Below are 144,179 nucleotides of genomic sequence, written 5' to 3'. Positions count from 1 at the left end.
GACTCCGCCAAGCGTTAGCAAATGAATCACAAGATCTCAGATCTGGGCTATTATATAGGAGATATTTTTTGATCCCATATTAAATGGTAATCAAATAACTCATGCATTAAATACAAATAAAGGTTGAGTCTTTTATATAAAAAAATAACTCCAAATAATCTGAAATACAGAATTCTTTAAGCTACACTGAGCTAATAACACCTTTGCTTTCTGATAGTTCAATATATAAAAACTTCATTTATTACACATAATTTTTGATATTTTTCAAACTTATCGTCAGGCTTTAAGAGATATTCAGATCTCTATATATGAGATTTTATATATATATATATATATATATATATATCTATATATATATCTATATATATATATATATATATATATATATTATATTTTTTTTTATTTTGTTATATTTGATTTTAGTTTAATTATATTTATGATTATGCATTTAATTTACCCTTTTGAGCTTGAAAATTATAATCCTTTTAAATTTGAGAAGATTATAAAAATATTAACATTCTGTATGTGTAGTTTTACTTTAATTGTAAATATTGTCTTTTAGAATACACATGCTGATGCCTTGCCACAACAAACTTGTTAAGCCACTACTAATGGAAAATCAGCGTTTGACAGGTCTAATGATTTCCAAAATTTTCAAGCAGAAATCTGTTTATATCCAGCCTTCCAAAGAACTTATATACACTGAAAATTCAGATCAAGACAATGTAAGTTATTTGACTTGTAAGTTTTTATTTAAAGCATGCCTATTGTCTAAGTGTGGGATATGTGATATGTTGCATTACTTTATTAATTATATTTTAGGATAGAAGCTCAATTGAGCAAAGTGAAAAATTGCCTGAAGATACTGCAAAGAACTGTGAAACATTTGTAAATGAAGACTCCATACTGCAATTTATTAACCAAACCGTTTCCCCTGAGGACCAAGTTTTATCCTCCGTGGAAGAATTGGAGAAGAGTGTCCTCTCCCACAACACTCCTTATGAGCCATCTAATTTGGCAAACAGTGTGACCACCCAGGGTACTCAAAATATTGTTTACCAAGACAATGAAAACACAGTCAGCCATTTAGTGCCATCAACATTTGAAGAGAATTACAGGTAAGCATCCATTTATTGGATAGTAGTAGTACTGAAGGCAATGTTGTTTTAAAAACATGACAAACTCTATTATTATTATAAATATATATATATATATATATATATATATATAATTATTTTTTTTAATTAAACCTTTTCACTTGTTTATGTACAATTAGTCATTCTTCCCAGGGAGGGCAGTGTCTGGTGGCCCCAACCCATGGTGCAAGGATGGGGGTGGTGTGAGGTGAAGTGCTTTAATTTTCCTTTTAAAGATACCACAGTGCTGGCTTGGCACAGTCTGTTCATCTACTGCCTGCCATTTTCCAATGCACTCAGTCTTCCCTGCAGTAACATCAACTGATAATCCTCAGAGGTAAGTGTTCAACATGATAGTATGTGAAGCTGGCAGTTTTTTTTGTTATTTTTAAACCTATTCATATACTTTGTTGAGCCCTTACCTCAGAGGCTTGTCAGTTGCCTTTACTGCAGGGGTGACAGAGCACATCTAAAGACTGCAGAAGACAGATAAACAGACCGTCCTACTGCTAGGCCGGTACTGTGAAGCCACAGGGAGTGGAAGACACAGGAAAAGATAAATGGAGGAAGGTTAGCGAGACACATGGGACAGTGGGGGTTACAGAGAAATCCTACATAAAACAGCTAGTTACAGTCTGTATTATAGTCAATTCACATATTCAGAACTGTTTGATGTCTGAACCCAAATCTCAATTCAAAAATCAGCTATCTAATAGCTAATAAATGTAAAAAAAAAAAAATCTAAATCAATCTGTATCGTATTTAAATCTTTGCATGTAGTTTTTTAGTCTGCGTTATGCCTTTATTTTGTGAGGCAATGTAGACTATTGATGTTTGCTGATAAAATAGAGTACTTATTGTAGGCTCACCATGCTTTGTATTTTGTTTTATTTTTCTATTATATTTGTTACATTTGCAGTGTGATAAAATTTACCTCTTGCAGACATTACACAGAACTTTTTAACGATGTCCTTCCGCATTCTGATGAAGACATCGCATGCACTGAAGAAAGTCTAGATCACAATCAAAATACAGAGTGGAACAGGTAACATTTTTCTTTAGCGTTCTTTCCGAAACAAGCAAAACGTTTTTTATTATGTGTCTTTTTATATATGTATGTACAGTTGTGTATGTATGTATAATATAGATCAGCATGGATGGTGTAGTGGTTAGCATTACTGCCTCCCACAGCACTGAGGTCATGGTTTATATTCCCACCATGGCCCTAACTGTGTGGAGTTTGTGTATTCGCCCCTTGCTTGCTTGGGTTTCCCTCTGTTTCTCCGGTTTCCTAACACAATCCAAAAATTTACTGTAGGTTAATTGGCTTCCAACAAAAGTAACCCTAGCATGAATGTGTGTGCGTGTACATGTGGTAGGGAATAAAGATTGTAAGCTCCACTGGGGCAGGGACTGATGTGAATATTCTCTGTAAAGCGCTGTGGAATATGTGTGCGCTTTATAAATAACTGGTAATAAATTGTGTATGTGTGTATATATATATATATATATATGTGTATGTATGTGTGTGTATATTGCAGTGAAGAACTGGCACTCCAAACGAATCCACAATGGAAATAAGGCCCAGGTGCCCGTGTAGAGAAAATTGCATGCGGAAACTGGAACACTGCACTCACAGGTCTTCATACACATGCATTCAGCAGACTTGACAACAGCCGATTACACAGCCATGTAGTGACATCACTACATGGCTGTGTAATCTGCTGTTGTCAAGTCTGCTGAATGCATGTGTATGAAGACCTGTGAGTGCCGTGTTCCAGTTTGTGTGTGTGTGTGTGTATATGTATATATATATATATATATATATATATAATTAATATATATATATAATTAATATATATATATATATATATATAATTAATATATATATATAATTAATATATATATATATATATATATATATAATTAATATATATATATAATTAATATATATATATATATATAATTAATATATATATATATATATAATTAATATATATATATATATATATATATAATTAATATATATATAATTAATATATATATAATTAATATATATATAATTAATAAATATATATATATATATGCACACGGTGGGGGATAAAGCGACTGATGGTGTCTTAAAATATTTCAATAAAAGTGGATCTAGGAGATATATAAAAATATGTACTATATTTATAAAGTAATGAGTAACCAGATCGAGTGGATCTATAAAAAGTTAATTTATTAATACATTAAAACAGACAGTTATTAAACAGCTAGACTAAAATTTGAGCAGCAAATTTCTTAAAAAAATTGGGATAAAAAGTAAAACAGACACAATGCAAATTAATACCAAATTAAAATGTATGTTAAAATATGTAAAACAATTTTAACTTAACTTGGTATGAGGTCACTGCCAGGTAGCCCAACGCGTTTCGTCATTCAGACTTCATCACCCCTTGATGAAGTCTGAATGACGAAACGCTTTGGGCTACCTGGCAGTGACCTAATTTTTAACTGGTATTAATTTTGCATAGTGTCTGTTGTTTTTATCCCAATTTTTTTAAGAAATTTGCTGCTCATATTTTAGTCTAGCTGTTTAATAACTGTCTGTTTTAATGTATTAATTAACTTTTTATAGATCCACTCGATCTGGTTACTCATTACTTTATAAATATAGTACATATTTTTATATATCTCCTAGATCCACTTTTATTGAAATATTTTAAGACACCATCGGTCGCTTTATCCCCCACCCCCCGTGTGTTATTAATCCTTTGCTACAGGGAACTACCATCCCTGTGTTTTGGGGGACAGCTGACGCCCTGTATTAACCCATAGGGAGTGTTATTTATTTTGACTACAAATTGTACACAAGTGGCGCAATAATCTCCCCCTTTTTATCTATATATATATCTATCCTTAGATTTTTATGGCACTCCCAATCATACTGTCATCCACCTGGGTGCCCTCCTCCAAACGATATAGAACTGCAGGGGGTACCTTCAATTATTGTCCATAAAGAAGGAAACCAGGCGGCACTCCAAGGATTTGTTGCAGGCAAAATACTTTATATTAAAGTGACAGTGCAAAATAAATTAGTACAGCATAGTGCAAGCCACCTTGCACTATGCTGTACTAATTTATTTTGCACTGTCACTTTAATATAAAGTATTTTGCCTGCAACAAATCCTTGGAGTGCCGCCTGGTTTCCTTCTTTATGGACAATAATTGAAGGTACCCCCTGCAGTTATATCTCTATCTCTATCTCTATCTCGCAGCGACACTCTAGACGACTGGATACAAGACAAAAGAATGCACAAATACAGCTTTGAAATGTTGATCACAACGGGCCTTTTTTTGTTTTGTATCCAGTCATGTAGAGTGCCACCACACGCTTCCATGTACTAGGACCCTGCTGGGCTCGTAGTATTATTTTTTTTTATTTTTTTTTTATAAAACTCAGGAGTGTTATATTTGGAACTCACTGCAGCACCTAAAAAAACTCCTAATAGCACAGTATTGATAGGTTTGTGTTGAAAAAAGAATTCACACTTTTTTTTCACCATTTTTTTATTTTCCATTTCTTGTTACCATGAAGTACTGCGGGTCGTATGCACGAAGATCTTATTAAGTCTTTGATGTGTACCCAATATTTCTCTATCGTCCTAAGTGGATGCTGGGGTTCCTGAAAGGACCATGGGGAATAGCGGCTCCGCAGGAGACAGGGCACAAAAAAGTAAAGCTTTACTAGGTCAGGTGGTGTGCACTGGCTCCTCCCCCTATGACCCTCCTCCAGACTCCAGTTAGATTTTGTGCCCGAACGAGAAGGGTGCAATCTAGGTGGCTCTCCTAAAGAGCTGCTTAGAGAAAGTTTAGTTTAGGTTTTTTTCTTTACAGTGAGTCCTGCTGGCAACAGGATCACTGCAACGTGGGACTTAGGGGGAAAGTAGTAAACTCACCTGCATGCAGAGTGGATTTGCTGCTTGGCTACTGGACACCATTAGCTCCAGAGGGATCGAACACAGGCCCAGCCGTGGAGTCCGGTCCCGGAGCCGCGCCGCCGACCCCCTTGCAGATGCTGAAGCGTGAAGAGGTCCGGAAACCGGCGGCTGAAGACTCCTCAGTCTTCATAAGGTAGCGCACAGCACTGCAGCTGTGCGCCATTTTCCTCTCAGCACACTTCACTGGGCAGTCACTGAGGGTGCAGAGCGCTGGGGGGGGGCGCTCTGAGAGGCAAATATAAACCTTATACAAGGCTAAAAATACCTCACATATAGCCCATAGGGGCTATATGGAGATATTTAACCCCTGCCTGACTGGAAAAATAGCGGGAGAAGAACCCGCCGAAAAAGGGGCGGGGCCTATCTCCTCAGCACACGGCGCCATTTTCTGTCACAGCTCCGCTGGTCAGAACGGCTCCCAGGTCTCTCCCCTGCACTGCACTACAGAAACAGGGTAAAACAGAGAGGGGGGGCACATTAATGGCTATATATATATATATTAAAGCAGCTATAAGGGAGCACTTAATATAAGGATATCCCTTGTATATATAGCGCTTTGTGGTGTGTGCTGGCAGACTCTCCCTCTGTCTCCCCAAAAGGGCTAGTGGGTCCTGTCTTCATTAGAGCATTCCCTGTGAGTTTGCGGTGTGTGTCGGTACGTGGTGTCGACATGTATGAGGACGATATTGGGGTGGAGGCGGAGCAATTGCCAAATATGCAGATGTCACCCCCCAGGGGGTCGACACCAGAATGGATGCCTTTATTTGTGGAATTACGTGATGGTTTATCTTCCCTTAAACAGTCAGTTGAGGACATGAGGCGGCCGGACAATCAATTAATGCCTGTCCAGGCGCCTCAAACACCGTCAGGGGCTGTAAAACGCCCTTTGCCTCAGTCGGTCGACACAGACCCAGACACGGGCACTGATTCCAGTGACGACGGTAGAAATTCAAACGTATTTTCCAGTAGGGCCACACGTTATATGATTTTGGCAATGAAGGAGACGTTACATTTAGCTGATACTACAGATACCGTAAAACAGGGTATTATGTATGGTGTGAAAAAACTACAAACAGTTTTTCCTGAATCAGAAGAATTAAATGACGTGTGTGATGAAGCGTGGGTTGCTCCTGATAAAAAGTTGATAATTTCAAAAAAGTTATTGGCATTATACCCTTTCCCGCCAGAGGTTAGGGCGCGCTGGGAAACACCCCCTAAGGTGGACAAGGCGCTCACACGCTTATCCAAACAAGTGGCGTTACCCTCTCCTGAGACGGCCGCACTTAAGGATCCATCAGATAGAAAGATGGAAGTTATTCAAAAGAATATATACACACATGCAGGTGTTATACTACGACCAGCTATAGCAACTGCCTGGATGTGCAGTGCTGGAGTAGTTTGGTCAGAATCCCTGATTGAAAATATTGATACCCTAGATAGGGACAATGTTTTACTGTCGTTAGAACAAATAAAGGATGCATTTATCTATATGCGTGATGCACAGAGGGATATTTGCACACTGGCATCTCGGGTGAGTGCTATGTCCATTTCAGCCAGAAGAGCCTTATGGACACGACAGTGGACAGGCGATGCGGATTCAAAACGTCACATGGAGGTTTTGCCGTATAAAGGGGAGGAGTTATTTGGAGTTGGTCTATCAGACTTGGTGGCCACGGCTACTGCCGGGAAATCCACTTTTTTACCTCAAGTCACTCCCCAACAGAGAAAGGCACCGACTTTTCAACCGCAGCCTTTTCGCTCCTACAAAAATAAGAGAGCAAAGGGCTTGTCGTACCTGCCACGAGGCAGAGGAAGAGGGAAGAGACACCAACAGGCAGCTCCTTCCCAGGAACAGAAGCCCTCCCCGGCTCCTGCAAAAACCTCAGCATGACGCTGGGGCCTCTCAAGCGGACTCGGGGACAGTGGGGGGCCGTCTCAAAAATTACAGCGCGCAGTGGGCTCACTCGCAGGTAGACCCCTGGATCCTGCAGATAATATCTCAGGGGTACAGGTTGGAATTAGAGACGGATCCTCCTCATCGTTTCCTGAAGTCTGCCTTACCAACCGTCTCTTCCGAAAGGGAGAGGGTGTTGGAAGCCATTCACAAGCTGTACGCTCAGCAGGTGATAGTCAAAGTACCCCTATTACAACAAGGAAAGGGGTATTATTCCACTCTATTTGTGGTACCGAAGCCGGATGGCTCGGTAAGGCCTATTCTAAATCTGAAGTCCTTGAACCTCTACATAAAAAAGTTCAAGTTCAAGGGGTACCTCAGGTTCATTGTTCAAAACTGTCACTATCAGTTTCAGACGCTGCCGTTCGGATTGTCCACGGCGCCTCGGGTCTTTACCAAGGTAATGGCCGAGATGATGATTCTTCTTCGAAGAAAAGGCGTATTAGTTATCCCATACTTGGACGATCTCCTAATAAGGGCAAGGTCCAGAGAACAGCTGGAGACAGCTTTAGCACTATCTCAAGAGGTGCTAAGACAACACGGGTGGATTCTGAATATTCCAAAATCCCATTTAATCCCGACAACTCGTCTGCTGTTCCTAGGAATGATTCTGGACACGGTTCAGAAAAAGGTTTTCCTTCCAGAGGAAAAAGCCAAGGAGTTATCCGATCTGGTCAGGAACCTCCTAAAACCAGGAAAAGTGTCAGTACATCAATGCACAAGAGTCCTGGGAAAAATGGTGGCTTCTTACGAAGCAATTCCATTCGGCAGATTCCATGCAAGAATATTCCAAAGGGATCTGTTGGACAAATGGTCAGGGTCGCATCTGCAGATGCACCTGCGAATAACCCTGTCACCAAAGACAAGGGTGTCACTTCTGTGGTGGTTGCAGAAGGCTCACCTATTAGAAGGCCGCAGATTCGGCATTCAGGATTGGATCCTGGTGACCACGGACGCCAGCCTGAGAGGCTGGGGAGCAGTCACACAAGGAAGAAACTTCCAGGGAGTATGGACGAGTCTGGAAAAGTCTCTTCACATAAACATTCTGGAACTAAGAGCAATCTACAATGCTCTAAGCCAGGCGGAACTTCTCCTGCAAGGAAAGCCGGTGTTGATTCAGTCGGACAACATCACGGCGGTCGCCCATGTAAACAGGCAGGGCGGCACAAGAAGCAGGAGTGCAATGGCAGAAGCTGCCAAGATTCTTCGCTGGGCGGAGAATCACGTGATAGCACTGTCAGCAGTGTTCATCCCGGGCGTGGACAACTGGGAAGCAGACTTCCTCAGCAGACACGATCTTCATCCGGGAGAGTGGGGTCTACATCCAGAAGTCTTCAACATGTTAATAGACCGTTGGGAAAGACCAATTGTAGACATGATGGCGTCTCGCCTCAACAAGAAACTGGACAAATATTGCGCCAGGTCAAGAGATCCACAGGCAATAGCTGTGGACGCACTGGTAACTCCTTGGGTGTACCAGTCAGTGTATGTGTTTCCTCCTCTGCCGCTCATACCAAGGGTATTGAAGATCATACGGCAAAGAAGAGTAAGAACAATACTAGTGGTTCCGGATTGGCCGAGAAGGACTTGGTATCCGGAACTTCAAGAGATGCTCACGGACGAACCGTGGCCTCTACCTCTGAGAAGGGACCTGCTACAGCAGGGTCCCTGTCTTTTTCAAGACTTACCGCGGCTGCGTTTGACGGCATGGCGGTTGAACGCCAGATCCTAAAAGGGAAAGGCATTCCAGAAGAAGTCATTCCTACCTTGATTAAGGCACGGAAGGAAGTCACCGTGAAACATTATCACCGCATTTGGCGAAAATATGTAGCGTGGTGCGAGGATCGGAAGGTTCCGACGGAGGAATTCCAACTGGGTCGTTTCCTACATTTCCTGCAATCAGGATTATCTATGGGTCTCAAATTGGGATCCATTAAGGTTCAAATTTCGGCCCTGTCAATATTCTTCCAAAAAGAATTGGCCTCTGTCCCTGAGGTCCAGACTTTTGTCAAGGGAGTACTGCATATACAGCCTCCTGTGGTGCCTCCGGTGGCACCGTGGGATCTAAATGTAGTTTTAGATTTCCTCAAATCCCATTGGTTTGAACCATTGAAAAAGGTGGATTTGAAATATCTCACATTGAAAGTGACTATGTTACTAGCCCTGGCCTCTGCCAGGAGAGTATCTGAATTGGCGGCTTTATCTTATAAAAGTCCTTATCTAATCTTCCATTCGGATAGGGCAGAACTGCGGACTCGTCCGCATTTTCTCCCTAAAGTGGTATCAGCATTTCATCTGAACCAACCTATTGTGGTGCCTGCGGCCACTAGCGACTTGGAGGACTCCAAGTTGTTGGACGTTGTCAGAGCCTTAAAAATATACATTGCAAGGACGGCTGGAGTCAGAAAATCTGACTCGCTGTTTATATTGTATGCACCCAACAAGTTGGGCGCACCTGCTTCTAAGCAGTCGATTGCTCGTTGGATTTGTAACACAATTCAACTTGCACATTCTGTGGCGGGCCTGCCACAGCCTAAAACTGTAAAAGCCCACTCCACAAGGAAGGTGGGCTCATCTTGGGCGGCTGCCCGAGGGGTCTCGGCATTACAACTCTGCCGAGCAGCTACGTGGTCGGGGGAGAACACGTTTGTAAAATTTTACAAATTTGATACCCTGGCAAAGGAGGACCTGGAGTTCTCTCATTCGGTGCTGCAGAGTCATCCGCACTCTCCCGCCCGTTTGGGAGCTTTGGTATAATCCCCATGGTCCTTTCAGGAACCCCAGCATCCACTTAGGACGATAGAGAAAATAAGAATTTACTTACCGATAATTCTATTTCTCGGAGTCCGTAGTGGATGCTGGGCGCCCATCCCAAGTGCGGATTATCTGCAATACTTGTACATAGTTATTGTTAACTAATTCGGGTTATTGTTAAGGAGCCATCTTTAAGAGGCCCTTTCTGTTGTCATACTGTTAACTGGGTTTAGATCACAAGTTGTACGGTGTGATTGGTGTGGCTGGTATGAGTCTTACCCGGGATTCAAAATGCCTCCCTTATTGTGTATGCTCGTCCGGGCACAGTACCTAACTGGAGTCTGGAGGAGGGTCATAGGGGGAGGAGCCAGTGCACACCACCTGACCTAGTAAAGCTTTACTTTTTTGTGCCCTGTCTCCTGCGGAGCCGCTATTCCCCATGGTCCTTTCAGGAACCCCAGCATCCACTACGGACTCCGAGAAATAGAATTATCGGTAAGTAAATTCTTATTTTATTTTTCTTTGAATTTTTGAATACCTGTTGACTAATAGGTGCTGGTCAATTTTATATATATATATATATATATATATATATATATATTATATTATTCTGATGGACAGATAAGCTTTTATGTTTTTATTCTTGTACATTTAAAACCTGCTTGCTATATCATGTATATTATATATTTTTGTAAGTTTTATATTTTATTTTTAATATATGTCCATGTGAAAAGTAGTAAGAAGATGACACACACCAGACTTACCCAAATATATCCTTTTTAAAAGTAGAAATTTATGCCATTCAGTTGACCTTTCTCAAGTCTTTCAGCATTAGAATATCCTATCGGGTACACGTTTCCAGTGTGCTCAGCCTCCTCTTTGCTGCATCACGGCATTTGACTGACTACTGTATTTTTGTCTGTGCTCACAAAGTAATGGATTCATAGGCACCATGAATTATGTGTGATAGCACCAGCACATCCAAATGAGGTCACACTGTTTGCAATCACGTTACTGCAATGCCTACAATGAAGCTGATCACGTGCATGTGTGTGGATAGATAGTAATTTTACATTAATGTATGTGTACAAGGTAATTCATGAATGCCAAATATATTGATATTAGTAATTGACCTTCTAAATTATTTTAAATCTACATTTTGTGTTGTAGTGATATCAATCTAAAGGATATTCTGTCAAATCTGGCAGTACAGATTGATACTGAAAGCATTTCAAAGTTTAACATAAACCGCAGAGAAGTCTGGGACGGAGCATGTCGTGGACTAAAGCGGCAAACATTTAGGCCTGAAAATCGCCTTTCTGTAATTTTCACTGATTCCTTTGGGAATACAGAAGGAGCTGTAGATTTTGGTGGCCCAACGAGGGAATTTTTTAGACTTCTTCTACAGTTTTTGCAAATCAGCAAATTATTTGAAGGACCAGAAAATTCAAAGACATTGTCTTGTGATGCTCAAGGTATTTTTATATTTGTTTTGGTTTCTCCATTTGTTTTCTCTGTTATTATCATTATGTTCTTTTTTTTTTTTTTTTTTGGTAAGTTTACATCTGGACTTGACAATTTTTTTTCTAGATACTAGGAGCAAAGATGAAAGTGTAGGAGCCATACCACTACTGTTGCCACCACCTCCCCTCCCACACAACTAAGGGGGCCCCCCAGGCAAACCAGCCCTCTGAATCAATCCCCCGAGTAAACAATCCTCCGCTTTTTGGCCATATCACTGCCCCCTTCGAAGCACAATCCCTGGCCACACATAGACCCCCCTATTGGATAGCTATATGCAGCTGGAGTTTGAAAACTGCACACAGCATAGGCTGGGACGATCACTCAGCACATGCACTCCTGTGCATGAAATGGCAGCCGCAATAAAGCCATGCCCACGAATCTGCTCGCTCTCTCCCTCCTTGCATAATTTGGTAGCCAGGCAGCAAAAGCTAGGGGCCATGGCTACCTGGCCCCTGGGATTTGTCGAGCCCTGGTTTAGATCGTCAAACTTAATTGGTTAGTTATTTCCTTGCTTTATGTTTGGAAGAAGAAAAAAATCAGTTGTATCATATATACAATATATATAAAGAATGCTAATTGAAAACCATATTCCAGGCTTTAAATGCATCTAGGTATGATTGAGGAGTAATGTAGAAGACTAATAAACAATATCACTAGTTATATATCCATATCACATACTGTGCAGTCCTATAGTGTATGTTTTTAATTATGTTTCTCCCTAATATACAGGAATACAAAATTTTAAGAAAAACTATGTATAGGTTTCAAGAAAGTTTGCCTCTACTAATCCATTTACGTGTTTAAATTCTGTACGTGTTCCCTGTACTGTGCTACTTATAACCCTTTTCCACCTCGTCCAAAAACATGGGTTTTTGCACGGGTGTGTGCATTTACACGTGTTTTTTGGCTAGTGGAAACGTCTCCCTCTGAAAAAACCCGGGTCAAGTGATCTGGGAATCCTACCAGGGTAGGACGCGGGAATGACCCGTGTAAGGTGTAGTGTAAACAAGTTACCCATGTCAGTCGACACGGGACCCGTTTACAGCATGTGAAGATCCCATACCTCCCTGACCGCAGGTTTTCGCGGGCAGTCTCGAGGTTGGGGGGGGGGGGCAGCGCATGCTGTCTCTCCTGCTATGCAGACAGCAGCGCTGGCAGAGAAATTGTGTGCCGGAGGCTGGGGGCAGCTCAGCAGCTTCCAGAGTGCCGGGCTTGCCCCCAGCAAGACAGTGGGCAGCATGGAATTGGTGGTGTGGCCTAACGGGTACGAGGCCATGTCCCGGGGGTCCTGATCTACCGGTTTTCCCGGCGCTTGGAGATAACTTCATCTCCAATCGCCAGGCAGAAGAAACTGTATCCGGGTGCAGTGTAAACGGCGCCTACACGGGATATTCCCGGGTTCGCTCCCATAGTGGAAAAGGGGTCCTTCTCGTGTCTGACCTGGCTTGGAACCGTGTTCCAAATCCCGGGGTCAGACCCGAGACTTCTAGTGGAAAAGGGGTATCACCGTATCCTAAGATACTACTCAAGGAACTGTAGATAGTATGTACACAATTTTAATGCTAGGCATGTGCATCCGCTGGGTCAAGCACAATGTGCCAATATGCTATTCATGGTACAGGTATATTGTTATATCTGCTTGAGGCTCCTAATTGCTTTACTTTGGTTTTTATTGTTAGACTTTTACATGGTGTTTTCGTTAAATTCAAATTGGTTTACTCATATTAATTATAATTTCTCTAGCATGCATAGGGTATACTGGGATGGTAAATTACAGTGGGGTATAGATGGGTCCATTGGAGCAGGTGCACTTTAAATTTCTTCAACCTAGTGTGTGCTGGCTCCTCCCCTCTATGCCTCCTCCCATCAGACCAGTTTAGAAAACTATGCCCTCAGAACTTGTCACATGCTGTAGGGCTCCAGTGTTTGTTTTTTGGGTTGTTTTTCCTTTAAATATTTTATATTTCTCTAATTTTTCAGACAAGCGCCTGTCTGCATCGAGGGACTTAGGGGGAGGGGTGGACCCGTCCAGACCTTATAGAGAGGTATGGCCCCGGATACCTAGTAACCATGACATCGGCCATGGGGTGATCTCTCACCGCAGCCGTATGGAGGGCTGGTGCTGGATCCTCAGAACCTGCCGACACCCCCGAACAGCTGAAGTTATGCAAGACTGTTGAGCATGCACTGGTTCACGAATAGCGGGATACCCGGTTCACAAGGCGTCAAATCATTGATCAGGCACACTTCTCTAATAGAGCTACTATGCCTTATTAGACTGTGTGTAGATTCCGCTGTAGGCGCACCATAGCAGAGGGGCAGAGCTTACAGAGCAGGACAGCAAGCGCCATTATACATACCGCGTGTACAGAGTTCAGCTACAGCGACGCCAGAGCCAGCGCGGACCTCACAAGTCTCCCGGGACTGTGGTATGCAGTGGGGGCTAATTGTTGGGAGGAGCAGGTTACACTTGGGGTTGCTATTAAGTGACTCCGGAATCAGTACTGCCTGGCTATATTATACACAGCTCATAGTGTGCTGGTTTCTCCCACTATGTGCTTTCTCCTGTTGGCTGTTTTATTTACTACTGCTTGCAGGGGTGACACACTGTACTTTTTCCTGTGTGTGTGTGTGTCATCTATACTGTGTAAGAATGACAGGGAAAAGTATTCTGTAAAGACTGCTCTAATAAGTTTACACAGACATCTGAAGGATCACATATTTTTGACCAGTGTACGGAGTCTGGGTAATAATCTGACGGCAGGTCACAAGAGTCTACACCAGTGTGGCTGTACACTTTAACAGGTGTCATGACAGATATTTCCTCAGAACTGGATGCTCCTGGCCACAACAGACAAGCTCTTAGACAGTCTGTGGAGGAATTGGTCTCTAAAAAGTGGTGGATTAAATCCTCTACTCATCCGCCCAGACTAAATGCACCAAAAATGCATGTTCCCACAGGTCCTGCAGTTGAATGACACGGGGGAAGACATGCCAGATATAGAGGATATGGATTAAGAATGGAGGAGGAAATTGGGGACCCTTCTCAAGGGGTTGAGTCACTCATTTGTGCAATACTGAGGTTATGGAAATACGTGAAAAAGACACTCTGGTAGAACCTGTATATTTCAGTAAACCACAAAAGTCTAGTGTTAACGTCTTCTGTCTTCTGAACGAAATGCCTAATTTAAGGAAGCTTGATTGCATTCTGTTAAAAAAATTCCAGATTCTTAAAAGGTTTTTGTCTTTTCTCTTTCCTCCTGAAGACAGGAAGCTTTGGGAAAATCCACCCACGGTTGACTCTTCAGTTTCTCGTCTCTCTAAAGATTGCACTTCCACTCCCGGGGGCTACTTCTTTAAAAGACTCCTCACACCATAAGATTGAAGCAACACTAGAAACTGTTTCTGCAGGGGGGTACACTGGTATTCCACAGGGAATAACATAGGGGGTGTAGAGTTGGATCTTGATACGAGGCACCGCTTTGACTGTTCCCAGGATGCACTGCACCGCCGCCTGTATATCCCCGCTTCCAGGCACTGGAGCTCAGTTTGTAAGTTGGTGCCTGCAGTGCATGCTGCTAACAGGATGGGCTGCATTAGGCAGCCCTAATAAGAGCTTTTCTAAGAAGAAAGAAGACTTCAAGGGCCGCAGCACAGGCACTAGATGCCATGGATATCACTGACATTCCGAGCTACGGCTCAATCACCTCCCCCAGCGGCGCTGCATACTCCTGTGCCCTGGTTGCCGGGTACTTGCAGCGGAAGCGCTCTGGTTCCCATAAGGTACACATCACCGCTGCTGCTCTCTTGGATCACGTGGCCGCACTTCATGAAGGAGGGAAGAGGGTTCCCCAGGTGGGACCCACTGAAATCGTGATCCAGATGCGGTCCCAGCAGATGGACCATGCTTCCGGCGTGGTCACTCTGGCCGTGCAGGGACCCCACTATATCCACCAGGGCAAGGAGCACATGTTGGATTTACTAAAATCAGTTTATTATAGGATCCATAGTACCCGGTGGTAAAGTCCTGCAGAGTGCATAAGGCACTGACCTGTAGCCCATCCCCCAGCTCCAGGCGCCATCTACAGCAGGTGTTCTCGCCCTGAAGCTGCATCTCTCCTTCACTCCCTGTCAGCGTTTGGGCGCCATTTCACAGAGCTGCGCTGATTCTGGGACTGCTTGGCACTGTCTCCTCTGTAAAGCCGCCTGTCTCATGAGCGCTGTGCATTTACGGGACACTTAAGTATTCTACATGTCGTTTAGTATGAATATTTAGTACAAGTATCCTGTGATATACATCCATTGTTTACTGTGCATTGTTATATCTGTATTCATACATGTATATGTACTATTACTAATCCAGTGCAGTTTTATTGTTATGTAATAATTTCTACATTGTACATGTGACTGTGTGTGCCTATAGCTGCTGTGTGGTTTCCATTCTGTGTATGTCGCACATATTGCTATCACTATATTCTGTACCCTGGGGGGGCTAAGTGCATCAGGGTCTCGTATACCATATAGTATTCCACAGGATATACTGTTTTTTGTATTTTTATCTGTGTATTTCAGTCACCTCATACCTCTTAAATCCTCTGTTTGTGCTCAGCATTTGCAGTCACATACCATAGGTGGTTTTTGTCGGGTATTGTGCTTGTCTTTCTATATTGTTCTGTCACGCCCTATGGCTACATTCTCAATGTCTGCTGCACAGTGCGGGAACTCCGCGTACGCTCATGCATCAGGCAGTGCTGACGCCATGGTTTTACCTGAGGAAAATATATCAGCTGAGGGTTCAGGTATTGGGTGTTCTGCATCCCCCAGTCAGCCTGCAGCACCGGTGGCACACCAAGAATCACCTTGGGCTGATTTTTCAAATTTGCTGACTACGCTTGTAACACGACTTACACCCCCTGTGGGACCTCCTGTGCCATTACAGCCACATATTGTCCCTGTAGTTAGTTCGCCATGGGCAGATACTGTCTACTCATTTACAGCAATTAAATCAGTCCTTTGTTAAAAGCTTAACCCTTGCCCTACTGGTACCAAAGGGTCATCTAAGTGGGCCATTTCTTCCTCACAATCTACTCATGTTTCGGATACTTCATCCGATGGGGTTGGGGAATATACTGATCCCTTAGACACTAATACAGCTGATTCTGATGTGGAATCTGTGACGCAGGTTGATGTTCCTGATATAGTGGAGGCTATCAAACTGATTCTTCAGATTGATGATGAGACTGACCCTCCAGATACGTCTAAGCAACCTGATAAGTTCAAACGTCGGAAGGTTACTAAATTAGTCTTGCCACATTCTGACCATTTAATTGACATACGTCAGGAATCCTGGGAGTCTCCAGGAAAGAAATTTTCCCTGTCTAAAAAGATGCTAGCTCATTATCCTATCTCCGCAGAGTTAAGTACCAAGTGGGAAACACCTCCACCAGTGGACTCGCATGTGGCCCGTCTTGTGTCATCTACTCTGCCTGTCACTACTGTCACCTCTCTGAAGGAACTGACGGATAAGTGTGTGGAGGGCTGCTTTAAGTCTATTTACACTCTCTTGCTGGTGCTGTACATAGTCCCACTTTGTCAGCCTCTCGGGCTGCAAAAGGTATTGAAGCCTGGGTTCAAGCAGTTGAGGCAGAGCTACCTCAGAATTTTCCAGATAATGCCAGACAATGTCTATCATGTATTATCAGAGCCTCCCATTACATTCATGAGGCAGCCTCTGATGCAGGTGTTATGGCGGCCAAAGCGTCTACCACGTCCATACTGGCTCACCGGATTCGGTGTTTACGGTCCTTGTGGGTGCACCTGTACTCTAAGAAGACCTTTGAGGTGCTCCCTTATTAAGGGAGGTTATAATATTTGTGTAAGATTGGAACAAGATTGTGACTGACTTGGTGTCTGCCAAGACTGCAAGTCTCCAAAGTACTAATCCTTCGGCTCCGAAGGCTAAGAGTAAAACTTTGCGATCCTTTCGACCTCCAGGTAAAGAAAATGGTCAGGCGTACCCGAGACAAGCTCGCGCTTCCAAATCCTCAAAGTCAAAACCAAAACTTTCTTGGGCTGCCCGTCAGCCTGCTTCCAAATTGGCCAAGCCTGCTGCATGACTGGGCTGTTGAGCAGTGACTCAGGTGGCTCAGTTTCAGGGAAAGTGGTTACCATACGAAACCATCCTCCCCATAAACATCTTTGAACTAAGGACGATTAACAATGTCCTTTTTCAGGCCTTCCACCTGTTACAAAATCACGCCACTCAAGTACAAGCAGACAATGCCACCACGGTGGGCTACATCAATCGACAAGGCGGAACCAAAGGCAAGGTGGCTATGAGAAGTCACCAATATCCTCCTTTGGGCAGAGTGACATGCCACGGCACTGTCTGCCATATTCATTCTGGGAGTGGACAACTGGGAGCCAGATTTCCTCAGTCGGCAAGATCTCCACCCGGAGAGAGTGGGGTCGCCACCCTCAATTCTTCTGTCAGATAGTATCCCTATGGGGTTGGCCTCAGATCTGATGGCATCCCGACACAACACGCATCTTCAGTGTTACTGCTCAAGGACAAGGGACCCACAGGCGACAGCTGTAGATGCATTTTTTACGCCCTGGACCTTTTAGACGATCTATCTGTTCCCTCCATTCACTCTAGTACCACGAATCTTAGAGGGAAAAGGTTCAGGCAATTTTAATCTCCTTGGCGGGCCTGGTACGCAGATCTCTTCTCCCTGTTGGTAGCCAACCCCTGGCCATTGACGCTGAGATAAGATCTTCAGCAAGGCCCATTCGTCTATCCAAACTTACAGCGGCTATGTTTGACGGGGTGGAAGTTGAGAGGGAGATTTTAGCCAGGAAGGGCATTCCAGAGGCCGTTATCCCGACTGCTCCATGCTAGGAAAGATGTCACATCACGGCACTACCATCGGCTATGGAAGATGTATGTCTCCTGGTGTCAGTCATCGTTATCTGCCAGCGGTTTTCAAATTGGGTCGTTTTGCCTTGTCAGTCTTTTAACAAAAATGGTTGGCCTAGATCTCGGAGGTTCAGACCTTTCTTAAGGGTGTGCTCCACTTGCAACCACCTTTTGTATATCCTACGACCCCTTGGGATCTCACAGTTGGTGTTGGATTTTCTACAACCATTGCAGCAGGCGGAGTCCAAGTATTTGCTTGGAAGACTCTCACCTTGTTGGCTCTTGCTTCTGCGCGGCGACTCTCTGAATTGGGGGGCCTTGTCCTGAAAATCTTGGGTTTCACGAAGATCGTGCAGAACTCAGGACTTGTAGGTTGTCTCGGCATTTCACATAAATCCACCTATTGTAGTTCAGGTAGTAACCGATTCCTCCACGCCTCGTAGTTTGGATATGGTGCAAGCGTTGTGCATTTATGTCAACGGAATGGCTCGTACCCGGAAGTCAGATACTCCTTTGTTTTGTATGAGGCCACCAAGATTGGTTGTCCTGCTTCGAAGCAAACCATTGGATAAAACTCACTATCCAACAGGCTTATTCATTTGTGTCCTTACCTTTGCCACAGTCTGTCACCGCCCATTCCACTAGGTCGGTGAGATATTCCTGGGCGGCTGCTCGTGGAGTCTCTGCCTTGCAGTTGCGTAGGGCTGCTACCTGGTCCAGTGCCCACACTTTTGTTAAATTCTATTGTTTTGATACCTTGGCGTCGGGCGCTCAGTTTGGTTTTGCATGGATCTCGGCACACACCCACCCGTAATGAGAGCTCTGGCATGTCCCCACTGTAATTCACCATCCCAGTATACTCTATGGATGCTAGTTAAAACTGGATTTTGGTACTTACTGGTAAATGCTTTTCTCCAAGACCATAGGGGATACAGGCCGCCCACCTCTGTGCTTTCTTTTCTGCATATTGTTTGTGTTGTTGTGCATCAGCGTATGCGCGTTGCTTTCGCTATTTTTTTGTTTTACTTTTTAAGTTATGTTGCTCAGTTTCTCCTGTTCTTCTATTCTGTTTTTTCCTCCTCCTTGAGGCATGTTCCGTCTCCTTCGGGCACAGTTATGGAGACTGGTCTGATGAAAGGGGGCATAGAGGGGAGGAGCCAGCACACACTAGGTTGAAAAAATTTAAAGTGCACCACCTCAAATAGAACCATCTATACCCCGCTGTAATTCGCCATCCCAGTATCCCCTACGGACTTCAAGAAAAGGATTTACCGGTAAGTACCAAAATCACGTGTATTTTTTTGGTGTGTATGTGTGGTTTTTTTTTTTTTTTATTTATTTTTTTTTTATGCACTTTTTTAATGTTTTTCAGCTTTGCGGAATGATGAGTATTATCTGGCTGGTTTATCCATTTCACTATCACTGGTGCACGGTGGACCCGCTCCAAATTTTTTTTCTCCTGTCTTATACAATGCTCTAACATATGGCTGGAAAAATACTCCACTTGTATTACAAGATCTTGTAGATGTGGAAGCAAAAGAAATTATGCAGAAGGTATATACATAATGTTAATTTAATTACTGCATTTATTTTTAATTATGTGTCAATGATTTTATTTATTTTTTTTGTATATTCATTTTGAGTCGTGATTTCATTATCTCACATTTAGTAATGTCATGTTGACCTATAGATTTACCCATTTATATTTTTTTAAATTTCAGATTATGAATGCTACTTCAGTTGAGAATCTTCAAGACGTGTTGTATGAAAATAACCTGCTCCTTAATCTTGCTGGCTGTCTCCGTGTAATTAAAACAGTTGACGACAAACACCAAATTGTCCAAGACTACTTGCATTGGTATCTACGGGATAGAACAATGCATTCTGAAGAGAGGTTATTACATTTAAAGTTTAAATAATGCCACGTTTATTTAATTGTTGGATTTTCCAGTCGGATTATACTGACTTTATAGAATACTTTAGTGTTGAGTAGAATGCATAACCAGTTGCTTCTGTATGCTATAAAGATTAGCTGCATAAAAGAAAATACCTTTTTTTTTTTTTTCTTTTTTTTTTTTTGGAGATAAACAGCGTAACTATTTAAATGTGTGCAAAATGTAGAAAAAATGTATATTAAAATTTAGTGTTGGTAAATTGCAATGAACAAAAGTCCCTCTAGAGCAGTGGTTCCCAAGCTCTGTCCCCAAGTAACCTCAACAGTTCGTGTTTTCCAGGTCACCAAGCAGTTGAACAGGTGTATTCATTACTCACTGACACATTTTAAAAGACCCACAGGTGGACCAAATTATTTCACTTGCAATCCTGTGAGGGGACCTGGAAAATATTAACTGTTGGGGGTACTTGAGACCGCGGTTGGGTACCACGGCTCTAGAGGGTAAAACAGGATTTTAATTACCTACCGGTAAATCCTTTTCTCTTAGTCCGTACAGGATGCTGGGCGCCCGTCCCAGTGCGTACTGTATCTGCAGTTATCGGTTATGGTTACACTCATGTTGTTTTTCTTTTCAGTCAGTCCGTTGCTGATGTTATTCATGCCATGGCATGCGGTATGCTATTTTTGTTTGTGTTTACACAGGTTGTTACATTTTCGGTCAGCATATTGCTGTATATTTTTCATGCCGTCAGCTGGTGTTCTATTGAATGCCACGTTCTGCGGCATGTTTGAGGTGTGAGCTGGTATGACGCTCACCGTGTTTAAACAGTAAATTCTTTCCTCAAAATGTCCGTCTCCCTGGGCACAGTTCTATAACTGGAGTCTGGAGGAGGGGCATAGAGGGAGGAGCCAGTTCACACCCATTCAAAGTCTCTTATAGTGTGCCCATGCCTCCTGCGTATCCCGTCTTTACCCCATGGTTCTTTTGGAGTCCCCAGCATCCTCTACGGACTAATAGAAAATGATTTACCGGTAGGTATTAAAATCCTATTTTTCTCTTACGTCCTACAGGATGCTGGGGTCCATATTTGTACCATGGTGATGTACCAAAGCTCACCGAACGGGAGGGAGAGCGCGGAGGACCTGCAGAACTGATTGACCAAACTTTAGGCCCTCACTGTCCAAAGTATCGAACTTGTAAACGTAGCAAACATGTTAGACCCAGACTAAGTAGCTGCTCGGCAAAGTTGTAAAGCCTAGACACCCCGAGCAGCCACCCAGAAAGAACCCACCTTAGAGTAGAGTGGGCTTTAACAGATTTGGGACACTGCAATCCTGCAGTAGAATATGCATGCTGGATAGTGACTCTGATCCAGTGAGAGATCGTCTGCTTAGAAGCAGTACACCCAATTTTCTTGGGATCATACAGAACAGAGTCCGATTTTCTGTGACGAGCAGTCCTCTTCACATAGATTTTCAGAGACCTTGAAACATCTAAGGACTATGACGAAATAGAGGAGTCAGTAGTAGCGACTGGTACCACAATAGGTTGGTTGATACAAAAAGCCTACACAACCTTTAGAAGGAACTGCTGATGTGTCCGGAGCTCAGCTCTATCTTCACGGAAGATTAAGTAAGGGGCTTTAACAAGACAAAGCCCCCAACTCCGACACACGTCTAGCAAAAGCTAAGGCCAACAAAGTGACAGCCTTCCACGTGAGAAACTTGACTTCAAACTCCTGTAGAGGCTCGAACCAATCCGATTGGAGGAACTGTAACACCACATTAAGATCCCATGGTGACATAGGTGGCACAAAGGGAGTCTGGATGTGCAGAACTCCTTTCAAGAAAGTCTGTTCCTCAGGGAGGGAAGCCAGTTTCTGGAAGAAAATGGATAAGGCCAAAATCTGGACCTTTATGGATCCCAAACTCAGGACCATATCCACACCTGCTTGCAGGAAGAGGAGAAACCGTTCCAGTTGAAATTCCACTGTAGGAAACTTCTTGCATTCACACCAAGATACATACTTTTTCCAAATGCAATGGTAATGTTTAGACGTTTCTCCTTTCCTAGCCTGTATCAGGGTAGGAATAAACTTGTTCGGAATGCCTTTTACGAGCTCATATCTGGTGTTCAACCTCCATGTCGTTAAACGTAGTCGTGGTAAGTCTTGATAAGTGAATGGACCCTGTTCCAGAAGGTCCTCCCGAAGAGTAAGAGCGTTCAGGATGCTCCTCACAGCGCTGCAGTAAAGTACCGCTGAGCCGTCCGGGAGCGCACTTAATACTGCGCTCCTACCCTGAAGCCGCCATCTTCACACCGTCCCCCTGCTTGTTAGGTGGTGGCGGTGACTCCCTCGCCACACTTCAGCTCTGCAAGGGGGTGGTGGCCTGCTGCTGGGGTGAGCATTCCCCTGCGGCGGGGAGCGATCTATACCCTCTGGAGCTCAATGTCCAGTCAGTGGAGACAGTGGCTCAGACCCCGCAGGGCGGACACTCCTCCCCCGTTATTCCCCCCCTGCTGGCAGGCTGTTGCCAACAGCCTCCTGTACAAAAACAAACTCTAAAAAGTAACTTTACTAGAAAAACTCTATAGAGCTCCCCTAGGTGTGAACGGCTCCTCCGGGCAAATTTTCTAAACGGAGTCTGGTAGGAGGGACATAGAGGGAGGAGCCAGCCCACACTATTAAAGTCTTAAAGGTACTAATATGGACCCCCGCATCCTCTAGGATGTAAGAGAAATTTACTAAATATCAATTTGTTTTTGGAGTGTTTCAAAAATTTGAGTGTTATTTTACAAATCACATATTTACTAAATCCTCAATCAATTTCAAATCTTTTTTTTATTTTAATTTTAGACTAGTACTTTAGAGTCTGGGTACAGGTACCATAGGCCCATTACATGCTGGCCCTTGTGGTTCTAAAAGTTCAAAGCTGCTGGTGTAGGATTGCTGTAATCTCTAGTATCACTGTAAAGAAATAAGACTGGTACCCACACCATTTTTCTCCTAATTTTGATTAACCAGAATGGGCTCAGAAACTTTGTAGGATGGGTTAATCACGCAATTTTTTATTTTGTTTAAATTTAACTCTTTATTCTATAATATACCAAAGCATGCACAGATATTGAGCTATGCCGTCCTTATAATCTGTCTCTATTTGACTGATGTCTCCCATAAATAAGGGAATCTCAATGTAATTGACTAAAACTGGACACCAGAAACTGAAGATACCATAAAACACACTGCTTGTCCAGCGATTTGTTTTAGACTTCACACACAATTTTGTGTAGATTTTACCTAAGTAAACAGGCAGCGTTAGTTTAGCATCAGAGGGTGATCGTCAGTGGTGAGTACCAACCGGGGGCCCAGCTAGGAGTGACCCCCTGGTTTACTGTGCAGCTGACAGCATAGTGTGGAGGGCAGAACCCTCCTGTGGGGTCCCGCTATGGCCCCCGCGTGAGACTGGCTAAATAAAAGGTAAACCAAGCATTTATGTGAGGTTTTTAGATGCAGGGAAACATGGCCAGTATAAACATACAGCAGTAGCTCCGTTGCCATGGTGGGGGTCGGAGCTACATTAGAGCGGGCTCAGCAGCATTTTGGCACCTGCAGCAGCCTCCACAACTGCCCCTAGATCTTTCATTTCATCCTTCCGGAGTCCAGAAGGACTACCTATAGTTTATCTGTAGCGATTTGTTAATGTCCCAATATTCTATTGATTTAAATGTTTTAATTTTAGATTTAAAGAGGGACTGAAGACATTGGGTGTGCTTGACGCAATGAATGCGCATCCGGATTTATTTAAAAAAGCATTTATATGGAAAAAGGATGTTATGACATCCGATGTCGTGTCTCATCTCTTCAAAATATCCTATAGTCCAGTGGGTAGTAATGCAAGGATTCGTGAAGAGAGAATTATTTGCTACTGGCGAGACTTTATTCTGGATTGTGAAGGTTAGTATACTTTTATTTTCACATGCTTACATATATGCAAAAGTGCAAATGCCGGTACTAATGATTTTTAAGTTGATGATAACATTTGCTTTTATTTGGTTTCACTATTTCAGAGAGAGAATGCAGAACCAAGCTACAAGATATATTGTTGTTTGTGACTGGCGTAAACCATATTCCACCAATAGGACTTGACCCACAGCCATCCATTGAATTTATTGATGGATCGTCAAACTATCCAGAGGCTAACACTTGTGGCAATGTGCTTAGACTTCCATTTTCCAAAGGTTACAAAGAATTCAAAGAAAACTTAGAATTTGGTATTCTGAATTCACCTGGTTTTGGCCGACCATAGTATGTTTTGTTTTTTTTACATCTTTACCGTTTGTAACGTTTCTTGAAGTTGGAACATAGATGTTGACTATGACACTTAAAGGACCATCCCTCTGTATAATGTAGTTTCTGGATAGTTTTGTATTGTCCAAAACTGGGCTAGATGCTGATGGAAAAAAGTATATATATATATATATATATATATATATATATATGTTCAGTGTCACATCTCTCTGCCCAAATCATCTAACACACCGCATAACACTATGCTACTACTGACACTAACATTGAGACACACAACCTATGTATAGTATTTGTATCCAAATATACATACACTAAAACACAAACTCCAGTGGTTTGAGCTCAGTTAACTTATGTCTTCTTATGCTGGGTACACACTGGCTGATATATCAGCCGTTCTGTTGAATGGCCCATATATTGTGGGTCAGTCAGCCAGTGTGTACGAACGATATATCTGTGAATGCTGTCCGTTGGCCCTGCAGTACAGCCGACTACCAATATATCTGTCGATTTTATTGGTGCATCGCTGTGTCTATGGGCGGTCAATGAATGGGCAGGCACATGTTAACACCCAAACAGTTGATGATGTCAGTCCCGATGGATCAGGCAGTGTGTTTGCTCAACACAATGCCCGGCCGTCCATACATATATATGCAGATATATCTACTAGTGCGGCACTTCAGCTATTGAGAAACTACACATCTCAGCACGCCCTGACACAGCTTTAGCATTCTCTGACAGCAAAACTGTGTCAGGGCATGCTGGGATATGTAGTTTCACAACAGCTGGAGGGCCGCAGTTTGGACATGCCTGTACTAATGTGTACCCAGCATTATATATATCAAAGGTGGCCTCACCTACAGTATAAGTAGTGCAGCCCACCATTCCTCATAGTTAAAATATCTCAGTGTGCAGGTGTCCATTTTAGAGGAGGTGACTAGGAGTTTTCATTATGTTTAAACATTTGATTCATAGAGTCTATGTGCAGCCTTTTCAACCCACCCTTTTTTATTATGGGGATGCTTTAAAAACTTGCTGTTTTTTCAACATATTTAGTTAAATGTTTGTTCTGTTTTTATACTATTTAGAGCAGAGTAAAATTTACGGAGGGAGTTGACTGCAAAACTGCAGCTGGTCTTGCCTATATTTTTGTAATAAAAATTTAGAAATTGTGACCCAAGCCTGATATTTAAATTGTCACAGTATATCACACATTTATTCCTGTGGGTGTTCTATTTGTGTCCATTACAATGTTTCTCATTTATCTCCTTTAGTTCTTGTACGGTCTGTAATGTAGCTTTTTTTTCAGTGTCCTTTCTATCACATCCTACAAATTGCATCTGCTGTTATATTGTAATGTTTGTGCTTCCTTAAAAAATAAAAAAAATAAAGTATTTACATTTAAAGTCAAAATGGGACTGACTGCAGAATGCTTGCAGCAACAAATAGCTAGTGTGTCATGGAAATGCTTTTGGCACACGATATAGTAAAAAAATTTCACACAGGAGGCAGAATACAGTAGCTACGGGGGGAGGGGAGGGGAGAGGGAGTGTTTATACACAGTGTAAGTCCCAAGGTGGGTACACAGTGGCCAATCTATTGGACAGTCAATTGAATTAATATTGCTGGTTCAACGGACTTGGTGTACCCCTGATATGTCAGAATGATGGTGTACATATCGCAATAGCCAGGCAGCACATCCGATGCCTCATATCTGCAGCTATATCCGTGTGTGTGTGTGTATATATGTATATATATATGTATATGTGTATATATATATATATATATATATATATATATATATATATGGTCCGGCAGGGCTTGACAATGCAACTGGGTGGTTGCATGTAAATGCACACCCAGTTGTGAAGTCAGTCATTAAAGGTTGGGCAGTGTGTATGGCCAAATCATCTGCAGATGATCTTTCAGTGTGTATCCAGCCCTACGCATGCAGTAGCTATACCCCACACTCCTTCAGCCACCAGACCTCCACAGTGCATCTCATGACCCCTTCATATGGAGCTTCAAGGAAGGTCTCACTGTTGATATGTTGCTGCCTCACAGTATCTGAGAACTGCAGTGGTAAGCAGATTGAAGTTTATTGCTGAGCAGTGCACTACTGCTGGAACTAGTATAAAATGAGGCTACCCACATGTGGGAGTGACTTAGTGTATAAGGTGAAGGGGTGATCTTCAGTTTGCCGAATGTCGGGATCCCGGCGCACAGTATACCGGCGATGGAATCCCGACATACCGGCACATATTCTCCCTCGTGGGGGTCCACGACCACCATGGAGGGAGAATAAAATAGCGTTGTGCGCATAGCGTGTCACCGTCCCCACGGCGAGCCCACAAGGGGCTCCTTTGCGCTCGGCACGGTGTCGGGCTCCTGGCGCCGGTATGCTGGTCGCCGGGAGTCCAATCGTCGGCATACCATACTACACCCGAGGTGAAGGGCTGTCCTTCAAAAGCGAAGGTGGCAGTATCAATGGGGAGGTCAGATATACAAAGGAACCCTCCCAGGACAGCCATCCGAGCAGTGGTGCAGGATGGATTGGCTGCGCCCTGTCTTAGCTTGACCCTCTATCCCTGGACCAAGTTTAAATTTGACTTTCTAGAAATTTTACAGCCAACATAGGGAATCCAGCGCTGCACTAGTATAACATCCAAAACCTGGATAACAGTGCTGTCTGTGGGATACCTCTGCCTAACAGTATTGCACTGGGATGGAGGACTCGCAAGTTTAGCAAGAAACACCCCTCCATTTCTAGTCAAGGGGGTGGGTATACCCACCGCTGTAACAGAAGAATGTGCACGTTGTATCCACAGGTCAAGGCACAAACGCAATATAAGGTAATTTAGTCCTATAACAGATAGAGCTCAGCTTATTACTCCATAGGGAATACAGAACAATTCTAATAATAATGCTGATACACCCAGGTGTTGAGGTTACTCTCACATGGCCCTATCACTTCAGAGTCAAGAGGCATTAAATGATAACCCTTACACTATTTAGGTGCAAAGGACTAAATTTATGAAGATGGGAGATTTTTTAATATTTATTTTATATAACTGGTGATGTTGCCCATAGCAACCAGATTCTACGTAACATGAAGATAATAGCTACAATCTGTTTGGTATGGGCAACATCAATGTTTCTAAAAAACAAACCCCATCTTAGTCAATTTACCCCACAGAAGGTAGCCATGGTTTCACCAAAATACTTATCCGTGGTGTTATAATCTAGTAAACATATTACTGAACATACATTGTAAGGTCGCCGTGGAAGCTGTGCAGTGCATGTAATTTACTGAATGTGGAGTTTCATCGTAAGTACAGCAAATTTTCAAGAAATACAATTGTCAGGTCCTGGGTGCAGGTCATAACTCTAATACATCGTATAAGAAGTAAATGTGGAGCTACAGAATGTGTCCAAAGTGCAGAAGTCCTGTTTCACACACTGTGTGACCTTGCGCTTTGGAACCAGATTACCATCAGAATGGATCCCACTGTTATAACACAAATAAACGATTAATTTTTTTCAAGTTGTGCTAACCTGGAGAGGAGTGCATTGTGGGTAGAATATAGCAGATACACCGGTAACTTGCTAATATTAAGCAGCAACATTTCTATGCTAGTGTAATACAGATGAATTTTCTATGAACTTTAAATCCTCAGTACATTAGAGAGGGACAATGCAGCAGAGTAATGCACAGCAATGCAGTGGTATACTCAGCAACCTGTATGCAGATGCTAATAGTGTAGCACAGGCATTCCCAACCACGGTCCTCAAGGCACACCAACAGTGCAGGTTTTAGTGATATCCAGGCTGCAGCACAGATGGTTAAATAAAAATAACTGAGCTACTAATAAAGTCACCTGTGCTGAAGCCTGGAAATCACTAAAACCTGCACGGTTGGTGTGCCTTGAGGACCGTGGTTGGAAATGTCTGGTCTAGCAGGTAAAATGGGGGAATTGGAATTGTTAGCATCAAAGGCTGAGTATGACAGGTATTACGGAAACATGGTGGGACGACTCCACGACTGGGTTGCTAACTTAGAGGGGTATTCTCTTTTTAGGAGGGACAGGGCTAACAAAAGAGGAGGTGGTGTATGTCTTTATGTTAAACCATACCTAAAGGAGGTTATCTATGAGGAAACTGGCGATAATGTAGAGTCACTATGGGAAGAAATCTCAAGTGGGGGAATTTATGCAAAACTAGTCATAGGCACGTGCTACAACCAGCCGGATATTAGCATACATGAGGAAGAACAACTATTGCAGCAAATCAAAACGGCTGCGGGATTGGGGGACATCCTTGTGATTGAGGATTTTAAATACCTGGATATAAACTAGAGTAACGATTCATGTGCTAAAGCGAGGGGCAGCAGGTTTTTAAATACGTTTAGGCATCACTACTTGTCTCAATTAGTCCAGGACCCAGCTAGGGGTAAAACTACCCTGGATCTAGTAATTACTAATAATGTGGACATTATATCAAATACTAAAGTTGGGGAGACTTTGGGTAACAGTGATCACTATATGATCACATTCGACATCAGTTTCAGGAAACCTAGCTACAGGGGTTCCACCGAAACGTTTAAGTTTAGGAAGTCTAATTTCATGCTTAGATGTGCACTTAACGCCATAGATATATACCAGCTCACACCACTAACACGCCGTACAACATGGCATTTGTAACCAAACCCAGTCAACAGCATGAACAAAAACCCAGCAACAGGCTGATTATAACCAAACACAACCAATGTGTAACACAAGCAAAAACTACAACCACTTACTGCAGATAGAGTCCGCACTGGGACGGGTGCCCAGCATCCTCTACGGACTAAGAGAAAAGGATTTACCGGTAGGTATTAAAATCCTATTTTCTTCTACGTCCTAGAGGATGCTGGGGACACTTCACAGACCATGGGGTTTATACCAAAGCTTCAGATCGGGCGGGAGAGTGCGGATGACTCTGCAGCACCGATTGACCAAACAACAGTTCCTCATCAGCCAGGGTATCAAACTTGTAGAACTTTGCAAAAGTGTTTGAACCCGACCAAGTAGCCGCTCGGCAAAGCTGTAACGCCGAGACCCCACGGGCAGCCGCCCAAGATGAGCCCACTTTCCTGGTAGAATGGGCCTTAACCAATTTCGGTAACGGCAATCCAGCCGTAGTATGAGCCTGTTAAATCATATTACAGATCCAATGCGCAATAGTCTGCTTGGAAGCAGACGTCCCAATCTTGTTGGGAGCATATAAGACAACCGGAGCCTCTGTTTTCCAAATCTGAGCTGTTCTGGCTACATAGATTCTAAAAGCCCTGACCACATCCCGAGACTTTGAGTCCACGAGGGCGCCAGTTGCCACTAGCACCACAATAGGTTGGGTCATGTGAAAAGCTGAAACCACCTTTGGCAGAAACTGCTGCCGAGTTCTCAACTCCGCTCTGTCTTCATGGAAGATCAAATAGGGGCTCTTGTGAGACAAGGCCACTAACTCAGACACCCGCCTTGCGGATGCCAAGGCCAATAACATGACCACTTTCCAAGTAAGGAATTTTAACTGAACCTTCCGTAAAGGTTCAAACCAAGGAGATTGCAGGAACTGTAACACCACGTTGAGATCCCACAGTGCCACCGGAGGCACAAAAGGAGGCTAGATATGCAGCACCCCATTCATGAAAGTCTGAACCTCAGGGAGGGAGGCCAATTCCTTCTGAAAGAATATTGATAAGGCCGAAATTTGTACCTTAATGGAGCCTAGTTTAAGGCCCGCATCCACACAAGCTTGTAGAAAATGGAGAAAACGCCCAAGTTGCAATTCCTCCATAGGGGCCTTTTTGGATTCACACCAAGACACATATTTTCACCAAATACGGTGGTAATGCTTCGCTGTTACTTCTTTTCTAGCCTGTAGTACAGTGGGGATAACTTCACTGGGAATCCCCTTCCGGGCTAGAATATGGCGTTCAACCGCCATGCCGTCAAACGCAGCCACGGTAAGTCCTGGAACATGCACAGAGACCTTGCTGCAACAGGTCCTCTCGTAGAGGAAGAGGTTACGGATCTCCTATGAGCAACTCGTGAAGATCCGGATACCAGGCCCTCTTTGGCCAGTCTGGGACAATTAGTTTCGCCGGAACTCTTGTTCTTCTTACGATCCTTATCACCTTCGGGATGAGTGGAAGCAGAGGGAACACGTAGACCGACGGAAACACCCACGGAGTCACCAGGGCGTCCAACACTATTGCTTGAGGGTCCCACGACCTGGAACAATACATCCGAAGTTTCTTGTTGAGGCGAGACGCCATCATGTCTACATGAGGAATTCCCCAATGACATGTCACGTCTGCAAAGACCTCTTGATGAAGACCCCACTCCCCTGGATGGAGATCGTGTCTGCTGAGGAAGTTCTGCTTCCCAGTTGTCCACTCCTGGAATGAGGAACGCCGACAGAGCGCTTACATGCCTTTCCGCACAGCTGCGAACTTTTGTGGCCTCTGCCATTGTCTCTCTGCTTTTTGTTCCGCCTTTGCGGTTTATGTACACCTCTGCTGTTGTCCGACTGAATCAAGATGTGCAGATCTTGAAGAAGATTCTCCGCTTGCCGAAGACCGTTGTAAATGGCCCTCAATTCCAGAATGTTAATGTGCAGACAAGCCTCGTGACTTGACCATTTTCGCTTGAAATTTTCCCCTTGTGTGACTGCTCCCCATCCTCGGAGACTTGCATCCGTGGTCACCAGGATCCAATCCTGGATCCCGAACCTACATCCCTCTAGAAGATGAGGACTGTGCAGCCACCACAGGAGAGAGATTCTGGTCCTGGAAGACAGACCTATTTTTCGGTGCATGTGCAGGTGAGACCCAGACCACTTGTCCAGCAGGTCCCACTGAAAAACCCCGGCATGAAACCTGCCAAAGGAAATGGCTTCGTAGGCCGACACCATCTTTCCTAGCAATTGAGTGCACTGATGAATCGACACCCTTGCCGGTTTCAGAATCCCTTTTACCATGTTCTGGATTTCCAGAGTTTTCTCCACCGGGAGAAAAACTCTCTGTAACTCTGTGTCCAGAATCATGCCCAGGAACGACAGCCGCTTTGTCGGAACCAACTGTGATTTTGACAAATTCAGGAGCCAACCATGTTGCTGTCGAATCTTCAGGGAGAGTGTGACGTGTTCTAGTAATTTCTACCTTGATCTTGCCTTTATCAGCAGTTCGTCCAAGTACGGGATAATTGTGACTCCTTGCTTGCGCAAGAGGACCATAATTTCCGCCATCACCTTTGTGAAGATCCTTGGAGCCGTGGAAAGCTCAAACGGCAACATCTGAAATTGGTAATGACAATCCTGAACCGCAATCCTCAGGTACGCATGATGCGGAGGGCAAATGGGGACGTGTAAGTACGCGTCCTTTATGTCTACTGACACTATAAAATCTCCACCCTCCAGACTGGGGATTACTGCCCAAAAAGATTCCATTGAATTTGAATCTCTTCAGATAGAAATTGAGAGACCTTAAGTTCAGAATCGGTCTGACTGAGCCATCCGGCTTCGATACCATGAACAGGCTCGAAAAAAAACCTTTTCCTTGTTGTGACGGTGGTACTGTGACAATGACCTGATGTTGACACAGCTTTTGTATGGCTGCGCATACTACCTCCCTTTCCGGGAGAGACGCTGGCAAGGTTGATTTTAAAAAATGTTGAGGGGGCACGTTTTGAAACTCCAGTTTGTAACATTGGGTTATCATGTCTAATACCCAAGGATCCAGGCCCGATCGAATCCAGACCTGACTGAAAAGCCTAAGACGTGCCCCCACTTGAGTGGACTCATGCAGAGGAGCCCCAGCGTCATGTGGAGGATTTTGCAGCAGCCGCGGAGGGCTTTTGCTCCTGGGAACCTGACACCGCAAGTGATCTTTTACCCCTTCCCCTACCTCTAGTAGCAAGAAAGGAGCCCCCTCGACCTCTTTTGTACTTATTGGTCCTAAAGGTCTGCATCTGATAGTGAGGCGTTTTCTTCTGCTGTGAAGGGACATAAGGTAGAAATGATGATTTACCCGCAGTAGCCGTAGATACCAGGTATGCAAGGCCGTCACCAAACAAGACACCACCTTTATACGGCAGAGTCTCCATAGCTTTCTTTGAGTCCGCATCAACATTACATTGATGAATCCACAATGCCCTCCTAGCCGAGACTGCCATGGCATTGGCCTGTGATACCAAAATGCCAATATCCCTTGCAGCGTCTTTCAGATATGCTGCAGCGTCCCTTATGTAACTTAAAGTTACGAGAATGCTATCCCTGTCCAGGGTATCAATTTCAGTGGATAAATTATCCGCCCACTTTTCAATAGCGCTACTCACCAATGCCGACGCCACGGTAGGTCTGAGCAGCGTCCCCGTATAGACATATCGATTTCAATGTGCTTTCCTGTCGACGATCCGCAGGATCCTTCAGGGCTGTCGTGTCCGGACTCGGAAGAGCTACCTTTTTGGACAGACGGGATAAAGACTTGTCCACAGAGGGGGGTTGACTCCCACATTTTCCTGTCCCCTGAGGGAAATAGATAAGTCAGCAGAATTCTCTTGTAAAGCAAAAACTGTCAGGATTTTCCTAAGCCTTTTAAAAAAAGAGTATTCAGTTCATTAGAGGGAGGGAACGTTACCTCAGGTTTCCTACACTTATACATGCAGACCCTCGTATCAGGAACTTCAGGGTCCTCCTTTATTGCCACAATCATGTACTGAATATTCTTAGCCAGTTTAGGATTCAATCTGGCATCATTATAGTCGACACAGGAATCAGTATCCGTGTCGGTATCTGTGTCTAACTCGGTATCTGTGTCTACTAACTGGGCAAATGAACGCGTCTGTGCCCCCCAAGGGGTTTGTAAGCTGTGGTGGGTCACCAGGGTCCGGTGATCCTGTGGTCAGGGCCCTGGATGCTGTCCTCAGGAAGCCATGGCGGGGCCTGCCTGTAGCTCCTACTGTGCAGACAGACAGCAGCAGCTTGCAATCTGCCTGTTGCAGCCTTGATAGAAGCAATTAAAAATTAAAGTATAAAAAGGGGCTGGAGCACAGGAAACATCCAGCTCACTCAAACCACTAATCTAAAATGGTCTTGGAGGAGTATAGAGGGAGAGGAGCGAGCTAAACTTATTTAAAGAAATTTTAAGTGTCAGGATATATTTATCCACCTGTCTATACCCCAGTGTACTGTATGTACTCCAGTGTCCTCTAGAGGATCAAGGTGAAAAAATATTGCGTGCCTTTGATAAAGCAGGTTTTTAGTAAATGAATAAAAGTGCAAATAAAGTGCTTCCAGAGATTGAATTTATTTTAATGTTGTAACAGTATCATGTTTAACAAATAAAGTTCTTAATTTTTTTTTAAAAATCATTATCTTTATACAATTATATTTAGACGTTCAAGAAAATCACAGGTGTTCTTAAAATGTTCAACTCCGTGGTTAAAATCATTTGTTGTGGGATCAAATTGTAGACAAAGGTTTGTCATCTCATCTACATCCAATATAATGGTATTGTCTGGTACAACAACATTATTATTTGTTTCTATTGTGGCTGTAGAGCCATAGTTATCTATGCCATACTCATCGATGTTTACTTCTGTGTCAAACATTGGATTATGAAGCATTCCAGCTGTCCATAACTGCATTGGGGAATGGTATCTTTCAGTGCTCATAAGGTGATTATTCCATTGTGCAACAAATTCTGTTACTGCATGATTAATTCTTCTCAGATATACATAATGCAAAGCAAAGAGATGGCACTCATTGTTAGTATTTAGTATTCCTCTATGCTCCATCCATAAAAATAAATCTTTAAAGTAGTAGATGACAACTCTGTTTAATTCTGCCCATAAGCGTTCTATCCGTTGATTGTGAACACTCTGGCCAGTTATGAAGCTACCCCTATTAGGTCCTCTTGAGTTAATCATGTAACGTGCTATGTTAATATTTTCAACACCCATGTCTCCTCTTACTCGTAATGGTAATCCAAACCTTGATACACCTTTTTGAAATAATTGCAGTGTTGTTGATGCATTATTGTTTGTAGCAGTTTTAAGATAAATTATATTTCTGCTGAACCCATCTATGCAACCATGGAACACAAATCTCCAAGAGATTAGCTTGTGGTTACTGTCAATATGCCTGAAAGAAAGGAAAAAAAATAATGGTTATTATGATGACCTTGTTTTCAACAAAATCACATATTGCTACTCAAAATTATACAACTGTCTAATTTAAGTTTATGCGTTTCTTAAGAAATGAGGGGCTTTTAATAATTGTGAGCACCTACTAACACAAAGGTGATACTGTAACTAGGTTAAATATTGTGGAACAATTAACCAAAGGATACATCCTTAAGTATATACCGTTAAGAACAATGCTCTCATTCTTATCTAGTTGCAAAACAGCTGCAGCAGGCACATCAGTCTCTTTTTTCAAAATGTGCATACCTCAGAGCTGCAATGCGCATGCACAGTGCATGAATTATGATAACAGTCGCAAACACCATTTAGACAGTGTTCGTGGTGGTAAATTGGAGTGATTGGGTGAACACATGAGTCATGGATGTTCAGAATGCATTTTCTGGTCATGCATAAATGATCAGCTATTAATTACCTTGCTACTGGAGAGATCGCTGCATTCGGGGAGAGAAGCATAGCCTGCATGTCTACAGAGGCACTATATCTTTGTGACGCACCCATATGAAACTATGGTACTGATTTATCAGTATTTGTATGCCAGCTAGGAGGCAGCAGTGGGCAGATCTATGCTCAGATTGCTGTTCACATTTGCAAGTACAGGTTGAGTATCCCATATCCATATATTCCGAAATACGGAATATTCCGAAATACGGACTTTTTTTGAGTGAGAGTGAGATAGTGAAATCTTTGTTTTTTGATGACTCAATGTACACAAACTTTAATACACAAAGTTATTAATAATATTGTATTAAATGACCTTCAGGCTGTGTATACAAGGTGTATATGAAACATATGTGAATTGTGTGTATGTAGACACACTTTGTTTAATGCACAAAGTTATAAAAAATATTGGCAAAAATGACCTTCAGGCTGTGTGTATAAGGTGTATATGTAACATAAATGCATTCTGTGCTTAGATTTAGGTCCCATCACCATGATATCTCATTATGGTATGCAATTATTCCAACATACGGAAAAATCCAATATCCAAAATACCTCTGGTCCCAAGCATTTTGGATAAGGGATACTCAACCTGTATATGCATATATTGGAAAAAGCTAAAGGATAGAAACAGCAATCACATCTGAATGAGGTACAATGTGTCAACTATACCAGATTTGGAGAGGTTTTTTTTTCTACCATCTGAAGTTATTATCAATAGCAAACCCTGACAGACTACAGTTAATATACAAACCAACTAATGCTTTATTTGTCGAGTACAAAAGAAAAGTTTACATTACATGGGTGGGATATATAATATATTTTTAGTTTAGTAATCCCTTTTTATATCAATAAAATAATACTAGTAGTAGAATTACTATTCACACCATTACATTGTGTACAGTAGACCAAAAAAATAAAATGATAAAAAAAAAAATAGGTTCTGGTTTATTGGATTATTAAGCCTAAATGAAAGTGCACACAGCTGATTACAATGGATTATATACAATATCCTGGCCATCAGGATGCCGGCAGTAAATATCCTGACACTGGCATCCCGACGGGCTCAGCAAGTATGCTACCCCCCTATACCTCCTGCAGCCTAACACTATCCTCCCCCATAGTGCCTTACCCTAAACCCCAGCAGCTTAAACCTAACCCTCCTCCCTTAATTCCTAACCCTAACCTCCCACCTTCCGCAGCCTAACACTCCTCTCCCACAGACTAACCCTAACCTCACCCCCTAGTTCCTAACCTTACCTCCACACAGCCTAAACCTAACCCTACCCCTTAGTGCCTAACCCTTACCACCTCAACCCGCAACCTAACACTAACCTCCCCCAGTAAGTGCCTAAACACTCCCCCTTACCCTCGGCTACATACTCACCTCCTCTGGCATCCAGAGATTTGGATCCTGACGGGATTCCGGCGCTGGTGTCCTGATCCTGTTCAGGATTTAGGTGTTGGTGTCCCTAGCGGGTATAATATTCTGTGATCCTGACGGGAAGGATCGAGCCCTGGGAGCGCGATTGCAACAACATGTTCTTACCACAAATGATTTGGACCTGGTACACTATAAACTCTACGCTGAATAGCCCGTCTTTTACGAACAGCTCGGCCAACAGGATCCAGAAGTTGCAGCCTCCTTCTAATTTTTCACCTCTGTACTCTCAGTGCTCGGCTTCTGAGACTACCTTGAATATAACTTTCTCCAGCATTTGGTGTGGAATTTAGAAAACTCAAGATATGCTGATCAAGTTCATCATCACATATATCACTGAATCTGTTGTCAGAAGATGTAGGCAAGTTTAGTTCTTGTCGTCTTCTGTACAAAGTTGAAACACTGATGTTTAAGCAAGTTGCTATTCGAATCCACGAAAAGCCTAGTTCCCACAAATATTGTATCTGTTCTCTAGAAACAATGAACCTTAAAAAAAAAAAAAAACATTAATAAATACTGTTGTGAGATCTTGAAGAATTTGTGAATGTGTTTCACAGGCCGAAACCCTCACATTTTTTTTTTTAAAGTAGTCATTCACTTTTTGAAAATGTATCATATCATTATCTACCTATCAGCTTTAATAAACACTTGTCTGTTTCATAACACCCTTGAGTGAATGACTCAGACTCTGTACATTTGCATAAACATCTCTTGTGCGATTTTGCACAGAACTTGCTCATAAAACAATATTCACATTTGTAACATTTTGACATTTACATCTGGAGAGGCAATTACGGTGTTAAAAAGGGTACTTGGACACGAGCAGTAAGGGCTTATTCTTGTACTAGTGTTTCCGAATCTTGAATATAAGGCATATATGGCCAAAAATCGGCACAATTTACAGATGGTATGTGTCAGGTTCAAGTTTCAGATAATGATCACTTGTACCGGTGAATGCCCACATTAACCAGCAGTTATTTCCTTTGTCACATATTCCAAAAAAAAGTTTTGTAATAGACACAATTTTGTTATAATTGCACAAGAGATGTGCACATAACCTATCTTTAGTATATGTATCGAAATATGCATTCATTTACCTATGCCTTTTTAAAGACTAGATAAATATCTTAAAGGGTCTACTACGGTAAGCGAACACTCTGGATACCGGCGCCAGGATCCTGGCAACAGGGTGAGCACAAAAGAGTCCCTTGCAGGCTCACTGCGCTCGCCGTGCTATTTATATCAAATGCCTCCCATCTTAAGACCGCTTCTGTTAACACTTTAAAAAGCTTTTTATCTTCAGAAACAAAATAAAATTATGTAAAGGTTGGAGTGCACCTGGCACAGTAGATGACTGCCCCCCTGTCATATTTGAAAAAGGAAAGGCACGTGTTAAAAATGGGGTGTGGTCTTGTGTGAAAAGGGCATGGCCCCACAAGAGCACAACCAATTCAAATTATGCCAGACAGTAGAATTGCCCCTTAAGGGCCCTACACACTGGTCGATACCAGTGAAAGATATGAACGATCTAGTTCATTAATTAACGAAATACCACTCATATTTTTCAGTGTGGAGGCACCAACAATGAACGATGTGCGGCCCCGCGCTCGTTCATCGTTAGTGCTCTGTCGCTTGTGCATGCAGGCCAATATGGACGCTCGTCTATATTTGCATGCACTGCTATAGAGCCGGGTGACGGGGGGAGTGAAGAAAATTCACTCCACCCGTCACCTCTCCCCCACCCACCTCCAGGTCGCCCGTCTGCCGTATTGGCGGCGGGTCGACCAGTCTGTAGCGCCCTTTACTCACATTACAATACATAGTTGTGTCCTTTAGTCACAATACACCACACACTAGAGACCCTTATTAACATTATGCTTCACAATAGTTCCCCTTACACACATTATGCCAGAGTAGTGGCCCTTACACAGTGGGCGCACTAGCTAGTGCCAGAGATGTCACATCCTTTACATCATAGTTAATTTTGACAAGTATTTTCAATTTAGTTTTTGTCTTAGTCATTTACTTAAAAAATGAATAAATTTAAAGTAAAATCACATTTTAGTATTGGTTTTTGTTTCGTTTTAGTCAAGATTTAATCAGTACATCTTTGTTTTCATTTTAGTCCTGAAATTAACGGTCAACAAATGTGCATTTTTATACAGGTTGAGTATCCCATATCCAAATATTCCGAAATACGGAATATTCCGAAATACGGACTTTTTTGAGTGAGAGTAAGATAGTGAAACCTTTGTTTTATGATGGCTCAATGTGCACAAACTTTGTTTAATACACAGTCATTAAAAATATTGTATTAAATGACCTTCAGGCTGTGTGTATAAGGTGTATATGAAACCTAAATTAATTGTGTGAATGTACACACACTTTGTTTAATGCACAAAGCTATAAAAAATATTGGCTAAAATTACCTTCAGGCTGTGTGTATAAGGTGTATATGTAACATAAATGCATTCTGTACTTAGACTTGGGTCCCACCACCATGATCTCTCATTGTGGTATGTAATTATTACAAAATACGGAAAAATCCGATATCCAAAATACCTCTGGTCCCAAGCATTTTGGATAAGGGAGACTCAACCTGTAATACAAGATTCTAAATGCCAAAAACCTAACTTTTTAGAAAAATAACCATAACTTGTAACACATCATAACATATGGGAATGTTTACAATATATGTAGCTACAATCACACACTTTTATGCAGGTGCAAGAGACTACTGCAAATGTAATTGTGTTATTGTGAAAATGACACAGAAAAAACAGAAAAATGGACTAAACTTAACACTTATTCAAATAACAATAGACCTTGCCTGAAAAGCATACAATCCATGGTTGCATTGCCAATCACTTATGAATAGAAAATAGTCGAGGTGTCATCACAAAATAGATAATAATTAATCATATTATTCTGTTAAAACAAAGCTAAAAGTTGATATTTGGCAAATTTATGACCTGGAGCAGAATGTGAAAACATACTGACAGAACTTCATAAAATACAGTAAAATAACTCGCCAGGAACACAGAGTATGGAAGGGTCCCACCCATTGGCACCTGTTCAGTATAATCCTGACAGTAAAAATTCCAATGGATCACGGTCACTATTATTACCCTAGCACTATCTCACCGCTCCCACAGCCTAACCCTAACTGTCCATTTCAGCTACCTAACTATAACCATCCCCTTCTGCAGCCTAATGCTGGGTACACACTGGCAGTGGGCTGGTAGCACAAACTTAAAGTGATATTTTCAGCTTGATATTTCTTATTATAGAGCATTTTTACAATCAAGAAGAATACGTTGATGAAAATGAAACTTACCTTGGCCTACCTACACCGACACTTAGAAGGGGAGCAGAATATCCAGGTGTTTGATTACAGTCAAATAAATGATTGATCCTGGTTTGGATATCCTCAATTAACAAAACTGTATGCTGAGATATGTCTTCTAGCATTGGAAGTAAAGTACTGTTTCCGCTAATAAAATGGTGACATGCAATGAGCATTGCAATTAAAACTTCTAAATGGCTTTCAAGTTTTCTATGTAGATGTTCCAAAAAATTTATATCCACTGAAAAAATAGCCCTTTCTGCAATAGTACAGCTTGACTTTAGTGAAAGAAAATATTCTTGAATATCTTCCACTGCCTCGATTAATATGAAATTAACACATAAACAGAGGAAAATACAAAAAGAGTAACTCATGGTTAATGGTTGCAATTGAATATATATTTAGTTGATATATAGTTAAAAAAAAAAATAATAATATTGGAATTATCTTGTCCTTCAAATTATTTGGAGATTTGCAAAACTGTATCAGAAGTCTCTCAAATTCCCTCGCTGGGCCACCATAATCTACAGCTCCTTCTGCATTCCCAAAGGAATCAGTCAAGTCAGTCAAGAGGACAGAAACGAGATTGTTTTCAGCCGTAATCCACGACACGCTCCTTCACAGACTAGTCCGTGTTTAACTTAGAACTGCTTTCAGTATAAATCTGTACTGCCAGATTTCACAGAACACCCTTTAAAGTCAAAAACAAAAATAAATCAAAATTTAGTTTCAAATAACTTTTAAAAATAAGGGCAAGTGCAAATATTTATATATTTAGCATTCATGATTACCAATCCAAGCACTCACACACAGATTTTGATTTAATTGATGTCAAATAATATCCACACACATGCACATACAGATGCATGAGCACACATTGCGTCAAATATGAAGCTGGGCACCTCTGCATATACACTATATGGACACTGTATCCCAATACATATGGAGCAGGTACTTAATTTCCAAATAGAACAGCTCCCACTCTTCTTGGAAGGCTTTCCACAAGATTTTGGAGCGTTTCGATGGGAATTTGGGCCTATTCATTCTGTAGAGCATTTATGAGGTCAGGCACTGATGTTGGACGAGAAGGCCTGGCTCACAAGCTCCGGTCCAGTTCATCCCAAAGGTGCTCGATGGGGTTGCGGTCAGGGCTCTGTGCGGCCAGTCATGTTCTTCCACACAGAACTCATCAAACCGTGTCTTTGTACCCCAGTGCATAACGCAAGGACTATAGTCATCTTGGAATAGTAAAGGGCCTTCCCCAAACTGTTGCCACTAAGTTGGAAGCATAGCCCTGTCCAAACTGTCTTGGTATGCTAAAGCATTAAGATTGACCTTCACTGGAGAAAAGGAGCCTAGTCCAAACCCTGAAAAACAGCCCCATAGCATTATCCCTCCTCCACCTTCACAGTTTACACAACGTAGTCAGGCAGGTACCATTCTCCCGGCATCTGCCAAACCCAGACTCGCACTCCTGACTGCCAAACAGAGAAGCGTGATTCACCATCACTCCACAGAACACATTTCCACTGCTCACCATTCATGTATTGTGGGAAGACCAATATTGCTATATTGTTGCTCCCAGGAGGGGAGTCATTACAAATTTTTGAATGAAACAGACGCCCCTTGATAAACTACAACTTATGCCAACTGTCTCGGATGGTAAAGACTAATCCTGGAATTGGGAGAACTCTACACCAAAGCATAATTTTATGCAGAAAAATCTACTAACCCTCTCCCACTACTTACCTAAACATAAGCCTTTCCCCCACAACCTAACCCTAAGACATCCCCTACTGACTAAACTTTACCCCTCCTTCCCCTCCGATAGCCTATTCCCAAGCCTCCCCAGCATAATTACGTTTGGTATGCCAACAGACAGGTTTCAGGCATTGTGAGAGGAGTCAGGATTCCGGCATGGGTCTTCTCACCAGTATCGGGTGATAAAGCTGATTATTTACCTTATAACATTCACTATATGTGGGTAAGAGACTCAGTACGCAATTGGCGTATGGGGTACCGTAAGGGTACGCACTTAGCGTAGCAGACGCTTAGCCGTGGTCGAGACGCACGAGCGGCACGCTCACTCACAGCTTTACGCTTGGTATCGAACACGCTATAGGCGGCCGACTACCGTAATGCTATGCTACTAGCGTAGCGGACGCTGTGACCGCGAGGGGAACACGAGCGGCGCAGACGCTCACGGGATGACACTCAGTAAACCTTGTATGCAACACACTGAAAGATTGAGTTTATACTGTAAACCTTACTACTGAAATACTGTAGCGATATAATGCTGCTTAACCGTGTTAATATAAAAGCTGCTTGAGCGATTGAGACGCTCCGAATACCCTCAGCAATGTAATAAACACACAATTCCTTGCTAAGGCTCCTAAACCTTTACTAACGAGATTTAGTTATATCAAAAGGGGAAACACAGTTAACATTTCATACACTACAGGCTAACATTAATATCTAACAGAATAACTACACATGAATATACAATAGCGGCACAATCGCAAACACAAATACATAGACTAAAGGGCCCTACTCATTTGGCGATTCGCCGCCGAGGTGCCCGACGGCCGATACGGCCGACGAGCAACCCGGCGGCGGGGGGGCAGTGACGGGGGGAGTGAAGTTTCTTCACTCCCCCCGTCACCCGGCTGCATTGAAGTGCAGGCTAATATGGACGAGATCGTCCATATTGGCCTGCATGCACAGCCGACGGGAGATCAGCGATGAACGAGCGCGGGGACGCGCATCGTTCATCGCTGTAGTCTCCACACTGAAAGATATGAACGAGTTCTCGTTCATTTATGAACGAGATCGTTCATATCTTTCATTATATCGGCCAGTGTGTAGGGCCTATAAGAATGAATGGCTAACATTACATGGGTAACAAAGTGGCCACAGAGAAACATACCATACGGGGAACACTCGCCAGCGCAACCGGATCCAGTCCTCCAATTATCAGAGATAAATGTTGATGAGAGAGAGTACTGGCCGGTCTGGGGACAGTGGCCTTTATATACACAACATACAGTACACTACAAAGGGCCCTACAATCGCATTGTTCATTGGACACAAGAATGTCTCTCTGCACTGTAACAAAAGGTCATAGGTGGATTTGAACAGGTGGGCTGTGACTATTACAAACAGCTCAGGTGGGAGGGAATCTCAGGATTCCCGCCGCATGCATGAACCGCAAATATAGTAAATGTCCAGAAACTACTAATAGACATAACTATACGCAGGAGCGATTAATCTTTACCTAACCAACACCGGATTGTTACTAATAAAATACTCTTCGGTTAGGTACCAGACACCACTGTTCAACCTTTGTATCATGAAAAGAAGGATTCCCAAGTCCATGAACCAGTCATATTAAACAAACTTACAGTTATTATTAAGGGGAACATTACCTATAAAACATACTATTTAGATTTATTATGTAACGATTGAGTCGCCCGCTAGACGCACAAACTCTACCGTAAATGCACATACCACACGCTCGAGTGCATGGCCGTGGAGGTGCCATCACGCAACTGCGAATATGCGCACGCACGGGAGAGAATGTGCATGTGCAGCGGGCAAGCGCATGGGGTGAATATATGGCAACGTGTAGCATGATATTTTTCCGACTGACACGCGATTCCAGGCGCCGGCATCCCAAAAGCCAGGAAGCCAACTACATCCCGTATTAAGGATTACATGCAGGGTCAGGGACACAGAAAGAAGCCTGTATGTGCTTTGAGAGCTGCTGGGTATTGTACGCATGTGTGGTCTTGCTGAACACACATTCACAATTGATCATACATGCACAGCACCCATTTTAGTGGGTTGAGTTGCTGGTGGCCGGGATACCGGCTGTCAGGATCCCGGCACAAGGTTATATTCAGCCACTATGGGGTTCGTGACCCCCAGGAGAGGGAATAGTCCTTGCTTGACAGTATTCCAGCATCGGCATACTGACCGCCAGGATCCCAACAGCCGGCATATTGACTACATTGCATCCTCATACGGACTACCCTTTTCCGCTAGGATCCGGCGTTCAACCGCCATGCCGTCAAACGCAGCCACGGTAAGTCTTGGAACAGACAGGGTCCCTGTTGCAACAGGTCTTGTCTTAGAGGAAGCGGCCACGGATCTTCTGTGAGCATTTCCTGCAGATCCGGATACCAGGTCCTTCGTGGCCAATGAAGATTGTTCTCACTCCTCTTTCTTACCATTCTCAACACCTTGGGTATGAGGGGGAAGAGGAGGAAATACATAGTCCGACTGGAAAAACTACTGCCTGATGGTCTCTTGACCTGGCGCAATACCTCTGTAGCTTTTTGTTGAGGCGAGACGCCATCATGTCTATCTGGGGTAGTACCCACCGACTCGCAATCTGTGCGAAAACTTCCCGATGAAGTCCCCACTCTCCTGGATGTAGGTCGTGTCTGCTGAGGAAGTCTGCTTCCAAGTTGTCCACTCCCGGAATAAACACTGCTGAAAGTACGCTTACATGATTCTCCACCCAGCGAAGAATTCTGGTGGCTTCCGCCATTGCCACTCTGCTCCTTGTGCCGCCTGCCTTGGCGGTTTACATGAGCTACTGCGGTCACGTTGTCTGACTGGATCAGAACTGGCTTGTCGCAAAGTAAGGTCTCCGCTTGACGTAGGGCGTTGTATATGGCCCTTAGTTCCAGAATGTTGATGTGAAGACAAGTCTCTTGACTTGACCAAAGACCTTGGAAATTTCTTCCCTGTGCGACTGCTCCCCAACCTCGGAGGCTCGCATCCGTGGTCACCAGGATCCAGTCCTGAATGCCGAATCTGCGGCCCTCTAGAAGGTGAACACTCTGCAGCCACCACATAAGAGATACTTTGGCTCTGGGGGACAGGGTGATCAACTGATGAATTTGTAGATGTGACCAGGACCATTTGTCCAGTAGGTCCCATTGGAAGGTCCTCGCATGGAACCTGCCAAAGGGGATGGCCTCGTATGATGCCACCATCTTTCCCAGGACTCGAGTGCATTGATGCACTGATACCTGTTTTGGTTTCAATAGGTTCTTGACCAGAGTCATGAGTTCCTGGGCCTTTTCTATTGGAAGATAAACCTTTTTCTGGTCTGTATACAGAATCATGCCCAAGAAAGTCAGATGAGTCGTAGGAACCAACTGCGACTTCGGGATATTGAGAATCCAGCAGTGTTGATTCAGCACCTTCAGTGAAAGTGATACGCTGTTCAGTAACTGCTCTCTTGATCTCGCTTTTATGAGGAGATCGTCCAAGTACGGGATAATTGGGGTCAGGGACTCAGGTTCGACAGCAAAAAGGTCGACATACCTTAGGTCGGCACCAATTAGTCGACACACCTTAGGTCGACATGGACAAAAGGTCGACATGGACAAAGGGTCTACATGAGTATTTTATGTTTTTTTGGTGTCGTCTTCTTCGTAGAATGACCGGGAACACCAATTAGTGTACCGCGTCTCCTCGCATGGATCACTTCACTCGCCATGCTTCGGGCATGGTACCTTCGCTCCGCTACCGCGTCACTCAGCACAGATACCCGGGATTGAAAAAATGGCCCGGGATTGGCTTCCCTAGGCGTCAGCTATCGGCGAAGACTCACATTTCTTTCTATCTTCCTCTGGGAAGGGAAAAGCAACCAAGACCCTCTTAGGGATATGGAATTTTTTTTCAGGATTTTCCAAGGCTTTTTCAAAGATAGCATTTCATTTCTTAGATGCTGGGAAGGGGAGAGGGGCCTTTTTACTGTCCGGGAAAAAGGGCTCCTCAACGTGCTCAGGATTTGTGTCAGAAATGTGCAACACATCCTGTACGGCTTCAATCATCAACTGCACCCCCTTTGCAAGTGATGCCGCCCCCCTCGAAAAACATCCCCGTCACCGTCCGCAGTGTCAGAATCCGTGTCCGTGTCATCCTACATAATCTTGGCAAGTGCACGTTTGTGAGAATGTACTTGCAGGGACCCTGAGGAAGCAGTATCTGACCATACAACCATAGAGTATTGCTGTACCCGAGTGGCCTGCTCAGATCTAGCAACCCTTTCAGAAATCTGAGATATAGTCCCCCTAAGAGAGGCTAACCACTCTGGTTCTCTAGCTGGGATCTGCGCTACAACAGTGCAATCCTGGTTACATGGGATGGGATCTTCCTGAGAAGATAAATCCTCTGCAGCAAATGAAACAGAGTCTCTAGACATGTTTGCTAATACACACCAATCACACCACATACACACAGAGTACTGGGCAGACAGAGTTTCCCCACAAGAATGGCAGAGAGACACAGAGATTGGAGACAACCCATACACAGCGCTATTACAGGTATAAGGAGACCCTAAACCTGAGCTGACTGTCCCTTAATAGGCAACACAGTCTTTCACAGCCTCCCCTCCCTTCTACAATACCCTGGTACCGTACAGATAGCTGGAGTTGCACTTGAGGGAATGATCTTCCACTTGCATCCAATTGCAGGCAGGAAAATGGCGCTGAAACGCTGCTGGGTCCGCTCTGAGGATGGCGCCATCTTCCCGCTCTTCAAGATTATACTGGCCTGAGGATTTTAGGTGCTGGCTGAAATCCGCAGACCCCGACAGGCAGAATTGGTCAGTGTAGTGTCAGGCGCTGGCTCAGGGCGCCCCTCACAGCGCCGCACTGAAGTACTGCTGAGCCGTCCGGGAGCGCAGTTAATACTGCGCTCCTACCCTGAAGCCGCCATCTTCACACCGACTCCCTGCTATTTAGGGGGGACGGTGACTCACTCGTCACACTTCAGCTCTGCAAGGGGGTGGCGGCCTGCTGCTGGGGTGAGCGTTCCCCTGCGACGGGGAGCAATCTATCCCCTCTGGAGCTCAATGTCCAGTCAGCGGAGACAGTGGCTCAGACCCCGCAGGGCAGACACTGCTCCCCCCCTTAGTCCCCTCCTGCAGGCAGGCTGTTGCCAACAGCCTTCTGTAGAAAAAAAAAAACCTCTATAAAATCACTTTACTAGAAAAGCTCTGTATAGCTTCCCTAGCTGTGACCGGCTCCTCCGGGCACATTTTCAAAACTGAGTCTGGTAGGAGGGGCATAGAGGGAGGAGCCAGCACACACTATTAAACTCTTAAAGTGCCAATGGCTCCTGGTGGACCAGTTTATACCCCATGGTACTAATATGGACCCAAGCATCCTGTAGGACGTAAGAGAAAATATAAAAACATTTCATACATCAGGCCTAGGCTCCAACTGGTGGATTTCTCAAGTCAGGTCTCCCTTTAGTCTCAGGACACATGCAGAACACAAATCCTGCTGGCCTGGGAACCAAATGTTGGGACAAACATTTGACGGACACTTTATAGCTTGTACTGTCCAGGACTGGACACTTTATAGCTTGTACTGTCCAGGACTGCGCTGGCTGGATCACCCTCTCCCACTGCCCATGTCAGTTGCTGCCAGTTTAGTCTTGCAAATGCCTGAGCTCTCACTAGCCCATGGCTCCCAGTGAACATGATCGGTGATGGTGGCTCCAGCTGCAAGATTCCCTTTAAACAGAATACACCAACCACTGGTGTCTCCCTAATGTTTCCACAGCTCCAGCTGTCCTAGATAATCCCAAGGTTAGGGCTCTTGCTGTGAACCGCAATAAGGGCTGTAGAGAGCCACACCAGGCAGCGGTAATGGAATAAGTGCATGGATCCACATTTGCTTTAAAAAAAAAAAAAAAAAACTGCAGCGCTGTGAAACAGTTAAGACCTACACAGGGGGGTGCCTATCAAATCCAGGGGGGCATGGGGGGGGGCAACTGATTCCCACCTTTTTGCGTCGGGAAGTGGGTTCCTCTTTGGCCGGCAATCCTCTTTCCAGTGATATTTAGGAAGATTGGGCATGTGCGCTTTCAATGTGCAGTGCCATCTTCCGACAGGCCGGGACAGAGTACATGCACTCCTGTGCATGACATGGGCACACACTAATCTCTGCTGGGTATGAGACTGAATCTGCTAATTTGTCACACCCCCCCCCCCCCCCCACCCATCCCCGCTCCTGTGCTGTTGACATTGACAGCATTTCAAGCAGCAACAGCATACATACAGTAAGTCAGTGGCACTGCATAGCGTCTGGTGGCACCAGGGACGTTTCTAGGGGCCTGCCCTCAACCGCTGCAGTAGACGCGTTTGAGCACCCGCCCTCCCTCCCTCCTGGCTTCCGGTATCAGTTTCCTCTCCTCACACAGGTAGGTACTCCGATAACCCCCCTGCGTGCACCACTGCATGTTACATTCCAAATCAAATATCCTCCTCTCCCATACTATCCCTCAGTATATGCAGATCCCCATATTAAGTTACAGTATGGTACACACAGCCTCCCCTCTACCACACTACTCCTCAGTACACACATCCCCCCTCTCCCACATCATTCCTCAGTATACACACACAGCCCACCCCCTCCCTATTCCTCTGCACACACAAAGCCCCACGTCTCCTCTGCACACACACAGCCTCGCCCCTCCCTATTCCTCTGTACACACACAGCCCCCCCTCCCTATTCCTCTGTACACACACAGCCCCCCCCCATTCCTCTGTACACACACAGCCCCCCCTCCCTATTCCTCTGTACACACACAGCCCCCCCCCATTCCTCTGTACACACACAGCCCCCCCCATTCCTCTGTACACACACACAGCCCGCCTCCCTATTCCTCTGTACACACACAGCCCCCCTCCCTATTCCTCTGTACACACACAGCCCTCCCTCCCTATCCCTCTGTACACACACAGCCCTCCCTCCCTATCCCTCTGTACACACACAGCCCTCCCTCCCTATCCCTCTGTACACACACAGCCCTCCCTCCCTATCCCTCTGTACACACACAGCCCTCCCTCCCTATCCCTCTGTACACACACAGCCCTCCCTCCCTATCCCTCTGTACACACACAGCCCTCCCTCCCTATCCCTCTGTACACACACAGCCCTCCCTCCCTATTCCTCTGTACACACACAGCCCTCCCTCCCTATTCCTCTGTACACACACAGCCCTCCCTCCCTATTCCTCTGTACACACACAGCCCTCCCTCCCTATTCCTCTGTACACACACACACACAGCCCTCCCTCCCTATTCCTCTGTACACACACACACACACACACACAGCCCTCCCTCCCTATTCCTCTGTACACACACACACACACAGCCCTCCCTCCCTATTCCTCTGTACACACACACACACACAGCCCTCCCTCCCTATTCCTCTGTACACACACACACAGCCCTCCCTCCCTCCCTATTCCTCTGTACACACACACACAGCCCTCCCTCCCTATTCCTCTGTACACACACACACAGCCCTCCCTCCCTATTCCTCTGTACACACACACACAGCCCTCCCTCCCTATTCCTCTGTACACACACACACAGCCCTCCCTCCCTATTCCTCTGTACACACACACAGCCCTCCCTCCCTATTCCTCTGTACACACACACACAGCCCCCCTCCCTATTCCTCTGCACACACACAGCCCCCCCACTATTCCTCTGCACACACACACACAGCACCCCCACTATTCCTCTGCACACACAGCCCCCCTCCCTATTACTCTGCACACACACACACAGCCCCCCTCCCTATTCCTCTGCACACACACACACAGCCCTCCCTCCCTATTCCTCTGCACACACACACACAGCCCTCCCTCCCTATTCCTCTGTACACACACACACAGCCCTCCCTCCCTATTCCTCTGTACACACACAGCCACCCCTCCCTATTCCTCTGTACACACACAGCCCCCCTCCCATTCCTCTGTACACACACAGCCCCCCTCCCTATTCCTCTATACACATACAGCCCCCCCCCCATTTCTCTGTACACACACACACAGCACCCCTCCCTATTCCTCTATATACACACAGCCCACCCCCCCCCCATTTCTCTGTACACACACACAGCACCCCTCCCTATTCCTCTATACACACACACAGCCCACCATACCTAATCCTCTGTACACACACAGCCCCCCCCATTCCTCTGTACACACAGCCCCCCCCATTCCTCTGTACACACACAGCCCCCCCCCCCCCCATTCCTCTGTACACACACAGCCCCCCCCCCCTATTCCTCTGTACACACACAGCCCCCCCCCCCCCCCCCCCTCCCTCCCTCCCTCGTTATTCCAATCCTCAGTACACTTCCTCCCTATTGTACCTGGCTTTCCTGTTTGTTTCTTACAGAGGGAGCCAGCACACACCACGTGGAGCCAGCCAGTGACTCAGGCGATGGGCACTTGAGCAGGCAGAGGAGGACAGGGCTTTTACCTCACAGCAGCTCACTCTATGATCGGCTGGCTCAGTCTGGGGCCAGACACTGAATGTTAAGCAGAGCCAGCACGAGTGTTCTGCCTTAGTTCAGGGGCGGGACACAGACAGCTGCACCACAACTTATCCTGCCTTCCACATGAGCAAGGTCTAAACGCTGCCAGACACTCTCAGGAGGATCACTAGTCACCACTCACCTCACTTGCAGCTGCTGCGCTTTGTGTATGCTGTTGCAACATCACATGGCGCGCAGAAATCGTTATCGCGCCAAGACACTGGGGCAGGTTAACCACTTCCTCTACCAGACCATAGCCTGATCTACAATGAGGGGGCGTGGCAAGGGGCGGAGCTTCCAACGGCCGCTATTACTGCAGACCGCTATGCTATCCCACTGCTGAAACTAAGGCAGCTTCTGTACCTCGGCTGATGGCCAGTCTGCCCTGCGGATGTCTCCCCAACCCATGAGTGCTGGCACTGGAAGCTTGTCACTCATGCATACAGCTTCCCCCTCCCCTATACTCAGTGTCTGTCCTCCTGTGAGTGCTGCACATTACATTTTCCCACACTCTGCCCTGCAAACCACAACTATTAGCTGAGCTGATCTGCAAATGCTTAGCTGCTCATTGTGTGTCATGTGTCTGCACCCCTGGTCTCCCCCTCAGCCCCTCTTCGGGTAGTGTTTGTCACCAGACATTCCCCCCTGCACACACCCCAATGGTACAGTACCTAGAAAGGGGTCAGGCAGCCTGAGGCAGGAGATGAGCTGCTCTGCAATGTGCCTCAGTAACACTTCTCTGCTGCTGACAATGCCACCTAGAGAGAGATCCACTTCACAGCTCTTCCACACTATACTGATCCTCCTCCCAGCCAGCACCACTGCTTATATAGGAGAGCTGTGATTGGCTGGCTGCATCATGTGCTTTTCTCAGTGTATGTCATATCCCCACATCTCACCATAGTCCATAGCCATCTCAGTGTATGTCATATCCCCATCTCACCATATGTCATATCCATCTCACCATATGTTATATCCATCTCACCATATGTCATATCCATCTCACCATATGTCATATCCATCTCACCATATGTCATATCCATCTCACCATATGTCATATCCATCTCACCATATGTTATATCCATCTCACCATATGTCATATCCATCTCACCATATGTTATATCCATCTCAGCATAATCCATAGCCATCTCACCATATGTCATAGCCATCTCACCATATGTCATATCCATCTCACCATATGTCATATCCATCTCACCATATGTCATATCCATCTCACCATATGTTATATCCATCTCACCATATGTCATATCCATCTCAGCACAATCCATAGCCATCTCACCATATGTCATATCCATCTCACCATATGTCCTATCCATCTCACCATATGTCATATCCATCTCACCATATGTTATATCCATCTCAGCACAATCCATAGCCATCTCACCATGTCATATCCATTTCACCATATGTCATATCCATCTCACCATATGTCATATCCATCTCACTATATGTCATATCCATCTCACCATATGTCATATCCATCTCACCATATGTTATATCCATCTCACCATATGTCATATCCATCTCACCATATGTCATATCCATCTCACCATATGTCATATCCATCTCACCATATGTTATATCCATCTCAGCATAATCCATAGCCATCTCACCATATGTCATATCCATCTCAGCATATGTCATAGCCATCTCACCATATGTTATATCCATCTCACCATATGTCATATCCATCTCACCATATGTTATATCCATCTCACCATATGTCATATCCATCTCACCATATGTCATATCCATCTCACCATATGTCATATCCATCTCACCATATGTTATATCCATTTCAGCATAATCCATATCCATCTCAGCATATGTCATATCCATCTCAGCATAATCCATAGCCATCTCACCATATGTCATATCCATCTCACCATATGTCATATCCATTTCAGCATAATCCATAGCCATCTCACCATATGTCATATCCATTTCAGCATAATCCATAGCCATCTCACCATATGTCATATCCATCTCACCATATGTCATATCCATCTCACCATATGTCATATCCATCTCACCATACATCATATCCATCTCACCATATGTCATATCCATCTCACCATATGTCATATCCATTTCAGCATAATCCATATCCATCTCAGCATATGTCATATCCATCTCACCATACATCATATTCATCTCAACAGATGTCATATCCATCTCAGCATATGTCATATCCATCTCAGCATATGTCATATCCATCTCAGCATATGTCATATCCATCTCACCATATGTCATATCCATCTCGGCATACGTCATATCCATCTCGGCATATGTCATATCCATCTCACCATATGTCATATCCTTCTCAGCATAGTCCATATCCATCTTGTCATATGTCATATCCATCTCAGCATATGTCATATCCCATATCTATCTCAGCATACGTCATATCCATCTCAGCATACGTCATATCCATCTTGGCATACGTCATATCCATCTCGGCATATGTCATATCCATCTCAGCACATATCATATCCATCTCGGCATATGTCATATCCATCTTGGCATATGTCATATCCATCTCGGCATATGTCATATCCATCTCAGAATACGTCATATCCATCTCAGCACACATCATATCCATCTCGGCATATGTCATATCCATCTCAGTACACGTCATATCCATCTCAGCATACATCATATCCATCTCAGCATACGGCATATCCATCTCAGCATACGGCATATCCATCTCAGCATACATCATATCCATAAAGCAAAAATTAGCTATATGTTATATCTAGAAAGCTGTAATTTTGACTTGAACGGCCCCTCATACAATGTCCTCGCTCAGATGTCCCATAGAGCGAAGATTTATGTGAGAAAAACATATTTATGAGAACTGTAATCCACATCCAGCCCATGTAATTTGCAGCATCGAGTAACTGTGGTATTATCACATCAGATATTTCTCAGCACCATGTGTTACTGAATCATGTATCAGGAAGATGCTATTTTTTTGTCTGATTCCCATCAGCAAACATAATGGTGCAGTGCCAATGCCAGAACACTTGTCTCAGCAGGATGCTGCCGCTTGTTTTGCTTATGAGACAATACTTCCTCTCTGTCGTGTGCTTGGCAAAACAAATCATAAGATAGATTTTCTGACTGAACAGCAAAATGAACATTTTATGTCTACTCACATAATTTTCTCCCCTATAAAATACTATATCCAGCTTTTCTAACGATAAGGTCGTCTTTAACATCACTAAATAACTGTGTCTGCATCAGCAGCGCATATTATATATGATATATCAGCAGCTGTACAACAGCAGTACATGGCAAACAAACATGTATGTTCTGTGTTTGCTTTGTTCTCCCCTTTACTCCATACTAGCAGTGTCGAACTGGGGCATGAAGGGCCAACCAGGGGAATGCAGTTATAGGGGCAATACTTAGGGGTGTGGCCAGCCTACAAACAGGGCCGGCAACAGAAATCTTGGGGCCTGGTACACTCATGTTTTTGGGGCCCCATCCCTTCCCATTAGATACAGGTTGGTCGGCCATTGGCTCATCCCCAATCTCTCTCCAGCCTTATCCCCTTATCTCCACCCTCACACCTCACTTGTATCGCTCCAGTCTCATCTTCAGCTGTGTCTACCCAGCACCATTCCTGTGTCTCTAGCCTCATCCCCCTCCCTGTGTCTCTCCAGCCAAGCACTCATCTCACATATGTCTCTCAGCCCCATCACCCCCCCACACACACACACACACACACACACACACACACACACACACACACACACACACACACACACACTTCTCTTAGCCTCCCCTGTCTCTCTCAGCCCCCTCCCCACTTCTCAGTCATCCCCCCCCACTATGTCTCTCAGCAACACTCACCGCCCCATGTCTCACATCCTCCTCATCCCCGTGTATCTCAGTCTACCCACCTGTGAATATCAGCCTTCTGCCGTGTCTCTTATTCCACCTACCCACCCATTACACTGTTTCCCATTGTGTATCTCAGTCTCTAATCCCCTCTCCTAACCTTCTCCTCGTGTCTCTCAGTCTTTTCTCACAGTTTTTTTCAGCCCCACACTTACCTCCTGGACACCCACAAGTGGGAATAGTCCTGTTGCATGGGGTTTCCAGCTGGAAGCATTCCCGGCTGGCCCCTGACAGCCGGCAAATTAAATGCATCCCCCTTGTCGATGAGGAAGGTGAGACACATCCATGCACCCTCCTTAAAAACAAATAATTTTCTGCAAAGGGGGGGCAATAGATGTCCCGGGGCAGAGATCAACCTGCACCTGGGCAATAAGTATGACCCCCCACCTCTGCCCACCTGGACTTGCACTCCCTTATGCCATATTCTGCAATAAAATGTAACCACTTAACAGAGAAATGTTTTCCTGAATAAATGCTCAGAAATAGTTTTTTAATGAGTGAATTAGGTGAAGAACATGCATTTAAATATATCCGAAATTATTTCATTTAAAAGAAAGAAGAATTCTTTAAATATTTGTAAAAAATCGTCGTCATCCCCCCAAACATTGGAACATCGGATTGTCACCATTTGGACATCGGTGACATCACGACCATTGCTACTTTGATTTTGCGAGCGGCAGATATCAGGTACACACTGGGGGGAGTAGGGGGCTAATTTATATTTCCCCAGCGGCTACTAATATCTGCAGCCGCCGGGTGGGAAGGTCCTGCTGTGCTGACCGATCGGCACTCGCACACACTGTGTATCTGACTGGTCACATCGTTTACGACCAGGTCAGATAATGCACTAGCTGGTGTGGTCACATATGATGCAACTTTGCCAGGCAAGTGGTTAAGTCAATAGGACAAATAAACCAAACATACATGGAGATGTTGCAACTACTTCATGTATGCAATTGCAACAAAGGGGCTGATGTATAGTTGAACTTTTGCCCATTTAGGGAGTATAATTTGTGTGAAGTCGCGCTGCAAATGATCAGGAAACGGGCACAAGCAAGTACAGGTGACGCCGAGTCCAACCCATATTGATCATATTGACACTTGAAGAGGTGTAATTGGGTTGTAAGTTGTAACAGGTGTTCTTGCGTAGGCAATTTCAACTATGCAGAGTTGTATGTCTATTTGGAGGGGTATCTGTACCACCTAGAATAGAATAGGTGTACGTCTGCCCGAAAGGTGAACATTATTAGCAAACAAGGCGCACACATAGGGGGTATCCTGTTAACTGCAAACAGCTCGCGGGAGGTGTGAACTCACCACCGTCATGGCGGATTACGGTCATTAGGTCGACAAGACTTAGGTCGACAGTCATTAGGTCGACCACTATTGGTCGACATGCATTAAGTAGACACAGTCAGAAGGTCGACATGGAATAAAGTCAACATGAGTTTTTAAAAAAAAAAAAATCATTAATTTTTTTTTACTTTTTCATACTTTATGATCCACGTGGACTACGATTGGGAATAGTAACCTGTGCCAAGTGCAGCGGTAGCAGAGCGCGGAACCTTGCCGAAGCATGGCGAGTGAACACGGTGCACTAATTCGGGTTTCCCATCACTTTACGAAGAAAACTACACCCAAAAAAGTAAAAAACCTCATGTCGACCTTTTTCATGTCGACCTAGTGACCATCTCGATCTAATGGATGTCGACCAACAGTGGTCGACCTAATGAATGTCGACCTAAATATTGTCGACCTAATGACCCATACCCGTCATGGCCCCATCTAATGCTGGACTCAAACATATTTTTGCTCATATACAGCTGCAATTACTCACGGCGGGAGTTGTTCACAGCTAATTGGATTCCCCTCATAGAGGCAGTCACATCAAAAGATGTGTACAACATGGCATACTGGCGAATAGACACATTTTATTCCACACAGGTTTCTTGATAGCAGTGTACGTCCAATTAAAAAATTATAACATCAGGACCAAAGTTGTCAATTAAGTTGTAACTTAATATAACTCCTGGAAATGTACAGCATAAAACGTTCAACAGTAAATATAAAAGGGATGTAACACTATTAAGTATCACAATACAATTTGTAGAAAAGACAGAGTTTAATTATATAAAGAAAGGAATAATGTACAGGTCATAAACCACCTGCAAAGCTATTGTGCAAATTCGTTACAAAATGCAAACAATTGGAAGAGACTGCTGATGTCAGTAAAAAGCCATATGGGATCACTCTGGCAAGCTGTGACATCCCTGAAATGGTCACGACACGCCTGCGTTTGAGTTGCCGCTCCCCCGTTACCTCACACAAATGTCCCCTGCCTGTCACTCACTTTATGAATAAATCCTCACTGCCATCGCCATCACTCATGTGCAATGTGACCTATACACATTCAAAGTGGCAAAAAAATTGTTCCACATCAGACAACATCAACCTTGCATACATTTCTGAGTCAGACCCTGAGGTTGCGGTGCTTCTCTGAAGACAGACCCAAGCTGAACCGTCCAGGCTACCATACAAGGAGTGTGCAGTAAACTGAGTTCCAAACACTTGTCTCCTCGCTGGAAGCTTCATGACTGAAAAATCCCAGGACTTTATCTGCTCATAACCACCAATCGACTTAGAAACAGTAAGCAGGGCGAGAATTTTCTATTCAAAGCAGACCCAATTACTATGCTGTCATTATTTGGATAATCATTAAGGATTCCCTCCCCCTTCGTCTTTATCACTATCTTTAATAAATAAATAAGATACCTTATTCTGTAAGTGATCTGGCACTTTTACCTCTCCATTTAGCTGAAAGACGTAAATCAGGCTGTTCTTCTTTGATTTATTAAAACTGGAATGTAGTATCACTTTGTGGGCAATGTGTCAAGCCTTGGAGAGCGATAAAGTGGAGAGAAATAAAGTACCAAGCAACCAGCTTCTGGCATTTTTCAGACACAGCCAGTAACATAGCAGTTAGAAGGTGATCATTTGCTGCTTTATCTCTCTTCCCTTTAACTCTCTCCCAGTTTTGACACATCTCTCCCTTTGTCTTATATACTTTACATGTGTATATATATTTACACTTTTTAAAATGTACATTACCAGCTACAGTATCTGACACAGAGATCCCCACCAACTCGTATCATATGTTGTATGTCCACATACTTGAACTTATAGGCGTTTCTATAATGGGTGCAGTATGTGCCATTTGCATGGGCCACTGGTTCCAGCTCCAGGGGGACCCACAACGCACACCCTGCACTCATATATTATACTTACCCCTCCGGAGTACCACGGTGGCGTCCCTGCAGTGCGGACACAAATCACTAGGAAAATGGCCGCTGCGGCCATTTCTGAGTGATTTGCGCATGCACACTGGAGATGTCCCTGGGAACAAGGCGCAGGCGCCATATTTCCGGAGACCTGCACATGTGCAGTAGACTCTGGCATTATGCCAGAGTCTACATGCTGCCAGGGAGGAAGGGGCCTGCAATGGAGGCTGTACGCGGGTCACCTCCTCTCTCTTAAGATGCCCCTGCTCAAACTACTACTTTGCATAAAATTTACTACTATGTAAATACTCACATACACATATGTGAGTATTTGTAGTAAGGTACGCTAGTAGTGTAAGATCGGTTTTCTATATACAGTGGTGATTTTACACTGGGGCTGATTTAATGAGTGATATTCTTGTTATTACTTGTTACAAATGATAAATGGACAGGAGCTGATTGGCTAGAGCACCATTTCTTATTCTAGAATATCACTCGTTAAATCTGCTGTCCCTGTCTGTGTTCAGATTATGGGAAGTTCCCACTGTACAAATAAACGTAATACTCAGCCTCTGCCTCATTCGCTTGTGGCTCTGTAAGGATCACCTTGTCATTTTATGATTATTTGTTTTCTCTTACGTCCTAGAGGATGCTGGGGTCCACATTAGTACCATGGGGTATAGACGGGTCCACCAGGAGCCATTGGCACTTTAAGAGTTTGAGAGTGTGGGCTGGCTCCTCCCTCTATGCCCCTCCTACCAAACTCAGTTTAGAAAATGTGCCCGGAGGAGCCGGTCACAGCTAGGGGAGCTCTCCTGAGTTTTCCTGGTAAAATAGTTTTTTTTTAGAGTTTATTATTTTACAGGGAGGCTGCTGGCAACAGCCTCCCTGCAGCGAGGGACTGAGGGGGGAAAGCAGTGTCCACCCTGCGGGGTCTGAGCCACTGTCTCCGCTGACTGGACACTGAGCTCCAGAGGGGTCTGATCATTTTCCGCCACAGGGGACCGCTCGCTCCAGCAGCATGCCGCCACCCCCTTGCAGAGCCGAAGAATCGAATACGGCTGTGTATCCTATTAAGGTACACAGTCAGCACTGAAAAGGGGTCTCCCTTTGGTAAAAAAGCGCGGTGTGTGGGTTGGCTCCAATCTCTGTGTCTCTCTTGCCATTCTTAGGGGGGTGGGGGTGGGGGGGGGGACTCTGTCGGCCCTCCCCTGTGTGTGTGTGGAGTGTTTGGTGGTCTACTTTAGCTATGTCCAGGGACACTGTGTCATATGCTGCAGAGGATTTGTCCTCCCAGGGTGATCCCATTCCATGTAATCAGGATAGCACTGGTTTAGCACAGATACCAGCAAGGGAACCTGAGTGGTTTTTCCTCTATCAAATCTTGGATTTCTCAGATTTCTGACAGGTTTGCAAGTAATGAATCTGCAACTCAGGTATTACAGAACTCTATGGCAGTATGGCCTGTTTAGGGTACCTCAGCACGCTCCGCTATATATACCCCCACAAACGTGCACTTGTGCATGTCACACAGGATGACACGGATTCCGATTCTGGCACCACAGACGGTGATGGGGATGTGTTGCGGGGGTCTGCATCTCTTGCAAAGGGGGTGCAATTGATGATAGAGGCTATTAGGGATTTGTTGAATATTAATGATACCACACCTGAGCAGGTTGAGGAGGCTTTTTTCACTGAAAATAAAAAAGCCTCGCTAACCTTCCCTGCGTCAAAGGAATTGAATGCTATATTTGAGAAAGCATGGGAAAACCCAGAGAAAAAATTCCAGATCCCTAAAAGGTGCAGGAGGCGTTTCCTTTCCCTGAGGAGGATAGGAAAAAATGGTAAAACCCGCCGATTGTTGACGCATCTGTGTCCAGACTCTCAAAGAAGGTGGTTTACCTGTTCCAGGATCTACTGCCTTAAAGGAGCCGGCTGATCGAAAGATTGATAACACACTTAAATCAATGTACACTGCTTCAGGGGCCATATTACGTCCCACTATTGCTAGTGCATGGATTGCAAAGACTATAGTAAAGTGGTCGGCTACCTTACTTGAGGATTTGGATACGATGGATAAGGGTGATGTTGAATTATTTTTACGCAACATTCACGATTCAGCAGGTTTTATGGTAGAATCCATGAAAGACCTGGGTTCCATGGCTGCGGGTATCTCTTCCATGTCTGTTTCAGCTCTTCGGGGACTGTGGCTGCGCCATTGGTCGGCCTACGCGGAATCCAGAAAGAGTGTGGAGTCCCTACCCTATACAGGTCAGGCTCTCTTTGGGGAAGCTTTAGATGCGTGGATATCCACGGCTACAGCGGGTAAGTCTCCGTTTCTTCCCTCAGCTGCACCTGCTCCGAAGAAATCCTTATCTTCATCAGCAACACAGTTCTTTCGGCCTAACAAGCCTAGAAAGGCCAGACCGTCCAATACCTTCTTTAGGGGAGGTCGAGTTAAGTCCAAGAAACCTGCCGCTGCAGGTTCCCTGGAATAAAAGCCTGCTTCGGGTACACCAAAGTCCTCCGCATGACGGTGGACCGCGTGGCCTGGAGGTGGAGCCAGTGGGAGCGAGACTCAGACAATTCAGTCACGTCTGGGTATCGTCTGACCTGGATCCCTGGGTGATAGATATTGTATCCCAGGGATACAGGCTGGAATTTCAAAGTTTCCCTCCTCATCGTTTTTTCAAATCAGGCTTGCCAGCTCTGCTGGCAGACAGCACTGTCCTCCAAGGAGCTGTCCAGAAGTTGGTGGAGGTACAGGTCATTGTGCCAGTTCCTCCTCATTCGCAAACCACAGGTTACTATTCGAACCTTTTCGTGGTACCGAAACCGGATGGTTCGGTCAGGCCCATTCTGAACCTAAAATCATTGAACCCCTTTCTAAAGGAGTTCAAGTTCAAGATGGAGTCTCTCAGGGCAGTGATATCAGGTCTGGAAGAGGGGGAATTCCTGGTTTACCTGGATATCAAGGATGCGTACCTCCACATTCCGATCTGGCTGCCACATCAGGCTTATCTCCGTTTCGCATTACTGGACTGTCATTTCCAGTTCCAGGCCCTGCCATTTGGCCACTCAACAGCACTGAGGGTGTTTACCAAGGTGATGGCAGAGATGATGGTTCTCCTCCGCAAACAAAGGGTGAACATCATTCCATATCTGGATGATCTGCTGATAAAGGCATCGTCCAAGGAGAAGCTGCTGCAGTCCATTGTTCTCACAACCGCTTTCTCAAAATTCACGGTTAGATTCTGAAGTTGAGCGCCTGATACTTGCTCGGGGGGTCATTCTGAAGAAGGTCATTCCTACCCTGATACAGGCTAGGAAAGGGGTAACGTCTAAACATTACCATCGTATTTGGAAGAAATATGTCTCTTCGTGTGAATCCAAGAAGTTTCCTACGGTGGAGTTTCAACTCAGACTTTTTTCTCCTCTTCCTGCAAGCAGGTGTGGATATGGGCCTGAGGTTGGGATCTGTGAAGGTCCAGATTTCGTCCCTATCCATTTTCCTCCAGAAATAATTGGCTGCCCTCCCTGTGGTTCAGACTTTTTTGAAGGGAGTTCTGCACATCCAACCTCCCTTTGTACCACCTACGGCGCCTTGGGACCTTAATGTGGTGTTGCAGTTCCTCCAGTCGGATTGGTTTGAGCCTCTACAGGAGGTTGAGGTTAAATTTCTTACATGGAAGGCTGTCACATTGTTGGCCTTAGCTTCTGCTAGACGTGTGTCCGAATTGGGGGCTTTATCCTGTAGAAGCCCTTACTTGATCTTCCACGAAGATAGAGCTGAGCTCCGGACACGTCAGCAGTTTCTTCCGAAGGTTGTGTCAGCATTTCATATCAACCATCCTATTGTGGTGCCAGTGGCTTCTGACTCCTCAATTACATCAAAGTCCTTGGGTGTTGTGAGGGCTCTGAATATATCTGTGAAGAGAACTTCTCATCACAGAAAATCGGACTCTCTGTTTGTCCTATATGTGTTACGTTCCTGATGCTCAGAACTGGAGAGATGTTGCGAGGTGAGTTCAGAGCACCAGGACGCGACGCTGAACTAAGGAGTGGTACGAGAATAGCCCCTAGCACCCTACCTCCGTTGTCTTACCCGTGTGGTCAATTCACGCCTGAGTGACTATGGTTTCTTGGGCCCACGGCAGCCGCGTTTGAAGGGCGGATTAGGTCTGCCCAACTCCGATGCCCCCAGGTCTTAGCGTGAGACAAAGCGTGAACCGAGACAGGATAATAACAAGGGGACCTCTAACTAAAACAAACAATAGCTAGGGGCTACTAACTACCCTTAAACTAAATATATGTGCGGCAAAGAACAACAAAAGATACCACTGTCCGTTCCCCCACACGGCACCGCTGAGTTCTGGGGAGGACAGTGAAAAGCGGAAACCTCCGCAAAAACCACCAACACAAAGGTAATACAAGGATTAAGCGGCCTAGGCCGCAACTCGCGGCAGAAGCCGCTACTCACAAACCGGGAGAGAACCCCAAGTAACGAGAACCCACGGATGACTGCAACAGGTTCGTTTTGGACAGGAAGGATTCCCAGGACCGGCTTCAGAACTCCAGGACACGGGAGCACAGGGAGCAGGATCGACCAGATACAGCTAAACCAGGAACAGATGTTACCAGGCAGGAACAGCATACAGGAAGCTATCACCGGCGTCTGTGCCAGGTAGTGAGGGAGAATTTAACAGGGAACCCTCCAATAGCTGCAGCGAAGCCTGATTAGTAATCTCGTGCAGCTGCCCTGCTGCACGACCAGAGCTAACAGGTGTAATGATTGGCAGGAAGCAACGGGGAACGCGGTAGTCAGTGGAGTCCCCGTTGCTAAGGGTCCGGCGGCTAAGCGCGCATGGCATCCTAGCGTTGCTAGGGACCCGGCGGCTAAGCGCGCACGGCGTCCCAGCGTTGCTAGGGACCCGGCGGCTCAGCGCGCACGGCATCCCAGCGTTGCTAGGCGCCGGGCGGGCAGGGAAGGAGGTGTGGTGAGCGTCGCTCGGAAACAGACCGAGCGGCGCCGTGGACCGCGGCACCTAACAATATGATCCCAAGAAAATTGGGTGTCCTGCTTCTAAGCAGACGATCTCTCGCTGGATTAGGTTCACAATCCAGCATGCTTATTCTACGGCAGGATTGCAGTGTCCAAAATTTGTTAAGGCCCACTCTACTCGTAAGGTGGGGTCTTCCTGGGCGGCTGCCCGGGGTGTCACGGCATTGCAACTTTGCCGAGCTGCAACTTGGTCGGGGTCGAACACGTTTGCAAGTTTTACAAGTTCGATACTTTGGCCTCTGATGATCTGAAGTTCAGTCAATCAGTTTTGTAGGAGCCTCCGCACTCTCCCTCCTATTCTGGGAGTTTTGGTACATACCCATTGTTACGTTCACTGTACTTGGTACTCCTGGAACTGGGCGGATGAGCCCCAAGTACAGGAACGTAAAGCTGCAATAGATACGGAGCTCAGCAGCAACCCCTACGGAAACCTGACTCCGTTGTCTCACCCTCGTTGTCAGCCTGCGTGACTATGGTTTCTTGGGCCCACGGCAGCCGTGTTTGAAGGGCGGATTATGTCTGCCCAACTCCGATGCCCCCCGGTCTTAGTTGGAGACAAGGCGTAAACTGAGATGGGGTGATGACAAGGGGAACCTCTAACTAAAGACAGAAATACAGAGTTAGAGGCACTACAGAACTTAAATAAAGTATGTGCGGCACAGCCGCCAGGATAAACAACAACAAAGGAAATGCTGTCCACACGCCGACACAATATTGTTGTGTACCGGCGGTGACAGCATATGCAGAACCCTCTGCAAAACACCAGTAACTAGAAACTAAAGAATACAGCGGCCTTGACCGACGGACGTGGCAAAGCCGCTACTCATGGAACCGGTACAAATACTGGCAAACGGACAGGAACCCCCAATGTAGCTGACACAGGCTCTCAGGACCAGAGGACAGGCAGAGTTCCAACGACTGAGCAGTGTACACCAAGGAACAGGATACCGAATCAGGATCAGGAATGGACAAAGCCACTGGACTTCAGGACAGGAACGCTTCAAGGCAAGAAGCTGGATCAGACACTGGATCAGACACTGGCTCAGACACTGGATCAGACACTGGATCAAGGCTTGAAGCAGCTAGACAGAAACTGCTAGACAGAAGCTCAGAAACTGGACAGAAACTATCACCGGCGTCTGTGAAATGCACTGAGACAGAATATAACAGGCAGCCCTCCAATAGCTGCAGAGAACCTAATTAATTATGTTGTGCAGCTGCCCTGCTGCCCAACTGACAGGTGCAATTAACAGACAGGTGAGGCTGAACACATGGAAACAGGCTGCAATTACACAGACTCACCACCGGCAGCAAACAAGAGTCTTCTAAACCAGAGCAAAGGGAAATCCTGGCCTGCAAGAGAACTAACACATAAAATACATAAACGGAAAACAGGAATGAACCACTACCTGTGGTTCATAACAGTACCCTCTCCTTAAGGGTGGGCTCCAGACACCCCATGACACTCACGGGGAACAGAAACAGAAGTATAACATAAAATACATAACCAAAATGCAAAACAGGAATGAGCCACTGCCGTGGCTCATAACAGTACCCCCCCCCCCCTTGAGGAGGGGTCAACAGACCCCAAAATTCAGGTTTTCCAAAACAAGGTATACATTTATAGACCTGACACTGGAACAAACAGCCAAAGATAAGAAACAGAAACAAGCTGTGGCAACAGCTTGTAACAGTGCCCCCCCCCCCCCCCCCCCCTTGACGGTGGCCACTGGACACAAGACAAGGGGAAAAAATCGTATTTTTCTTTTTCACAACAAGGCAAGAATCAGCAATATATCTTTTCTTTTCTTCAACTTTTTCCCCTGTGCCTGCTTGAAGACACCAGGAAAGGAAGACATCTCTGGCTCAAAAAACTCTTCAAAACATATAGGTCGAGCAGTCAGATGATTTTTCCCTTTCCTACTAGACTGCACAGGCACATAAGAAATCTCATCAGTTTTAGAATCTGAGAACAGACCATAGATTGGTTCCATTCCCCTAGGTACTGAAACTTTAGGAGAATTCCTGTGGGGAGAAGACAGGAAAGCACATCCAGCAGCAATGGTAATAGACTGTGATTTTTGTGCTGACTGGCTGGAGTGCTTCACTGTGACCAGGTCATTATAGACCTTCCTCGAGGCTGAGACTTTCTGAACCCCACCAGGGGCAGTGACTTTCTGAACCCCACCTGGGGCAGTGGCCCTCGGAACCCCACCTGGGGCAGTGGCCTTCGGGAACCCCACCTGGGGCAGTGGCCTTCGGGAACCCCGCTGGGGCAGTGGCCTTCGGGAACCCCGCTGGGGTCAGCACCTCGGATTCTTTTACTGGGACCGGACCGTCAGCCTCCCTCTCTGGGACCAGGCCGTCAGCCTCCCTCTCTGGGACCGGGCCGTCAGCAGCCTCCCTCTCTGGGACCGGGCCGTCAGCCTCCCTCTCTGGGACCGGGCCGTCAGCCTCCCTCTCTGGGACCGGGCCGTCAGCCTCCCTCTCTGGGACCGGGCCGTCAGCCTCCCTCTCTGAGTCGATAATTATCGAAACTTCTCCCGGGACTATGACCTCCGGGACTTTTGCTGAAGCTATAACCTTCAGAACCTCCACTAACGCTATGCCTCTTGAGTCCTTTCCTGGGGAAGCGACCTCTAGACCCTTCTCTGGGGCTGTGTCTCTCGAGACCCCACTTGGGGATATTACTTCAAAGATCCCTTCTGGGGTTTTGCTTCTCGAGTTCCCTTCTAGAACTATGGTTTTAGACACCCTTTCTGGGGGTGCGCTTGCCAAGTCCCTACCTGGGGTAACAGCTTCTGAGACCCCTTCTGGTATTGACACCTGAGCTATTATATCCGATGTCCCTCTATGACCCAGAGCATCGGGTACCGCTCCAGGACTCTGGGCATCGGGTACTGTTCCAGGACTCTGGGCATCGGGTACCGCTCCAGGACTCCGGGCATCGGGTACCGCTCCAGGACCCCGGGCACCGCTCCAGGACCCCGGGCATCGGGTACTGCTCCAGGACCCCGGGCATCGGGTACCGCTCCAGGACCCCGGGCATCGGGTACTGCTCCAGGACCCCGGGCATTGGGTACCGCTCCAGGACCCCGGGCTTCCACTACCGGGGTTTGCAACTCTGATTCAACAGGAAAGTCAAGAGAGGAGAGAAACATTCTCCTTTGGTTCCTGAATTTATACTGGGGCTCCCTAGCCCAAGGACCCCAATTATAGGACAGAGTGCTTTTTAGTGTGGGTTTTGTGACAAGTACCTCTGCCACAGTAGAGACAGGAGTAGGTCTTGAATCCTGACTCAACTTGGCCAGAGGGCAGGACTTGTCGCCACACTTTGGCTTGCGCAACTCACAGGTCTGCAGATAGTGGCCTAAACCCCCACAATATAGGCATAAATTTAAGTTTCTGCGACGCAGATGCTCCTCTTCTGAGAGCCTGGGCCACAGAAAACTTTTAAACGTTTTCTCTCCAATTAAACCTGAGGATTCTCTTGTCACCATACGGTGAACAAGAGTCTCTTTAGAGATATATGAACTCTCAACGACTTCTGGCAAGATAAGCAAAATTTTGGTCAGAAGGTTTTGCAGTTGCTTTAAGGATTGCTGCAAAACTTCTAGCCGCTCAGGTTTCAAAACACTGAAAGCAGAGTTCAGGGCTGAGAGAGATGCCTGCAGGGCTTGCATAGTAGGCATAGGAGGATTTCAAACCAGACAAGATTCTAGACAAGATTCTAGACAAGATTCTAGACAGGACTGGATTCTAGACAGAACTGGATTCTGGACTGGATTCTAGACAGGACTGGATTCTGGACTGGATTCTAGACAGGACTGGATTTTGAACTTGACAAGACAAGAATGGACTGGGTTCTGCACACTGGACTGGGTTCTGTACACTGGACTCTAGACAGGACTGGATTCTAGACAGGGCTGGACTGGGTCAAAAAAGAAAAAACTACTATTTAGCTTTGTTTCTTTTTTGTTGTATGGCTGGTGATAATGTTACGTTCACTGTACTTGGTACTCCTGGAACTGGGCGGATGAGCCCCATGTACAGGAACGTAAAGCTGCAATAGATACGGAGCTCAGCAGCAAACCCCTACGGAAACCTGACTCCATTGTCTCACCCTCGTTGTCAGCCTACGCCTGCGTGACTATGGTTTCTTGGGCCCACGGCAGCCGCATTTGAAGGGCGGATTATGTCTGCCCAACTCCGATGCCCCCCGGTCTTAGTTGGAGACAAGGCGTAAACTGAGATGGGGTGATGACAAGGGGAACCTCTAACTAAAGACAGAAATACAGAGTTAGGGGCGCTACAGAACTTAAATAAAGTATGTGCGGCACAGCCGCCAGGATTAACAACAACAAAGGAAATGCTGTCCACACGCCGACACAATACTGTTGTGTACCGGCGGTGACAGCATATGCAGAACCCTCTGCAAAACACCAGTAACTAGAAACTAAAGAATACAGCTGCCTTGGCCGACAGACGCGGCAAAGCCGCTACTCACGGAACCGGTACAAATACTGGCAAACGGACAGGAACCCCCAATGTAGCTGACACAGGCTCTCAGGACCAGAGGACAGGCAGAGTTCCAACGACTGAGCAGTGGACACCAAGGAACAGGATACCGAATCAGGATCAGGAATAGACAAAGCCACTGGACTTCAGGACAGGAACGCTTCAAGGCAAGAAGCTGGATCAGACACTGGATCAGACACTGGATCAAGGCTGGAAGCAGCTAGACAGAAACTCAGAAACTGGACAGAAACTATGACCGGCGTCTGTGAAATGCACTGAGACAGAATATAACAGGCAGCCCTCCACATGTAAACATCTATCTAATAGATTTGTTCACACACTATGTAGAAAGCGCTACTTTATACAGCGAAATCTACACAGACACAAAGAGGAGGGACTGGCTATTACACTCGACTCTGGGGATGATCCTGCTCTTAATATTTTACAAATCTATTGGATGAAAACTCTAGTTCAACAATGAAGGTTCCTAATAAGGTGTTCGATATAAATAGGAGTGCGTTTAGACGCAAGTCTGAGTTCTATCCCCTTATATATAAAAGCACCATGATAGAAAGCTTCTACAAAACTACACTAGGTGATTTGAGGAATATGTGCCAACAAGGAAAGTCAAAAAATAAGAAAACCAAAATGAATCTTAACAAATGGGAGCGTAAAGCCTTAAGAGACCTCACTAAGGATACTTCTCTAGTTTTTAGGGAGGCTGATAAAGGGGGGGGGGGTCTGGTGGTGCAGGATAGGAGGGACTATATCATTGTGGCCAATAGACAATTGAGTAATATTGAATTCTATAAACAATGAAAAAACGACCCGATGTCAATTTTTTTGAAAGAATTACAACATATGCTAGACGACGCCCTGGCGGATGGGGTTATCTCCAGGGAGGAATCTAATTTTTTTGTTTATTAAGCACCCCACAGTTCCTATTTATTATCACCTCCCAAAAATACACAAGTCACTTAACTCACCTCCTGGGCTTCCTATTATCTCCGGAATAGGTTCTTTATCTTCCAATCTATCCTTTTATGTTGATTCCTTTCTTCAACCCCGTGTCTCTACTTTGAGGTCACATATCAAGGACACCACCCATTTCCTTCAATTGCTACAAGGATTTGTTTGGAAGGAGACTTATGCATTTATGACCTTAGATGTACAAAGTTTATATACTAACATCCCTCATGATCTCGGCCGTGATGCGATAGCAACCAGATTACGAGCAGATGGTGACCTCTCAGAGAGACACGGGGAATTTTTGTTAGATGCAATTTCTTTCATTCTACAACACAATTATTTTCTTTTCATGGACACGTTTTACTTACAGGTGATGGGTATGGCCATGGGGACCAGGTTTGCGCCGAATTACGCCAACCTATACATCGGTGTCTTCGAGGATGTCCATGTGTGGGGCGGCAGATTTGGCGCGAACCTGGTCCTCTATGGCCGCTATATAGATGATCTTTTTATTATTTGGGATAGGGACTGACATCAGCACAACACTTTGTCTCTAGTCTCAATGCTAATCACTTTAATCTTAAATTCACTCACTCCTATCACCCTTTCACTGTTAACTTCCTGGATATAACCCTAGAAGCCAGAGAAGGGAAAATCCTCACCTCCAATTATAACAAGGAGGTTGCTACCAACTCCTACCTGCACTACCAGAGTGCCCACTTCCCCCATGGAAGAGGAATATCCCCAGGGGGCAATTTTTGCGCTTAAGACGCATTTGTACTGATAGTACCAAATGCATGGAACAAGCAGAATCCATGATGGAATCATTTGTTACTAGAGGGTATCCTCAGTCTCCCTTAAAAAGAGCTATTAGGGAAGTAGCTACCCTAGATAGAGATACTCTACTGGCCCCAAAGAACTCCAAAAAATCATCAAGGAAATCAGATAGGATTGAAGCCGATCATCCATATGCTCAAGACAGCGATTTAGCTTTTATATCCACATATAATAGGGACAGCACGCTCGTTAAAAAAATTATTTGTAAGAACTCTGGGATTTTGAATCAGGATGCTGTTCTTAGGGGCCATATACCAATGAGACCAAAATTTATTTTCAGAAAAAAACCTTCACTCAAAAGCATCCTCGCACCTAGTTTCATGAAAAATACATCTGCAATAATAGAGAAGACAAATATACAGGAAACCTGGCTACTATCAAGACCACCAGGCTTTTACTGCTGTGGAGCCACTAGATGCACCACATGTAAACATATCCCTAGGAAAACTACCCATATTCATGTCGGGAAGGGAGAGGAACATGTAATAACAAGCTTTATGAATTGTGATACCAACTATGTTGTATACCTTCTCTCTTGTAGTTGTAACCACAGATATGTGGGACGAACTACCAGAAGTATAAAAGTTTGCTTTATGGAACACCGCTGTAACATCATTAATAAATTTCCTGCACATAGTGTGTCAAGACACTTTAGAGGTAATCACGGTGGTGACCCTAGCTCTCTTAGTTTGGTGGCAATTGAGTCTATAGGGGTGACCAAGAGGGGTGGGGACCGCTACAAAACTCTCTGTAAACAGGAATTATACTGGATGTTTAGGCTAAATACTATTTATCCATCTGGATTGAATGAGGCAGTTGAACTCAATCCAGTATTATGAATCCTGTCTCTTTGGATAATCTGATCTCTTCTTTTATGGGTGTGACAAATTATTCCATCTCCTGCTCTCTTCTATATACTACTAATGAGTTGTACTAGTATAGAGTATATTTGAATATAGATTTTTTTGCTTATTTATTTATTATTAAATATTATACTTTTTTTTTTTTTTTTGCTGCCTTTATGTACACAGATTTGTACTAAGTCTTGAGAAATAGATACTAATCATTCTATTAGAACTATATTCTTACTAGTGTAACACTTCAGGTCGTTTTAAGATAGATACATTGTATGTGATTCTAAAGTACCACTTGCGGGGGTGAGCTGCCCAAGAGTTACATAAGTATATGTATTGCTATAGCAACTGATTGTGCCTATTCACGCACCGTACTGGGGGACTGACATGGAGGAGTGACGCGACATCGACGTGCTGATGCCGCGCCGCTCCCCCCTTGTACTTGCATGCAGGAGAGTGACGCGTTGTCCGTAGCCAGCGCGTCGCCATGGCAATCACACTGGGGCGCACTGGTTGTTGTCAGCGCGTCACCCTGGCAACCCTACTGCAGTGCAGCATTGGTTGATGTTCCAGTGACGTGAGATCGGTATAACAAGAGCTACGTCACTTCCCTTGCACACATGAACTGGTAATCTAGACACAACCTGGTCCCTGATTTGGCCCAGCTGGTTTCTACCTCTGTTTTGTAACTGAGGAGAGGGAGTGTTCACCACTATGAGGAATATTTCATCCTGTGGAGCACATTCCAGTTCCTTTCCCTATTATGTTAGAACATTATATGAGGAGTACCATTCCATGTTTTTGAAATTGCCCAAACTAGATATGTGCAAACAGCGGTCATGTGACCAGATTATACTAAATATCTTTTGAGATATACTATGAAAAATTATTCATTTAACAAACATATGTTTTGACTTTTTAATAAGTATTATTTTAACCCCTAGTGTCTGTCATTATTTGGTCACATGATAATAGATGGTCACAGTCAATCACATATGCAAAGGAGCAACCATATTGAGAGGGTTTATAAACCACCATCAGCAGGACTGTAAGAACCTTGAAAAAGTTGCCCAAATGCAACGAAACGCGTTGGTGAGTCCTGCCGCTTTGTGCCCACTCCCTGTCTACTGGAAGACCTTCACCTGGACCAAGTCCCCACCAAGTAACAGCATTTGGACTTTTTATAAAGAGAGTACCTTTCACACCGTGGAAGCTCCATTTCATCACCAATCGAGGAAAAGCCACATGTGGACGCAGTTCCACTTAAAAACCTTGAGAGACGCTGGTGGTAACTATTATTCACAGTTGTGATTTGCATGGGCTCTCAGAGTCCAAGGGGACTAATTATCGGAACAGGTTTTCTGAACTTTTCTTCCATAAAAACCTTACAATCGGGAGGAGCACTACTCACTTTATGTATTATTGTTTTTTCATTTATATGTGCTTAGCACGCAGTTTTTAACATGTTTTATTAAATTGTGATTCATTGTGACCTATCTTCTCATTTGTGACCTACAAGCGCTAATACTTTCTTTTTTTGGTGTTTTAATTGCTGTTCGGGGTCTGACCAACCCCTTTGTGTATAATAGCAGCTGTGGTGAACCCCCTCATCTAGCGCCAGGAGTGAAATTACCTTTGGGTAAATTTCTCCTTACAATTACTTGGTTTAGTTATGTGCTGTATTGTTACTTGGGAAGTAATGTTTCAGCAGTTGCTGAGGTTTGATGTGCCTTGTATGTGTGAGATGGTGTGAATCTCGCCACAATCTGTGTTAAATCTTTCTCTCGAAGATGTCCGTCTCCTCGGGCACAGTTTCTAGACTGAGTCTGTTAGGAGGGGCATAGAGTGAGGAGCCAGCCCACACTCTCAAACTCTTAAAGTGCCAATGGCTCCTGGTGGACCTGTCTATACCCCATGGTACTAATGTGGACCCCAGCATCCTCCACTGACTACGAGAAAAGAATAAACCGGTAGGTAACCAAAATCCTATTTTTATCCATTGGATTACTTTCAGGAATCAAGGAAGAGTATCCCATTACCACCACTACCAATGAGGTGGACAGAAAAAATTGGCGAATGATGGTTGTGTGTGCGCATATGCGTATATGTGCATGTGTGAACGGAGCGGGTATTTTTAATAAAATAATACAGGTCCCATTGGGTATGCTTGCACTTGCAGTACTACCAGCACCAGCATAACCAAACACTTTAAGGTAACTAGGGCATGCTGTGATCAGTAGAGCAACATGGGAAAATGCTACAATATACTTTTAGTTGTTACGATTAACCCCCCTCCACCCCCCCCACCTACAGCTCCGATTAACCCCCACACACACACCTACAGCACCAGGGGTGTGGAATAGTTCTAGTGCTTTCAGCAGGGGCTGTGGGCCTAGTCCCCCAAGGAAATACAGCACAGTACTGACTGGCCTTGTGCTGGTTGGCACAGTATTAGTGCTAGCAGTGCCATTTTCACAGAAAATGCAAGCCTTTTGGTACTGGTTTTGCTGATAACAGTCTAGGTTGGCAGCACTAGTGCTGTAAATTGTTTTTTTTTTCCTTAGGAGGGCAAAGGTATGTATTTTTTTAAATTTGATTGTTATTTAGCGCATGCATCGTCAACACAGATTTTGAACAAGGAAAAGAAGCTGGAACACATAGACCGACAAATAGGAATACATGTGGATGCTTGTACCCCAACTTGGTACTTGGGCTACAATAGTTTGCTACCACCCTCTGCATGTCTACTTTGTTATACTTAAGGAATTGTGGGCCTAATTCACGGTTTATCGCAAAACAACATTTTCCGCTAATGGGCAAAACCTGCACTGCACATGGGGTGTAATTCCAAGTTGATCGCAGCAGGAATATTTTTAGCAGTTGGGCAAAATCATGTGCACTGCAGGGGAGGCAGATATAACATGTGCAGAGAGAGTTAGATTTGGGTGTGGTGAGTTCAATCTGCAATCTAAATTGCAGTGTAAAAATAAAGCAGCCAGTATTTACCCTGCACAGAAACAAAATAACCCACCCAAATCTAACTCTCTCTGCACATGTTATATCTGCCCCCCCCTGCAGTGCACATGGTTTTACCCAACTGCTAAAAAATTTCCTGCTGCGATCAACTTGGAATTACCCCCATGGTTTTGACCATTAGAGGAAAATGTTGTTTTGCATTGAACCTTGAATTAGGCCTTGTAAGCGATATGGAGTGGCCCTTACTACAATTTACTACGCATAAGTGGGAATGACTTACATCAGACTCTACTAGAGTCCCTGATTGTGCTACAATTGTCTCAGATATATTAAAAAAGCTGTCTTCTTAATTAGGACCCTTAAGGTTTAATTCAGCTAAAAGTTCAGCAGAAGTGAAAGCATATTAAGGCCAGAGGGGTTGAGATTTCCCATTAGGATTCTTGACGCATCTTCTCTAGTGCGCTTTACTTTCCTATGGAAGTACAGAATTTGCTACTGCTTGTGGCAAGTGAGTATAATGAATCTTGAAAGCATATATGTTACTGGGGAGTTGTGGCTGAAGCTTTTCTCTGGAGTACTATTACTGAAATTTCACAGAAATTAGATATTTTATTAATAAACTGCTTACTGTATGCTATAACATGGAGTTCATAGGGCTGAGTGCAATGGGAGATGTTACTGCAGCTTCTGAGATTTTTTTTATAATTGCTCAATCTCTGTAGAGTATTTTCTTGGGCAAATAAAAATAATTCATTGATGCAAAATGAACCGAAGGTTAATGACTAATAATGTTTATTCTTTCATATTCAACTTGACAAACTGCTTAGGAATATGACAAGATTTCTATAATATTTTCTACCTACACATAGGGCCTGATTCAGCTGCAATCTGTATGTAGTGGCTCTGTGAAAATATGCTAGTGTCGCAGGCGTCAGGATTTGTATTGTGTAGCCCTATGGTTGCATAGCATGGTCGTTGGAAGTAATGCGCCGGAGCCACTGCAACTGCACCCCAGAAATGCTCATTAGTTGCCAATCCCCGTTACCTCCCACACAAAGGCTGGGGTGTAACAAAGTCTGAGATTGCCGGAAATCATGTCTTGTGCTGAACTGAGACTTCATTACATCCCGCCCAAAGTCCCTTACTAGCAATCACTTTGCAAATAAATCCTCTCTGTGACCGCCATTGCAAGACCATCGCGGCACATGTGCAGTGTGACTTATCACATGCGCTCCACTGCGTACAGCGCCACCATTGCTACCATCTCTCAGAACACAGAGGGCAGTGTGTGTGTGACAGTAGCTTGAGCAGAACACAAAGGGGATATGTGACAGTGGTTGCGGGAGAACACGGGAGGGGGGGGGCACTGCACTGCACATACTTTGTACTATACCTAGCTTGACCCCAATGTCCTTATATTGTCAGCAGACATGCCTATATGATTATAACTGCAACGCTCTATGCTTCCCTGCACTCACCACTCTTAATAATGAGCTCACTCACTGTGTCTGAGATGCTGAGTGCTGAATTAGCTTTGGAAGTCTTGCAAATGTAAGTTGTCTACAGCTGCTTGAATGTTCTGGATCTGGATAGCTACAGTAGTGTTGTGTAAACAAGAATCCTGTACCAATACCAGTTCCTTACCTGACTATTCCTATACATCTTTTCTTCTCACGCCTTCACTTTTATTCTTTTACCCTAACCACTTTCCCATCAACCACATCTACCGACCATACTCCCACACCATTTAATTGTCTCCCAGGAATACACTAATTACTAATCATTTGTATTTCATCAACTTCTATCTATATAGCTTAGATTTTATTATTTTATAGTAACGTACTATTAATTCATTTGATCAATTATCCCTTTACTAGGTGCTTCATCGCGCCCTACGGGCGCTCTTCACACCGTCGGAAGGGGCTACGCCCCCTTAACCCCTGCACGCCTTTCTGGGGTTCAATATATGGAGTATTACCTGCATTCCTAGTTTTGTTAGTGTTTGAATATTGCACAATGAAAGGGCGTCCAATGATGAAGGGGGCGTAGTCCCTTGCAACAGTAAGGGGTTTGGGGAGTGCGGACCGCGGATGGGGGAGGGGGTATGAAGGCGCTGTGGGTGGGGTAGGAGCAGGGGTGTCGCAGGTGGGGGATGGCAGCTGCAGGGCTGTTTCGGATGGAGGAGGGGTTCCGAAGGCGCTGCAGATGGGGAAGGGGTGGGTGCGGGTGTGCAGTGGATGGGGGAGGTGACCAGGGGGTGCAGGGGGTGGGGGAGGGGTGGATGCGGGGGTAACGTGGGTGGGGGAGTGGCGGGTGCGGTGCTGTTGCGAATGGTGTAGGCGATGCGGATTGGGAAGGGCCTGCTGCGTGGGTGGGGTAGGGGATCCAAAGGTGCAGCGGGCGGGGGAGAGCCAGATGCGGGGTGTGGCGGAAGGGGGAGGGGGTCCGGAGGTGATGTAGGTGGTGGAGGGGCGGGTGGCATAGGGGGTCGACTCTGGAGGCGCCGCGGGTGGGTACCGGGGGAGGGGGCCGGGGGGGCGTTGTGTGTGGGGGAGGGGCAGGTGGGGGAGGGGCAGATGCTGGGCTGGATGGGGGAGGGGTTCCAGAGGTACTGCGGGTGGGAAAGGGTGTGGCGGGTGGGTAGGAGGTGTGGAGGCGTTGCGGGTGGGAGAGGGGGGGTGCAGTGAATGGGGTTAGGGGTCCGGAGGAGGGAGGGTCCGTGTGTGTTGAGGTGTGGGGTCCGTAGGTGCTGTTGGTGGGGGTGCCACGGGTGGTGGAGGGACAGGTGTGTGGATTTGCGGTGGATGGGGGAGGGGGTCTGGAGGTGCTGCAGGTGGTGGAGGGGTGTGTGCGCGGGTGGGTGCGGGGGTGCAGCGGATGGTGGAGGTGGTCCGGGAGTGTGGGAGAGGTGAGGTGCTGTGGGTGGGGGAGAGGCGGGTGAGGGGCTGTTGCGGATGAGGGAGGGGTTCCGAAGGCGCTGCAGGGTTAAAGGGTGCAGGTGTTGCGGGTGAGGTAGGGGGCCTGGAGGCGCTGCGGGTGGGGGTGCGGTGGATGGGGAGGGGCTGCAGGTGGTGGAGGAGCGGGTGGTGTAGGAGGTCCGGAGGTGCAGTGGGTGGTGGAGGGGTGGGTGCTGAGGGTGGGGTAGTGGGTCCGAAGGTGTTGCGGTTGCTGGAGAGGTGGGGGTGTAGGGGATGGTTCAGTGGGTGCAGCGGATAGGGGAGGGGTGAATGCGGGGGTTCAGCGGATGGGGAGGGGGTCAGGGGATGCGGGAGGGGTGGGGGTGCTGTGGGTGGGGGAGGCAGGGGAGGGGCTGTTGCCGATGGGGGAGGGGTTCCGGAGGCGCTGCTGGTGGAGAAGGGTGCAGGTGTTGCGGGTGAGGTAGGGGGCCTGGAGGCGCTGCGGGTGGGGGAGGGAGGGAGGGGGGTGAGGGTGCGGTGGATCGGGAGGGGCTGTAGGTGGTGGAGGAGCAGGTGGTGTAGGGGGTCCGCAGGTGGAGTGGTTGGTGGTGAGGTGAGTGCTGCGGGTGGGGTAGTGGGACCGAAAGTGTTGCTGTTGCTAGAGGGGTGGGGGTGCAGGGGATGGGTCCGGGGGTGCAGCGGATGGGGGAGTGGGGGAGGGGCTGCTGCAGATGGGGGAAGGGTTTGGAAGACACTGCGGGTGGGGTAGGGGGTCCGAAGGCGCAGTGGGTGGGGGTGCCACGGGTGGTGGAGGGGCAGGTGCGGGGGTTTGCGGGGGATGGGGAGGGGTCCAGGGGCGCTGCAGGTGGTGGAGGGGCAGATATCAGTGCACATAGTCTCTGTGGTAGTTAGTGAGGGTTGGTGATGGTGTGAGAGGGGTGAAGGCCAGTACACAGACAGGCAGTTAGAGAGCAGGATGAGGGTGACAGGGCATAGTGACGGGGAGTACTTAGCAGATATAGGGGTGGGCTACAGGTGTGATGTCACAGTGTGTGTACCTTTGCTCTCATGTGTGAGGTATATGTGAGGTATATGTGAGGTATGTGTGAGGTAAGGATGTGCGGGTCGTGGTGGCCACTAACCTCCAGGCTGCTGCTGTGAGATGGTGACTGCAGAGGGAGGGAGCTCAGACCCAGCAGCAATGGGTCGTGGTCAGCATTCCTTCCTGGCCCCGTTCTGCCGCACACTGTCCGCCCCGTCTGACGGGCGTCATTCCTCCATCCTGCCTGGCAGCTGCTGTGATTGCGGAGCATAGGTAAGCGTCCGGAGCCCTGTGGGCGGGCAGGCATGGTGTTTCCCTGGAGAGGTGCGGCGCGCGTCCTTAGGCTGCAGACGGAGGGAGCTCCGGCCCAGCAGCAATGTTGATTAGTGCGTGTCCCGTCCTGGCGCTGTCCCGCTGCACATGCTCCGCACCCCTTGCCGCTGAGCATGGCAGCCCTTGTGTGTATGCTGCAGATGCTGATCTAGCGGTGCCTGAGCTAGCGCCCTCTCCCTGTGGTGTGGGTGTCAGGCGGCAGGTATGGTGTGTAGGTGGGAGAGGAGCTGCGGGCGGCGACTCGCTGCCTGCAAGTACCCTCCATATCAGCGCTGTTCTCCTCCCTGCAGATAGTGTCAGTGGCCGTGGTGTACTTTTGCTACTGGTGGCCAGGGCCGGTGCTAGGGTGTTCGGCTTCCCCCTGCAAACTATGAATTTTGCGCCCTCCCATATTCCTTTGTTGTGCATCGGGAAAAATAAGAATTTACTTACCGATAATTCTATTTCTCGTAGTCCGTAGTGGATGCTGGGGACTCCGTAAGGACCATGGGGGGATAGCGGCTCCGCAGGAGACTGGGCACATCTAAAGAAAGCTTTAGGACTATCTGGTGTGCACTGGCTCCTCCCCCTATGACCCTCCTCCAAGCCTCAGTTAGGATACTGTGCCCGGACGAGAAGGGTACACAATAAGGAAGGATTTTGAATCCCAGGTAAGACTCATACCAGCCACACCAATCACACCGTACAACTTGTGATCTGAACCCAGTTAACAGCATGATAACAGAGGAGCCTCTAGAAAAGATGGCTCACTACAGCAATAACCCGATTTTTTGGTAACAATAACTATGTACCAGTATTGCAGACAATCCGCACTTGGGATGGGCGCCCAGCATCCACTACGGACTACGAGAAATAGAATTATCGGTAAGTAAATTCTTATTTTCTCTAACGTCCTAAGTGGATGCTGGGGACTCCGTAAGGACCATGGGGATTATACCAAAGCTCCCAAACGGGCGGGAGAGTGCGGATGACTCTGCAGCACCAATTGAGAGAACTCCAGGTCCTCCTCAGCCAGGGTATCAATTTTGTAGAATTTTACAAACGTATTTGCTCCTGACCAAGTAGCTGCTCGGCAAAGTTGTAAAGCCGAGACCCCTCGGGCAGCCGCCCAAGATGAGCCCATCTTCCTTGTGGAGTGGGCATTTACAGATTTTTGGCTGTGGCAGGCCTGCCACAGAATGTGCAAGCTGAATTGTACTACAAATCCAACGAGCAATAGTCTGCTTAGAAGCAGGAGCACCCAGCTTGTTGGGTGCATACAGGATAAACAGCGAGTCAGATTTTCTGACTCCAGCCGTCCTGGAAACATATATTTTCAGAGCCCTGACAACGTCAAGCAACTTGGAGTCCTCCAAGTCCCTTGTAGCCGCAGGCACCACAATAGGTTGGTTCAGGTGAAACGCTGAAACCACCTTAGGGAGAAACTGAGGACGAGTCCTCAATTCCGCCCTGTCCGAATGGAAAATCAGATAAGGGCTTTTACAGGATAAAGCCGCCAATTCTGACACGCGCCTGGCCCAGGCCAGGGCCAACAGCATGACCACTTTCCATGTGAGATATTTTAACTCCACAGATTTAAGTGGTTCAAACCAATGTGACTTTTGGAACCCAAAAAACTACATTGAGATCCAAAAGTGCCACTGGAGGCACAAAAAGAGGCTGTATATGCAGTACCCCTTTTACAAACGTCTGAACTTCAGGGACTGAAGCTAGTTCTTTTTGGAAGAAAATTGACAGGGCCGAAATTTGAACCTTAATGGACCCCAATTTCAGGCCCATAGACACTCCTGTTTGCAGGAAATGTAGGAATCGACCCAGTTGAATTTCCTCCGTCGGGCCTTACTGGCCTCGCACCACGCAACATATTTTCGCCAAATGCGGTGATAATGTTTTGCGGTAACATCCTTCCTGGCTTTGATCAGGATAGGGATGACTTCATCCGGAATGCCTTTTTTCCTTCAGGATCCGGCGTTCAACCGCCATGCCGTCAAACGCAGCCGCGGTAAGTCTTGGAACAGACAGGGTCCTTGTTGGAGCAGGTCCCTTCTTAGAGGTAGAGGCCACGGATCCTCCGTGAGCATCTCTTGAAGTTCCGGTTACCAAGTCCTTCTTGGCCAATCCGGAGCCACGAATATAGTGCTTACTCCTCTCCATCTTATCAATCTCAGTACCTTGGGTATGAGAGGCAGAGGAGGGAACACATACACTGACTGGTACACCCACGGTGTTACCAGAGCGTCTACAGCTATTGCCTGAGGGTCCCTTGACCTGGCGCAATACCTGTCGAGTTTTTCCCAACGGTTTATAATCATGTGGAAGACTTCTGGGTGAAGTCCCCACTCTCCCGGGTGGAGGTCGTGCTGAGGAAGTCTGCTTCCCAGTTGTCCACTCCCGGAATGAATACTGCTGACAGTGCTATCACATGATTTTCCGCCCAGCGAAGAATCCTTGCAGCTTCTGCCATTGCCCTCCTGCTTCTTGTGCCACCCTGTCTGTTTACGTGGGTGACTGCCGTGATGTTGTCCGACTGGATCAACACCGGCTGACCTTGAAGCAGAGGTCTTGCTAAGCTTAGAGCATTGTAAATGGCCCTTAGCTTCAGGATATTTATGTGAAGTGATGTCTCCAGGCTTGACCATAAGCCCTGGATATTCCTTCCCTGTGTGACTGCTCCCCAGCCTCGCAGGCTGGCATCCGTGGTCACCAGGACCCAGTCCTGAATGCCGAATCTGCGGCCCTCTAGAAGATGAGCACTCTGCAACCACCACAGGAGGGACACCCTTGTCCTTGGTGACAGGGTTATCCGCTGATGCATCTGAAGATGCGACCCGGACCATTTGTCCAGCAGGTCCCACTGGAAAGTTCTTGCGTGGAATCTGCCGAATGGGATTGCTTCGTAGGAAGCCACCATTTTACCCAGAACCCTTGTGCATTGATGCACTGAGACTTGGCTCGGTTTTAGGAGGTTCCTGACTAGCTCGGATAACTCCCTGGCTTTCCCCTCCGGGAGAAACACCTTTTTCTGGACTGTGTCCAGGATCATCCCTAGGAACAGAAGACAAGTCGTCGGAACCAGCTGCGATTTTGGAATATTGAGAATCCAATCGTGCTGCCACAACACTACCTGAGATAGTGCTACACCGACCTCCAACTGTTCCCTGGATCTTACCCTTATCAGGGAATCGTCCAAGTAAGGGATAACTAAAATTCCCTTCCTTCGAAGGAATATCATCATTTCGGCCATTACCTTGGTAAAGACCCGGGGTGCCGTGGACCATCCATACGGCAGCGTCTGAACTGATAGTGACAGTTCTGTACCATAAACCTGAGGTACCCTTGGTGAGAAGGGTAAATTTTGACATGAAGGTAAGCATCCTTGATGTCCCGAGACATCATGTAGTCCCCTTCTTCCAGGTTTGCAATCACTGCTCTGAGTGACTCAATCTTGAATTTGAACCTCTGTATGTAAGTGTTCAAAGATTTTAGATTTAGAATCGGTCTCACCGAGCCGTCCGGCTTCGGTACCACAACAGTGTGGAATAATACCCCGTTCCCTGTTGCAGGAGGGGTACCTTGATTATCACCTGCTGGGAATACAGCTTGTGAATGGCTTCCAAAACTGTCTCCCTGTCAGAAGGAGACATCGGTAAAGCCGACTTTAGGAAAACGGCGAGGGGGAGACGTCTCGAATTCTAATTTGTACCCCTGAGATATCACCTGAAGGATCCAGGGGTCTACTTGCGAGTGAGCCCACTGCACGCTGAAATTCATTGAGACGGGCCCCCCACCGTGCCTGATTCTGCTTGTAAAGCCCCAGCGTCATACTGAGGGCTTGGCAGAGGCGGGAGAGGGTTTCTGTTCCTGGGAACTGGCTGATTTCTGCAGCCTTTTTCCTCTCACTCTGTCACGGGGCAGAAATGAGGAACATTTTGCCCGCTTGTCCACGAAAAGACTGCGCCTGTTAATACGGCGTCTTCTCATGTTGAGAGGCGACCTGGGGTACAAACGTGGATTTCCCAGCTGTTGCCGTGGCCACCAGGTCTGAAAGACCGACCCCAAATAACTCCTCCCCTTATTAAGGCAATACTTCCAAATGCCGTTTGGAATACGCATCACCTGACCACTGACGTGTCCATAACCCTCTACTGGTAGAAATGGACAACGCACTTAGACTTGATGCCAGTCGGCAAATATTCCGCTGTGCATCACGCATATATAGAAATGCATCTTTTAAATGCTCTATAGGCAAAATATACTGTCCCTATCTAGGGTATCAATATTTTCAGTCAGGGAATCCGACCACGCCAACCCAGCACTGCACATCCAGGCTGAGGCGATTGCTGGTCGCAGTATAACACCAGTATGTGTGTAAATACATTTTAGGATACCCTCCTGCTTTCTATCAGCAGGATCCTTAAGGGCGGCCATCTCAGGAGAGGGTAGAGCCCTTACAAGCGTGTGAGCGCTTTATCCACCCTAGGGGGTGTTTCCCAACGCACCCTAACCTCTGGCGGGAAAGGATATAATGCCAATAACATTTTAGAAATTATCAGTTGTTATCGGGGGAAAACCACGCATCATCACACACCTCATTTAATTTCTCAGATTCAGGAAAACTACAGGTAGTTTTTCCTCACCGAACATAATACCCCTTTTTGGTGGTACTCGTATTATCAGAAATGTGTAAAACATTTTTCATTGCCTCAATTATGTAACGTGTGGCCCTATTGGAAGTCACATTTGTCTCTTCACCGTCGACACTGGAGTCAGTATCCGTGTCGGCGTCTATATCTGCCATCTGAGGTAACGGGCGCTTTAGAGCCCCTGACGGCCTATGAGACGTCTGGACAGGCACAAGCTGAGTAGCCGGCTGTCTCATGTCAACCACTGTCTTTTATACAGAGCTGACACTGTCACGTAATTCCTTCCAACAGTTCATCCACTCAGGTGTCGACCCCCTAGGGGGTGACATCACTATTACAGGCAATCTGCTCCGTCTCCACATCATTTTTCTCCTCATACATGTCGACACAAACGTACCGACATACAGCACACACACAGGGAATGCTCTGATAGAGGACAGGACCCCACTAGCCCTTTGGGGAGACAGAGGGAGAGTTTGCCAGCACACACCAAAGCGCTATATATATACAGGGATAACCTTATATAAGTGTTTTTCCCCTTATAGCTGCTGTATTGTTAATACTGCGCCTAATTAGTGCCCCCCTCTCTTTTTTAACCCTTTCTGTAGTGTAGTGACTGCAGGGGAGAGCCAGGGGAGCTTCCCTCCAACGGAGCTGTGAGGGAAAATGGCGCCAGTGTGCTGAGGAGATAGGCTCCACCCCTTTTTCGCGGACTTTTCTCCTGCTTTTTTATGGATTCTGGCAGGGGTTAAAATTCATCCATATAGCCCTGGGGGCTATATGTGATGTATTTTCGCCAGCCAAGGTGTTTTTATTGCTGCTCAGGGCGCCCCCCCCCTAGCGCCCTGCACCCTCAGTGACCGAAGTGTGAAGTGTGCTGAGGAGCAATGGCGCACAGCTGCAGTGCTGTGCGCTACCTTGGTGAAGACAGGATGTCTTCTGCCGCCGATTTTCCGGACCTCTTCTGTCTTCTGGCTCTGTAAGGGGGCCGGCGGCGCGGCTCTGGGACCCATCCATGGATGGGCCTGTGATCGTCCCTCTGGAGCTAATGTCCAGTAGCCTAAGAAGCCCAATCCACTCTGCACGCAGGTGAGTTCGCTTCTTCTCCCCTTAGTCCCTCGATGCAGTGAGCCTGTTGTCAGCAGGTCTCACTGAAAATAAAAAACCTAAACTAAAACTTTCACTAAGAAGCTCAGGAGAGCCCCTAGTGTGCACCCTTCTCGTTCGGGCACAAAGATCTAACTGAGGCTTGGAGGAGGGTCATAGGGGGAGGAGCCAGTGCACACCAGATAGTCCTAAAGCTTTCTTTAGATGTGCCCAGTCTCCTGCGGAGCCGCTATCCCCCCATGGTCCTTACGGAGTCCCCAGCATCCACTTAGGACGTTAGAGAAAGTGGTGTGGTCTCACAACTAAGGGGCATGGCCACACAATAGTACCCCCATTTAAAATTACGCCACAATGTAGCACAATCTTATTCATCTTATACGTAATGCCCCACCCGTAGTAGTAGCGTCCTTATACGTAATGCCCCACCCGTAGTAGTAGCGTCCATATACGTAATGCCCCCCCAATAGTAGTAGTGTCCTTATACATAATGCCCCCCCAGTAGTAGTAGCAGTTATATGTAATGCTCCCCAACAGTAATAGTAGCGTCCTTATACATAATGCCCCCCCAGTAGTAGTAGCATCCTTATACATAATGCCCCCCCAGTAGTAGTAGCATCCTTATACATAATGCCCCCCCAGTAGTAGTAGCGTCCTTATACATAATGCCCCCCCAATAGTAGTAGTGTCCTTATACATAATGCCCCCCCAGTAGTAGTAGCAGTTATATGTAATGCCCCACAACAGTAATAGTAGCATCCTTATACGTAATGCCCCACCCGTAGTAGTAGCGTCCTTATACGTAATGCCCCCCAGTAGTAGTAGCAGTTATATGTAATGCCCCCCAACAGTAATAGTAGCGTCCTAATACGTAATGCCACCCCTGTAGTAGTAGCATCCTTATACATAATGTGCCCCCAGTAGTAGTACCGTCCTTATACATAATGCCCCCCCAGTAGTAGTAGCATCCTTACATGTAATGCCCTCCCAGTAGTAGCGTCCTTATACATAATGCCCCCCCAGTAGTAGTAGCATCCTTACATGTAATGCCCTCCCAGTAGTAGTAGCACCGTCCTTATACATAATGCCCCCCAGAAGTAAGAGAGTCCTTATACATAATGCCCCCCCAGTAGTAGCGTCCTTATACATAATGCCCCCCCCTATAGTAGTAGCGTCCTTATACGTAATGCCCCCCCATAGTAGTAGCGTCCTTATACGTAATGCCCCCCCTATAGTAGTAGCGTCCTTATACGTAATGCCCCCCCTATAGTAGTAGCGTCCTTATACGTAATGCCCCCCCTATAGTAGTAGCGTCCTTATACGTAATGCCCCCCCTATAGTAGTAGCGTCCTTATACGTAATGCCCCCCTATAGTAGTAGCGTCCTTATACATAATGCCCCCCCTATAGTAGTAGCATCCTTATACGTAATGCCCCCCCTATAGTAGTAGCATCCTTATACGTAATGCCCCCCCTATAGTAGTAGCATCCTTATACGTAATGCCCCCCCTATAGTAGTAGCATCCTTATACGTAATGCCCCCTATAGTAGTAGCGTCCTTATACGTAATGCCCCCCCTATAGTAGTAGCGTCCTTATACGTAATGCCCCCCCTATAGTAGTAGCGTCCTTATACGTAATGCCCCCCCTATATTAGTAGCGACCTTGCATGTAATGGCCCCCCCAGCAGTGGCGTCCATAAAGTGCGCACACACAGACATACCTCACACACACACAATTCACACATATATACAAACACACACACCCCACCATATATATATATACACACACACACACACACCCACTATACACACCCCCCCACACCCCCCCACACACACACACACACACACACACACACACACACACACACATTTCTCTCTCACCCTCCACTTACCAAGTCTGGCTGGCCGTCACTGCAATGCTGATTCCACCACTGTTCAGCTGTCTGGTCCCGTGTAGCTCCGCCCCTCTATTCCATGTAGCTCCGCCCCTCGTGACGCCGTAGCTCCGCCCCCTTTTCGGGACCCGCGCTGCACAGCACACAGCCCGCTGTCACAGGTGATTTTGGGGGGGGGGGGGGGATGTTGGGGGGGAGGACAGGCACAGCAGCCGGCAGCTAGTGGCCATCCTCACCTCCTATACTGTAAGGTAGGGTCTTGCACCTGACTGCTGCTGGCGCTGGGTATGGCGTAGCTCCCTGCAGCAGATGCAGTTGACTCCGCCCAGCTCTGTGACTCCGCCCAGCGTTACGAGCACAGAGTCACAGATTAAGGCAAATATATAGAAGATATTTACTAACCAGTTTGTCTACTTTATGTAATATTTATCACCCATTTTTTAATTGTATAAACTGATATGTCAATTTGTATATCTTAGCAGCCTTCACCACTTGCCTTAATTCTACCCCTTACTTCACCTGCCATCTACAGACTCCATTTTATGTACAACACTACAAGTGTAAAGCCAGGTACACACCAGGCAAAGCTGAAATGCCAGCGATGAACGACTATATCATTGAACGTTATATGGCATCCAATGATATAGCGCATACACACTAAACGTTATTGTTTAACAATAGCGATCACTGGCAACACCGTCGGCATTCCTGGAAATGCAGTTCAGCCCGACATTGACGGATTAAGCTGCAAGTCAGCTCAATATTGGTGATCGATGAGCGACGTGAAGGAGCATGCATCGTTCATCGTTCACCAATAATACCCCCATACACACTGGACAATATAAGCCTAAAAATATACTATAACTACATTTACGTCCTTATCGTTTATCTTTTATGCTGAAATTGCCTAGTGTGTACCTGGCTTCACACATAGGGTTCTTAGCCTTACTTACCTCTACGCCGCTCACACATTGCGGTTGCTTGCACTTATTCTGTTGCCTGCTGCATATTACTCATCAGGTGTTCTGGCCTCATCCAATCAGACTCCAACTACAGCGCTAAATGACTCAGGTCAGCCTATGAACAGTCAAACCCCCCCTTATAAACCTCTCACTTGCACTTGTTCAGCGCCAGTTCAACTTGTCTTCAAGCTAATCCTGCTCCTTGCGTCAAAAGCGATTCTCTGATTCCTGAGCTTCCTGCTACTCTAGTGCAGTTTGTCTTTGATTAGTTTCACTAATTGCTATTCACTCTCTGATCAACACTTAACTACTTAGCTGCAGGATCCTTCTCCAGCTCTCCTTGCTGCAATCAACACTCATCCATTAGCCCAGTGTGCTTATGCAGCTGCTACCTGCAATACATCCAGCAATACCAACTACAGTCTGCAATTCACTATAGCCAGGGCTTAAAGTGGTCCTGGAGGGGTGGTGGAACTCATTTTCCCTGCTACCTACCTAGACATACAGGCAGGTACTTATCCATCATGCAATACTATCAGGGAGGCGTCTGATTGGCTTCAGATTTTTTCTGCAGCAGGACACTGACCCCAAACATACAGCCAATGTAATTAAGAACTATCTTCAGCATAAAAAAGAACAAGGAGTCCTGGAAGTGATGATCAGGCCCCCACAGAGCCCTGATCTCAACATCATCGAGTCTGTCTGGGATTACATGAATATATTTTATAACATAATATTTATGCCCCTTTAAATATTTGTGGGTCAGTGAAGCAAGAGAACATGCAAGTCCATGTTGCTATAGGACAAATGCTCCCATTTGTTTTTGGTTCTTCACATATAGGGGGAGATGTACTAAGCCTGAAAAGTGATAAATATCACTGTGATAAAGCACCAGCCAATTGGCTCCTAACTGCCATGTCACAGGCTGTGTTTGAAAAATGACAGTTAGGAGCCGATTGGCTGGTGCTTTATCACAGTGATATTTATCACTTTTCAAGCTTAGTACATCTGGCCCACACTATAATAATTATTATTATTATCCTTTATTTATATGGCCCACAAGGATTCTGCAGCGTCTCATAAAGTACATAAACAAATGAACAAAACAAGAAACAGTGAATTACAGTACAAGACATTGCAGGACAAATATATGGTATATATTATAAACATTACTGCATCAGCGATCATTACAAAGAAATATGTATCTGGGTGGCAGAAACCGAAGGGTAGGTGCTGTCATAGGGAGAATGGCGTAGAAGATAGTGAAGGAAAGGAACATGAGGGGAAAGGGCCCTGCGGCATACCCAGTTCCAGGTTATAAGGTGAGTTTGTTTAGTTGCTTGACACATTAGGGGTCCATCACTGACAAATACATATGTGGTGGGATGTAATGGAATCCAAGATCACCGGAGGTTTGGGATGCCGGCTGACCTTGGATGTTTTTTTTAAATGGGCAATCACTTACAAGGCAATTTCAGACTCCATTTCATCCCGCCAATGGATGCTGCCAAATGTTATAATGTTGCTTCAGGATCATGCACACGATCACATTTGGACCATACCTCTTTTTTGCATTTTTGTTCATTATATAATTTATTTTATACTTTAAGTCACATTTGCACTTTTTAATATACTGTATTGTGACCTTGGATTATGCAGTAGACACATGCTGAGACAGTAATGGCAGACCCCAATCTTCGCCTTCTCAGAGGTGTTACAGTATATAAGGTTTTTATGTTGGGCTAAAAAGGCTCCACCAAACTGAAAACATTCAGCATACCATGTACTTTCTACATCTTGAGGTTTATTACAGTATTTCATTTTGCAACTCAAATTACTTTTTGTGGATTTAAGTGCACAATCTAGAGAGGCACAGGAGAGGTGTGTGGCATTTTCTTGGGGCTTGGCATCTTGACTCGTATCACTGCTGCCTCACCCACATTCATGCAGTGCCTCGATTTGCTGCATGCTACAACAGGTTGTGGGGCCATAAGGCCTACCTCTACATGAAATGTGTAATTATGCCCCTGGACCGCCCACATCTCTGGGGAAGTGGGCGGATCCAGGAGGCCGTTTGACTCTTCCAGGAGTCCAGGAGACATCCCCATAATTCCTGGACATTCTGGGAGAGCAGGCAAGTATGATCTGGTAACCACAACCACAGGAGAGGTGTTTATTCACACCCCAACTCCCGGCGCAATTAAACCAATAATATTTGTTTATTTATTTAACTTCAGCTGCACACATTAAAGGATTAGCTAAATCCTCAGACAATTTAAATAAAGAAAAAAGGAAAACAATGGTGCGCTTGAATTAAATGTAAACCATTTGTAATTAATTGTGTCAATATGTGTCCGCTTTCACTCACCGCCGAAATCAACAACAAAGAGTCTGCCTTGATTTATATACAATTATTTTACTCAAATAAATTGACACACATACATAAATAACTAAAAAATCTGTGTATTCCACACACTAGAATAGAGGATGGATAGAATCCACTTACTAAAAGAGATTGGCAACAGCAGTGTAATTGTATTAATGGCAACAATGTGTTTAAAGTGACACTAAACAGATTTTGCAGTCTGTTACATTCAATTATGTCACAATGTATATCAGTACTGTAACAACTGCCAATAAATATATCACACAAGTCTCTCCAATCCTCCTGCTACTGGCGTCCCAGTGCAGAGGATTAGTGCTGAATTCTTACCCGAACCTGCGGGAATGTCCAGTCTTAGGATGCACGCACCCGGAGGGATACAGGTTCTATATAGCTTCAGACCGTAATGCTTACCGCCGGTGAATGGTTGTTAATTTCAATCCTGGCGGGCAGGTAGATCGGTATGATTCCAATGCGCTGTTTGCAGTGTGACCGCTGAAATAATTCACTCTCAGGTCCTGGCAAGCGGACAACGGGAGCTCCGGTCAGCGTCTCAGATGGAACCACCGCTTGCAATATGACCGCTAGAGATGGCACACTCTCAGGTCCTGGCAAGCGGACAGCGGATTCTCCGGTCAGCGTCTCAGATAAAACCGCCGCTTGCAGTATGACCGCTGGAGGTAAATCGCTCTAAATCACTCTCAGGTGCTGGCAGGCTGACAACCGGGAGCTCCGGTCAGCGGCTCAGTGCGTGTGGATCCTTCCGTCAGTGTGTGGTCGGACAGACAGGGAGATGACGTCAACGCGTTTCGTCCCGTCACAGCTCGGGACTTCCTCAAGACATATAGTCTTGAGGAAGTCCCGAGCTGTGACGGGACGAAATGCGTTGACGTCATCTCCCTGTCTGTCCGACCACACACTGACGGAAGGATCCACACGCACTGAGCCGCTGACCGGAGCTCCCGGTTGTCAGCCTGCCAGCACCTGAGAGTGATTTACCTCCAGCGGTCATACTGCAAGCGGCGGTTTTATCTGAGACGCTGACCGGAGAATCCGCTGTCCGCTTGCCAGGACCTGAGAGTGTGCCATCTCTAGCGGTCATATTGCAAGCGGTGGTTCCATCTGAGACGCTGACCGGAGCTCCCGTTGTCCACTTGCCAGGACCTGAGAGTGAATTATTTCAGCGGTCACACTGCAAACAGCGCATTGGAATCATACCGATCTACCTGCCCGCCAGGATTGAAATTAACAACCATTCACCGGCGGTAAGCATTACGGTCTGAAGCTATATAGAACCTGTATCCCTCCGGGTGCGTGCATCCTAAGACTGGACATTCCCGCAGGTTCGGGTAAGAATTCAGCACTAATCCTCTGCACTGGGACGCCAGTAGCAGGAGGATTGGAGAGACTTGTGTGATATATTTATTGGCAGTTGTTACAGTACTGATATACATTGTGACATAATTGAATGTAACAGACTGCAAAATCTGTTTAGTGTCACTTTAAACACATTGTTGCCATTAATACAATTACACTGCTGTTGCCAATCTCTTTTAGTAAGTGGATTCTATCCGTCCTCTATTCTAGTGTGTGGAATACACAGATTTTTTAGTTATTTATGTATGTGTGTCAATTTATTTGAGTAAAATAATTGTATATAAATCAAGGCAGACTCTTTGTTGTTGATTTCGGCGGTGAGTGAAAGCGGACACATATTGACACAATTAATTACAAATGGTTTACATTTAATTCAAGCGCACCATTGTTTTCCTTTTTTCTTCAAGTATGATCTGGTGCAAAAAACTAAACTCAGCATGGAACTTCCTAAACTGGTCACTTCCTCTTGGTACACACTAAGGGGGAGATGTGTCAAGCCATGGAGAGCGAGAAACTGGAAATAAAGTACAAACTAATCAGCTTCTAACTGCCATGTTACATTTAGAACTGTTCGGGAATTTATCTCTTTCCACTTTACTCTGTATTTTGATATATCTCGCCCTATGTCATTCACAGACCTGTAAAAAGTTGCTCTATGGTGCAAAATGAGGCGCACTCTCAACAAATAAAAAAAGGAACAGTACTTGCCCTGTGGGTTACATTTTGCAGCATTTTAAAAAGCCCATTCTGTTTGTCAGGTGCTGTGCAAGACTGATAGTGTAGCTTTATGACACTATAAAACATAATTTTACTATGAAAAATGGCAAATCAATTCTGTAATGTGCATCACTTTCTGCTCTTGGTAGTAAACATCTCCCATTTTCTCATTGTATGAGCATGGGAAATTATGGCATCATTTGATTCACGTTTACCAGAGGCTATACATTAGGGTTACGGGTCCAAAACACCAGCTGGAGAAGTCAGCCAAGCCACTACACTTCTAATAAAAATCTTTAGGGAATTTCTGCAACTGCACAAAAGCTCTGGTTACAGTTCATCCTTAATACATTTGCTGACAATGTAAATTACATAGAAGAACTAGGGTTATATTTCTTATTTAAGTACTTTTTCTGCAATAATTAGAAATTACCTGCTGTCCCGTGGATTCTGCCTTAGCTGAAAACAATTTGTATTTCTGTACAAGATTAGGTCTGCACTATTGCACTATATTACCTCAATGGAAAGTGACTTATGAATAGTAAGTCATTTTCTCAGCACCTAATTAGAGTATATCACCTATAACTGAAAGCAGAGACACAGGAAGGCCTATTGTTAAAATCATTATTCCGGTAGGAGGCTTGCTGTTTTATGAGCTTTAATTATGTACTGAGCTGTCGCCCCTGTAGAATATATGATGTATACTACAGTAGCTGTAAGTTCTACATCTTTCATATAATTATTATCATTATTTCAGCACTGACAATTTTATGTACTGTTGTATTTTTAAAGATGTGGTTTGTGCTGCGCTCCTGAAAGTTACGGGCATGTGTCATATCATCAGACTTCCTATTTAAGCCATTGAAAGTATCTGGTCAATAAGTTACAGTATTTTATCTTAAGGTGTCTGATCTTCCCTAAAGTGTACTGAGTTATGAGTGTGCATCTTGTTTGATTTCAAATGATTGTTTTGTTCACGTGATTGCATTGTTACTGTGTTTTGTACCTGTTCTGCTTCTTCTAAGCAAGGTCAGTAGCCATAATCTCTCAGCCTTGATGTAATGAGACTAGTTTGAGGGCTTTAACTTGTGAGATCCCCACAGTGAAGTTTCACTGTTTTGCAGGTGTTACTGGTGATGAATGGTGGTGAAGTTACCCCTGCACCTTGGGTTTAGCCTGTGACAATCACCAGTGGAATAGTAAGTTCACATATCGACATGTCAATGATGATGCCATGACACTTATTAGCATTGGCGCATCTATAATGGCTGCAGGGTGTGCGGTGCAGGGGGGCCCACACTGCACACCCTTCACCCATGCAATTATACTAACCCCTCCAGAGGTAATTTTCCCTATGATCTGCACATGCGCGGAACAGGTGTCATGGGGAATAAGGTGCCGGTGCTATGTTCCTGGAGTTCTGCACATGTAAAATAGACTCTGTCACAAAGTCAGCTGCCAATGTCTACAGTGCTGCTGTCAGAAAGGATGGGGCCTAACCACTGGGGTAAATTTAAGAAGATGGGAGTTCTGTTTAAGATGGGATGTTACCCATAGCAACCAATCAGATTCCAGGTATTATCTTCTAGAACAGGCATTCCCAACCGCGGTCCTCAAGGCACACCAACAGTGCAAGTTTTAGTGATATCCAGGCTTCAGTACAGATGGTTCAATCAAAATAACTGAGGTACTAATTACTGTAAGTCACCTGTGTTCAAGCCTGGATATCACTAAAACCAGAACTGTTAGTGTGCCTTGAGGACCGAGGTTGGGAAACACTGTTCTAGAAGGTGCTAGATAATTGAGAAGTAGAATTTAATTGGTTGCTATGGGCAACATCCCATCTTAAATAGAACTCCCATCTTAGTAAATTTACCCCATAGCCTGAACACGGGCTCCCTCCTCTCTTAAATCATCCCTGCTTATATGGCTTATTACTGTACAGTTCATTTGTTGATCATGATATTTTTTTTACTTAAAATATATCATACTTACCGATTGCCTCATTGCGGCCACATCCCCTGTTATACAGTGCCCATATTAAAGCAGGGGCTATAATAATGCAATTCAGCGTGAATCGTCCTATCAGTGGCTGCAGGGTGTGCAGGCAGTGGAGGCTGGTATCTCAGCTATTTGGAGAGAGTAGGAAAGAATGAAATATATTCTCTTCAAAATACACACAGGACCTACCTAGTTAAACTGAGAAAGTGCATTTTTGGCAAGACTATATTTTCTTACGATGCAGACAAATACTGTATAGAGAAGGGAACGGACTCCTAAACTCCAAAAACTTAAACTTTCCAGTGTTTGTGTGCTACAAGCAAAATATGTATTTGCCTGTATTTGTCCTCCATGCATTGCGTTTGGATTGTCCATGTCTACATTTGTACCATTTAGCTGGATTTGCTCTATATGAGGGCCCTAATTGATAATCAACACGTAAAGTCTATGGGCATCATTTACAGTTGGTGCATTTATGCACGGAATATATGTAGAGAAGACATATGCAAAAATAATGTATTTACATACCGTATTTATGTTCAGTCAGGTGTATCTTAAGGGGCATTCAAGACAGTAGTATTTGTGGCAGGCATATGTCAGGTATACAAGTTTGAATACTCACACCCAAAGGGTCATAACTAGGGTGGTGTGATGGGTGCGCCTCCCCAGTTGTAAGGTCATAGGAGAGCATCTATAGATAGCGTTGTCTATTGGGTCCAAGCTCCAACAGGTATCACATTCTGGAGCTTGGTACATACTGTATGGCAAATGTAACTATCACTCTGAAAACTGCACTTTTCTTAATTTTGGCTGCATTTTGCTTATAGTACATCCCTCCCTATGTCTATAAGAATAAGAAACCCCTGCCTCCTAGAATTACTACCCATAAACCTATCTAACTTGCCCTAAACTGTATACCCCTTGGTGTCCTAAATCCTCTCTTCACTCTACTGTAATTTCCTATTATTTATCCTACACTACTATTCCTACCCTGTGTTTTAATGTAAACCTTCCACAGTTCCACCCCTACCAGACTCATTCATAGACTCAGTCACCACCCTTGTATATATGTATAAATACTTATCATCAACACTATTTATCAGTCCAGTTTCTTATCTAGATAAAGAGTTTGTAGATAGCATATCATTCCTATAACTTTCTGACCGCTTGAAATCTTGGAACAGTTTAAAAAGTGTAGTTTTGTCTTTGGTCATTATATGATGATGGACCATAGTTTTATTCTGTAAGTACATTTTTTGTACTAGTGTTATTTTTTAATCAAAAATAATATAACTCTCTCTTGCTGTATGATGCAAATCCGGATTCTATTTAGATACTGGTTGTTATTTAATTAGTTATGGGTCTATATTTCAGCAGGGTAGCCAAATAGCAGAGTTTTGTTCAAGTTCTACCTACAGTACCACTACTCATTAGCCTAAATACCCAAGTCTCTCTTTTTACACACAATAGTATATAAGAGAACAAGTGTTTTTTTTATTATTATTATTATTATTATTATTATTAATAAACTTTCCTTTCTAATTTCTATGCTCCACCAAATGCTGAACGTCTGCCCTCAGCGACAACTGCCAGTGCTGTTTTTAACATATTATTTTCCCCTTCTTTAGCCAAAAATAAGATTTTAAACCTACCGGTAAATCTTTTTCTCCTAATCCGTAGGAGGATGCTGGGGACTCCGTAAGGACCATGGGGTATAGACGGGCTCCGCAGGAGACATGGGCACTCTAAGACTTTAGATGGGTGTGAACTGGCTCCTCCCTCTATGCCCCTCCTCCAGACCTCAGTTATAGAACTGTGCCCAGAGGAGACGGACAGTACGAGGAAAGGATTTTTGTTAATCTAAGGGCGAGATACATACCAGCCCACACCATACACACCGTACAACATGGTATATACTAAATCAGTTAACAGTATGAACAAAACAGCATCAGCCAGAGACTGATCTCAACTGTAACATAACCCTTATGTAAGCAACAACTATATACAAGCCTTGCAGAATTTGTTCGCACTGGGACGGGCGCCCAGCATCCTCTACGGACTAGGAGAAAAAGATTTACCGGTAGGTTTAAAATCTTATTTTCTCTTACGTCCTAGAGGATGCTGGGGACTCCGTAAGGACCATGGGGTTTATACCAAAGCTCCAGACCGGGCGGGAGAGTGCGGATGACTCTGCAGCACCGATTGAGCAAACATGAGGTCCTCAACAGCGAGGGTATCAAACTTGTAGAATTTTGCAAAAGTGTTTGAACCCGACCAAGTAGCTGCTCGGCAAAGCTGTAATGCCGAGACGCCTCGGGCAGCCGCCCAAGAAGAGCCCACCTTCCTAGTGGAATGGGCCTTTACCGAATTTGGTAACGGCAATCCAGCCGTAGAATGAGCCTGCTGAATCGTGTTACAGATCCAGCGAGCAATAGTCTGCTTAGAAGCAGGAGCGCCAACCTTGTTGGCTGCATACAGGACAAACTGCCTCTGTTTTCCTAACCCGAGCCGTCCTGGCTACATAAATTTTTAAGGCCCTGACTACATCAAGTGACTTGGAATCCTCCACGTCACCCGTAGCCACAGGCACCACAATAGGTTGGTTCATATGAAACGACGAAACCACTTTAGGCAAAAATTGAAGACGAGTCCTCAACTCTGCTCGATCCACATGGAAAATCAGATAGGGGCTTTTGTGAGACAAAGCCACCAATTCAGACACCCGCCTCGCAGATGCCAAGGCCAACAACATGACCACTTTCCAGGTGAGAAATTTTAATTCAACTGTTTGAAGAGGTTCAAACCAGTGTGATTTAAGGAACTGTAACACCACGTTAAGGTCCCATGTTGCCACTGGGGGCACAAAAGGAGGTTGGATGTGTAGCACTCCCTTTACAAAAGTCTGGACTTCTGGGAGAGAAGCCAATTCCTTCTGAAAGAATATAGATAAGGCCGAAATCTGCACCTTAATGGAGCCTAACTTTAGGCCCATATCCACTCCTGTCTGTAGAAAATGGAGAAAACGACCCAGCTGAAAATCTTCCGTAGCAGCATTCTTGGCTTCACACCAATATACATATTTCCTCCAGATACAGTGATAGTGCTTCGCCGTTACCTCCTTCCTAGCTTTGATTAGAGTAGGGATGACTTCCCCTGGAATACCTTTCCTAGCTAGGATTTGGTGTTCAACCGCCATGCCGTCAAACGTAACCGCGGTAAGTCTTGGAACACACAGGGCCCCTGTTGCAACAGGTCCTCCCTGAGAGGAAGAGTCCACGGATCTTCTGTGATCATTTCCTGAAGATCTGAATACCAGGCCCTTCGAGGCCAATCTGGGACAATGAGTATTGTCTGCACTCTTGTTTGTCTTATTATTCTCAATATTTTTGAGATAAGTGGAAGTGGAGGGAACACATAGACCGACTGAAACACCCACGGTGTCACCACGGCGTCCACCGCCACTGCCTGAGGGTCCCTCGACCTGGAACAATACGTCCGAAGCTTTCTGTTGAGGCGTTACGCTATCATGTCTATTTGAGGAAGTAACCAACGACTTGTTACCTCTGCAAAGACCTCTTGATGAAGTCCCCACTCTCCTGGATGGAGATCGTGCCTGCTGAGGAAATCTGCCTCCCAGTTGTCTACTCCCGGAATGAAGACCGCTGACAGAGCGCTTACATGATTTTCCGCCCAGCGAAGAATCCTGGTGGCTTCTGCCATTGCTGCTCTGCTCCTTGTCCCGCCCTGGCGGTTTACATGCGCCACGGCTGTGACGTTGTCTGACTGGATCAGAACGGGTAGGTTGCGAAGATGATTCTCCGCCTGTTGCAGGCCGTTGTATATGGCCCCTAATTCCAGCACATTGATGTGTAGACAAGCCTCCTGGCTTGACCATATTCCCTGAAAATTTTTTCCTTGTGTGACTGCTCCCCATCCTCTGAGGCTCGCGTCCGTGGTCACAAGAACCCAATCTTGAATGCCGAACCTGCGACCCTCTAGAAGGTGAGCACTCTGGAACCACCACAGGAGAGAGACCCTGGCCCTGGGGGACAGGCATATCCTCCGATGCATCTGTAATTGGGACCCTGACCACTTGTCCAGAAGGTCCCACTGAAAAGTTCTCGCATGGAACCTGCCGAATGGAATGGCCTTGTAGGCCGCCACCATCTTTCCCAATACTCGAGTGCATTGAAGAACTGACACTCTTTTTGGTTTCAGCAGGTCCTTGACCATGTTCTGGAGTTCCTGGGCTTTTTCCATTGGGAGAAAAACCCTCTTTTTTTCCGTGTCCAAAAATGACAGCCGAGTTGTCGGAACCAACTGCGACTTTGGTAGATTTAGAACCCAGCCGTGTTGTTGTAGTACTCTCAGGGAGAGAGACACGCTTTTTTGTAACTGATCTCTTGATCTTGCCTTTATCAGGAGATCGTCCAAGTATGGGATAATTGTGACCCCCTGCTTGCGCAGGAGCACCATCATTTCCGCCATTACCTTGGTGAAAATTCTCGGGGCCGTGGAAAGCCCAAACGGCAATGTCTGAAACTGGTAATGACAATCCTGTACAGCGAATCTCAAGTACGCCTGATGAGGAGGATATATGGGGACATGAAGGTATGCATCCTTTATGTCTAGTGAAACCATAAAATCCCCCCCTTCCAGGCTGGAGATCAATGCCGGAGAGATTCCATCTTGAATTTAAACTTCTTCAAATATAGGTTTAGGGATTTTAGATTCAGAATTGGTCTGACCGAGCCATCCGGCTTCGGGACCACAAATAGGGTTGAATAAAACCCTTTCCCCTGTTGCACTAGGGGAACCCTGATAATCACTTGCTGTTGACACAGCTTTTGTATGGCAGCTGAAACTATTTCCCTCTCTTGGGGAGAAGCTGGCAAGGCCGATTTGAAAAATCGGTGTGGAGGCACATCTTCGAACTCCAGCTTGTAGCCTTGGGATACAATTTCGACCACCCAAGGATCCAAATCCGACTGAACCCAGACTTGGCTGAAGAATCGAAGACGTGCCCCCATTGGTGCAGACTCCCGCAGCGGAGCCCCCAGCGTCATGCGGTGGATTTTGTAGAGGCCGGGGAGGATTTTTGTTCCTGGGAACTAGCCGTAGCTGGTGTTCTTTTCCCTCAACCTCTACCTCTGGCGAGGAAGGAAGAGCCACGCCCCTTTCTGAACTTATGACACCGAAAGGACAGCATCTGGTATTGAGATGTTTTCTTCTGCTGTGGGGGAACGTAAGGCAAAAAAGAAGACTTACCCACGGTAGCTGTGGAAACCAGGTCCGCGAGGCCCTCCCCAATTAAACTTCACCTTTGTAAGGCAAAGCCTCCATATGTCTCTTTGAGTCAGCATCACCTGTCCATTGACGGATCCACAGGAACCTTCTAGCAGAAACTGCCATGGCATTGGCTCTTGAACCCAAAAGCCCAATATCTCTCGCAGCCTCTCTCATATATAACGCTGCGTCCTTGATGTGCCCTAAGGTCAACAAAATACTATCTTTATCTAGGGTGTCAATGTCAGATGACAAGTTATCTGCCCAAGCTGCAATTGCGCTACCCACCCATGCCGACGCTACTGCAGGTCTGAGCAGGGTTCCCGTAGTCGCATAAATTGATTTTAAGGTAGTTTCCTGCCTGCGATCCACAGGATCCTTTAGGGCCGCCGTGTCCGGGGACGGTAGTGCCACCTTTTTGGACAAGCGCGTCAAGGCCTTGTCCACCGTGGGCGAGGATTCCCACCGTACCCTGTCGTTTGAGGGGAAAGGATACGCCATAATAATTCTCTTGGGAACCTGCAGTCTCTTGTCTGGAGTTTCCCAAGCCTTTTCAAATAAAGCGTTCCGCTCATGAGATGGGGGAAACGTTACCTCAGGTTTCTTTTCCTTAAACATGCAGACCCTCGTGTCTGTGATATGCAAAACATCTTTTATTGCAATAATCATATATTGAATACTCTTGGCCACTCTTGGGTGCAACCTTGCATCATCATAGTCGACACTGGAGTCGGAATCCGTGTCGGTATCAGTGTCTGCTATCTGGGAAAAGGGACGTTTATGGGACCCTGAAGGGTCTTGTGACACAGTAACAGCCATGGATTGACTCCCTGCTTTGTCATTGGACTCTGCTTTGTCCAATCTCTTATAATAAAGCCACATTAGCATTTAAAACATTCCACATGTCCAACCAATCAGGTGTCGGCTGTGCCGACGGAGACACCACCATCTCCTCTGCTTCCTCCCTAGACGAGCCTTCCGCTTCAGACATGTCGACACACACGTACTGACACCCCCACAAACACTGGGATATATGAATATGGGGACAGACCCACAATAAGGCCCTTTGGAGAGACAGAGAGAGAGTATGCCAGCACACACCCAGCCAGTGGCGTAACTACTGCCCCCGCAGTCCTCGCGGTGGCTTGGGGGCGAGGGGCTGCGGGGGCGCCACTGATTTACAGCAGACTGACATGCGGACAAGCGTCCGCATGTCAGTCTGCTTTCTCCCTCCCTCCGCCGGTTGTTGCAGGGACACGGAGGGCACAGCCGCGCCTCCCTGTGTCCCTCCTGCTGCATCATCTCCGGCGGCCGCGGGTCTGATAGGGAGAAGTGCCGTCCGTGAGCTCTAATTGGCTCACAGACGGCACTTCCCCCTATTAGACCCGCGGCCGCCGGAGATGATGCAGCAGGAGGGACACAGGAGAGGCTGTACCCTCCGTGTCCCTCCAAAAAGCGGCGGCGGGGGGGGATGATATCTGGCACTGGGGGGAATAACTGGCAGGGGGGGGGGGATATCTGGCACTGGGGCATTGTCTGGCACTGGGGGCATATATGGCACTGGGGGGGGGTATCTGGCACTGGGGCATTATCTGGCACTGGGGGGGAATATCTGGCGGGGGGGGTGGATGTCTGGCACTGGGGGGAATAACTGGCAGGGGGGGGATATCTGGCACTGGGGCATTATCTGGCACTGGGGGCATATATGGCACTGAGGGGGAATATCTGGCAGGGGGGGGATATCTGGCACTGGGGCATTATCTGGCACTGGGGGCATATATGACACTGGGGGGGAATAACTGGCAGGGGGGGGATACCTGGCACTGGGGCATTATCTGGCACTGGGGGCATATATGACACGGGGGGGAATAACTGGCAGGGGGGGATATCTGGCACTGGGGCATTATCTGGCACTGGGGGCATATATTGCACTGGGGGGAATATCTGGCACTAGGGGCATATATGGCACGGGGGGGGATATCTGGCACTGGGGGCATATATGGCACTGGGGGGGCATATCTGGCACTGGGGGCATATTTGGCACTGGGGGGGAATATATGGCACTGGGGGCATATTTGGCACTGGGGGGGAATATATGGCACTGGGGGCATAGCTGGCACTGGGGGCATATGTGGCACTGGGGGGGAATATCTGGCACTGGGGGCATATGTGGCACTGGGGGGGGTATATGTGTACCTGGCACATGGGGGGGGGGCTATATTTGGCACTGGGGCATGTGAGTACCTGGCACCGTGGGGGAATATCTGGCACTGGGGACATATGTGGCACTGGGAGCACAGCCCTAGCAACGAGCATGATACACAGTGCATGAAACACCTGGCAACGAACATGACACACAGTGCATGAAACACCTGGCAACGAGCATGACACCCAGTGCATGAAACCCCTGGCAACGAGCATGACACCCTGAGCATGAAAACCCCTGGCACCGTGCATGGAACCAAGAGCACGAAACCCCTGGCAACGAGCATGACACCCAGTGCATGAAACCCCTGACAACGAGCAGGTAATTGAAAAGTAATTAGAAGCCTTACTGTAGGACTTAATGTGTAATGGGCATTACGGTGTGTGGCATAATGTATCACGGACATTGCGGTGTGTGTCATAATGTGTCACAGGCATTACGGTGTATGGTATACTATATCGCGGGCATTGTGATATGTGGTATAATGTCTCAGGGTCATTGCAGTGTGTGGCATAATGTATCACGGACATTGCGGTGTGTGTCATAATGTGTCAGGCATTACGGTGTGTGGTATACTATATCACGGGCATTGTGGTATGTGGTATAATGTCTCAGGGTCATTGCAGTGTGGCATAATACATAACGGGCATTGCGGTGTGTGGCATAGGGTGTAACGGGCAGGGCATTGCGGTATGTGTCACAGGCATTACGGTGTATGGTATACTATATCACGGGCATTGTGGTATAATGTATCACGGACATTGCGGTGTGTGTCATAATGTGTCACAGACATTGTATGTGCTATAATGTATCAGGGGCATTGCAGTGTGTAGCATAATGTATAACGGGCATTGCGATTCCTGTCATAATGTGTCACAGGCATTACGGTGTGTGGCATAATGTGTCACGGGCATTACAGTGTGTGCATATTGTGTCGTGCATTATTGTGTGTGGAATAATGTCTAAGGGCCATTGCAGTATGTGGAATAATGTATACTGGGCATTACTATAAGGAGGAAAAATGACAAATAATGTAAGGGGCATGAATCAGGATTATTTTTCTTTCCTGTGGTGGCCAACGTATGGGCGTGCAGGTTGCAGAACTGGGGTATAAGGTAGTCTTTTCCTGCAATGCCACGCCCCTTTATGCGAAACCACGCCCATTCCAATGAAACCACACCCCTTATTTTGCCGCGCGCGCCTTTGGCGCGCGCATATTTATCCCTTTCTTGCTTCCAATTATGTAGCATGAAGGAAGGGGGGGGGGGGGGGGGGCCGAAGAATTGTTTGGCTTGGGGGAGAAAAATTTCTAGTTACGCCACTGCACCCAGCGCCACTAGATACTGAAACAAAGTCCCAGCCTGTACAGCGCTTTATATATATAGAATTAGCACCAAATAAATGTGCCCCCCCCCCCCCTCGTTTTTGCCCCCTGTTACTTGTTCAGCAGGGGAGAGTCCGGGAGCAGCTTCTCTGCAGCATGCTGTGGAGAAAATGGCGCTGGTTAGTGCTGGAAGATCAAGCTCTGCCCCCTCGACGGCGGGCTTCGGTCCCGCTATTTTTATTATACTTTCAGGGGATTTATTATATACTGCCTCCGCAGTATCTATATACGTGTGCCAGTCTTATGTGAGGTAAAAATTGCTGCCCAGGGCGCCCCCCTGCGCCCTGCACCCTTGCTGTGCCTGTGTGTGTTGTGCGAGCAATGGCGCGCAGCGCGACCGCTGCGCGGTACCTCATGAAGATTTTAAGTCTTCTGCCGCCTTTGAAGTCTTCTTGCTTCCTATACTTACCTTCAATCTTCCGGCTCTGTGAGGAGGACGACGGCGCGGCTCTGGGACGAACAGCAAGGATGACACCTGTGTTCCGACCCTCTGGAGCTAATGGTGTCCAGTAGCCTAAGAAGCAGAGCCCATCAGTCCAGGAAAGTGGGTCTGCTTCTCTCCCCTCAGTCCCACGAAGCAGGGAGCCTGTTGCCAACAGTGCTCCCTGAAAATAAAAAACCTAACAAAAGTCTTTTCAGAGAAACTCAGTAGAGCTCCCCTGTAGTGCATCCAGTCTCCTCTGGGCGCAGGATCTAACTGAGGTCTGGAGGAGGGGCATAGAGGGAGGAGCCAGTTCACACACCCATCTAATGTCTTAGAGTGCCCATGTCTCCTGCGGAGCCCGTCTATACCCCATGGTCCTTACGGAGTCCCCAGCATCCTCTAGGACGTAAGAGAAATGGTGTTAGATGTGCTGTACTGGAACCTGACAGACACACTCTCCATTGGCAGGGAGGACCTTCTTCCCACTGCTCTCACTCTAAGCCACCTCTCAACTGACAGCCAAAACGACATCTCTAACAAGGTACCTCTCCAACTGCAGTGAGGTAACAGGGCAGCAGTGCAATGATGTCTCCAGGTACAGTGATATAGTAATTTGCCTACTTTGGTATTAGCTCCATCTACAGTGGATTTGGTGCTGCCCACATGAGGCAAGTTCAGGAAATTTTTCCAGGGCTACTTTTAGCTCATAAACCCCCCCTCCAAGGCGTGACCCCAGAATTTTTAGGATTAAAGGACACTAGTGTCACATGGAACATTCTGTGTACTGCCGTTGCAGGGGTCCAGTCTTCTGCTCTTGTGCAATTTCCTTTATTACAGTGGGGGTCATTCCGAGTTGTTCGCTCGGTAAATTTCTTCGCATCGCAGCGATTTTCCGCTTAGTGCGCATGCGCAATGTCCGCACTGCGACTGCGCCAAGTAAATTTGCTATGCAGTTAGGAATTTTACTCACGGTTTTTTCTTCGTTCTGGTGATCGTAATGTGATTGACAGGAAGTGGGTGTTTCTGGGAGGAAACTGGCCGTTTTATGGGTGTGTGCGAAAAAACGCTACCGTTTCTGGGAAAAACGCGGGAGTGGCTGGAGAAACGGAGGAGTGTCTGGGCGAACGCTGGGTGTGTTTGTGACGTAAAACCAGGAACGACAAGCACTGAACTGATCGCAGATGCCGAGTAAGTCTCGAGTTACTCAGAAACTGCACAGAGATGTCTTATCGCAATATTGCAAATCTTTCGTTCGCAATTTTGATAAGCTAAGATTCACTCCCAGTAGGCGGCGGCTTAGCGTGTGCAAAGCTGCTAAAAGCAGCTTGCGAGCGAACAACTCGGAATGACCCCCAGTGAATGTTCCTATATCCTTGGGGACTTAATATTGCCCTGTGTGATTGCCCTTTGTTGACCTGTGCCTCTCTGCATTCCTGTTTTCTGGGGTGTCAAACTATTAAGCCCTGTCACTTTCTTAAATGTCTCTCGTACTTAATTTATGTATTTGCTTGAAAAATGTCTTAATTAATATATAGCCCTCATTAACTCCCTAAATTCTTCAGATCATAGCAAAATGCATGCAAGCAAAAAATAACAATCTTAAAATAACACATATTCAAAACAAGATTGATACTCAGGGGTATATTTACTAAGCTCCCGATTTTGACCGAGATGCCGTTTTTTCATCAAAGTGTCATCTCGGTAAATCTCGGTCATTTACTAAACACTAATCACGGCAGTGATGAGGGCATTCGTAATTTTTTGCTAGTTCAGGTAAAAAATTACGAATGAATACACCATCGGTCAAAACGCGGCTGTTTAAGTATGAATCTCGGTCATTTACTAAGAAGTGCAAAGCAAAAAAACACAAAACACTGCCGTGAAAAATTACAACTCGTAAAAAAGTCCTAAAAAAAAACAGACCTCCTGGGGTAAATTTACTAAGATTCGTAATTTCCGAAAAAAGGTCAAAGTTCAATCACGAATGACATCGACAGTGTAAAACTGCAACTTTTTGAATTGATTACGATGGATTTACTAAGCTGTCGTATTCGGGTTTTTCTTTTCTTCCGATGTCGATGTCATTCGTTTTTTTTTACCTATTTTTACGGCAGTGATTAGCAAAACACTGCCGTTTTTTTTTACAATCAATCTCGGCCGGATCTGTGTGATCCGTGCTGGGGTTCTTTTTTTTTTTTTTTTTAATTAAACAATGTAAAATCCCAAAAAAAAATGCGTGGGGTCCCCCCTCCTAAGCATAACCAGCCTCGGGCTCTTTGAGCCGATCCTGGTTGCAGAAATATGGGGAAAAAATTGACAGGGGTTCCCCCATATTTAAGCAACCAGCATCGGGCTCTGCGCCTGGTCCTGGTCCCAAAAATACAGGGGACAAAAAGAGTAGGGGTCCCCCGTATTTTTAAAACCAGCACCGGGCTCCACTAGCTGGACAGATAATGCCACAGCCGGGGGTCACTTTTATATAGTGCCCTGCGGCCGTGGCATCAAAAATCCAACTAGTCACTCCTGGCCGGGGTACCCTGGGGGAGTGGGGACCCCTTCAATCAAGGGGTCCCCCCCCCCCAGCCACCCAAGGGCCAGGAGTGAAGCCCGAGGCTGTCCCCCCCCATCCAATGGGCTGCGGATGGGGAGGCTGATAGCCTTTGTTGTAAAAGAAAAGATATTGTTTTTAGTAGCAGTACTACAAGGCCCAGCAAGCCTCCCCCGCATGCTGGTACTTGGAGAACCACAAGTACCAGCATGCGACGGAAAAACGGGCCCGCTGGTACCTGTAGTACTACTACTAAAAAAATACCCAAAAAAACACAAGACACACACACCGTGAAAGTATAATTTTATTACATACATACACACATACATACATACTTACCTTATGTTCCCACGCAGGTCGGTCCTCTTCTCCAGTAGAATCCAAGGGGTACCTGTTGAAGAAATTATACTCACGAGATCCAGGGGTCCAGGCTCCTCGGGAAATCCAGGGGTAATCCACGTACTTGCATAAAATAAGAAAACGGAAAGCCGAGCCACGAACTGAAAGGGGCCCCATGTTTTCACATGGGACTCCTTTCCACGAATGCCAGAAACCCACTTTGACTTCTGTCTAAGTGGGTTTCTTCAGCCAATCAGGGAGTGCCACGTTGTAGCACTCTCCTGATCAGCTGTGTGGTCCTGTCCTCACTGACAGGCAGCACACGGCAGTGTTACAATGTAGCGCCTATGCGCTACATTGTAACCAATGCTGGGAACTTTCTGCTCAGCGGTGACGTCACTTTAGGTCAACCGCAGGGCAGAAAGTTCCCATCATTGGTTACAATGTAGCGCATAGGCGCTACATTGTGACACTGCCGTGTGCTGCCTGTCACTCAGTACAGGAGCACACAGCCGATCAGGAGAGTGCTACAACGTGGCACTCCCTGATTGGCTGAAGAAACCCACTTAGACATCAGTCAGAGTGGCTTTCTGGCATTCGTGGAAAGGAGTCCCATGTGAAAACATGGGGCCCCTTTCAGTTCGTGGCTCGGCTTTCCGTTTTCTTATTTTATGCAAGTACGTGGATTACCCCTGGATTTCCCGAGGAGCCTGGACCCCTGGATCTCGTGAGTATAATTTCTTCAACAGGTACCCCTTGGATTCTACTGGAGAAGAGGACCGACCTGCGTGGGAACTTAAGGTAAGTATGTATGTATGTGTGTATGTATGTAATAAAATTATACTTTCACGGTGTGTGTGTCTTGTCTTTTTTTGGGTATTTTTTTAGTAGTAGTACTACAGGTACCAGCGGGCCCGTTTTTCCGTTGCATGCTGGTACTTGTGGTTCTCCAAGTACCAGCATGCGGGGGAGGCTTGCTGGGCCTTGTAGTACTGCTACTAAAAACAAGGGCCCTCATTCCGAGTTGTTCGCTCTGTATTTTTCATCGCATTGCAGTGAAAATCCGCTTAGTACGCATGCGCAATGTTCGCACTGCGACTGCGCCAAGTAACTTTACTATGAAGAAAGTATTTTTACTCACGGCTTTTTCTTCGCTCCGGCGATCGTAATGTGATTGACAGGAAATGGGTGTTACTGGGCGGAAACACGGCGTTTCAGGGGCGTGTGGCTGAAAACGCTACCGTTTCCGGAAAAAACGCAGGAGTGGCCGGAGAAATGGTGGGAGTGCCTGGGCGAACGCTGGGTGTGTTTGTGACGTCAAACAGGAACGACAAGCACTGAACTGATCGCACAGGCAGAGTAAGTCTGGAGCTACTCTGAAACTGCTAAGTAGTTAGTAATCGCAATATTGCGAATACATCGGTCGCAATTTTAAGAAGCTAAGATTCACTCCCAGTAGGCGGCGGCTTAGCGTGTGTAACTCTGCTAAATTCGCCTTGCGACCGATCAACTCGGAATGAGGGCCAATATCTTTTCTTTTACAACAAAGGCTATCAGCCTCCCCATCCGCAGCCCATTGGATGGGGGGGGACAGCCTCGGGCTTCACCCCTGGCCCTTGGGTGGCTGGGGGGGGGGGGACCCCTTGATTGAAGGGGTCCCCACTCCCCCAGGGTACCCCGGCCAGGGGTGACTAGTTGGATTTTTGATGCCACGGCCGCAGGGCACTATATAAAAGTGACCCCCGGCTGTGGCATTATCTGTCCAGCTAGTGGAGCCCGGTGCTGGTTTTAAAAATACGGGGGACCCCTACTCTTTTTGTCCCCCGTATTTTTGGGACCAGGACCAGGCGCAGAGCCCGATGCTGGTTGCTTAAATATGGGGGAACCCCTGTCATTTTTCCCCCCATATTTCTGCAACCAGGATCGGCTCAAAGAGCCCGAGGCTGGTTATGCTTAGGAGGGGGGACCCCACGCATTTTTTTGGGGGATTTTACATTGTTTAATTAAAAAAAAAAAAAATAAGAACCCCAGCACGGATCACACAGATCCGGCCGAGATTGATTGTAAAAAAAAACGGCAGTGTTTTGCTAATCACTGCCGTAAAAATAGGTAAAAAAAAACGAATGACATCGACATCGGAAGAAAAGAAAAACCCGAATACGACAGCTTAGTAAATCCATCGTAATCAATTCAAAAAGTTGCAGTTTTACACTGTCGATGTCATTCGTGATTGAACTTTGACCTTTTTTCGGAAATTACGAATCTTAGTAAATTTACCCCTCAGTCTCAGTAGTTCACATGTTCTTATCAGTAGTTGGACTGGGATGGGTATGTGATCCCAACAGTCAGTATGCCATGATCAGAATACCAACAGCGGCATTACGGCTGTCACAATCCCAGTGGCATCACAAGCTGGGTGCGGGGGGTGTGCGGCCTGCACCCGTGTGTCACCCTCGGAAGGGGTGACACCAAAGTGCCTACTCTTCTGCAGTGACAGAAGTTGGGTGTTGCCGTGTGATATTCTCCTGAAGCACTCGACTCCTGACACACCTGAAGAGCTGGCACACACACTGCCCAGTCTCCGGGGGCAGCCAGCATCTCAGGGGATGCTGGAAACGCCCTCGGAGTGACTGAACAGAGATCCCTGTCAGGCTTTTTGTTAGGTCTCTCCCCTTTTTGGATGGCCATGCCTCCGGAACAGTGGGAGTAGTACAGAGTACGCATTGAGTGTCATAACACCCGGTGACACCTCTGCTTAATTCCAACCCATTTTGGTAAATTCACTAACCCTACTCCTTACCCTGGCCCTAAACCTATCCCCCCTGACACTCAGCCTTACCCAAACCCTCCCACTAATGCCTAACCCTAACACACACCCTCCCTACCCAAAGCCTAACCCTAACCCTTTCTGGCATACTTACATTTGGGACGCTCACCGTTGGGATTCCGGTGTTTGGACTCTGACTCTGTCTGGATTATGGAGATGGTCTTCTAATCGCTAGCATCCTGTTCGTTGGGATGCCAACTACATCATGTTCAACATATTTCATCCTCATAAAGTTAAAAGCTGGAATGGCATGTCTTAAAACTTTTTATTTGTAGTAATGTCACTCTATGTGGTCTACTGTATATATTAAGATGGCTTTTTTTGCTTTACACCACTAGTTAACTTCATTGTAGGCTACAGATGTGTCATTTAACAATGTGGCTTCACTCAAGTTCAGTGACAGCGTGTTCACATAAATGTGTCCTAAGTGAAAATAAACCTGTTTGGGGGATCTTTCACACCTAGTACAGGGCAAGTAGAAGTACACACTGATGATGATGGCTAACAGCAAATCAGTACTATATGCTACACATTAGAGATGAGCGGGTTCAGTTCACAGAGAACCCAACCCTACTGAACTTCACATCTCGAGCCCAGATCCGAGTCCGGCTCGGGTTTTCCCGCCTGACTCGGAAACCAGAACAAGGCAAAACATCATCATCCCGCTGCCGGATTCTCGCGGGGTTTGGATACCATATAAGGAGCCGCGCGTCGCCGCCATTTTCATTCCAGTCCTGGAGAGTGTAGTGAGAGGACGTGTCTCCGTCCTCAGTGTCTGTGCGGGAGGAAAAGTGGGGTGGCGATTATAGTGCTGTCTTGTGCTGCTCAGTCCAGTGTAGTGTCTTAGCTGCATCAGTCAGTCCAGTGACCAGTCACAATGGTGGTGTCCTCTGCTGCCATATGTCCAGTGCTGCTGTATAAGTCCCTTACAGTGTTGCTGTGTTGTCCTGCATCAGACCAGTGGTAGTGTCCTGTGCATTAGTCAGTCCAGTGACCAGTCATAGTGGTGGTGTCCTCTGCTGCCATATGTCCAGTGCTGCTGTATAATAAGTCCCTTACAGTGTCGCTGTATTGTCCTGCATCAGACCAGTGGTAGTGTCCTGTGCATCAGTCAGTCCAGTAACCAGTCACAGTGGTGGTGTCCTCTGCTGCCATATGTCCAGTGCTGCTGTATAATAAGTCCCTTACAGTGTCGCTGTATTGTCCTGCATCAGACCAGTGATAGTGTCCTGTGCATCAGTCAGTCCAGTGACCAGTCACAGTGGTGGTGTCCTCTGCTGTTATTATTGACTGTGTTATGCAAGCTCCACCCAGCAGTGCCTGTTAAAGCTGGTATACCTGTGTGCTTATTACCTCAAAGGCGGGATTATTATTGACTGATTCATGCAAGCTCCGCCCAGCAGTGTCTGTGAAAACGTATACAACTGTGTGCTTTATTATCATCGCTAGGTATACAAGACTGTGTTATATAAAGACGCCAACTTGCTTACCTGTTCCTGCAACTTATCCGCTTTATTATCAACGCTGGTTATATGAGACTGTGTTATATAAAGACGCCAGGTTGCTTACCTGTTCCCGCAATTGACCTGCTTTATTATCAGCGCTGGTTAAACAAGACTGTGTTATATAAAGACGCCAGCTTGTTTACCTGTTCCCGCAATTTACCTGCCATATTATCAATGCTGGTTATACAAGACTGTGTTATATAAAGATGCCAGCTTGCTTACCTGTTCCTGCAATTTACCTGCCTTATTATCAGCGCTGGTTATACAAGACTGTGTTATATAAAGACGCCAGCTTGCTTAACTGTTCCCGCAATTTACCTGCTTAATTATCAATGCTGCTTAGAGAAGACTGTGTTCTATAAAGACGGCAGCTTGCTTACCTGTTCCCACAATTTACCTGCTTTATTATCAACGTTGGTTATACAAGACTGTATTATATAAAGACGCCAGCTTGTTTACCTGTTCACGCAATTTACCTGCCATATTATCAACGCTGGTTATACAAGACTGTGTTATATAAAGATGCCAGCTTGCTTACCTGTTCCCGCAATTTACCTACCTTATTATCAGCGCTGGTTATACAAGAGTGTGTTATATAAAGACGCCAGCTTGCTTAACTGTTCCCGCAATTTACCTGCTTAATTATCAACGCTGGTTATAGAAGACTGGGTTTATAAAGACGGCAGCTTGCTTACCTGTTCCCGCAATTTACCTGCTTTATGATAAACGCTGGTTATCCGAGACTGTGTTATATAAAGACGCCAACTTGCTTACCTGTTCCCACAGTTTATCTGCTTTATTATAAACGCTGGTTATACAAGACTGTATTATATAAAGACGCCAGGTTGCTTACCTGTTCCCGCAATTTACCTGATTTATTATCATCGCTGGTTATACAAGACTGTGTTATATAAAGACGCCAGCTTGCTTACCTGTTCCCGCAATATATCCGCTTTATTATCAACGCTGGTTATATGAGACTGTGTTATATAAAGACGCCAGCTTGCTTACCTGTTCCCGCAATTGACCTGCTTTATCATCAGCGCTGGTTATACAAGACTGTGTTATATAAAGACGCCAGCATGTTTAACTGTTCCCGCAATTTACCTGCCATATTATCAACGCTGGTTATACAAGACTGTGTTATATAAAGATGCCAGCTTGCTTACCTGTTCCCACAATTTACCTGCTTAATTATCAACGCTGGTTATAGAAGACTGGGTTTATAAAGACGGCAGCTTCCTTACCTGTTCCTGCAATTTACCTGCTTTATTATCAACGCTGGTTATACAAGACTGTATTATATAAAGACGCCAGCTTGCTTACCTGTTCCCGCAATTTATCTGCTTTATGATAAACGCTGGTTATCCGAGACTGTTATATAAAGACGCCAACTTGCTTACCTGTTCCTACAGTTTATCTGCTTATTATAAACGCTGGTTATACAAGACTGTATTAGATAAAGACGCCAGGTTGCTTACCTGTTCCCACAATTTACCTGCTTTATTATCAACGCTGGTTATACAAGACTGTGATATATAAAGACGCCAGCTTGCTTACCTGTTCCCGCAATGTACCTGCTTTACTATCAACGTGGTTATATGAGACTGTGTTATATAAAGACGCCAGCTTGCTTACCTGTTCCTGCAATTTACCTGCTTTATTATCAACGCTGGTTATACAAGACTGTATTATATAAAGACGCCAGCTTGCTTACCTGTTCCCGCAATTTATCTGCTTTATGATAAACGCTGGTTATCCGAGACTGTTATATAAAGACGCCAACTTGCTTACCTGTTCCTACAGTTTATCTGCTTATTATAAACGCTGGTTATACAAGACTGTATTAGATAAAGACGCCAGGTTGCTTACCTGTTCCCACAATTTACCTGCTTTATTATCAACGCTGGTTATACAAGACTGTGATATATAAAGACGCCAGCTTGCTTACCTGTTCCCGCAATGTACCTGCTTTACTATCAACGTGGTTATACGAGACTGTGTTATATAAAGACGCCAGCTTGCTTACCTGTTCCTGCAATTTACCTGCTTTATTATAAATGCTGGTTTTACAAGAATGTGTCATAAAAAGACGCCAGCTTGGTTACCTGTTCCTGTAATTTATCTGCTTTATTATAAACGCTGGTTATCCGAGATTGTGTTATATAAAGACGCCAGCTTGCTTACCTGTTCCCGCAATTTACCTGCTTTACTATCAACGCTGGTTATACGAGACTGTGTTATATAAAGACGCCAGCTTGCTTACCTGTTCCTGCAATTGACCTGCTTTATTATCAATGCTGGTTATACAAGGCTGTGTCATAAAAAGACGCCAGCTTGGTTACCTGTTCATGTAATTTATCCGCTTAATTAATTATACACGCTGGTTATCCGAGACTGTGTTATATAAAGATGCTAGCTTGCTTACCTGTTCCCGCAATTTATCCGCTTTATTATAAACGCTGGTTATCCGAGACTGTGTTATATAAAGACGCCAGCTTGCTTACCTGTTCCCGCAATTTACCTGCTTTATTATCAATGCTGGTTATATGAGACTGTGTTATATAAAGACGCCAGGTTGCTTACCTGTTCCCACAATTTATCCGCTTTATTATCATTGCTGGTTATACAAGACTGTATTATATAAAGACGCCAGCTTTCTTACCTGTTCCCGCAATTTACCTGCTTTATTATCAACGCTGGATATTCAAGACTGTGTTACATAAAGACGCCAGCTTGCTTACCTGTTCCCGCAATTTACCTGCTTTATTATCAACGCTGGTTATACGAGACTGTGTTATATAAAGATGCCAGCTTGCTTACCTGTTCCCACAATTTATCCGCTTTATTATCAGACTGTGTTATATAAAGACGCCAGCTTACTTACCTGTTCCCGCAATTTATCCACTTTATTATCAACGCTGGTTATACGAGACTGTGTTATATAAAGACGCCAGCTTGCTTACCTGTTCACGCAATTTACCTGCTTTATTATTAACGTTGGTTATATGAGACTGTGTTATATAAAGACGCCAGCTTGCTTATCTGTTCCCGCAACTTACCTGCTTTATTATCAACGCTGGTTATACGAGACTGTGTTATATAAAGGTGCCAGCTTGCCTACCTGTTCCCGCAACTTACCTGCTTTATTATCAACGCTGGTTATACGAGACTGTATTATATAAAGATGCCAGCTTGCTTACCTGTTCCCGCAATTTACCTGATTTATTATCAATGCTAGTTATACAAGACTGTGTTATATAAAGACGCCAGCTTACTTACCTGTTCCCGCAATTTATCCGCTTTATTATCAACGCTGGTTATACGAGACTGTGTTATATAAAGACGCCAGCTTACTTACCTGTTTCCGCAATTTATCCGCTTTATTATCAACGCTGGTTATACGAGACTGTGTTATATAAAGACGCCAGCTTGCTTACCTCTTCTCGCAATTTACCTGCTTTCTTGTTATTGCTGGCTATATGAGACTGTGTTATGCTGAGACAATGCCAGACTCTTTCAAGGTTTCCTTCTGTTGTGCATTTAAACAAAGAATTCTAACATAATTGTTACATATTCTCTCACTGTCACCTTTAGCATACAATAATAAAATGGAGTTGGATCCTGTACCGTGTGTGGTCATTGTGTCTGAGGGTTAAAGCAGGTCTGCTTCTCTGATCATACCCGAACCTGATTTATCTTAGTACCCCACACTTAGTTTAAGTTCTGGCACCGGATTGTGGGCATTACAATAAGGGGGACATGTACTAAGCAGTGATAAAAGTGGAGAAGTGAGCCAGTGGAGAAGCTCTGTCCTCAGTGTCCTAAAAAATGCAGTTGTACCCACTGTCCACTTAACCATGGACATGTGGACAAGTGGAACAGGGCGGACTAAGGACTATATGACTGTGACAGCCCACTGGGTAGATGTATTACCTCCAGCAGCAACAGCAGCAGCGGCACCAGTAGCAGCATCTCGCAAACGCCAACTTGTTCCTAGGCAGGCTACGCTATGTATTATCGCTTTCCTTAAGAGGCACACTGCTGACACCCTCTGCTGGGGATTTGTGATATTGGACAACGCCACCAATATATTGCGTACATTACTTATGGGCAAATTCCAGCATGTCCCATGTTTTGCATGTACAATTAATTTGGTGGTGCAGAATTTTTTTTTAAAATGAAAGGGGCATGCAGGAGATGCTGTCGGTGGCCCGGAAAAATTGTGGGTCACTTTCGACATTCAGCCACCGCGTGCCGAATACTGGAGCGCCAGCAAACACTCCTGAACCTGCCCTGCCATCACCTGAAGCAAGAGGTGGTAACGAGGTGGAATTCAACACTCTATATGCTTCAGAGGATGGAGGAGCAGCAAAAGGCCATTCAAGCCTATACATCCACCTACGATATAGGCAAAGGAGGGGGAATGCACCTGACTCAAGCACAGTGGAGAATGATTTCTGTTTTGTGCAAGGTTCTCCAACCCCTCAAAGTTGCCACACGTGAAGTCAGTTCAGACACTGCCAGCTTGTGTCAGATCATTCCCCTCATGAGGCTTTTGCAGAAGCAGCTGGATAAAGTGAAGGAGGTGACAAGACGGAGCGATTCCGCAAAGTATGTGGGACTTGTTGATGGAGCCCTTCATTCACTTTGCCAGGATTCAAGGGTGGTCAATCTGTTGAAATCAGAGCACTACATTTTGGCCACCGTGCTCAATCTTAGGTTTAAAGCCAATGTTGTATCTCTCTTTCCGGCAGACACAAGTCTGCAAAGGTTCAAAGACCTGCTGGTGAAAAAATTGTAAACTCAAGCGGAACGTGACCCATCAACAGCTCCTCCTTCATTTTCTCCCGCAACTGGGGCTGTGAGGAAAAGGATAAGATTTCCTAGCCCATCCGTTGGCGGTGATGCAGGGCAGTCAGGAGCAAGTGCTGACATCTGGTCTGGACTGAAGGACCTGCCAACGATTACTGACATGTCTACTGTCACTGCATATGATTCTGTCACCATTGAAAGAATGGTGGAGGATTATATGAGTGACAGCATCCAAGTAGTCATGTCAGACAGTCCGTATGTATACTGGCAGGAAAAAGAGGCAATTTGGATGCACAAACTGGCTTTATTTTACCTAAGTTGCGCTTCCTCCAGTGTGTACTCCGAAAGAGTTTTTAGTGCAGCCGGTAACCTTGTCAGCGATCGGTGTAGGAGGTTACTGCCACAAAATGTGAAGAAGATGATGTTCATCAAAATGAATTATAAATTCCTCCGGGAAGACCTTTACCAGCAATTGCCTCCAGAAAGTACACAGGGACATGTGATGGTGGATTCCAGTGGGGATACATTCATATTCTGTGAGGAGGAGGATGTACACACTGAAAGGGGTGAGGAATCCGAGGATGAGGTTGATATCTTGCCTCTGTAGAGCCAGTTTGTGCAAGGAGAGATTGATTGCTTTTTTTTGGTGGGGGCCCAAACAAACCAGTAATTTCAGCCACAGTCGTGTGACAGACCCTGTCGCTAAAATGATTGGTTTGTTAAAGTGTGTATGTCCTGTTTATACAACATAAGGGTGGGTGGGAGGGCCCAAGGACAATTCCATCTTGCACCTTTTTCTTCTTTGCATTATGTGCTGTTTGGGGACTAGTTTATTAAAGTGCCATCCTGTCTGACACTGCCGTACAAGTCCAGGGGTACTGCCGTATAAGTCCAGGGGTACTGCCGTATAAGTCCAGTCCAGTGGTGCTGTCTTGTGCTGCCATAAGTCCAGTGGTGGTGTCCTGTGCTCTATATTATTTACTCCAAATAAAAGGGTTAAATACATTACTTATATTATTATCCAAATCATTTTTACAGGGTTTGCCCTGTGTGGTGTAGGGGTACGCTCGCCTGTGCTGCATATTATTATAATAGCTCCAAATAAAAGGGTTATTATTATCCAAATTAATTTTACAGGCTTTGCTGTGTGTGTGTGGTTTAGGGGTACGCTCTCCTGTTCCACCAATATTGTGCGTGTATTACATCTGGGCAAATTTCAGCACGTCCCAAGTTGTTTGTGCTGCACACTTGTGTCGCTTAGCTTAGTCATACAGCTACCTCATTGCACCTCTTTTTCTTCTTTGCATCATGTGCTGTTTGGGGCCTAGTTTTTTTAAGTGCCATCCTGTCTGCAACTGCAGTGCCACTCCTAGATAGGCCAGGAGTTTGTGCCACACACTTGTGTTGCTTAGCTTATAAATACAGCTACCTCATTGCACCTCTTTTTCTTCTTTGCATGATGTGCTGTTTGGGGCCTAGTTTTTTTTAAGTGCCATCCTGTCTGCCATTGCAGTGCCACTCCTAGATGGTCAAAGTGTTTGTGCCGCACACTTGTGTTGCTTAGCTTAGCTATTCAGCTACCTAATTGCACCTCTTTTTCTTCTTTGCATCATGTGCTGTTTGGGGCCTATTTTTTAAATCTGACATCCTATCTGCCACTCCTAGATGGGCCAGGTGTTTGTGCCGCACAGTTGTGTCGCTTAGCTTAGTCATCCAGCCACCTCGGTGCAACCTTTTGGCTTACAAACAATATTGTGAGGTGTGAGGTGTTCAGAATAGACTGGAAATGAATGTTTATTGAGGTTAATAATACTGTATGATCAAAATTACCCCCAAATTATGTGATTTTAGCTGTTTTTATGCTTTTTTCAAAAATCATCCAGATCCAAAACTAAAACCAAAACCAAAATACGAAAAGATGGTTTTGGCAAAAGCAATCCAGATCCAAAACACAAGCATGGAATTAGAACCAAAACACTAAAAAAGTGCCCGCTGCACATCTCTACTACACATACAGTCACGTGATCAGACATTTTTTCAGTGCATGCTACTCTTGAGCAATGTGCGTCCAATTTATTTCCAATTCTGCATCAGGCCCTATACATTTAGCAAAATGAAGAATGCTACATTTATAAGCACAGTATGGAATGCCATTCCAAAAGAGCTCAAAGCAAAAACGGAACCAGAAGATTTATTGACAGAACATTGGGGGTCATTCCGAGTTGATCACTTGCTAGCTGTTCTTAGCAGCCGTGCAAACGCATAGTTGCTGCCCATGGTGGAGTGTATTTTTGCTTTGCAAGTGTGCAAACACCTGTGCAGCCGAGCTCTGCAAAAACATTTTGTGCAGTTTCAGAGTAGGTCTGAACTTACTCAGCCCTTGCGATCACTTCAGTCTTTTTGGTGCCGGATATTGACGTCACACACCCGCCCTCCATACGCCCGGACACGCCTGCATTTTCCCTACCACTCCCAGAAAACGGTCAGTTGACACCCATAAACGCCCTCTTTCTGTCAATCTTCTTGCGTTCGGCTGTGCATATGGATTCTTCGTTAAATCCATAGCTCAGCAACGATCCGCATTGTACTGGTACAACGCATGTGTGCATTGCGGTGCATACACATGCGCAGTGGAGACCTGATCGCAGCGCAGTAAAAATGGTCACCGTGCGATCAACTCGGAATGACCCCCATTGCACCTTTGCCGAAACATCCTGTTCTGCACAAAACAAGATTTATGCGAAACCTCTCCATGAATTGGTTAATTTCTATTATTGACTTTTAGTATGTCATACATGAATGCAGGAGTTTTCTGAGTGACCCATGATGGCAGCTGTTACTGACACGTGTTACTAAATGGGCAGCTATCCTGTTGCTTGCTACTTAGAGTAGATTTACTAAAGCTTGTAAAACAGACAAGTGGTAGTGTTGCCCATAGCAACCAATCAGATTCTGCTTATAATTTTCTAAAGTGTAATAGGTAAAAGATAGCTAGAATTTGATTGGTTGCTTTTGGCATCTCCACCACTTACCTGTTTTAGGAGCTTTAGTAAATCTACCTATTAGTAGCTTAATGGGTGAAAAAATAAGCAAAGTGAAGTCACTCTTAAAAAAAACCCCAAATGGATATTGCCTTTAGCGTACAAAACTACCCTTTTAGAGATGTGATTATTTTTATAGAGAAGGAAAAATGGCATAAAAACACTGCTGTAGTTGATCACACAGAAAATGCAAACATTGCAGCTTATACATTAAAGTCACCAGATGTCCATAAGCAAAAATTAACAGAACACAATAAACAAATCTTCATTTCGAACAAAGTTAGTCATCCCCATAAGCCAAAATGCTTAGAAATTCTAGTGTCTGATTCTCAACTGCCAACTCATTTAGGCTTGTAGAGTATAAAAATCAATAATAATCTTAACTGAACTTTTCTAAATGTGTTCAAGGGATTCATTACTGTAGCATTGAAATTAATGGAGTCTGGAATATGAGTCTCTGCTTTAAAGCAGTGTATAATGTCATTATGCAAACTGCTCTGCCGCTGTGTAACAAGTTCAGAGTGGTTGTTGCTGGAAAGCTTGTTTGACAGCAAACAGACAGATGTGATAGCTGGGGTGCTGTCAGTCCATTGCTAAATTCACTATTTACTCTATGGGCCATGGGAAGCCACACAACACACAAACAGTATTTCTGTTTTAATTTCCACTAACTTCAAGAGATTAATTTGAGAATTTTGCTATCAGAATGTGCAGTGCCGGAATTACACAGTTCTTTTATCCTGGAAGTAGAATTTATATTTCAGCATGTACACGGTCGTGTTACGTTATTATGACCACCTCCGACATTTGACGTCGCCAGCGCGTCTGCGCACATATCACTCATTGCTATCGTGGGTAAAAGGGGCGATTTTCCCAAGTTGCAAAAAGGGATGATTATCGGCTTTCGGGCCAAGGGTGGCAGTATTTCTGAAACAGCGCAGTTTTTGAACTGTTTGCATGCTGCTGTGGTGAAGGTGTATCGTGACTGGACAAGGGAAAGGGGATGTGGCCTCGCAACACGTCCTCGTTTTTATCACTCCTGGGGTGTGCCCAGCACTCCCAGAGACTCTCCTCACACTGCCGGCTCCTTCATAGTGACCAGGAGATGGGTTCTACGATATAACGTCCCATGTACAGCGCCTAGCTCCCAGTCACTCAAGAGGAATTTTGGTATCCCCCATATAATGATGACACTCAGAGCAGTCAGCAACCCCAGCACTCCCCTAGTAATGCCACTGTCTCTATGGTAACAACTGTCATGACACTGAAATGGAGTGCCAAGTAATGAACCACAATGATTCCATATTCTGTACCAGTGGTGTACTCGTGCCATAATTGTGTTCAGTCGGGGCCTATAACTCATAAGAAGGTAGAATTTTGCATAGACATGCACTGGGCTGTGTAAATCTGTAACTTTCTGAATAACCCCATTGTATTACTGGCCCTATAAACTGTTTATGATTTCCACAAACAATCCAATGCTCAGACGTGTCATTGTTTTACCTTGGGAGTCTGTTACATCTTAATCACTGTTTTCCTTTACTGGTATAAAACTCTCATACTGTTATTTGTGATCAGATCTCTGTAATGTCCTCATTTTGCTCCGTTCTCTTATTGGTTTGTTTCCCATCGTTTATTTTATGACAGGTGATATGTGTGCATTGTATTAGCATCCTTAGGGTGCAGACAATCAATTGAAGGTAGGATACATATCTGACAGCTGGTATACACCAACTGACAGCACCAGTCTGTTATTCTTTCAACTAATTTATAACGTCAGCTTCTATTTGATGTTTGACCTTCTGCTACACTCATGGTAGTGTCTTTTCTTTATGTTTTGTGGGACAAAGGGGCAGTCAATAATTATTGTATACTCAATAATTGGTTAAATCTTATTTTGTAATCTTTTGTCATTTTCATTTGATCTTTAAAATAAAAAAAAAATAAGATTTTATGTACACTGCCTTTTCCTATATAATAAGTTCTGCTGAATATTTAATAGAATATAAGACCATATCAATGCAACTTTACAATACTCTAGTAAACGGGATGCAGTCAATTTACCTCCAATCAAAATCTCAAAGGTCGAAATCCCGACAGAATTGACCGACGGTCAAAATCCCGACAAGGTCAAAATCCCAACATGGACAAAATACCGACATTTAAAATACCGACAAGGTCAAAATACCGACATGTAAAATGCCGACATGAGTTTTTCATGATTTTTTCATTGAAACCGGCTTGTTCATACTTTACCATCCCAGTGGACCTGGAGGGGGAATATAATAGTGTGCTGAGCGCAGCGAGCCATGCGAGGAGATGCGGTACACTTATATGGTGTCCATGTCGACCTATGTCGACATACACACAAAAACCAATGAAAAACACATGTCGGTATTTTGACCTGTCGGCATTTTACATGTTGGTATTTTGACCTTGTCGGTATTTTAAATGTCGGTATTTTGTCCAAGTCGGGATTTTGACCGTGTTGGGATTTTGACCATCGGTCAATTGCTGTCGGGATTTCGACCGTTGGGATTTTGATTGGAGGTATTTCATACCGATCCCCTAGTGAACATGTCACAGCCACATAGTACCCAGTAGAGTAACATTATGGATCATAGCAGGTGGATATGCAATTGAGTCTCAAGGGATATAGGGAGTGAGTCAGATCTGATCGCTGGGCTGCTAATTTTGTGTGATTGCATGTGTATGCCGAGCTGTTAAATTTCACTTTGTGCAGTCTGTGCGCAGCCCAGGACTTCTACAGTGCGATTACATCAGGCTGATCGGGGCCGGAGCTGACGTCAGACAACCTCCCTGAAAGCGCTTGGGCACGCCTGTGTTTTTCCGGACACTCCCAATAAACAGTTAGTTACCACCCACGAACGGCCTCCTCCTGTCAATCACCTTGCGAACGCCCGGATTTTTTGCACCATCCCGTTGTTGACTGGCGATGCCCTTTGTTGCTGTCCGACCCGCATGCGCATTGTGGTGCATACGCATGCGCAGTCAGTACCTGATCACCCACTGTGCAAAAACGCACAGCAGCTATCATATCTGAATAACCCCCTTAATCTGAAAACAAGAATTTTATCTTATATTACATGCTGCAAACACTTATATCACCTATATGAACACGAACACGGTAAGTGGCATGAAGAGGATTATTTGAAGAACTTAAAATATATGTTACACAGCTTAATGACACTCCAGTATAAATTACATATTGTTCATTATTAACATGACATATTTGGTTGCTGATTGACATATCCAATTTTTACATTTCCTAGGAGCCATGACAGTTAATCCCAATATAATATAATCAGATGGTAACTACTACTGTACATATATCTGATAACACTTCATCCAACAATCCATCATCATTAGTAATAGGTTTATAAGACATTCCAACAGGCAGAAACAAACGTAACCAGTTCTACGCATGTCCGTATGCTTGACACCAGATTTCGAATATCTGGAATAGTTCCAGACTGAGAACCTCAACGATAGACTAAGATGCCACAGCTGCGGGAAACTGTCTCCTGTTGTCACAGTATTTTTACCCCTCACTTGAATTGACTGTATGCAGGTACCGTAAATTTACACATTTCTTCAAAATTGGATCCATTGTCCAGTGATTTGTCATTCAAGCTTATGTTGGATATTATGGTTCCCAAGTACCCAACAGCCCAGATGCCTGTGACATCAAGAAACTATGGGGTCAAATGTAAAATCACATAAAAATGGCTCATTAATCACTTGCCTGGTGTGGTCACATCAGATGCAACCAAGTCAGGTTGGGCTTTCTCTGACATGGCCACATCTGATGCGACCAGTTAGAAACACTCACTGTATGGCTGCCGGAAGAAAAGCTTTCAGCAGCTGCCACTTTCAGAGGGACCTCACCTCCCGGCCCCTCTGTTTCCTGGATCCCTCCCTAAGTACTCGCCATACAGCCGTTCACTGCTGATTGGGAAGTCCATCAGCACACCCCCACCCCACGGCTGCAGATATTAGCAGCCGCTGGGGAAATGTAGAAAAGCAGCTCTCACAACCCGGCGGCTGCGGAGTGGAGCAGCTGATATGAAAATATAAAGTCATGATGGTTGCAATGTTCAGATCATTGGTAGGCCATCAATGTCTAAACCAATGTTTATTAAAAAGTTTTACTTTAAAAAAAAAAATGAAATTAAATTAGATATGTTTTTATCATGCAAAAAAGGAGATTTATGGTAAGACTTAACATTGTTAAATCTCGTTCTGCGAAGTACACTGGATTCCGCAGGGAATAACATCGGGGGTGTAGAGTTGGATCTTGATCCGAGGCACCAACAGGCTAAAGCTTTGACTGTTCCCAGGATGCACTGCACCTCCTCCTCTATATCCCCGCCTCCAGGCACTGGAGCTCAGTTTTGTTAACCAGTCCAATGCAGTAGCAGGTAAAAGAGACAACAGTAGTTAGTAGCCACAGATAACCACATTCTCATGACAGGAGAAGGTACCAGTGGCTGATGCCATACAAACTAGAGATGTGCACCGGAAATTTTTCGGGTTTTGTGTTTTGGTTTTGGATTCGGTTCCGCGGCCGTGTTTTGGATTCGGACGCATTTTGGCAAAACCTCCCTTAAAAAATTGTCGGATTCGGGTGTGTTTTGGATTCGGGTGTTTTTTTTTTCAAAAACCCCTCAAAAACAGGTTAAATCATAGAATTTGGGGGTAATTTTGATCCTATAGTATTATTAACCTCAATAGCCATAATTTCCACTCATTTCCAGTCTATTCTGAACACCTCACAATATTATTTTTAGTCCTAAAATTTGCACCGAGGTTGCTGGATGACCAAGCTAAGCGACCCAAGTGGCCGGCACAAACACCTGGCCCATCTAGGAGGGGCACTGCAGTGGCAGACAGGATGTCACTTATAAAAATTGGCCCCAAACATCACATGATGCAAAGATAAATAAATAAATAAAAGAGGTGCAAGATGGAATTGTCCTTGGGCCCTCCCACCCACCCTTATGTTGTATAAACAAGACATGCACACTTTAACAAACCCATCATTTCAGCGACAGGGTCTGCCACATGACTGTGGCTGAAATGACTGGTTGGTTTGGGCCCCCACCAAAAAAAGAAGCAATCAATCTCTCCTTGCACAAACTGGCTCTACAGAGGCAAGATGTCCACCTCATCATCATCCTCCGATTCCTCACCCCTTTCATTGTGTACATCCCCCTCCTCACAGAGTATTAATTCGTCCCCACTGGAATCCACCATCTCAGGTCCCTGTGTACTTTCTGGAGGCAATTGCTGGTGAATGTCTCCATGGAGGAATTGATTAAAATTAATTTTGATGAACATCATCTTCTCCACATTTTGTGGAAGTAACCTTGTACGCCGATCGCTGACAAGGTGACTGGCTGCACTAAACACTCTTTCGGAGTACACACTGGAGGGGGGGCGGGGGCAACTTAGGTAAAATAAAGCCAGTTTGTGCAAGGGCTTCCAAATTGCCTCTTTTTCCTGCCAGTATACGTACGGACTGTCTGACGTGCCTACTTGGATGCTGTCACTCATATAATCCTCCACCATTCTTTCAATGGTGACAGAATCATATGCAGTGACAGTAGATGACATGTCAGTAATCGTTGGCAGGTCCTTCAGTCCAGACCAGATGTCAGTTTTCGCTCCTGACTGCCCTGCATCACCGCCAGCGGGTGGTTTTGGAAATCTGATACTTTTCCTGGCAGCTCCAGTGGCGGGAGAAAATGAAGGAGGAGCTGTTGGCGGGTCACGTTCCGCTTGACTTGACAAGTGTCTCACCAGCAGGTCTTTGAACATGTGCAGACTTGTGTTTGCTGGAAAGAGAGATACAACGTAGGCTCTAAACCTAGGATCAAGCACGGTGGCCAAAATGTAGTGCTCTGATTTCAACAGATTGACTACCCGTGAATCCTGGTTAAGCGAATGAAGGGCTCCATCCACAAGTCCCACATGCCTAGCGGAATCGCTCCGTTTTAGCTCCTCCTTCAATCTCTCCAGCTGCTTCTGCAAAAGCCTGGTGAGGGGAATGACCTGACTCAGGCTGGCAGTGTCTGAACTGACTTCACGTGTGGCAAGTTCAAAGGGTTGCAGAACCTTGCACAACGTTGAAATCATTCTCCACTGCACTTGAGTCTGGTGCATTCCCCATCCTTTGCCTATATCGTAGGCAGATGTATAGGCTTGAATGGCCTTTTGCTGCTCCTCCATCCTCTGACGCATATAGAGGGTTGAATTCCACCTCATTACCACCTCTTGCTTCAGATTATGGCGGGGCAGGTTCAGGAGTGTTTGCTGGTGCTCCAGTCTTCGGCACACGGTGGCTGAATGCCGAAAGTGGCCTGCAATTCTTCGGGCCACCGACAGCATCTCTTGCACGCCTCTGTCGTTTTTAAAAAAAATTCTGCCCCACCAAATTCAATGTATGTTCAAGTTCAAGTTTATTGTCATCAGCCAAACCAAGTTGACAGATGAAATTACAATTGTACAGGGCATCAAGTAGTAGCAGGCGACAACATAAAACAAACATAAAAATAAATCATTCATTTAACATACGTACAGCAGATGGGATAAAACTAACCCTAAAACGGTTGGTACGAGTTAACAAAGTACGAAACCTCTTTCGAGATGGAAGTTTGTCAAAAAGCATACTAAAAGGTTGCGCGCTATCTAGTAAAATACACCTGGCTTTGCTTAAAACCCTACACCTATACAAATCATCAAAGCTAGGCAATGGCATACCAATGATTTTACTTGCCATTTTCCTTATCCTTTCTAATGCCCATCGATCTTTTAAAGTGCAGCCGCCATACCATGCCACGATCCCATAACTAAGAATGCTCTCTATCGAGCACCTATAAAAATTTAACATGGTCTTCTCACCAACACCTGCTGCCCTTAAACGCCGCAAGAAAAAAAGTCGTTGTTGAGCCTTTTTTCCTATCACTAGCAGGTGCTCATACCAAGTCAAACATGACGAAATCTGAATGCCCAAGAAACGGAACGAAGTAACCATTTCCACGACCTGATCACCAACAAACACTGGCGATTTCAGCGGCTGCCTTCTCCTAAAATCAATAATCAGTTCTTTTGTCTTCCCACTATTTAAAAATAAATGATTTTCATTACTCCAATCGACTAGCTTCGCAACTTCCATCCTATACGCCAGCTCGTCATCGCTACTAATTAACCCAACTACGGTAATATCATCCGCAAATTTAATCAATTTAACTGATGCATCCGCTGATACACAGTCATAAATGAACAGTGAATATGTGCAAAACATGGGGCGAGCTGGAATTTGCCCACATGTAATGCACGCACAATATTGGTGGCATTGTCCGATGTCACAAATCCCCAGTAGAGTCCAATTGGAGTAAGCCAATCTGCGATGATGTTCCTCAGTTTCCGTAAGAGGTTGTCAGCTGTGTGCCTCTTATGGAAAGCGGTGATGCAAAGCGTAGCCTGCCTATGAACAAGTTGGCGTTTGCGAGATGCTGCTACTGCTGCCGCCGCTGCTGTTCTTGCTGCGGGAGGCAATACATCTACCCAGTGGGCTGTCACAGTCATATAGTCCTGAGTCTGCCCTGCTCCACTTGTCCACATGTCCGTGGTTAAGTGGACATTGGGTACAACTGCATTTTTTAGGACACTGGTGACTCTTTTTCTGACATATGTGTACATTCTCGGTATCGCCTGCCTAGAGAAGTGGAACCTAGATGGTATTTGGTACTGGGGACACACTACCTCAAGAAATTCTCTAAGTCCCTGTGAACTAACGCTATATACCGGACGCACGTCTAACACCAACACAGCTACCAAGGCCTGAGTTATCCGCTTTGCAACAGGATGACTGCTGTGATATTTCATCTTCCTCGCAAAGGACTGTTGGACTGGAAGTAGTACAAGTGATCTTCCGACTTCCCCTCTGGGATGATGATCGACTCCCAGCAGCTACAACAGCAGCGCCAGCAGCAGTAGACGTTACACTCAAGGATCCATCGGAGGAATCCCAGTCAGGAGAGGACTCGTCAGACTTGCCAGTGACATGGCCTGCAGGACTATTGGCTTTCCTGTCTAAGGAAGAAATTGACACTGAGGGAGTTGGTGGTGTGGTTTGCAGGAGCTTGGGTACAAGAGGAAGGGATTTAGTTGTCAGTGGACTGCTTCCGCTGTCACACAAAGTTTTTGAACTTGTCAATGACTTCTGATGAATGCGCTCCTGGTGACGTATAAGGGAGGATGTTCCTAGGTGGTTAACGTCCTTACCCCTACTTATTACAGCTTGACAAAGGCAACACACGGCTTGAGACCAGTTGTCCGCATTTCTGTTGAAATAATTCCACACCGAAGAGGTGATTTTTTCTGGTATTTTGACCAGGCATGTCAATGGCCTTATTCATCCCACGGACAACAGGTGTCTCCCCGGGTGCCTGACTTAAACAAACCACCTCACCATCAGAATCCTCTCTGTCAATTTCCTCCTCAGTGCCAGCAACACCCATATCCTCATCCTGGTGTACTTCAACAGTGACATCTTTAATTTGACTATCAGGAACTGGACTGTGGGTGCTCCTTCCAGCACTTGCAGGGGGCGTGCAAATGGTGGAAGGAGCCACCTCTTCCCGTCCAGTGTTGGGAAGGTCAGGCATCGCAACCGACACAATTGGACTCTCCTTGGGGATTTGTGATTTAGAAGAACGCACAGTTCTTTGCTGTGCTTTTGCCAGCTTAACTCTTTTCATTTTCTAGCGGGAGGATGAGTGCTTCCATCCTCATGTGAAGCTGAACCACTAGCCATGAACGCAGGCCAGGGCCTCAACCGTTCCTTGCCACTCCGTGTGGTAAATGGCACATTGGCAAGTTTACGCTTCTCCTCAGACGCTTTTAATTTAGATTTTTGGGTCATTTTACTGAACTTTTGTTTTTTGGATTTTACATGCTCTCTACTATGACATTGGGCATTGGCCTTGGCAGACGACGTTGATGGCATTTCATCGTCTCTGCCATGACTAGTGGCAGCAGCTTCAGCACTAGGTGGAAGTGGATCTTGATCTTTCCCTATTTTACCCTCCACATTTTTGTTCTCCATTTTTTAATGTGTGGAATTATATGCCAGTAATATTATTATATTAATAGCAATGGCCTACTCTACTGTACTACTATATATACTGCTCACAACAATTCAGCACAGATATGGATACTTGAAGTGATACGGAGCTGCAAGATACAGCAATGGACTACTGTGATGTACAACTATATAGTATATACTGTTGGTCTCCAAAATGCTGCATTGTACTACTATATATACTGCTCACAACAATACAGCACAGATATGGATACTTGAAGTGACACAGAGCTGCAAGATACAGCAATGGACTACTGTACTGTACAACAATATACTGTTGGTCACCAAAATTCTGCACTGTACTACTATATATACTGCTCACAACAATGCAGCACAGATATAGATACTTGAAGTGACACAGAGCTTCAAGATACAGCAATGGACTACTGTACTGTACAACTATATAGTATATACTGTTGGTCACCAAAATGATGCACTGTACTACTATATATACTGCTCACAACAATGCAGCACAGATATGGATCCTTGAAGTGATACAGAGCTGCAAGATACAGCAATGGACTACTGTACTGTAAAACTATATACTGTTGGTCACCAAAATGCTGCACTGTACTACTATATATACTGCTCACAACAATGCAGCACAGATATGGATACTTGAAGTGATACGGAGCTGCAAGATACAGCAATGGACTACTGTACTGTACAACTATATAGTATATACTGTTGGTCACCAAAATGCTGCACTGTACTACTATATACTGCTCACAACAATGCAGCACAGATATGGATACTTGAAGTAACACAGAGCTGCAAGATACAGCAATGGACTACTGTACTGTACAACTATATACTGTTGGTCACCAAAATGTTGCACTGTACTACTATGTACTACTCACAACAATGCAGCACAGATATGGATACTTGAAGTGACACGGAGCTGCAAGATACAGCAATGGCCTACTGTACTATACTACTATACTGTTGGTCACCAAAATGCTGCACTGTACTACTATATATAATAAATATAGTATATACTGGTCACACAACAATGCAGCAGATATTGAGCACTGATGATCAGGATACTGTCTAGAACTGAGTCTGACACGGAGCTGCAAGATACAGCAATGGCCTACTGTACTGTACTACTATAATTATATACTGGTGGTCCCCACAATGCAGCACACTGAGCACAGATATTTGCAGCACACTGAGCACAAATATGGAGCTTTTCAGGCAGAGAACGTAGATATTTGCAGCACACTGAGCACAGATATGGAGCTTTTCAGGCAGAGAACGTAGATATTTGCCGCACACTGAGCACAGATATTTGCAGCACACTGAGCACAGATATGGAGCTTTTCAGGCAGAGAACGTAGCCACATCCTCTCCATTCAATCTTCAATGCACGAGTGAAAATGGTGGCGATGCGCGGCTCTTTATATGGAATACGAATCTCGTGAGAATCCGACAGCGGGATGATGACGTTCGTCCTCGTTCTGGTTAACCGAGCAAGGCGGGAAGATCCGAGGCTGCCTCAGACCCGTGTAAAATAAGTGAAGTTCGGGGGGGCTTGGATCTCGCCGAACCAAACCCGCTCATCTCTAATACAAACCCAAAGAAGCTAAGTGCGTCAGGGCGAGCGCCCTGTGGAATCCAGTGTACCTCGCAGAAAGATTTAACAATGGTAAGTCTTACCATAAATCTCCTTTTCTGCAGCGGGGTACACTGGTATTCCACAGGGAATAACATCGGGAATGTCCTAAAGCAGTTCCTCATGGGAGGGGACGCACTGAAGCGGGCACAAGAATCCAGCATCCAAAGGAAGTATCAAAGGCATAGAACCTGATGAACGTGTTCACTGAGGACCACGTAGTCACCTTGCACAATTGTTCTAATGACGTGCCACAGCAGGCCACCCAAGAAGGTCCAACAGGCCGAGTAGAATAGGCTTTGATAGTAGCAGGAGCTGGAAGTCCAGCCTGCACATAAGCTTGTGCAATCACCATTCTAATCCATCTGGCCAAGGTCTGCTTATTCGCAGGCCAAACACATTTGTGAAAACCAAAAAGGACAAAGAGAGAATCAGGTCTCCTAAGAGAGGCGGTTCTCTTCACATATATACAGAGAGCCCGTACCACATCCAAAGACCGTTCTTTGGAAGACAAACCAGGAGAGATAAAGGCCGGAACCACAATCTCTTGGTTAAGGTGGAAAGACGACACCACCTTAGGCAGATAACCAGGGAGAGTTCTAAGAACCGCATGCTCACGGTGAAAAATCAGACAGGGTGACTGACAGGATAAGGCACCCAAATCTGAAACCCTTCTAGCAGAGGCAATAGCCAGCAGAAACAAGACCTTAAGTGTAAGCCACTTAAGGTCCACAGACTCAAGAGGTTCAAACGGAGACTCTTGTAGGGCATCCAGAACAACTGACAAATCCCAAGGAGCCACAGAAGGGACATAGGGCCTAATTCTGAGTTGATCGCAGCAGCAATTTTGTTAGCAGTTGGGCAAAACCATGTGCACTGCAGGATGGGCAGATATAACATGTGCAGAGAGAGTTAGATTTGGGTGGGGTGTGTTCAAACTGAAATCTAAATTGCAGTGTAAAAATAAAGCAGCCAGTATTTACAAATGTTATATCTGCCCCCCCTGCAGTGCACATGGTTTTGCCCAATTGCTAACAAACTTGCTGCTGCGATCAACTCAGAATTACCCCCATAGGGAGGTTGAATGCATAAAACACCCTGAGTGAAAGTATGAACGTCAGACAGAGACGCAATTTTTCTCTGAAAAAATACAGACAAGGCTGAAATATGAACCTTGAGGGAGGCCAGATGAAGGCCTAAAGGTGTGTACACACGGTGAGATTTTTTCTTGAGATTTTGACTATATAGTCAAAATCGCAAGAAAAGTTAGTGCAAATCGCAAGGTGAAAGTCACCTTGCGATCCCGATGCGCGGCCCCGCCAGGTCGGCATCGCAAGAAAAGATAGACTGTGCAGGCAAGTCAATCCTTGCTAGATCGGTGTACTATCTAGTTCATCTCACATGTCAATGACATCTCACATAAGCCAAAATGGTAAGCACACATAGTCCAGATCTCAAGAAAAGTTAGTCAAAATCTGTCCTATCTGGGCTCCGGGGAGTTCAAGGGAAATCGCAAGTAAAAATAGGACATAGCAAGGATCTCACCGTGTGTACACTGTCAGAACTCTGATTTAGTATGTCCCCGGAGGGGGCACTAGTGGGTCAGTGTAAGAGTGATAGATGAAACTGGGAAACGGACAAAAAGTTCCGCGCATGTGCGCTTGATATTTATTATCACACAAGGATAACCGATGACAGGAACAATGAATAATAACTTAATCCGATAACTGAATATTTCAAAAGTCACTGGTAACAAATAAGCAATGAAGATGAACTTGAAACTTGATATAAATGATAAGGCAATAATGAAATCAGATGCAGCAAACAAAACTCTGGTATATAACGAATAGCCATCAAGGCACACAGTCTCTGTAGAAGCATACATCTTTAAGCCAAGCAAGGCCCTAGCAGGAGACAGTCCTAACACAGCAAGATGTTAAGTGCTAAAGTGTTAGGGTCTCCTGCCCTGTGCTGCCACGTCGTCATGGCAACCGTGAGACAAGTGCTAGCGGAGTAACCTGAGCGCAGCTGATACTCCGGTTCGGGTCTTTTGCTGTGCAGTGGTTACAGGCATGGGATCCGGTGCTGGTTTTTGTGCTCACAGTCTGTGAGGTCTGAGGGGGGCGTGGACAGCACCTGCTTTATAAGGCCTCTTCTCAGATTAAGCAGATGCTGCTGAATCTTTGTTGGTTAGTCAGTTCCTGAAAGTTAGCCAGTACTGTGTAGCTTTGTATTTTGTTATTGCTTACTGCAAATAGGCCTGGGCATTTGGTACTACACTCTGCCAATCCAGACCTAGCAGTAAGACTGGAGTCAGTCGATTAGCCTGCTGAGGTTCTTTTGCTATTCTGTGAACCCAGCAGGTTTGTGGCTGTACTTTCAGACCTGCCTGCATAATCCTCTCTCACTGTGCAGGGCGTCCATGTGTCAGTTTAGTGGCAGTAAGCTGAACCTGGGCCCTGCAAGTGAGAATTAGGATTGTGGAGACTCTCCTTGTGTCTATTATTCCATCTCTGACCAAGGAGTTTACTGCCACACCCGTTGGTAACCCTTTAGGGTTTTGCTGTTGCCCTTAGCAACAGCATTTCGGGTTCTCTACGTATTAAAACACAACATCTTGCTTTTTCCATCTGAGCATTTCTAATACTAGGGAGACACCCAGTTTCTTAGCCTCTGGGCTTCTCTGTTCACTCTGTGTTGGTTTTGTTACCCTATCACCTTCTGTGTACGTTATGTCATATTTCCCAGTCTGTCTGTGAGTTCATTTGTTTTGCATCCCTCTCTGTTCAGACACCAGTACATTCCTGCAGGCACTGGTGTGTATAACAGTTCAAACACCAGTACATTCCTGCAGGCACTGGTGTGCATAACATATTCAGCAGCCCAATACTCCTGTTGAAATTTTGTGGGAATATGGAGCATACCCCTCAAAATACGTTGCAACAGGTGGTCGATCAGGTGCAGGTCCTGACTCGTCAATTTAATGATTTGTCCATTAAAATGCACACCTCCCAGGCCGCTGGCGGAGCTCCCGCAGCAGCAGCACCTTCAGGGGTTAAGGAGCCGAAAGTAAATCTTCCGGATCGTTTTTCTGGAGATCGCTCGCAGTTCTTTTGTTTCAAGGAGAGCTGCAAGTTATATTTCCAGCTTAGGCCTCAGTCTTCTGGGTCAGAGATTCAGCGGGTGGGCATAGTGATTTCCTTACTACAAGGAGACCCACAGGTCTGGGCATATGGGTTGCAGCCTGACTGTCCGTCGCTTAAAAGTGTTGATGCTTTTTTTACGGCACTGGGCATGTTGTATGATGACCCTGACAAGACGGCCTCATCCGAGGCTCAGATTTCGATCCTTAAGCAAGGGCAAAGGCCAGTTGAGGTTTACTGTACGGAGTTTCGGAGGTTGGCCCATGATACCCAGTGAAATGACCCAGCCCTGAGACACCAGTACCGAAGAGGTCTTTCTAACCAGATAAAAGACCAACTGGTACAATATCCCTTGCCTGATAGCTTGGATCAGCTCATGCAGTTATCCATCCGGGTGGATAGACGGCTGAGAGAGCGTAGGCTTGAAAGGGAGACCGAGGTTTCCTTCTTTCCCAAGGGAACCTCAGACTCTGAGGAATTTTCCGAGGAGCCTATGCAGATTGGGGCTACCCGCCTCTCCTCGCGTGAGAAGACGCGGAGGAGACAGCAGGGGTTGAGTTTGTACTGTGGGAATAAGGGTCATGTGGTAGTATCATGCCCAGAAAAGCCGGAAAACTTCAGGGCCTGAGGGTGATGGGAAATATCCTGTCAGGCCAGAAGTCAGAATTTCCCAAGAAGACTTTTATCATTCCGGTGACCTTGAAGATCCTCGGTCAAACTGTCAAGACTGAGGCCTTTGTGGACAGTGGGGCCGACGTGGTTTTTATGGACCGCCAATTCGCCCTGAAACACTCTGTTTCCTTAGTACCCTTGGCGTCGGAAATTGAGATTTGTGGGTTAAACGGGGAACCATTATCCCAGGGTAAAATTACCTCTTGCACTAGCCAGATTTCTTTGTTTATTGGAGCCACACACTCTGAAAAATTGTCCTTTTATGTGACTGTCTGTACTTTTGCCCCATTGGTGTTGGGGTTACCCTGGTTAAGGGCCCACAATCCTCAATTTGACTGGGTCTCTGGGGAGATTCTTAGTTGGGGTACTGATTGTTTCAGGAGTTGCTTGAGCCTTCCAGTCAGGCTCTCGCAGCTAAGTTTGCCAGGATTGCCAGGGTGTTATGCAGATTTTGCGGACGTGTTCTCCAAAAAAGTTGCAGAGGTACTACCTCCCCATCGCCCCTATGACTGTGCCATTGATTTGTTGCCGAATGCTAAGCTTCCCAAGAGCAGGTTGTACTCCCTGTCACGTCCTGAGACTCAGGCTATGGCAGAGTACATTCAGGAGAACTTGGCTAAAGGATTTATCAGACCTTCACAGTCTCCAGTTGGGTCGGGATTCTTCTTCGTGGGTAAAAAGGACGGTTCATTGCGACCCTGCATCGACTTCAGGGAATTGAACCGTATCACGATTAAAAACTCATACCCACTGCCTCTCATTTCGGTCTTGTTTGACCAGCTTCGTACTGCCACCATTTTTTCTAAGATTGACCTACGCGGTGCGTACAATCTAATCCGAATAAGAGAGGGGGATGAATGGAAGACTGCCTTTAATACCCACTCAGGGCATTATGAATATTTGGTGATGCCTTTTGGGCTCTGTAATGCCCCGGCAGTCTTCCAGGATTTCATGAACGATGTGCTCAGGGAATATTTGGATAGATTCTTAGTTGTATACTTAGATGACATCCTAATCTTCTCCCATTCCCTGGAGGAACATCGGAAGCATGTACGCTTAGTCCTCCAGAAACTCAGAGACCACCGGCTTGGGGCGAAGCTGGAGAAGTGCGAATTTGAAGTTCAGCAAATCGCATTTCTAGGATATATTAATATTATCTCCCCAGAAGGTTTCCAAATGGAGGGTTCCAAGGTACAGGCAGTCCTGGATTGGGTGCAGCCCACTAGTTTGAAGGCGCTTCAGCGTTTCCTAGGCTTTGCAAATTTTTATAGACGATTTATCGCTGGATTTTCGTCTATAGTGGCGCCCTTGGTGGCACTCACTAAGAAAGGGGCGGATGTTGCTCACTGGTCTCGTGAGGCCAAAGCGGCTTTTGCCCGTCTCAAAAGGGCATTTGTCTCGGCCAAGGTGCTGCGACACCCAGATCCAGAGCGTCCTTTTGTGGTGGAGGTGGATGCCTCTGAGATGGGTATTGGGGCAGTGCTCTCTCAGATGGGAGTGTCTGATAATCGCCTTCATCCCTGTGCTTACTTTTCCCGTAAATTTTCGCCTGCCGAGATGAATTATGACGTGGGTAACCGGGAATTGTTGGCTATTAAGGATGCACTCGAGGAGTGGAGACACTGGCTTGAGGGGGCTAAGTTTGTGGTCTCAATTCTCACCGTCCATAAGAATTTGGCATATTTAGAGTCAGCGAAGCGTCTCAATGCCAGGCAGGCACGATGGGCTTTGTTTTTTGCTTGCTTTAATTTTTTGATAACATATCTCCCTGGGTCAAAAAACATCAAGGCTGATGCGCTCTCGCGGAGTTTTGCTCCAATCCAGGAGACCACCGAGGAGCCGTTGCCCATTGTGTCCCCATCATGTATTAAAGTGGGCATTACCCAGGACCTCTTGTCATTAGTCCTTAGAGCACAGGAGCAGGCTCCTCCAGACCTTCCGGTAGGTCTTTTGTTTGTGCCTCCTAGGTTAAGACAGCGAGTGTTCCTGGAATTCCATGCCAAGAAGTCGGCAGGTCACCCGGGTATTGCCAGAACTCGGGAGTTGCTATCTAGGGCGGTGTGGTGGCCCTCGGTGGCTAAGGATGTGGATCAGTGGGTTCGGGCATGTGACATCTGTGCCCGAAATAAGACTCCTAGAGGGGTTCCTGTTGGCCCATTACATCCACTCTCTATTCCATCTAAGCCATGGACCCACATTTCAATGGATTTTGTTGTGGACTTGCCCAAATCCTCTGGGATGACAGCCATCTGGGTTGTCGTTGACAGGTTTTCGAAGATGGCGCACTTCGTTCCACTGGTTGGGCTGCCATCGGCCAGACGCCTGTCTGAATTATTTATGCTGCATGTTGTGCGCCTCCACGGGTTGCCACTTGATGTGGTCTCTGACCGCGGATCCCAGTTTGTGGCCAAATTCTGGAGGGCATTTTGTTCCGATCTCCAGATTTCTGTCAGCTTGTCGTCAGGCTACCATCCGCAGTCTAATGGGCAGACTAAAAGGGTGAACCAGACCTTGGAGCAGTTCCTCAGGTGTTATGTCTCCAAGTGTCAGACTGACTAGGTTCCTGATCTGTCAATGGCGGAGTTTGCCTATAACAACGCGGCTCACTCTGCTACAGGGATCTCTCCCTTCCTTTGTGTGTATGGGCATCATCCTAAGGCCAATTCTTTTGACCCCCTGGACTCCACGCCGGGTGGTTCCTCTGTCGTTTCGGTCCTTAGAGGTATTTGGAGGAAAGTGAAGAAAGCCCTTGTGTCTGTGTCATTAGTGACCAAAAGGGTTTTTGATAAGCGGAAAAGACCCTGCAGCTTCAAATTAGGAGACTTCGTCTGGTTGTCTACCAAGAATTTGAAGTTGAAACAGCCATCTCATAAGTTAGGCCCCCGGTTCATCGGCCCTTATAAGATCACCAGGGTTATCAATCCGGTGGCATTTCAGTTAGATCTGCCCCGTTCTTTGGGTATCAATAAAACATTTCATTGTTCCCTTTTAAAACGGGCGATTAGTAATCCTTCTTCCAGAGGAAGACCTTCCCCTCTTCTGATACGTGGCCAGAGGGAGTTTGTTGTTGAAAGGATTCTTGACTCCAAGATGGTTCGGGGTCGGCTGTCATTTTTGGTGCACTGGAAGGGGTATGGCCCGGAGGAGCGGTCGTGGGTGCGCAGTTGTGATCTTCATGCCCCCAGACTGATACGCTCTTTCTTCTCGCAGTTCCCCGATAAACCCGGTGGTAGGGGTTCTTTGACCCCTCGTCAGAGGGGGGGTACTGTTAGGGTCTCCTGCCCTGTGCTGCCACGTCGTCATGGCAACCGTGAGACAAGTGCTAGCGGAGTAACCTGAGCGCAGCTGATACTCCGGTTCGGGTCTTTTGCTGTGCAGTGGTTACAGGCATGGGATCCGGTGCTGGTTTTTGTGCTCACAGTCTGTGAGGTCTGAGGGGGGCGTGGACAGCACCTGCTTTATAAGGCCTCTTCTCAGATTAAGCAGATGCTGCTGAATCTTTGTTGGTTAGTCAGTTCCTGAAAGTTAGCCAGTACTGTGTAGCTTTGTATTTTGTTATTGCTTACTGCAAATAGGCCTGGGCATTTGGTACTACACTCTGCCAATCCAGACCTAGCAGTAAGACTGGAGTCAGTCGATTAGCCTGCTGAGGTTCTTTTGCTATTCTGTGAACCCAGCAGGTTTGTGGCTATACTTTCAGACCTGCCTGCATAATCCTCTCTCACTGTGCAGGGCGTCCATGTGTCAGTTTAGTGGCAGTAAGCTGAACCTGGGCCCTGCAAGTGAGAATTAGGATTGTGGAGACTCTCCTTGTGTCTATTATTCCATCTCTGACCAAGGAGTTTACTGCCACACCCGTTGGTAACCCTTTAGGGTTTTGCTGTTGCCCTTAGCAACAGCATTTCGGGTTCTCTACGTATTAAAACACAACATCTTGCTTTTTCCATCTGAGCATTTCTAATACTAGGGAGACACACAGTTTCTTAGCCTCTGGGCTTCTCTGTTCACTCTGTGTTGGTTTTGTTACCCTATCACCTTCTGTGTACGTTATGTCATATTTCCCAGTCTGTCTGTGAGTTCATTTGTTTTGCATCCCTCTCTGTTCAGACACCAGTACATTCCTGCAGGCACTGGTGTGTATAACAGTTCAAACACCAGTACATTCCTGCAGGCACTGGTGTGCATAACATAAAGGCAATGCACAGTGTGGAATGCTGGTAATTAGGTGAAGAGGCTGAGAACTGAGAACACACCTGAGGAAAGTCTCTTACTGCAGATTGGTGTAGCAGACTGTGGCTGGAGTTTGTAGCAAACTGGAACAGAACTACAACTGCTGGGACCTGTAGTTCCACAGGTCCAATACACAGGGGTATCTCTGCAGACAGAGGACTGCAAAAAGGAGACGCCTGTTCACAGAATGTGACGTGTTGTCCAAGACTGGAACCTGGAACTGGAACGGAACTGGAACTGCTGGAACCTGTAGTTCCACAGGTCCAATACACAGGGGTATCTCTGCAGACAGAGGACTGCAAACAGGAGACGCCTGTTCACAGTATGTGACGTGTTGTCCGAGGCCATGAGACTGAGCCAGGAACTGGAGTTTATACCCCTTGGTCTGTGATGATTGGATGTTGCATCTCTGTGAGAGCACACCCCGCTGGATTAGGTGTTCAGATCAGCTGTGAGTTAGCTGAAGCACTGTGTACTCCAGGCTGCAGTAGACTGAAAACTAGAACTGGAACAGAAATGAACTGCTGGAACCTGTAGTTCCACAGTAGTGATGCGATGGAGAATGCAGATTCATGACATACACACCTTAAGTCCAGGCCCTGTTGCAGCAAAGCCAAAAGTTTGGCAGTACTGAACTTGAATGCATCATAATTCTTAGCTGCACACCAGGGGGTATATTTACTAAGATTTCGAATTAATTCGAATCCATTCGAGTTCCGTTTTTCTGTCTAAGTGGCGTCTCGGAAATTTACTAACCCTGAAAGTCGTCCATGTTCGTTGCATTCGTACATTTTTACACAGCCGCGAACACAAATACGATTGAATACACCATTGGTCAAATACGGTCGTTATTTAATACAACACGGTAATTTACTAATGATTCATATTTGTGTTTTCGGCCGTAAACACCTTAAACTCTGCCGCAAATGTCATTGATTCGTACAAAAGTTCCAAGTCCAAATAAAACTGCTTTTGGCTGGCGTGTTTGACATCTACCACTCTTGTCAATTACTAAGGTAAGTGTATTAAGGTTCCTTTATGGTTGGTTATGTATTGTGTGTGTTTTGTGGTATTCCTGTTATGTTTGCCACCACAGTACACTTTGTTATTGTGTTTGTGTGTTAAAAATTTGCCTACAAATCCAGTCCTGTTATAATAAACATTATATTTGCACAGCATTTATGTAGTGCTGATTTGTGTTTCTGAATGTAATCTCATGCATAGACATAATCCTAAAGTAACGTAATGTAATAGAATGTTGTAATTAGTGATGAGCTTCATCACTAGTTGTAATGTAAGTATTTTTAGTTAAAAACTAAATACCTAACCTCTGCTGCATGAGTAAGATATGTTTCTTGATTGTGAGCATGCATATGATTTAATTAAACAACTGTACATACTGTAAATAGTGTTAGAAATAATACCAAAACAACTGTATCATGTTGTAACTTTTTTCTACTAGTACTACAGTACATAAGTTTTATAATAAACGTACTAAACAAAGAAAATGCACTTCTCACACTTGTGAGTGCAAACTCAAAAATGCAGGTAGCAGCACAAATATTTTGGTTATTTGGAAAACATGCTGATGTGATTTTATTTTGCAGGTCGGCCTCTTGAGGTGGATGGGCCTTTACCGCTGGTGTCACTGTCTGGCCGACTTCTGGCTGAACGTCTGGGAGGGGACGTTACAGGTGTAACCAAGGGGGTTGTGGTAGTAGAGCTGGAACTTGTATGTTCCCTTTGATGAGTGAGATGCTGGGTTAGTGTTGTCAGAGTCACATTTAAGTCTCTGGTTGCAGACGTGTGGCTCTCCATAATTCTGACCATGGCGTCTTGTGTCGTTTGATTCGCAGTCAATATTTGCAAGTACGTTTGATGTAGCCTTTGGTTGTCATCCATGACTCTTTGAAAGGTATCAAGCATGCGATTTTTGTCTGCCCTCATTTAGTTCTAATGTGTTTGCCATTCGGGTGAGCTCATTAGTTTGTCTGCTATTGCTTCTGGAGATACATGGAACTTTATGGGCCAGACTTGCAATGTAGTGTGTTTGCTTACGCAAACACTCTAAATTATGATTTTGCTGCGTCAACCAGCTGGACCAAAATGCCTGGTCTTGTGACTGTGCTAATGGCGTGGGTGGGCTTCTGTCCTGCTCAGGTGTCTGGTGAGAGGGCGGAGTGGCAAACTGTGTGTTTGTTGGGTGTGGTGGTGGTATTGCAATTAGATTGAGGGTATATGGGGGTCATTCCGAGTTGTTCGCTCGTTGCCGATTTTCGCTATGCTGCGATTTGTTGCTAATTGCGCATGTGCAAGGCACGCAGGGCGCATGCGCTTAGTTATTTACCTAAAAATTTAGCAGTTTTGCTGTGGATCCTGCGGCGCTTTTCAGTCGCACTGCTGATTGTGAATGATTGACAGGAAGTGGGAGTTTCTGGGTGGTAACTGAGCGTTTTCCAGGAGTGTGCTAAAAAATGCAGGCGTGTCAGGGAAAAACGCAGGAGTGGCTGGAGAAACGGGGGAGTGGCTGGCCGAACGCAGGGCATGTTTGTGACGTCAAACCAGGAACTAAACGGACTGAGCTGATCGGAATCTGTGAGTAGGTCTGGAGCTACTCAGAAACTGCAAAGAATTATTTAGTAGCAGTTTTGCTAATCTTTCGTTCGCTATTCTGCTAAGCTAAGATACACTCCCAGAGGGCGGCGGCCTAGCGTGTGCAATGCTGCTAAAAGCTAGCGAGCGAACAACTCGGAATGAGGGCCTATGTTTCCTCATTTTGTGTTGGCTGCAGTTGCCCTGGCTGACTTTCCTGAAGAATGTTGTCCGCTGTAAATAGAAAGCAGTTGTAAGGTGTTTTGTTTTTATTTTGGACAGTTCAGTGTGTGTTGGTAAGGCTATATTGGCCACATATAGTGTATTTAACTTTTAAAACATATGCACCTCACATTTGTTGGCCTAAGTGTTTTGAGCCAATAGTGTCCATTTAATTTGCGTGGTTTTGGTTTCCACTTACGTGGTGCACTAATGTGCTTCAGAAATCAGTTTGAAAACATTGCAGTATTTGTCGTAAGCTTGCATTTGTCCTAACTGTGCAATATAGGACATCTCATTCATGCACATTTCATGTGTCTAATTATACAAGGTGCAACATAATTGTCCAGTTTTCTGTGTTTGGAGGATAAGGTCAACATGGCATCTTAAGTTGGCCATCACTAGTCCTGCATATTTAGCACTGTTTTCAGTAGTGTAAAGGGTGTGTGTTAATATGTGTGTTGTGTGAATGTGCTACAAAACTCACCAGGCAGCTGTGGGGAATGTGGTGACATGGGTGGCGGACTGTCCAGCAGTTGCTGTGGTGGCACAGGTGACACCAGGGATATGCGTTGTCATGGTGATGGCTGTAGTGGCGGTCTGGATGATGCACCCAGGCTGCGCCTCCGCCAGGGAAGTGCGTGTGTTGATGGACCTTTGGGAAAAATGGCTACAGTTATCTTTAATTCAACATTGAGGCTTAAACAAACCCCAGGTTAATGTACTTACCAGCATCAGCAGCATGCTCGGCTTCAGTTACAGTGGAGGCATGGCCAGAAGGCCTTTGTAAATGTTTAGACACTGCAAAAGGAAAGGAGGCCCTTTAAAAATTACAAAACAACAACAAACTACAACCAAATGAAGCAACACATGACCCCTAAGCTGGTTTGTTGCATATCCTACCTTTTACACAACACTAAGCCAACACTTTCTCCCCTATCACACGGCATACATTGAAACCCAACTTAACAATGTTCTGCTTAATGACACTTCTAAGTTTGTAATCCTTGCACTTTATCACTATTGTATTGAGCCGTAAGACACTGACTTCATGTTTGGTCTCATTGTACACTATTGCTTTTTATCACCCCAAAAAACATGTGCCACCATATAAAGCCTTGCACAAATAAAAAAATGCAACACAAAACCTAATCATTACACCCAACAACAATTTATACTGTTTGGAACACAAAACACTATCTGAACCCAAAAATGTATAGGAGTTAAACTATTTCTGCACATTACACACATAACATATTAATGAGTGGTGGGCAGGTAAATAAACTAAAAAACAATATCTCAAATTTAGACGATCACTTAAAAAAATAAGGTTGTAAGAAAATGGCCCTTTAAACCAGAAACCGTACATACATTTCTATGCGAACACCATACAACACAATGGAAGATGACATGCACAAATAAGACAGCAATATTTTTGCCCATAACAAACTAAAAAATTGACTCCAAAAAAACAGACAACCGAAAAAAAAATTAACAAACACTCTGCGGCGATCAGAGTCCCGTATATACGTCGCCCTCACTACCTCCGTAGGGATGAGGTTCTGCAGCGGCTCCTCGTATTCCAAATAAGTGGCGATAAATGGCCGCCCCCCTCCTGTTTGCCTGGCTGACTTGGCCTCCTTCGCCATTTTCGCTTTCACACGACGTTTGATGTCGTAAAAGCGCTTTCGGCAGGTCTCCTCTGTATTCCTCATCACACCCTCACAATTCACCGGGTCAACAACCTTCTACCACATCACTGCTTTTTTCCTTGCAGACACCTTAGCTGACTCCTGTCCGAACAGCTGGCGATGATATTTCATTATCATCCTCACCAGGGCAACATTCTCGTCAAATGTGAACTTCACATACCGCCCTGACTTGGTCCTGATACGTGGCTGCGGAGCCTCATCAGTATCACTAGAGGACTCAGGAGCTTCCTCTGCCACCTCCTCCACCTCACCCCCCTCACTACCCTCTGCCACCTCACTAACCTCCTCAACGTCACCAACCTCCTCCACCTCCCCAACCTCACTAACCTCTGACTCAGACATGTTTAAGACAGACAACATGGAACACTAAAAAATAAAGACAAACAAAACACACTCCTCCTCTACCTCTACACAGCACACACACACACACACACACACGAACACAGACAAAAGACTTTAAAAAAAACTAGGACAGAAAATATGACACACTAATAAGTTTACAAGACCACAATAAAGACAACTTTCACAGCTCAGCACTCAGAAATCGCAAACCAAAATACCAAAACACTCACCAACTCCTCACAGCACTACCTCTCTCCTCTCCACTAACTTAACCCACGAGGTTCGCCTGGTTTGGGGCATTTTTATATGGTTGCGCTTTGACACTCCCACGAAAACCACATAACCAATCACGGTTCACCTTCAAAATTGAATGTAAAAGTAAAAATCCGGCCGCAAAGTCCAGAAAACACTGCCGCACAGGAAAAATACAAATGATGCGTCACAATACACATCTTCGGCCGGAAACAAACACATTCGGCCGTAAAAACAAACCCACAAATATGAATGACATCAACATCGAAAAATACGAATAGGTGGAACTCGAAAAGCTTAGTAAATTACCGAAAACAGATTCAAAAAAGTTGCAATTTAGAACGGCCGATGTCAGTCGATGTAAAATTCGACACAAATTGGACACAACACGAATCTTAGTAAATAAACCCCCAGGTGAAGTAAGAAATCCAGACCCTATAATAAATCCGAGCAAAAGCAGGTTTCCGGGCTTTCAACATAGTTTGAATGACATCCTCATAAAATCCTTTGGCCCTCAGAACTGAAGCTTCAAGAACCACACCGTCAAAGCCAGTACTGAAGCTTCAAGAACCACACCGTCAAAGCCAGTCGGGCCAGATTCTGGTAAACACAAGGGCCCTGAACGAGGAGGTCTGGATCTTGCGGAAGTAGAAGAGGACGCTCTATCGAGAGATCCTGCAGATCTGAGAACCAATGCTGTCTGGGCCACACCGGAGTGAATAGAAGTAGTATTCCTCCTTCTTGCTTGAACTTCCTTATTACCCTGGGCAGGAGTGACACCGGAAGGAACACATACGGCAGCCGAAAGTTCCATGGAATTGCCAGCGCATCCACGAACGCAGCTTGAGGATACCTTGTCCATGCTCCGAAGACCGGAACCTTGTGATTGTGTTGAGACGCCATTAGGTCTACATCTTGTAGGCCCCACTTGTCCACTAGGAGTTGAAAGACTTCCGGATGAAGGCTCCACTCTCTGGTGTGTACGTCCTGATGACTGAGGACGTCCGCTTCCCAGTTGAGGACCCCCGGAATGAACATTGCCGATATGGCTTGCAGATGGTGTTCCGCCCATAGAAGAATCTTTGATTCGAGTGCTGCCTTGATGATTTATGTACGCCACCGTTGTGGCATTGTCTGACTGTACTTGAACAGGCCTGTTCTGTACCAGAGGCAGGGCCAGTTTCAGAGCATTGAACACTGCCTGCAGCTCCAGAATGTTTATCGGAAGGAGAGATTCCTCCCTGGTCCACCAACCCTGAAGAGAGTGTTGCTCCAACACTGCGCCCCAACCCAGCAGACTGGCATCTGTCATTAGGAGAACCCAGTAAGGAGATCCAGAAGGGATGACCCCTGCCCAATCGTTGGTCCTGGAGCCACCAGCTCAGAGACAGACGAACTTCCGGAGTCAAGGAAATCATGTGACACCTGATCCGGTGAGGCAGGCCGTCCCACTTGGAAAGGATTAACCGCTGGAGAGGGTGAGATTGAAATTGAGTGTACTCTACCATGTCGAAAGCCGACACCATAAGGCCTAGTACTTGCATCGCCGAGTGTATCAACACATGTGGGCAAGAGAGGAAGCATCTTAATCCTGTTCTGAAGTTTTAGGACCTTCTCCGGAGACAAAAACAACCATTGGTTGTGTGTGTCCAGTAACGCCCCCAGGTGCACCGTGCTCTGAGCAGGGACCAGCGAGGATTTCTTCCAGTTGATGAGCTACCCGTGGGCTTGCAGGAATTGGACTGTTAGTTCCAGATGACGGAGGAGAACCTCTGGGGAGTTCGCCAGGATCAACAAGTCGTCCAGATACGGCAGGATCCTGATACCCTGATGGCGGAGAAGAGCCGTCATGACTGCCATGACCTTGGTGAAGATTCGCGGAGTCATGGTCAGTCCAAAAGGCAAGGCCTGGAATTGATAATTTAGGTTGCCAATAGCAAACCACAGATATTGCTGATGCGACATGGCAATAGGTATATGTAGGTAAGCATCCTGTATGTCCAGGGATACCATATAGTCCTTGGGCACCAAGGCCTGAACAATAGAGTGAAAAGTTTCCATAAGGAATTTGGATACCTTCACAAATTTGTCCAAAGACTTGAGGTTGAGAAAGGGCTGGGAGGATCCATTCGGTTTTGGAACCAGGAACAGCGTTAAATAGTACCCCCTGCCTCTCTGAGCCAGAGGCACCGGCACTATCACTCCTGTGTCCAGGAGGGATTGTACCACCAAATGTAGAGTTTTTGCTTTCAATGGAGCCAAAGGGATATTTGTCGAGCAAAACTGGCAAGGGGGACGTTTCTTGAAAGAGATGGCCTATCCGTGAGTGACTACTTCCCTCACCCAGGTGTCTGAAGTGGTCTGTAACCATACCTGGGTGAACCGCAGAAGTCGGCCTCCCACCCTGGGGTCCCCCAGGGGGAAGCCCGCCCCATCATACAGCAGGGTTGTCTGGTTTGGAAATAGGCTGACGGGCAGCCCAGGAACATTTAGGTTTGGCTTAGTGGTTTTGGAAGTGCAAGCCTCTTTCGGGTATGCCTGACTCTTTGCATTACTTGGAGGTCGAAAGGAACGAATGGTGGTACTCTTAGCCTTCGGAGCCAAAGTATTAGTACTCGGCAGACATGCAGTTTTAGCAGACGCTAAGTCAGCAACAATCTTGTTCAGATCTTCCCCAAAAAGGATGTTACCCTTAAAAGGGATCACCTCCCAGGTCTTTTTAGAGTCCAGTTCCACAAACCAGGACCGCAACCACAGAATCTGGCGAGCCAGAATGGACATTGTAGACGCTTTGGCTGCCAGCACACTGGCATCAGAGGCCACCTCCTGAATGTAATGAGAGGCTGTGGTAATATATGAAAGACACTGTCTGACATTATCAGAAAATTTTGGAAGTAGCTCCGCTTCAATTGCTTTTGCAGCCCAAGAAGCCACTATAGTAGGTTTATGCAAAGCACCCGCAAGAGTGTAAATAGACTTCAAGCAACCATCCACACGCTTATCCGTCGGTTCCTTCAGAGAGGTGTCGGTAGTGACAGGCAGAGTAGAAGACACCACCAGACGTGCAACATGTCAGTCAACCGGTGGCGGTGTTTCCCAATTTTTACTTAACTCTGCAGCGAGGGGATAACGAGCTAGCATCTTTTTAGACAGGGAGAATTTCTTTCCTGGAGACTCCCAGGATTCCTGAGCTATGTCAACTAAATGGTCAGAATGTGGCAAAACTAATTTAGTAACCTTCTGACGTTTGAACTTATCAGGTTTCTTAGACGTATCTGGAAGTTCAGGTTCATCATCAATCTGAAGAATCAGTTTGATAGCCTCCAAGAGATCAGGAACATCCACCTGTGTTGTAGATTCCCCATCAGAAGCATCTGCATCAGTGTCTGATGGGTCAGTATATACGCCATCTTCATCAGATGAAATATCCAAAACATGCGTGGACTGTGAGGAAGAAATGGCCTGCTTAGATAACCCTTTGGTCCTAGGAGGGCGAGGGTCAGGCTTTTGTTTAACCAAAGTCTGATTTAACTGCTGTATCTGAGTAGACAGAGTATCCACCCATGGTGAATTTACAACAGGGACAATATTTGATTGTACAGTCACAGGAGGTCCCACAGGGGGCGCAAGTCCCGTCAGGGTACAGAATATAGGGATAGCAATATGAGTGAGATACACGGAATAGGAACCACACAGCAGCTATAGGCACACACAGTCACATGTACAATGCAGAAATTATTACAAACAACAATAAAACTGCACTGGACTAGCAATACTACGTA

At 45.7% G+C, this 144,179-nt stretch overlaps 2 protein-coding genes across 10 annotated transcripts in view; one reads left to right on the top strand and one right to left on the bottom strand.

Moving 5' to 3' along the window:
- Positions 1 to 25,887, top strand: part of LOC134943653 (uncharacterized) — a 36,205-nt gene extending 10,318 nt beyond the window's left edge. For both annotated transcript variants that reach the window (XM_063932377.1, XM_063932376.1), the window contains 8 exons: positions 563 to 725; positions 823 to 1,118; positions 2,080 to 2,181; positions 11,001 to 11,305; positions 19,646 to 19,827; positions 19,995 to 20,167; positions 23,909 to 24,123; positions 24,237 to 25,887. In XM_063932377.1, the coding sequence (XP_063788447.1) occupies positions 563 to 725; positions 823 to 1,118; positions 2,080 to 2,181; positions 11,001 to 11,305; positions 19,646 to 19,827; positions 19,995 to 20,167; positions 23,909 to 24,123; positions 24,237 to 24,475 (1,675 nt within the window). In that variant the 3' untranslated portion in view covers positions 24,476 to 25,887. The remainder of the gene's footprint in view (positions 1 to 562; positions 726 to 822; positions 1,119 to 2,079; positions 2,182 to 11,000; positions 11,306 to 19,645; positions 19,828 to 19,994; positions 20,168 to 23,908; positions 24,124 to 24,236) is intronic.
- Positions 25,888 to 33,804: 7,917 nt separating this feature from the next.
- Positions 33,805 to 85,824, bottom strand: LOC134945227 (uncharacterized). Of its 8 annotated transcripts, none has more exons than XR_010182076.1 (4): positions 50,137 to 50,356; positions 39,935 to 40,634; positions 36,544 to 37,083; positions 33,805 to 34,656 (listed from the first exon to the last, which is right to left on the bottom strand). XR_010182076.1 is itself a non-coding variant. In XM_063934385.1 (3 exons), exons 2-3 carry the CDS (start codon positions 40,315 to 40,317, stop codon positions 33,891 to 33,893), a joined length of 1,149 nt encoding a protein of 382 aa, XP_063790455.1. In that variant the 5' UTR covers positions 40,318 to 40,634; positions 84,634 to 84,785; the 3' UTR covers positions 33,805 to 33,890. The 8 variants fall into 8 exon arrangements, 4 of the variants coding, with proteins under 4 accessions (XP_063790455.1, XP_063790454.1, XP_063790453.1 ...); XR_010182077.1 differs by having other exon boundaries at positions 36,706 to 37,083; positions 50,137 to 50,355; XR_010182078.1 differs by lacking the exons at positions 39,935 to 40,634; positions 50,137 to 50,356 and adding an exon at positions 85,590 to 85,824.
- Positions 85,825 to 144,179: the final 58,355 nt, after the last annotated feature.

The sequence above is a fragment of the Pseudophryne corroboree genome, chromosome 7 (genome assembly GCF_028390025.1).
Source record: "Pseudophryne corroboree isolate aPseCor3 chromosome 7, aPseCor3.hap2, whole genome shotgun sequence".
NCBI lineage: Eukaryota > Metazoa > Chordata > Amphibia > Anura > Myobatrachidae > Pseudophryne > Pseudophryne corroboree.
The sequence above is the reverse complement of the archived record's forward strand: the minus strand, read 5'-3'. Positions and strand labels throughout refer to the sequence as shown.

Excerpts from the sequence above, each read along its gene's own strand:
- LOC134945227 (XM_063934385.1), bottom strand. The coding sequence starts at position 40,317 with ATGAGTTACTCTTTTTGTATTTTCCTCTGTTTATGTGTTAATTTCATA. Across the intron at positions 34,657-39,934 it reads GTCGGTGTAGGTAGGCCAAG|GCATATTGACAGTAACCACA; the intron begins GTAAGTTTCATT and ends CCTTTCTTTCAG.